Raw genomic sequence first — 130,743 nt, forward strand, 5'->3', positions numbered from 1 at the left:
TTAATTGAATATAAAGAGTTGCCCTGTATATGATTAATAGAGAGACATCACATCAACATTTAAACATCTGTTACTTTGATTTCCATACAAATGATATACTCTATTTTTACATTTAATCTTTACCAATCCTGTTACATTGTGTTAAAAATGTGAAAAACTATGATTTAAAGAAACATTTAGTAGTCACATCATAAGTCACCTCTATTTGGGAACTATTTAAACTGAGGTGGCTTGGTTCTTTATGACTGGTTGGATCCAAGGAGAGCAGGGAAACGTAATTAAATAGCAGTTGCCAGTGTTAAGTGAAATGAATTGTCTCTACATCACACTTCTGAATATATTTATACATGATTCATTTCACGCAAATCACAATAAATTCCATTGTCTTAAGGAGGAAGTCATTGAAAAAATTTCATTCTTGAAAGGCCACCTGACTTCAGCAGGATCACATAGCATTTGGGAAGAAATATACAGCCCAATAAGCCGGCACAGGAGGCCAAAATTGAAAGAATTTCTATGACTACCATGTTTTTCCCTTTGGAATTGAGGTAAGTGGGTATACAAGAAATCCACACACTGCAGAAAACCAGCATGCTGAACGTGATTGTTTTTGCCTCATTGAAGCTATCAGGTAGCCTTCTTGCCAGAAAGGCAATAAGCAAGCTCAGACTGGCCAGAAAGCCCAAGTACCCCAGAACACAATAGAAGGCAATGGTGGAGCCCTCGTTACACAAGAGGATGACTTGCCCAAACTCTGACTGCATGTCGACATCCGGGAAAGGGGGATAGGTTCCCAGCCAGACTGTGCAGATGAACACTTGAATGATGGAACCACAGAAGACTATATAGCATTTGAGAGTAGGGTCACCATCCACATTTTTAAGTTTCTTCCTTGCTTAATAGCTCTGAAGGCCACAATGAATTTCTTTGCCAAGATAGCAGAAATGGCAATGGAAAATACAACCCCAAATATCATTTGTCACAAGACACAAGTGACTGTCCTAGGTCGGCAAATGAATAGTAATGAGCAAAGGAAAGAGAGTGTTAGGGAAACCAGGAGGAGATAACTGAGATTTCAGTTATTTGCTCTGACAATGGGTGTGTCCCGATAACAGATAAATAATCCTAAAATAATGGCTGAAAAGATGGATAAACTAAAGGCCACAGAGACCAAAACTGTTCCTAGAGTATCTTCATAAGACAAAAATGCCATAATTTTAGGAAGACACTGATCTTTCTGCTTATTTGCATACTGATCTTTAGGGCACTTGATGCATTGATCCATACCTGAAAGAGAGGAAAATTGGTGTATTACATTCCAATGGGTATTTCCCAGATGTACCTATGGATCTTGGGCAGTATGTTTGTTGAATTCTGGAGATGTCCCTGATTATAGTCACCAAGCCATACTATTGAAAAGCAATAGATGAAGAAAATTGTTTTCAAGATCAAAAAATACATATATACTTTTACTGTAAAGTAATCAGAACATGAGTATACTTGAACAATATGAATCAGAAATGGAGAAATGATGTTGAGGGGAAATCATACAATATAAAAACTTTATTTCATCACATATGAAATAAATTAAAATTTTATTTTAAGACTTCCTTATTTTTCTTATTTTACCTTTGTTTCTTAAATTAATTACTTATTACTTGAGAATTTCATATATGCATATCATGCCATTAATGTCACTATGATACAATGATTCTAGAAGTTTATCTCATTTGACAAGTCTGTACTTTGTCTCAGCTCTCTCTAGGATGTATGATCATAGCAATTTATACAGTTTCTCTGAAATTTGATTTTTTGTGAATAATTTTGTTTATTATTAGTATTTATTGTTACCATGAAATAAAGTCATGCTTTATAATTCATCTCATAGTTTAGGGTATGCAGGGAGCACTAACTGTTTACAGTATACAAAGAGTGCTAATTTCACTCATTGATACTGCTACAGCTGTAATAGATCCATTAGTGGAAAGCAGGGGTACAAAGGAAACACATTAAACTCAATGCAGACACAGAAAAGACAAATCAGAGACAGTTGCAGGAGCACACTCTTGTGGTTTCAATCACCCAGGAGGCTGACCCTAGAGGATTGCTGGAGCCCATGAGTTTGAGATCAATCCAGGCATCATAGCCAATAAAACAAGCAGATACACAAAGGACAGTTACAAAAATGACTAGGTTGGAATCAAGAGTTTTGCTTGTTTGTTGCTTTGTTTTTCAAGACAGGGTTTCTCTGTGCTGCCCTGGCTGTCTTGGAACTCACTCTGTGAATTAGGGAGGCCTAGAACTGAGAGGTGCACATACTGAGAGATGGAATTAAACCCTTTGTCACCACAGTTCATCAAAAGCTTTTTTGAAACTCTAGGGTGTTATCTGCATAAGAATAAGTGTGTCTTCAGGTATTGTGTTTGAAACCTCTATCCTATGGTGCATCAGTTCTACATTCAGAACCATTTCTAGAAATTCAACATTCAGAACCAGTTCCAGAAATTTCCACATGAGAACAATTTCTAGACATTTCCATATTCAGAACATTTTGCAAAAATTTTCACATTTATAATTATTTTAGAAATACCTGTTTCATTTGCAATCTCTCTATCTGGACATGGGAGACAATTAAAACAAAAGTATTATATCCGTTCAAAAAATGCTTTCCTAAGTCCAAGTGAACAACTTTTATTGCATAAAGGAAAAGGAGTCTGAATAGGAGACAAGAGAGGAGGAAACACAGTCAATTCATGATATTCAGTGTTAGCATCCAAATGGTAAATTTCAGCAGGTTCTGTGTACTATAACCAAAACTACCATGCCTTTAGAGAGTGTGAAACCAAAGGATCGGTCTATTTCTTTTTTTCTTTCTTTCTTTCTTTCTTTCTTTCTTTCTTTCTTTCTTTCTTTCTTCCTCTTTTATTCAATCTCTCTTTTGAACTTCTGCTCTATTTTATGTCATTGACCTCTCATCATTATTTTTATATAATATATTTCATTATGCTTAATATAATTTTTAATTTTCAATATATTTGGATCATGCCCTTCAACTCCCCCGATTCTGTCTAGAAACTCAGGGACTAGACAGACAAACATATTGAGAGAAGCAGATAGTACTACATCAAGTCTTTATTTTTGCTTTCACTTTTTATAGCTTTTTAGTTACAAAAATCTTTTATGTAAGAAAATAATTACCTCATACTTAAAATATTAAACAGAAGTGATTTATACAAGAAAGGAGATTAAAGCAGTGTTTCATTGTATGAACTCATTATAAGTTCAAAGCAACAGTTTCATATGGCCTTGCTTTTACATACTGAACTCCTGTGACCTATTTCTTGGAGCAACCTTGGAATAGATGTGTTTTCATTGATTATTAACTTGCTCCAGTCCTGTATTTTTCCCTAACACAATTAGTCCATGACATATTAAGGTATACAAAGCTCTATTTGCTACTTATATTATATAAAGCACTTTAGAATTCTTATATCAATTTAGGAGCTCTATAAAACATCAGCAATTAGGAAGTCATGGATTTATCTAAACAGCATTACTACATGAAAGTACATTTTCATATTGATTCCTCTGTAAATTTGCACAATAGGGTAAACACCCAGGAAATCTTCAAACAATGTCTTAGTGGGAAGGAAGAGAAGCCACCTCTGTATCTTTGCTTATCAGAATGCACCTATTACAGCCACAGAAAACTGTGAGCTATCTCCAGAAAACTTGCTTGCTTGCCATGGCCTTTCCCAGATGGATTCTGTCAGCAACTTAAGGGAACAGTGCTTGAGGGCTGCAGGCAATGATTTTTACTGGGATATTTGAAGAGACAGGTTGCAGATTGAATAAGCTAGACACAGGTAAGCCAGAATGATCCAGAATATCAAAAGTAACAAAAAGATTAGAAAATATTGCAAAAGTTAATATGAATATAAGAAGAGCAAACTCAATAAGAACCTGAAAGAAATCAGATTGAACCACTCTGCTTGGAGAAGAGTTTGAGACAAAATGACTTAGTTGAACCAGCCAGCTAGAACCCAGAAAGAGGTAGAGAGAGTGATCTTATTCAGCATTAAGTCTCAAAGGTTGGAAATATTTAAGTCTAGAATAGATTAAAAGGACACTAGAAGCTTTCAGAAACAGGCATAGGATAGCATATGGAGGCAGTAAGTCTCAGAGATGACAATTAACCTCATTAAAATTATAGTTATATTTACGAATACTTATTTGCAAAGACTGTTTTTCTTCATGCATTTTTATTTTATTAATTTAATGAAGGGAGTTATTTTCACTAAAGCCTTGACTAGAAAATTGCCCAATTTTTTTTTTTTTTCTTACTAGGTAAGCCATAGGTGTATATGATCATTACAATGATTAAACTGTCTGAAGAGTTAATCCACAATGAATCAATAATCCTTATAGTGGTTCTTCAAGCAGAAAGTTCTGGTATTTGGCATTGGAAAAACAAAGTAAGTGTATTCTTGGCATGGTGGCACTCAGCAGTCTCCTTAACCATGTTCTCTGATATTTCCACTCTGAAACCAGCACATGGTGCCAACTTCAAAGATACTCACCTGTGTGTAGTATACACCCCAAACTATGAGTTCATCATTTTGGGGAAAAATGCTGAACACTGTGAGATTCAAAGACAAACTCACCAACTTTCACTTTAGCTTTGGTATCGTTCTGCAGAGACTGGTAATTAAAGATGTCAAGCTTGGTTGCAGAAACCTCCTTGGTCATTACATTCTTCTCACTGGTATTTCTCCTAATCTGGCCATTTTGTAAGAATGAATGGAGCTAAAAGAGAAAATAACTGTCAGAACTTGTACTTTAAGTCATTGAGATGCAAATAACCAGGATTACATTAACTGCCCTCTCTTCTCTCTTTCACTAACTGTATGTTCCTGTGGATTTTATTTTTGTTCCGTTTATCAACCATTGGTTACAGGGCTAATACATGACAGCAGTTGGCCTATATGTTGATATTAGCACAGTCATGTGCTATTTACCAACACTACCTTTGCTTCATAGAAGCTTTAGAATTTCATGAGATCCCATTTGACTGTATTTGATCTTAGAGCCTGAGCCAGTGGTGTTCTGTCAGGAAATTTTTTCCAGTGCCCATGAGTTCAAGACTGTTTCCCATACTATGACCACTATTCAGGTTTGAAAACTAAACCTTTCTCGGTCACTCCCTGATGAAATGAGGATTCTGGCCACCTGATTCTAATTCCATGAAAAATAAGAACAATTTGAATGAGCTGTTTTAAACATTTTGCATAATAACTTTAAGAAAAAATATACTTTCTCTTTTTTTTAAACAGCCACCCACACCCTCCTACCTGCCAAACCCTAGCCCTAGCATTCCCCTACACTGGGGCAAAGTGTGGAGCAGAGACTGAAGGAAAGGTCATCCAGAGACTAGCCTACTCAGGGATCCATCCCATATATAGTTACCAAACGCATAAAATATTGTGGATGCCAAGAAGTGCAGGCTGACACAAGCCTGATGTAGCTGTGCCATAAGAGGCTCTGTTAGAGCCTGAGAAATACGGAGTCTGATGCTCTCAACCAACCATTGGAATGAAAATTGAGTCCCTAATGGAATTAGAAAAAGGGCTGAAGGAGCTGAAGGGGATTTCAATCCCATAGAAAGAACAACAATATCAACCAAACACTCTACACAGAGCCAACCAGGAGTACACATGGAGCAATCCATGGTTCCAGCTGTATATGTAGCTGTAGCAGAGAATGGGGACTTGTCTGGCATCAATTGGAGGAAAGGTCCTTGGTCTTGTGAAGGCTTGATACCCCACTATAGGGGAATGCCAGAGCAGGGAGGAAGAAATAGTTGGGTGGGTGGGGGAGCATGACATAGGAAAAGGGGAAAAAGGGAATGGGAGATGAGGTTCCCAGAGAGAAAACTAGAAAATGTGATAACATTTGAAATGTAAATAAATAAAATATCCAAGAAAAAATGTGTAATTTAGAAAGAATTTGAATATAGGTATTACAGTTTATTATATAAAAATTATCCCTGCAGGAGACAGGGAAGCCCCATCACACACCAAGACTATGCATGTTCTGATCATCACCCTTAGTTACAGATCTGAACCAGATAGTAAGACACTATTGTTGAAGACACCACACAGCATGGCTAGAGGACACAGTAACTAGGGTGGAACTAAGCTGAAAACGTTCTCCATGTTGTCTGTTCTGGTTGTCTGTCTGTCTGGCACATTGCACACTGGCAGAAATTGAACTGCAAGCTGCTGTGAAAGAAAAGTCAGCAGAGGCATTTCCCAACCATGGACCTCTCATTCTATAAGACCAACTGTCCAGACACAATGTACATACTGCAGAAATGCTGGCACAACCATTCTGGGGATAAACAACTGCTTAGTGACTGTATTTGAGGACATCTATACAAGAGGGACTCATGCCTGTTACTGCAGACCTTTTCAAGGTCCATGTCTGGGGAGATCAGATGTCCTATGGGTGAGCTCATTTCTTTTCTTTTTACTAATAAGACATATTACTGAAATGCAGCTTGCATATTTACACACATGGAATAGTGCTATTGTCAGATTATATCAGAGAATCTTCTCTGTGTCAAGAATATCAGTGTTTGAAGGGAAAATGAGTATTGAGTGCTCATATTTAAATGTGACTCTTATGAAAGCACAGGAAACATTGGGAAAGAAGGAAAGAGAGAATTCAAGGGCAAGACACTGAGGAGGAGGTCCATGAAATGCTGTCTTTTATGTATGACGTGGTCACAGAACTCACAAACTTATGGCAGCTAGGTTTGTTTGCTTGTATAACACCAAAACAAGACTGAGCTCATAAAATATTTATTCAGAGATTAGGGAGGTGGCTCATGAGGACCAGCCTCTCACTTGAGCACTGTTAGCAACCAAAGGCTTCTGGAGGAGAGGAAGGCATTGTCAGCAGAAATATCACCACTTTTGTGTTTCTTCTGCTTCATTGGTTAGCTGCATACTCATGTTCACATGTAAGGCCCTGTGGGTCATAAATAGAATGGGACATGAAAAAAAAATACCAAAAATAAGAGTGAATGTAAGATAGTGACGTGGTAGAAGATTGAAATATCTGTGAGGATGGAGAGAGACAAAGAAGGGAGGAAAGTAAGTGTGAATAGAAAGTTATATGTACTTGCATGCTTGTAAGTAGCTATTTTAATAAACCATGTAAGATGCAAATAAAAACAATTACATTTAACTTTATAATTTAAACTAAAGAAAGCAAACAACAAATGTTTGAATAAATAAATGCAAAATATCCCTTCATTAGAGAGGAAGATAATTTATTTTAAAGTTGAATCAGCAACATTATTCTCTTAAAGTGAAAGCAAATGAATATGATCTGAGATAAAAATACGAAGGTGTAAAGTTTTGTTCATGGTCCAGCTTTGTAGCAATGTTAAAAGAGACATTCAGAGAAAAGGGAATTGTATAAGCTAGAAAATTAAACTGACGTAGAGACAAGAATGACAGTGACACAGAATACAATAGTAAAATTGAGCAGTGTATTTTTTTTTATTTCTCTAGTAGGTTATAATCTACCCAGAACCACAAAGTGAACACAATACTACATGGCTATGTCTGTATACAAATGAAACTTTGACAGCACTGTTACAACACATAGGAGAGAGGAAGCAGGAGGGATGCTGAATGTGCCAGCATTGCTGACAGCAGTATTTGTAAGTATGTCTTGAATGTAGAAGAAAACCACCAGAATTTATTAAGTATATCTGATATTCTATAAAAAAGGTAAAATAGAAAATGTTCAGTTAAATCTAATGAAGTTAAAGAGAAGATGACAAAAATGTATCAAAACCTTCAATTAGATAATTCTCACATATTCATTATTATAAAGATCAATAATCAATTTAATGTGAGTTCACTAAATGCAGGAATTTAAAACAGAAAAAAAATTGGAGTAAACATAATGCTCAACCAAACAAAGAGACTTGACTGTGTGCTAGTTAACGTGAAATCCACAGAGGGTGTTAGTGTCTCATAGTAGTGCAGGAAATGAGAGCTTATTCTGCTGGAGTTCATGGTCCTAAATTCATGCATATACATGTAGATCTAAGTGGACTCACTCGGATTAACAAAACAGAGCACATATAGCTGAGAGAATAGGTTGGATGGAAAAAGGAAGAGAGTGGGAGAAGGAACAAGTGGTGGATTCAATCTAAACACATTTTGTGCAAATATGAGATTCTCAAACACTAAAAAGAAGGATGATAGAGACAACGGTACATGGACAAGGTATGTAGCAGCAAACTGTGGCAACATTAATCAAAATGATGATGGACTTACTATATTAAAGGGAGCTGTGTAGCCTTCAGAACAACCAACTTTCCAGGAGTTAAAAGAGACAGGAAAACAACAATTAAGATAAATAGTAAAAAAAGCAATGAAAATGCCAATCCATTTTAACAATGTTGACAAAATTCCCATTTGTCTAAGAGAACCACAATCCTTCCAAAGTATTGGAAAAAAAGATCATCCAGAGACTGCCTTACCTGGGGATCCATCTCATATGCAGCCATTAAACCCATGCATATTGCTGGAGCCAAGTATGCTTACTGGCAATTACCTGATATGTATTCCTCCTCAGAGGCTCTGCCAGAAGCATACTAATACAAATAAAGATGATTGAAGCTAACCATCAGACTGAGCACCAGGACCCTAATGGAGGAGCTAGAGAAAGGTCTGAAGGAACTGAGAGGATCACAACTCCATGGGAATAACAAAATTATTAAGTAACCAAACCCACTACAGCTCTGAGGAACTAAAATACTAACCAATGGGTTTGCATGGAGAGACGCATGGCTCCAGGAGCATATGCAGCAGAGGATAGCATTCTCTGGCATCAATGGGAAAAAGTTTTGGTCCAGCAAAAGCTCATTTTCCCAGTGTAGGGGAATGCCAATGCATTGAGGGGAAAGAGGGTGGTTGGGAAATGGAGCCATTTTATGGATAAAATGGGAGTGGAGGATGTATGGGATAGGGGAAAGGAGATAACATCTGAAATGTAATATAGAGAATATTCAATAACAAAAACAATGTCCAAGAAAAGGGCAAAGAAGATAATTAATTAATAGATGTTCATGGGGAAATAGATAAATCCACTTTAATTGCTAATGACTTCAACAATTCTTTATTGAATAGCTTATGGAACACACATTTAATGGAATAATTGTTAATGAATAAAATTTCTGAGGTCATAAATAAGGAGACTCCCCACTGTGAATATGGCAATATAAAAGTTGACCTTTAGAGTCAATACAACCCTGGTCAAAATGCTAGTAGGTTCTTCTGTGGATGTTAGCCAACTTAGTGCAAACTATGTGTAGAAGGGCAAAGACTCTGTAGACAGCAAGTATTTCATGATTTAAAAAAGGAACAAATGCAAATATCTCATAGTCTGACACTTACCAAAAGAAAAAGGATGTCAGTACCTATTTTGTCTTTATGGAGTCAAGAGATGTTATATATTCTGCAAAATCTAATCTCTCCAAGAATGAACATGAGTGAGATGGAATTAATACAAACAGTTCCCAGGAATCAGCATATCAAGATAAGGTGACAAGGAAAGTATCTATAATATTATCCAGGAAGAAGAATTAAACATAGTTAATTAGTTTATCTCTCACTTCAAAGACCTAACAGAAATATACTCTGTTGGCTATCTTGAAATATACAGTATGTTATTGGTGACTTCACTCAATATGTTGTGTAGACTATTTCTAAAAGGTACTCATACTTTGTGCATCATCAACATAAAGCTTATTTGGAAGAAATGCTAAAATAAGTTTTTAAGCAAAAATTAGTGCATGTAAATTCATTAAAAACATATCTAAGTAGAAAGTCATAGGCAAATATATATGTGTGAGTGTGTGTGAGTGTGTGTGTGTGTATAATTCTACCTATAATTCCATAGTTTAAAAACAATAATAAAATTAATACTGCTAACATATTAATAGATGCATAATACATGAAGATATTGATGTTAACATAAAAATAGGGATTACTAGAAGTTTATAACTATGCATGTAATTGAAATTAAGTAAACACAGAACTAAAGGTTATATTTGTATGGAGGCCATGAAAATGAAGTATTAAGAGAGAACAAATGGAGAGAAAAAGAAGCTAGCAAACCATACCACTATAGGAAATTACAGATGAAGATAAAAGGTAACCATGAAACATATAGATAAATGAATAAATAAATAACAAAATGGAAACAGTAAGTCTTTACCAAAAAATAATTAAGTGTAAAATGACTATAGCTGCATGTTACTTATCAGTAAGGATCAACTCTGAGCTATGCATTAGAAAATTTTGTGACTGAGTATACATTTAGATTATGAATGCCCAAAAGAGTGTGAACACACCATCCTTACAAACTAAAAGCATATTAGACTACCATAGTAGATGTGATTCCCTCTTGATTGATACATTCTTTTGTAGCACCAATTATATTCATACATGGAATATATTCTTCAACTGCCCCACAAAACAAAAGGCTAAAACTATTTTTAAAGAGTTAATATAACTATACTCTGCCCAAAGAGATTGGATTTAGCCATAGGATATAAAAGTGAAAGAATTAAAATGATAATTCATGTAACTGATAACCAAAATAAGAAGGGATAGAGTTGACAAGAGATCTCAGTGCTAATACCTGATAAGCCTGCACAAGGCCCTGGATTCAGTGCATACCAATGAGAGAAAATGTTGGATAGATTGACAGATAGATAGACAGATAGATAGATGATAGATAGATAGATAGATAAGTAGATAGATAGATAGATAGATAGATAGATAGATAGATAGATAGATAGATAGATAGACAGGGAGATAGATAGACAGGGAGATAGATAGATAGATAGATAGATAGATAGATAGATAGATAGATAGATAGATAGACAGACAGGGAGATAGATAGATAGATAAGATAGTTAAAAGACAATTGAATGTAACGTTGGGCAGAAAAGAATTTAAGTCAAACACTATTATGAAAAGCAAGGAATATCAAATCGTAACAGTGGAGAAAATTCATCAAGAAGATGTAAAAACCACAAATATATAAACTCAGCAAGTCCTAGTGCTAACAGATGATAATAACAAAATGGAGACTACATCAGTAATGCCTAAAGAAGATCAATGGATACAAATTATAAAACAAAAGTTCAAGACATAATTATTTACAGATGATATGAAAGTATATAAAAGCTACCCCAAAAATTCTACCAGAGAATTTCTTTGGCTGATGAACACTTTCAGTGACATGGCTGGATAAAAAATTAATTTAAAAAATCAGTAGCCTTCCAATATACAAATGATAAACAGACTGAAAAAGAAATCAAGAAAATGTAGCCACAAAAAATATAACATATTTTGGAGTCGCCAAATCAAGCAAACAAAAGAAGTGTATGATAAAATTTTAAAACTTTGAAAAGAAGAAGATATCAAAAGGTGGAATGATCTTCTATGACTCTTGGATCAGTAGAATTAACATAATAAACAGTAAACAAACTTTCAGGGCTACCACCATCCAGGATTTTAAAGTGTCCCACAGTGATATAGTAATAAAAGCAAAATAGTACTCTCATAAAAAGAGACATGTTGAAGATAGAGTCAAATTAAAGACACAACCATAAATTCACATACCTACAGACACCTCCTTTTTTTTAAGAAGCCAGAAATACATCAGGGGGAAAAATTAAGCCTCTTCAAAAATTGTCCTGTCTAACTGGATGTTTTCATGTTGAAGAATGCTAATAAATTCACATTTATCACCCTATACAAAACGCAAGGCCAATTAATTATCACAACATTAAAACACACTGAACTTGATGGAAGAAAAAGTAGGGAATCACCTTGAATACATTTATAGCTGCCTGTATGTGAGTGCTAATTACATTCTTAATGATAGTGTTTTCATGAGAACATGTACTGCACATAGGTTCTGGGAACCAGTTGTACCTGATTGGTACACATTCTTTATGGAGTAGAAATATCATGAAGAGGTTAAGGAGAAACACAGTCAGACTAGTATTGTATACACTTGAAAGCCATTATCTTTATGAAACCCAATACCATGTATAATAAATATATGCCAATAAAAACAAAACATTTCTAATTATTTTAATAATTAGAAACAAATCTAAACAGGTAGGTAAAATATCCCTATCATGAAACCTGTAAAAAAGGAAAAAGACTTAAGAGATAAAGAAGGGTAACAAGAGGCACAGTAAATATCTTCAACAAAATTGTAGAAGAAAACTTTCCTACCATTAAGAATGAGATGACCACAAGCATAAAAGAAGCCTTCAGAACTCCAAATAGGTTGGACCAGAAAAGAAATTCCTCCCGACACACAACAGTCAAAACACCAAGTGCCCAAAGCAAAGAAAGAATACTAAAAGCAGTAAGGGAACAAGGTCAGGTAACATATAAAAGCAAACCAATCAGAATCACACCCGACTTCTCAACAGAAACTATGAAAGCTAGAAGATCCTGGACAGACAACATGCAGACCTTAAGAGAGCACATGTGCTAGCCCAAGCTGCTATACCAGCAAAACTATCAATCACCATAGATGGAGAGATGAAGATATTTCAAGACAAATCAAAATTTACACAATATGTGAACACAAACCCAGCACTACAATGAATTATAGGTGGAAAACCCAATACAATGAGGGGAACTATATTCTAGTGAAAACAAGAAATCTCCTAAGCAAGAAAACCAAAAGAAGAAAAAGACACAGACACAACTCGACCTACAAAAGCAATAATAGCAGGAAACAAAGATCCAGTGAAAATAACAGACATTATGAATCAGATGGATTTTTTAATTCACATCTATATAATATTTTATCCTAAAACAAAATAATGTCCGCTCTTCTCAGCACCTCATGGCACTTTCTCACAAAACAGATACAAGACCATCAAAATATTCCAAGCATACTACCAGATCACCATGGACTGAGATTAGTTTTCAATAATCAACAAACAAAGAAACAAACAAAAAGCTGACATACACATGAAAACTGAACAAATCTCTGCTCAACAATAACTTGGTCAAGGAAGAAATAATGAAAAAAATCAAAGGTTTTTTTTTCAGAATTTAACAAAAATGAAGGCATAACATACCCAAAATTGCAAAATATTTTCAAAGCAATGCTAACAGGAAACTTATAACTGAGTGCCTCCAAAGAGATATTGGAGAGAGCATACACCAACAGCTTGACAGCATACTGGAAAGATCTAGAAAAAAAAAAGGAAGAAGCAGATACATGCAATAGAAGTAGATGGCAGGAAATCATTAAACTAAGAGCTCAAATAAACTAAATAAAAACAAACAAACAAACAAAAACATAGAAAGAATCAACAAACCAAGAGTTGGTTCTTTAAAAAAATTAACAAGGTTGACAAACCCTTAGCAATACTAACTACATGAAGCAGAGAGATTATCTAAATAAAATCAGAAATGAAAGCAAAGACATTACAATAGAAACTGAGGAAATTAAAGAAATCATCATATCCTAATGCAAACACCTATATTAAACAAAACTGGAAAATCTAGAGGAAATGGATAATTTTGTAGAAAGATACCAGGTGCCAAAGTTAAATCAGTATCAGATAAATCATCTAAACCTTCCCATAACTCCTAAAGAAATAAAATCAGTCATCAAAAGCCTCCAAACAAATAAAGACCAGAACCTGATGGGTTTAGTGCAGCATTCTAACAAACTTCATAGAAGACCTAATACCAATGCTTTCATAACAATTCCACAAAATAGAAACAGAAGTAACACTACTGAACTCACTCTTCGAAGCCACAATTATGCTCATTTCTAAACCACTCAAAGACCCTACAAAGAAAGAGAACTTTAGACCAATTTCCCTCATAAACATTGATGTAAAAATACTTAATAAAATTCTTTCAAACAGAATTCAAGAACACATCAAAATGTTCACTCACCATGATCAAGTAGGCTTAATTTCAGGGATGCAAAGATGGTTCAATATAAGAAAATATGTTAATGTTATCTACTATATAAAGAAACTCAAAGAAAAAAACAAAAAAAAATTATCTCTCTAGATGCTGAGAAAGCATTTGACAAAATTCAACTCCTTCATGTTAAAAGGCTTAGAAGTTTAAAAATTCAAGACCCATACTTGAACAAAGTAAAAGCAATATACAGAAAAACCAGTAGCCAACATCAAACTAAATTGTGTGAAACTTGAATCAATGTCACTAAATAAAGGGTCTAGACAAGGCTGCCCACTCACTTCCTACCTACTCATTTTAGAACTGGAAGTATTAGCCAAAGTAGTCAGAAAGCAAAAAGAGGTGAAAGGGGTAAAATTTATAAAGGAAGAAGTCAAAATGTCCCTATTTATAGGTGATCTTATAGTATGTTTAAGTGACCACAAAAATTCCACCAGAGAACCCCTACAGTTGACAAACAAATTCAGCAAAGTGGCTGGATACAAAATACTTCAAACAAATCAACTGCCTTCTTCTACTCAAAGGATAAACAGGCTGGAAAGATATTAGAGAATCAATAACCCTCACAATAGTCACAAAGAATATAAAATACCTTGGTGTCACCCTAACAAAGCAAGTGAAGGATCTGAATGATAAGAACTTCAAGTCTCTGAGGAAGAAAATTGAGGAAGACCTCAGAAGCTGAAAAGATCTCCCATGCTGATAAATATAGTAAATATATTGACAAAAGCAATCTAAAATTCAGTAAAATCCCCATCAATTTTTACCTCAATTCTTCTTATAGTTGTAAAAATGATTTTGGAAATTTATTTGTAATAATAAAAAACCCAGGATAGCAAAAACTATCGTAAGCAATAAAAATAACTTCAGGGGGAGTGACCATTCCTGACTTGAAATTATTACAGATCAATAGTGATGAAAACTGCATGCTATTTGTGCAGAGACAAGCAGGTAGATCAATGGAATAGATTTAAAGATCCAGAAATCAACCCAAAACCCAATGGTCACTTGATCCTTGACACAATAGCCAAAATATGTTCAATGGAAAAAGAACAGCCTCTTTAACAAATTGTGCTAGTTCAACTTGCAGTCAGCATGCAAAAGAATGCAGATTGATTCTTTCTTATATCCTTGTACAAAGCTCAAGTCCAAGTAGATCAACAACCTCCACATAAAACCAGGTACACTGAATCTGATAGAATAGAAAGTGGAGAAGAGCTTAGAACACATAGGCACAGGGGCAAATTTCCTGAACAGAACACCAATGGCTTTTGCTATAAGAGCAAGAATCAACAAATAGGACCTTGTGAAATTGCAAAGCTTCTGTAAGGCTAATGACAGGGTCAAAAGAACAAAATGGCAATCAACAGATTGGGAAAGGATCTTTAGCAATTCCACACTGATATAGGGCTAGTATCCAGTATATACAAAGAACTCAAGAAGTTAGACTTTAGAGAATAAGCTAATACTATTAAAAAATATGGTATGGATCTAAGCAATGAATTCTAAACTAAGGATTATAGAATTCCGGAGAAGCACCTAAAGTAATGATTAAATTCCTAGCCATCATGGAAGTGCAAATCAAAAGAAATCTAAGATTCCACCTCACTGCAGTCAGAATGGCTAAGATCAAATCTCAAGTGACAGCAGATGCTGACTAGGATGTAGAAAAAGAGAAACAGTTCTCCACACTTGTTGGAATTATAAACTGGTACAAATACTCTTCTAATTAGTCTAGCTGTGTCTCAGAAACTTAGACCAGCTATACCACTTTGTGCATATACATCAAAGAAGCTCCAACATCTCACAATAACATATGTTTCACCATGTTCATAGCAGTCCTATTTATAATAGCCAGAAGCTATAAAGAACCAAGATGTACTTGAACAGAGTAATAGATAAGTAAATTGTGGTACATATAAACAATGGAGTACTACTCAGATATTAGAAACAATGAGCTCATGAAATTCCTAAGCAAATGGATGGAACTTGAGGCTATCATTTTGAGTAAAGTAACCCAGTCACAAAAGAACACACATGGTATGTCCTCATTTATGAGCAGATACTAGTCCCAAATATTCAGAATACCCAAGAAATCATCAACAGAAATTATGAAGCTCAAAGAGAAGGAAGACCAGAAGTTGGATGCCTCAGTCCTTTTTAGAATGAAGAACAAAACATTCATTTGAAGAAATAAAGAAACAAATAGAGGAGCAAGTATTGGAAAAAATATCATTCAGACACTTCTCCACCTGGGATTCTACCTCATAGGCTGCCCATAAACCCAAGCAGCATTGCTGGTGCCAAGTAGTGCTTTCTGGCAAGAACCAGATTGAGATGCATCCTCTGGGACATTGTCAGAGCCATATATACACAGCTGAATATGCTTGCATCTAACTTTATTGGACTGAACACAGGAATCCCAATAAGTGTGATGAAGAAAGAACTGAAGGAGTTGAATGGGTCTGAAACCCCATGAGATGAACAAAATTATCAACTAACAAAACCTACCACAGCTCCCAGAGACTAAAACACCAACCTTTAAGCACACATTGAGATAACTATTGATCCAGTCACATATGTAGATGAAGATACCAGTGTCTGGCATCAATGAGTGAAGAGGTTTTTGGTCCAGGGAGGGCATGTTATTCTTATTTAGGGGAATGCCAAGCCAATGGGGTGGAGAAGATGATTAGGAGGGAGTGCACCTTTTTGAAGGCAAATGGAAGGGATAAGGGATAAGAGCAGGGCAAGGGAAAGGGATACCATCTCAATTGTAAATACAGAGTATCTAGTAAAAATGAGGAAAAAATAAAGAGAAAAATGTGAAAAAATGTTTTACTAGTATCACAGATTGCCCCTCTACTCTTATTGTCACCTTTTATATTTTACTGATGAAACTTGTTTGGACACCACTTTTATTAAGCTCTATTTTTGTCATATTACTACTATTTCTCTTGGTTGCCATGACTTTTATGGTATAGAATTGTAAATGTGTTAATTTTATACATGATATATAACTATAAGTTTAATATATATTATATATAATTACAATTACATCATTTATCCCCTTTCCTTTTCTCTATCCAACCCTCTTCAAAAACTCTCAAATTCATTTCCTCTTTTTCTTGTTAATATGTGAATGCATAATTATAGTAAAAAACTTGGTGAGTTTGTTTAGTGTTCTTTTATATATATGATTTCAAAGGTGAGCATTGGAACTGGATATCAAATTTTTAAGTTCCTTGCTCTGTAACTTGAGTACTTCTTATCTTCCCATTATTTTTATTTTTATTTCTTTGTGGAAGGGCACTCCTTGAGATTTTCCCTTCCACATTCAAATGTGTATTGGTATTGTTTATTCAGGCATCCATATTTTTGAAAAATGTAGTTAAGCTTCCTTGCTATTGCTAGGAGACATAAACTCGCAGTGGAACTTTTATTTCTCTGTTTTATTCCATATTTCTGCTCCCTTTTCTGTGGTTGTTGGTGTTGTTGTTAATGTTAAGTCTTAGATGCAGTAATTGGGTAAATGGAGCACATAAAATGTTGCTATTGTAATTTGACTAGCTGTATAATTTTGATGAGATTTTTTTATTACAGAGTTATATTTATTCATATACACACTAACACACCCAAACAAACACACAGACACACTGACACACATATAATTATTCAGCTAAAAAGATGGTTGTTTATTAAGTGGAACTGTGAGTTTCCCCTCTAAGATCTACAACTTCATTATCCATGTGTTGTTGGGTAGGTTGATTGGAGCAGGAATGACTTCTATTGAATTAACCAGAATACCAATAAAATATGTTGTTTAGACCAAGATCTGAGCGCGACCATGAAACCCCAATTGTTGCTGTAGTTATTGTAGTATTTCATAGATAAATCCTTATAACACTATTGCTTATTTGCCTTATAAGCCTACATAAACCTTCCAGGACTACGAAATATCACAATCATGAAAGAAGCATTCTTGTCAAATCCAGTTTGGTTCCTCCAAATCCTATGTCTGATGTGCATGGTGTCTTCAGCAATAGTTAAATGCCTTTTGCCTCTATAATACCACCAAGGCTAACAGCAACAACCTACATTGTTTTGACAGTCTCTTGTATCTCATCAAATGCAAAATAAAACCAAGTGTTTTGGGGAAAAAAACCAAAAAAATTTATAGCAACTGGGAATAAGTCTAAGGAAAGATGTGGTAGGCTTTCAGCCATTGAAAAAAAACCCCATAAGACAGAAGGAACTTGGATACACAGATTGGCTGAGTTAATACTAGAAAATATTCTAAAATGATATATTATTAAGTGAAATTTTCATCATCCATCCTATGACACTCCTCATAAAACTAGCAAAGTCAATTCCAACATTCATATGGAAACATAAAGACCCCTACTGAATGAAGTCATCATAAATAGGGAGGGTAGAGATAAATGTCAATTCATATACCAGATCTTAAATTATACTATGGAGCCATGATAACACAGCAGCCTGGAGTAGGCATAGCACAAACCTTTACACAAACCAAACAGAAGACCAATAAATAAGCTCACTAATCTATAGTCTAAAACATTTACTGGAGAAAAGACAGTTGCTTTCACAAATTGCTAGTGAAACTGAATATCTTACTACATGTAGAAAATATCAAGTAGAGTTGTATGACTCTCTACCCTATGCAAAAAAATCCAGTCTAATTAGCTCAGAGACATTTTGATAAAACTTAAAACTTTGAAATAGAAAAGAAGAAGCACTTCAAAATATCATCACAGACAGGGTCTTCTGAAAGGACTCTTGTAGACCAGCAGACCATGGGATGAAAAGGCTGCAAAGGGAAGGGCCCTATGTCAGGAAAACAGAATGAGGTGATGTCACATGAGAGGCCACGGGTCACTGAGAGGCAATATATGGTCAGTGATAAAAAGAGACAAGAAAATTATAAACAAATTTTTATGAAAAATTGTATTCATAATTAAATGTCATAATAATCATATATCTGAAAACAAAAAATTTAAAGAAAAGAAATCACTCACAAGAACTCATAAAAGAAAAATATAATCAGTGTACACCTTTAATCTCAGACCTAGAGAAGCAAAGGCAAGACGATTTCTGTAAGGCAATTCTGTGCTACATAAGATTCAAGACCAGCCAATTCTGCATGGTAAGAATAAGTTACAAATATAAACAAATGAAGAAAAATAAAAACCAGAAGTGAATCAACAGCAGCCTAATGCATTTGATGAACATTTTAAATTACCTCACTGATATTATCACTAAAACAGTTAATGGATCACTGTTATTTTCAAACTAATGTTTCTAAATAGCTCTTTTTAAGTTGATTAATTAATTAAGGTGCATTTGACTTATAAATGCTACTACTGTAGCATTGTTTATAAAAAGTTATAATGGATCAACAAAAATATATTTAAACAATGACAGATCTTACAACAATTGTTCTGACAAAGGAAATTTGAAACTGCCCAAAACCCAGCCACAGTAAGTCTGACCAATGATTCTTATATAGAAGTAAATGTTATGTGGCAATCTGAGCTGATAACACTGAAATAATAAGGAATATGTACTAAAGGTTACAATAAAAGATGTGTAGAATTATTATTGTTCCCATGCTTTGCGATGCTCTTAAAGTGGATATGATAAAAAGACAGTATAAACAATGGTACAAGGCAAAGAGAAATTTTTTGTAGTGGATAGAATACACGTTGTCATTACATTAAATCTTTTCAAATTTAAAGGTTTTTCAATTAAATTTATTATGCAATCTTTATTTCATCTTATGAATAAATTATCCTTTTGTTAAAATGATAAGTAAATAGTAAATAACTAAACAGTCCTGTACCTCACTTGTAAACAATAACTGGATTAATTAGCATTTATTACTATGTTAGTATGTTTAAACTAAAGAACCAGGATTCCTTGCATACCTGTGGGACATTATAGAGACTTAGAACTCTGGAGATCTGAGTTGAAATTCCTGTTGAAATGCCTCCTATCACTGCAACCAGTTTATCAGTCTTCTCTGGCCTGCAGCTGTAGTTAGGAAGTGGGGGGCTCACTCCTGAGAGCAAAGTCATAGAACTCTCTGTGGCCCTCATCTCAGTAAAGTCAACATTGAAGAGATAGAATCCCAGAAACATATTGAATAAAATATTTGGGTTCTTGTTCATTTTTTTCTATAGCAAAAACCATGGCCAATATGTTCCTATAATGTTTGGTGAAATCCCTAGGAGGAAAAATTGGAAAGACTATTTTTGTGTTCTTTTTAATACTAATTTTTAATTAAAATATAATTATATAACATACCTTCCTCTCTTCTCTCTGTAGATACTCCCATTCCTCCTCTCAAATTCTGGGTATTTATTTATAACTATCTCTGTCATATAAAGTATTTATGCAATAATCCAATAAACAAAATATTGTATATTAAAAATGTAGAGGAATTTACCTTTTAAAAGAAGATTCATTTTAAAAATTATTACCAAATTCACAACTATGTTCTTTCTTGAGATATAATTTCACTAATTCAGCCCAGTATGTACTTAAACATTGTCTAAAAAATTAAACAATGTAAACATTGTTCATTTTGTAGACCATGTTTAGTTCAGGTTCACCGAGAGTCTCCTGCCTCTGAGTCTCAAGTTCTTAGAATAAATGTTTGCATCATCACATACTATCAAATGTAGAACTGTAACTTTTTATTGTGGAACTTGTGTCTGAGAAAGTAAAATTGAGGAGTAAATCATGGGAAATAGCAAACATTAAAACTTAGTATTTTATATGGTTTCCAAAATAGGATAAATCCTGAGAAAATACACAGTGCTTGATCAACCATGGCAATTGAAATTAAAAGTGTCAAATCAATTAAAGGAGGAAAAATATAATGTTCTCAGTACAATATACTTAATGAAAACAAAAAAAAATCACTTCAACTAAAAAGTGTTTTGAAAGTGTTCTTACTTATTTAAGAGAATGCAGCATGAATAGGGAAGGGACACAGACATAGTCATTGCTGAGGAGATATTGGCATTGGGTGGATACTGGGAAAGGGAGGGAGAGTTACGGTAGATGTTTGACCAAGTATCCTGACTATACTCTAAATTATGTCTTATACTCCTGTGGTACGGAAATGCCTAAATGAACTCAGTTGATAAAATATGACTGAGTGAGAGAGAAAGAGATAGAAAGGCTGAGTGTGAGAGACAAAAAGACAGAGAGAATCCACAATGTTGAAGACAGCAGACACTAGAGGAGAAGCAGTACACTTGGGTTTGATCACCATATATTTCATACATATCACCATATGTATGAAATCCTAAAATAATATTTAAAGTGAGAAGCAAAATACTTACACAAAAACATGTTCTGGTATATGGATTGGATCTGTAAAACCAAATTTACCTCTAGAGTCTCCATCAGTCACTCTAAGGGAACAAAAGTCCTCCAATGACAAAATCCCCATCTTGATAGTAGCAAAGAGAAGTAGGTATACTTAAGGAGAAACAAGAAATTTCTTCCTGCAATACAACGAGAACAATCAGAGGAGAAAAAGCAATAAGCAATTTCATACTAACATTGATAAATACTTGATAAAACCCAGATATCTGTTCAGTTGAAAATCTTGGGTTAATGGATCTCAATAGCACATCAACAAACAGATAAAACATGTGTCTGTCTGGTCTGTGTGGCACAAATTTATAAAGCATTATTTTGTCCTTTTATAGGCCCAACAGGATCCAAACACTACCCCAGTTCCTGGGAATTAATCTGCTTTGCACCTACTTGGCCCTAGATGCTGTCCCCTTCACAGTCACCTTGAGTCTCCAAGGGCTCAGGAACCTCTCACTTGGCACCTGGGAATCCTGATCCTCAGCAGGAAAACACACAATTAAGAACAAGTGTAAAGTCCTCTAAAACACCCGTGGGGTGTGTCCGCTCAGTGAGCTGAGACTCCTCAAAGTCCCAAGGTAAAGGGAGAATAAACAGTAGAAAGATATTAAGTCATGAGTGGGCATCTGAAGGAGGCATTAAACTGCTTAGTGTTTGCTAGAGGGAAGAGCTGGACTCTTAATCATTAAACATCAGTGTCATTTTAGAATGTTTTTGTAAGATCAAGCCAGAAACTTACATTAAAATAAAAGTATTTCTGATTACTTTATTGGGTCAATTATCAACTTGTATTTTTTTAATTTTATTGTATAAACTTATGAGTACAATACTTTGAAATACATATATATGTAAAAATTAAATATAAATGCCTAATTCAAACAGTTTTTTAAACAACTGGCATAATTCCAAATTTATTTATCTCAAAGAAAGTAAATAAAGAGTTACTATTAGCTTTTAGAAATATCTATTGTGCATGAGTCCAATGTGTTTACCTTTTTATGTCTTTTTTCCTTTCCTCTCCTCCCTTCATTCATTTATCCTTTCTTTCATTATTTTGATTTGGGTCTGTAGAAGACTGAATTTAGAACATGGTGCATAGTAGGCAAGTACTCTATTATAGATCACATCCTTAGTCTTTTTAAATCTTTAAAGTTAAGAAGTAGGTAGCCTAGGTTGTCATTGAATTTTTGACTTTCCTGTTTCAATCTTCTGATCAGTATATTTGCCAGTTGGCATCACAAATACTAGTTAATACCATACTTTGATGTGAAAAACAAATACATGTTTATAATAAAAAATTCAGACGTATAAATAAATTTGTCATTTGTGTTTAAAAACCATATTACATTCATTCACAAGTAAAATATATTTCATCCAATTTCTTAAGAGGCTAAGAACCTGCAAGTAAGAATATGTAAGCACGTTTTCTTCCTTAGAACGTGATAGAAATCACAGCTTATCCTCAGCTTATTTCTATGAGTTTGTGGACTATAGCAAAATTATTCTTTACTTTAAGGCTAATATCCACAAGTATGTAATTACATACTATGTTTATCTCTTTTTTAAAATTGTGTGTGTGTGCACTTTTCTTTTTTTTTGGATAATTTTTTCATATTTAAATATTATCCCCCTTTCTGGTTTCTTCTCCAGAGAGCCCCTATACATTCTCCCCTCACACTGCTTCTGTGAGAAAGTTCCCTCACCTACCCTACCATGCCCATACACCTCCCTGTCCTGGCATTGCTCTACACTGGGGCATCTAGTCTTCACAGAACCAAGGGCCTCCCCTGACAATGATGCCTGAAAGGCTATCCTTTGCTATAGATGCAGGTGTTGCCATGGGAGTCCAATATTCTGAGGAATCATCAGACTTATTTCCACATTGTTTGCACCAGCTTGCACCACAAAACGCGGTGGAGGAGTGTTCCTCTTTCTCAACATCTTCCCCAGTATCTGCTGTCATCTGAGTTTTTGATCTTAGCCATTCTGTTTAACATAAGGAGGTATTTCAGGGTTCTTTTGATATGCATTTCCCTGATGACTAAGGATGTTTAATATTTCCTTAGGTGTTTCTGGGTCATTTGATATTCCTCAACTGAGAATTCTTTATTTTGTTGTGCCCCCATTTTTTGATGTTGAACATAATAATTTATTTTTACATCAATGCCAATGTTGCCTATTAAAGTGTGAAAGCTCTCTGTAAATACATTTAGATGTAAGGGACCCATGGCTAAATGAAAGTTCTTTATCTGGAATGTGTTGTTTGAGGAATTTTTATCAAGCAAATATTTCTTTGCACTAATTTATGACCAGGAAAGAGAAACGGTATTTGAGTGTAAAACAGTCAATACATGAACAGGCAAGAGAGTCATTTCTTGAGCATTTGTTCACACAGCTCCAGAATGTCGACAAACAGTGTAATTTGTACACTGTCAGGACAGATCATGATCCATAACTCTGTTTCAGGGATGTGAGACTTATGCTCTGAGATTGCATCATTATGTGGGTAATGAGCAACACCAATTGTTAGGATGCTTTGAGAATTTCTTTCTTTCCTTTTTTCTTTTTTTCTTTTTTAGCATCACTAAGTCATTTTATTTATTTATTTATTATTGTTGTTTGTTAATTGGACTGACTTAATCATTCAATATTACAAATATATATCAAAACATTATATTGTGTCCCATAAACATACATAATTGCTATTTTCTTTTTTTAATTGAAGAACTTTATTTAAAAAAATAAAGATAAAAGTACAAATTTTAAGTGTTTCTTCATAAAAATATATGAATACATTTTTGTCATTGCTTAGCTTTTTTTTCTAAGGTTTGATAGTGTGCATTAAGATCTTACTTGTTACAATGAGCATAAAATACATGTAAAACAGGGTGTAACCTGGAATTAGTCAATGTTTTCTTGGTGTGTAAGAAGTAAACACACTGTTTTTTTTCTTTATTTTTTTCATCTTCACACAGTCTGTGAGTTGTTTCTGGGGTGTTCAGAGCATTCTGGGGTTAGTATCCAATCATCACTGACTGCATATTTTGTCTGTTCTTTTGTGACTGGGCTATCTCACTCAGGATGATATTATCTAGATGCATCCATTTTCTTAAGAATTTCATAAGGTCATTTTTTCTGGTAGCTGAGTAGTACTCAGTTGTGTAAATTTATCACAATTTTTGTATTCATTCATATACTGAAAGACATCTGGGTCCTTTCCAGCTTCTGGCCATTATAAATAGAGCTGCTATGAATATTGTGGTGCACGTATGTCTTGGTTGTATATTGGAGCATCTCTGGGGTAATTGCCCAGAAGTGGTATAACTGGGTCTTCAGGTAGTACAAAGTCCAATTTTCTGAGGAACTGCCAGATTGGTTTCCAGAGTTGTTGTAACAGTTTACAACCCCATCAAAAGTGAGAAGTGTTCCTCTTTCTCCACATCCTAGCCAGCATCTGCTGTCATCTGAAATTTTGATCTGGGCCCAACTGACTGGTATGAGGTGGAATCAGAGGGTTGTTTTGATGTGCACTTCCCTGAAGTCTAATAATGTTGATCAAGTCCATAGATTCTTCTCAGCCATTCAATATTCCTCAATTGAGAACTTTTTGTTTAGCTCTGTACCTCAATTTTTAATAGAGTTGTTTGATTCTCTGGTGTCTAGCTTCTTGAGTTCTTTGTATATCTTAGATATTAGGGCTCTATCTGATGTGGGGTTGTTAAAGATCTGCTTCCACTCTATTAGCTGCTGTTTTGTTTTCTTGACAGAGTCCTTAGCATTAAAGAAATTTTGCAATCTCATTAAGTCCCATTTGTAAATTTTTGACCTTACCGCATGAGCCATTGTTGTTCTGTTCAGGAAATTTTCTCCTGTGCCAATGTGTTCTAAGGTTTTCCCTATATTCTCATCTAATAGTTTTGTGTACCTGGTTTAATATGGAAATCTTTGATCCACTTGCACTTGAGCTTTGTACAAGGAGAAAAGAAAGGTTCTATTCTCATTTTTTTGCATGCTGTGTGCCAGTTGGACTGACACCATTTGTTGAATAGGCTGTCCTTTTTGCATTGAATGTTTACAGCTCCTTTGTCAAAAATCAGGTGACCTTATATATGAGGGCTTATTTCTGAATCTTCTATTCTATTCCATTGATTCAGGTGCCTGTTTTTGTACCACTACCATGCAGTTTTTAGCACAATTGCCTTGTAATATAGCTTGAGGTTGACGATTATGATTACAGCTGATGTTTCTTCTTTTGTGAGAATGAATTTGCTATTCTAGGTCATTCGTTATTCCAGAAGAAATTATACATTGCTCTTTCCAACTCAATGAAGAATTAGGTTAGTGTTTTGATGGGGCTTGCATTGAATCTGTAGATTGCTTTTGGTAAGATTGCCATTTTTACAATGTTGATCCTTCCAATCCATGGGCATGGGAGATCTTTCCACTTTCTGAGATCTTCTTCGATTTCCTTCTTTAGAGGTTTGAAGTTCTTGTTATACAGGTCCTTCACTTGCTTAGTTAGAGTCACACCATGGTATTTCATAGTTTTGTGACTATTGTGAAGGGTATATTTTCCCTTATTTCTTTCTCTACATGTTTGTCCTTTGAGTAGAGGAAGGCTACTGATTTGTTTGAGTCAATTTTATATCCAGCCACTTTGCTGAACTTGTTTTTCTGCTTTAGGAGTTCTCTGGTGGTATTTGTGGGGTGTCTTAAGGACCCTATCTTGTCATTTGTAAATATTAATGTTTTTACTACTTCCTTTCCAATTTGTATCCCTTTTATTTCCATTTGATGTCTAATTGCTCTGGCCAGGACTTCCAGTACTATGTTGAAAAGGTAGGGGAGAGTGGGCAGGTTTGTCGAGTCCCTGAGTTTTCTGGGACTCCTCAAGTTTCCCACCTTTAAGTTTGATGTTGGCTGGTGGTTTCTTATTCATTGCTTTTATTATATTTAGGTATGGAAATTGGATTTCTGTTCTTTCCAAGACTTTTTACATGAATGGGTGTTAAATTTTGTCAAATCCTTTCTCAGCATCTAGTGTGATAACCATGTGTTTTTTTTTTTTTTTTTTTTTTTTGAGTTTGTTTATATGGTGGATTACATTGATGGGTTTTCATATATTAAATTATCCCTGCATCCCAGTTATGAAGCCTACTTGATCATGGCGAATGATCGTTTTGATGTGTTCTTGGATTCGGTTTGCAAGGATTTTGTTGAGTATTTTTGCATCAATTTTCATAAGTGAGTTTGGTCTGAAGTTCTCTTTTCTTGTAGGTTTTTTGTGTGGTTAGGAATAAGGGTTATTGTAGCCTCAAAAATGAGTTAGGTAGTGTTCCACCTGATTCTATTTTGTTAAATAGTTTGGAGACTATTGGTATTATGTCAGCAAGGAGTGTTTGAAAAAATTCTGCACTGAACCCATGTGGACCTGAGCTTTTTTTGGGCGGGAGGATTTGATGAATGCTTCTATTTCTTTAGGTGTTATGGGATTATTTACATGGTTTACCTGGTCCTGGTTTAACTTTAGGATCTTCTATCTTTCTAGAAATTCATCCATTTCCTCCAAATTTTGCAGCTTTGTTGAGTATAGTTTCTTGTAGTAGTACTGATGATTTCTTGAATTTCTTCAGTTTCAGTTGTTATTTCTACACTTTCCTTTCTGATTTTGTTAATTTGAATACTCTCTCTTAGCCCTCTATTTATTTTGGGTAAGGGTTTATTAATCTTGTTAATATTCTCTAAGAACAAGCACTTGGTTTTGTTGATTTTTGGAATGGTTCTTTTTGTTTTTAATTGGTCAATTTGTGCCCTAATTTTGATTATTTCTTGCCATCTATTCTTGTTGGGTGTATCTGCTTCCTTTTGTTCTAGGGCTTTTAACTGTGCTGTCAAGTTGCTGATGTATGCTCTCTCCAGTTTCTTTTTGGAAGCACTTAGGGCTATGAGTTTTCCTCTCAATACTGCTTTCATTGCATCCCATAGGTTTGGGTATGTTGTGTTTTCGTTTTCGTCGAATTCTAGAAAGTCCTTAATTTCTTTCTTTATTTCTTCTTTGACCCTGCCATCATTTAACAGAGCATTGTCTAGTTTCCATGTGTATGTGGGCTTTTTGTTGTCTTTTTGTTGTTAAAGACCAGCCGTAGACCATGGTGATCTGAGCGGATGCATGGGAGTATTACAATTTTATTATATCAATTGAGGCTCGTTCTGTGTCCAATTATGTGGTCAATTTTTGAGAAGGTGCTAGGAAGTGATGAGAAGAAGGTGTATTTTTTTGCTTTAGGATGATATGTTCTGTAGATATTTATTAATTCCAGTTGGTTCAATGTCTCTGCTAGTTTTACAGTGTCCTTGCTCAGTTTCTGTTTCCATGATCTGTCCATTGGAGAGAGTGGAGTATTAAAGTCTCCCACTATTATTGTGTGGGGTGAAATTTATTTTTTGAGCTTTAGTAGGGTTTCTTTTATGAATGTGGGTGCTTTTTTATTTGGAGCATATATGTTAAGGATTGAGAGATCCTCCTGAGAGATTTCCCTGGTAATGAGTAAAAAGTGTCCTTCCTTATCTTTTTTGATAACTTTTGGTTGGAAATTTACTTTATTTGATATTAGAATAGCCACTCCAGCTTGCTTCTTGGGGCTGTTTGCTTGAAAGTTTTTTCCCACCCTTTTACTCTGAGATAGTGTCTGTCTTTTCTCTGAGATATTTCCTGTATGCAGCAAAATGCTGAATTTTGTTTATTTATCCACTCTGATAACATATGTCTCTTTATTGGGGAGTTGAGTCCATTTATGTTAATAGATATCAAGGAATAGTTGTTTCTGTTTCCTGCTATTATTGCTTTTGTGGGTTGAGTTGTGTCTGCGTCTTTTTCTTCTTTTGGTTTTCTTGTTTAGGAGTTTTCTTATTTTTATTAGGATGTATTTCCCCTCATTGTATTGGGTTTTCCACCTATAATTCATTGTAGTGCTGGGTTTGTGGTCAGATATTGTGTAAATTTACATTTGTCTTGAAATATCTTCATCCCTTCCTCTATGGTGATTGATAGTTTTGCTGGGTATAGCAGCTTGGCCTGCACTTGTGCTCTTTTAGGGTGTGCATGATGTCTGTCCAGGCTCTTCTAGCTTTCATAGTCTCTGTTGAGAAATCGGGTGTGATTCTGATTGGCCTGCCTTTATATGTTAACTGACCTTTTTCCCTTACTGCTTTTATTATTCTTTCTTTGCTTTGGGCACTTGGTATTTTGACTATTATGTGTTGGGAGGTATTTCTTTTCTGGTCCAACCTATTTGGAGTTCTGAAGGCTTCTTTTATGCTCATGGTCATCTCATTCTTGAGGGTAGGGAAGTTTTCTTCTATGATTTTTTTGAAGGTATTTACTGTGCCTCTTAGTTGATACTCTTCTCACTTTTCTATTTCTATTATCCTTAGGTTCAGTGTTCTCATTGTGTCCTGGATATCCTGGACATTTTGGGTTAGGAGTTTTTTGTTTTTTGCATCTTCTCAGGCTGTTTTGTCTAGGTTTACAATGTTGTCTTCTGCCCCAGAGAATCTCTCTTCCAACTCTTGTAGTCTATTGGAAATGCTTGCTTCTGTGACTCCTGATTATTTTTTTAGTTGTTCTACCTCTAGGGTTATCTTTTAGTGTTGTCTTTATTGTGTCAATTTCCATTTTAAATTCCATCTTCCATTCCTTCATCTTTTTGGTTTATTTTTCTCCAGTTCTTTGAGTTCTTTGAGTTTTTTTCTTGTTTCCTCTTTAAAAGCTTCTGATTCTTTTTGCTTTTCCTCCCATTCTTTTTTAAGTATCTCTATTGGAGTCTTGAGGTATGATTTCAGGTCTGCATCTTCTTTTTCTGGAGTGTTTGGCATTCCAATGTTTGCTGTTATGGGAGAGCTGGGTTCTGGTGTTGCCAGGTCATCTTGGTTTCCTTGGGATATACTGTTTTGCTTTCTTTTCGCCATCTTGTTGTCAGTGATATGGACTTGCCTTTCCCTTGTATCTTGTCTGTGTCCCTGGATCTCCACTGGTCAAGGTGGCAGATGGGCAGATCCCTGCTCTGTGTCCCAAAGTCACTGGGTGGAATCAGAGGTTCCAATGCTGTTTCCTTGGTCCCTGGATCAGGCAGAGCAGGGGTTGCTTTCCGTGCACACTTCGCAGAGATCTCTCTGCTTCCTGGCTTCCCAGGTCTCCTACTCACCAATCTTTAAAACTTTAGGAACTGCTTGTCCAGGTGGCAGATTCATGGATTGGTTTTTTAACAATAGGATAAATATCTGTTTGAAGCAATCATTGGTTGTCCCTTTCCTCTGTCCCTCTTCCATCTTTGTACTTGCACATGTGTGTTCTTAATACATGCTTTGATGTTCATTTACTTTTATCGTGTACAAATATTCAACTTTTGTTTTTATATTAGATGCTACTCAAAGCTAAGGGAAAAATTTAAATAACTTGTTAGACAGTAAATTCTTTTTTGTTACATTTGGTGTCCTCCACACTGGAGAGAGGATACAGGGCCTGATCAAGCCAGGCAAACCTCTGCCATCATTCATGCCAGCCCCTTTCAAGGCTCATGTCAAAGCTTTGTCAGGTGGAAAGACAGGCAGTAGTCCTTAGACTACAGCTGTTTGGGTTGTTAACTGTTCTGCCCTGGGTGATCTCTAAGGACTTGAGCCTCTACCATGGAATATAGCGAGTAAAGTGTATCGGGAAAAAGTGAGGTGACATGAACGTGAATTTGCCTTCTGTATAATATGAGGAGAAGACAGACAGACCCTGGGCATCCTCTATACATAAGGCCTGCCACTTGGCCTGATTTCCAGGAATGCTGAACAGACAGAGCTGCTGGTCAGCACCCACTTCAGGGCCTGGGAACCTAGGACAAAAATCCAGCAGATTCAGATACAGCAGGATTCAGCCCATGTCTAGATGTGTCATGTATGAGAAGGTCACATGGCTGCCAATCACCACCTGCACCAAAAGGGAGCTCTGTGGTTGATAGACACTTCATTAGAGAAATCTGATTTTCCATTTGCCTACAGGTATCAATTGCAAATGCCTTCTCAAGTAGGGAGTAGGAGTGAGTTTCTACTTCTCTCAGTGCTGCGTTCCCATCTGGCTTGAATCTGTCTTGATTTTGTACAGGTTGCCACTCTCAGTGAATTTACATGTTTGTGTCCTGTTCTATCTGGCAAACACTCCTTATATTTGGAATCATCAATTGCTCTTGTCTCTCACAGTCTTTTTCCTTCTGCTCTGCATAAGTCTCTGAGCTTCAAGGGACATGTTTTGAGGAAGGCAATCCATTTAGGAAAAGGTGCTCTCAAAAGACCAACACTTAATATATGGATCTGATGCCTAGAAACCTGTAGAAACTGTTGTAGTGGATTCCTACAGAGGTAGGCAGAGTCCTTGAAAAGAAACTTTATAGCAGAACGTAAAACATGCAAACTGTAAACATGGGTGTGGTCACAGGTGTGGACCTGGGCATGGACACAAGCCTGATCACACCTGTTCTTTGGACTTAGAAACCCAGGAAGGTGGCAGACTCATGAGTCCATCACACTCAGTGTGAGTATGGGTCGAAATTTCCAAAATGTCATATTCCATAAGAGGGCTGGACAAACTTGAGGAAGGACTCAAGCCTGCTTGTGATTAATCATAAACCCACTGCAATCTACTTGTATACACTCTCTGGAACACTGCACAAGCATCATTCCTGTTTTCCAGATAGATAATAGAGCCCCAAACTACACATTCCCATCAGAACCACTTGTTCCATAAGACATCACAATGTGGTACAGAATTTGAAGCCATCTCACTGTGAAAAGTAAGCTGACTAGTGTTATAATGTCTGTTTAGCTCTCTTGTTATTCTTGGCTTTTGTTTCTCATCTTCACTCATATACCTTTTTTCACTTTGATTTTTATAATAACATATGATAGAGTAATTTTAAAATGCCAAAGTTGGACAAGACAAACCAACACACACACACACACAAACACACACACAAACACACACACACACACACACACACACACACACACACACACACACACACACACAAACAACAGTGCCCAAGAGAGGGAATAAGAATCAGAGAACTAGATTGAATACTGATGAAATACATAAAACCACTGAACTAGATCCATGAAATATACCCAGAGGATGTTGTATTAAACCATGCAAACCCTGTGCATGCTGCTTCAGGCTCTGTGAGTTCATGTGAGCCTTGATCAGTTGATTTTGAAAACTGTATTTCTTGGTGTTTTTAATTTCCTCTGGTTCTCACATTCTTTCTGCCTCCTCTTTTAAAGTGTTTCCTGAGCTCTGAGGGGAGGATTTGATGAGATATCTCATTTAAAACTGAGTCCTCCAAGGTCTCTCTTTCTGCATAATGTATGAGGGTCTTTGTATTTGTTTCTATCTTCTTAGTTGGAAGCATCTCTGAGGGTGGCTGAACAAGGCGCTGTATAATTAAGGGTCATTTACTAGTAAGAATTGTTTGTTTAGACCAGTATTATTTGTTTTCCCCCTATCACCCTGGACCATCTAGTCTCAGGTTCTTGGTCACACAAGCAGTGTCAGGTATGAATTACATCTTAGAGAGTGGACCTTAAATCAAATCTATACTTGTTGGTAACTCCCACAAATTTTGTTCTACTATTACACTGACATATATTACATGTAAGACACAACTGTAGATCAAAATGATTGTACCACTGTTTTTCCCATTTGAGATTGTGTGGAGTACCTCAGTCCTTTATGTAAGTACTTGCTTAATTACTCCTTGTTTAATGAAACCTATTCTTGAAGCAATAGCCTGAGTTGTTTGAATATTTGAGTGACCCCAGCCCCTGTAACTATGAAAATTTCTGTAACAAATATTCCAAAAATATTCCTTAACTCCTTTGTCAAATCAAAACTATATGGAATTGCTTCTACAGTCTTACACAAAACAATTGCCCACCTTGTGGTTTTGCCCTATAAAAAGAGAATAGAACACTAGTTCAAGGGTGGTCTCATGACCACTTCTTTAGCAGGAGAGATCTCTGATGTGTGCACAAATAAAACTTGGTTTTTTTTTTTTTTTTTATGAATTCTGGCCTGAGAAACTAGAGGAGTAATGGGAGGATAAGGTGAGATTTGTTAAACAAGGTACATATATGAGGATGTTTAAAAAAAAAAAGATGCAGTCTACCATGTCTCTAATTCAGTTTAAAGAAGCAATGTTAATACAAAGCATATGTATACTATATATGACCCCCAACTGAAATTCATAAAGCTTTATAGGCATTAGAAACTGATTTCAGGAACAACAGGCCATATTTTTCCAAATGCTTTTATTAGAAATGAATATAGATATGGGCCAAGTGACTTGAATGCTAAAGATATTCATAGGTCAGACCAATTTCCCTCCCTTCTGTCTATTCTAGGAGAGGCCACCCAAAACTTTCAGGACACAGGTGACAGGTAGAGACTGGGAGTGTACAATTCTGGTCCAAGTCCAGAACCTGCACAGTTTCATTGGGACTGGCAGACTAGCCACAGGTTGCTGGACATGCCTAAGAGTTGCAAGAGGACTCTCAATCCTGAGCACAGGGGTGAGTCAATGTTCCCTTCCCATCCTGGAAGAGACTGCATAGAACTCTAAGAATGTAGGTGGTAGTGCTTCCTGGAAACCAACGCTTCCAGCCCAACCTCAGCGCCAACTCAGGTGCATCAGGTATGGGTACTGCCATCAGAACTCACAGCCTGCACAGAGAGCAGAGCACCCCGTAACAATATCCCTCTAAAAACCACAGGCCCACAGGCCCAGAGGAGAGAAAATCTCCAGTGAGAGACAACAAGACCACCTAGTATCATGCATAATAAGATGGCAAGAGGCAAGTAAAGGACTCTAACAAATGGAAATCAAGACATCCAGGCAACATCAGAACCCAGTTCTCCAACAATCACAAATAGTGGATATCTCAACTCACCAGGAAAACAAGATTTAGACTTAAAATAGTACTTCATGATAATGATGGAGATCCTTGAGAAGTGCATAAATAATACACATTAAAAAGTACATAAAAGCCAAAAAAACACACTCAAACAAATTGAAGCCCTTATATAGGAAACACATACACACACAGACACACAGACACACACACACACACACACACACACACACACTCACACACTAACAGAAAAGCAGAAAAATACTTAAAGTGCTAAAGAATAGCACAAACAAATAGGGGAAGGAACAGAAAACAGAAATAGAAACAATAATAAAATAAAATAAAAAACAGGAAAGACATCTGGAGTCATAGATGTTAGCATCACCAACAGAATACAAGAGATGGAGGAGAGAATTTCAAGAGCAGAAGATACCATAGAAATCACTGACACAACATTCAGAGAAAACGCAAAATTCAAAAAGCTTTGAACCCTAATTATCCAGTAATTCCAGGACACAATGAGAAGACAAACCAGGGATAATAATTGAAGAAGAGAGCAAAGACGCCCAACTGAAATGACCAGTCAATATCTTCAACAAAATTATAGAAGAAAACTTCCCTAACCTAAAGAAAAAGATGACTATGAACATTCAGGAAGCCTACAGAACCCCATATAGATTGGAACAGAAAAGAAATTCTACCTGACATATAATAGTTAAAACAACAATTGTTCAAAACAAAGAAAGGATACTAAAAGCAGTAAGGGAAAAGGATAGGTAACATATAAAGGCAGAATGATGAGAATTACACTAGACTTTTCAACAGAGACTATGAAAGCTAGAAGATCCTGGGCTGACATGATACAGACCTTAAGAGAACACAAATTCCAGCCCAAGTTAATATCAAGCAAAACTCTCAATTACTATAGATGAAGAGACTGTGATATTCCAGGTCAAAGGCAAACTTACACAATATATGTTCACATATATAGCACTACAAAGGAAAATAGATGAAAAACTCCACCAAGATGGAAACTTCACCATAGGAAAATTAGGAAACGAAACTTGAAAAACCAGTAAAGAAGAGAAAAACACAAACACAATTCTACCACTAACAAGAAAAATAGCAAGAAAAAACAATCACCATTTTTAATATCTCTTAGCATCAATGGATTTAGTTCCCCAATAAAAGCATATAGACTATCAGACTGGATATTTTAACAGAATTCAGCATTATGTTGTATACAGGAAACTCATATTAGCAACAAATACAGGTACTACCTTAAAGTAAAAGGTTGGAGAAAAACTTTTCAAACAAATGGCCCCAAAAAATAAGCAGAAGTAGCCATCCTAATTTAGAAATAAATAGGTTTTCAACCAAAAGTCATCAAAAAAGACAAGGAAGGACACTTTTTATTCATCAAAGGAAAAAATCTATCGAGATGAAATCTCAATCTTGTACACCTATGCTCCAAATACAAGGGCACCCACATTCATAAAAGAAACTCTACTAAAGCTCAAAGCATATATTGTACCACACACAATAACAGTAGTAGACTTCAGTACCATACTCTCATCAATGGAGACACAATGGATGCAGAAACTGAACAAAGACACAGTGAAACTAACAGAAGTTATAAACCAAATGAATGTAACAAACATCTATTTATAGAATATTTCATCCTAAAACAAAAGAATATACTTTCTTCTCAGCACCTCATGGCATCTTCTCAAAAATCAACCATATATTCAGTCATAAAACAGGCCTAAACAGATACAAGAAGATCAAAATACTCCCACACATCCTATCAGATCACCATGGACTAAGGCTGCTCTTCAATAACAATAAAAACAACAAAACCCCACATATACATGAAAGCTAAAAATGCTCTACCCAGGGATAGCTTGATCACAGAAAAAATAAGAAAAAACAATCAAAGATTTTTTAGAATTTAACAAAAAAGGAATTCCCAACAAATTCAAAATTATGGGATACAATGAAAGCAATGCTAGGAGGAAAACTCATAGCTCTGACTCCCTCCAAAAAGAAACTGAAGAGAGCATAAACTAACAGGTTGACAGCACATCTGAAAGCTCTAAAACAAAAAGAATCAGAAATACCCATGAGGAGTAGAAGGCAGGAAATAATTTACTCACAGCTTAAATCAACCAAATAGAAACAAACAAACAAACAAACAAAAACTATACAAAGAATCAACAAAACTAAGAACTGGTTCTTTGAGAAAGCCAACAAGATAGATGAACCCTTAGCCAGACTAACTAGAGCGGTCAGAGATAGTTTCCAAATTAACAAAATCAGAAATGGAAAGGGAAGCATAACAACAGAAATAGAGTAAATTCAAGAAATCATGAGATTGTACTACAAAATCTATACTCAACAAAACTGGAAAATCAGGAGGAAATGGGCAGTTTTCTAGACAGTTACATCAGGATGTGATAAATCATCTAAACAGACCCATAACCACTAAAAAAATAGAAGAATTCATCAAAAGCCTCACAACCAAAAAATAAAAAAAAATAAAAAATAAAAATAAAATAGGCCCAGACCTTCATAGAAAACCTAAAACAGTTACTCTCTAAACTATTCCACAAAATAGAAACAGAGGGAATACTACCCAGCTCATTCTTAGAATGCACAATTATGATCATTCTTAAACCACAGAAGGAACCTAAAAAAAGAGAACTTTTGACCAATTACCTTCATGAACATTGATGCAAAAATTCTCAATAAAATTCTTGGAAACCAAATCCAAGAATATATCAAAACATTCATTCACATGATCAAGTAGGCTTCATCACAGGAATGCAAGAATGGGTCAATATACAGAAATCCATCAATGTCATCCATTATATAAATAAATTCAAAGAAAAAATTGACATGATCATGTCTCTAGATACTGAAAAGCATTTGAATAATTGCAACACCTCTTCATGTTATAAGTCTTGGAAAGGTCAAGAATTCGAGGCTCATAGTAAAATATAGTAATTGCAATATACAGCAAACCAGTCAGTAGCCAACATCAAATGAAAGGGTGAAAAACCTGGAGAAATCCCACTAAAATCAGTGACTAAACAAGGCTGCCAACTATCTCCCTATCTATTCAATTGGAAGAACTATCCAGAGTAATCAGAGAACGAAAAGAGGTCAAAGGGAAACAAATTGGAAAGGAAGTAGTCAAAATATCATTATTTGCTGATGATATAATAGTATAATTAAGTGACCCCAAAAACTCAACCAGAGGAATCCTACAGCAAATAAACAACTTCAACAAAGTGGCTGGATATAAAATTATCTTGAACAAATCAGTAGCCTTCCGTACTCTACTCAAAGGAAATAAAGGCTGAGAAAGATATTAGAGAATCAATAACCTTCTCTATAGTGACAAGAAATATAAAATAACTTGGTATGGCTCTAACAAAGCAAGTGAAGAATCTGTATGACTAAATTTAACTCTCTGAAGAAGAAAATTGAGAAGACCTCAGAAGAAGGAAAGATATCCCATGCTTATGGATTTGAATGAACATCATGGAAAAAAAAAATGGCCATCTTGCCTAAAGCAATCTACAAATTCAATGCATTCCCCATCAAAATTCCAGCTCAATTCTTCACAGAGTTAGAAAGAGCAATTTGCAAATTCATTTGCAATAATAAAAAACTCAGGGTAGCAAAAATATTTTCAACAATAATAAATCTTTGGAGAAATCCTCCCTGAACTTAAGCTGTATTACAGATCAATAGCAATAAAAAAAGCATAGTATTGTTACAAAAACAGGCAAGTAGATCAATGGAATAGAATCAAAGACCCAGAAATAAACCCACACACCTATGGTCACTTGATCTTTGAGAAAGGAGCTAAAAACATTCAATGAAGAAAAGACAGTGTCTTCAACAATTGGTGTTAGCCTGGCAGTCAGCATGTGGAACAATGAAAATCGATCCTTTCTTATCTTTTTGTACAAAGCTAATATCCAAGTGGAACAAAGACCTCCACATAAAACCAGGTACACTGAAACTAATAGAAAAGAAAGTGGGAAAGAGCTTAGAACACATAAGCACATGGGAAAAAATGCTTAACAGTACACTAATAACTTGTGTTCTAAGATAAAGAATGGACAATTGGGACCTCATGAATTTACAAAGCTTCTGTAAGGCAAAGAACACTGTCAAAAGGACAAAACAGCAACCAAGAAATTGGGAAAAGATCTTTACCAATCCTACATCTGACAGAGGTCTAGTATCCAATATATATATAAAGAACAGAAGAAGTTTAACTCTAGAGAATCAAATAAGCCTATTAAAAACAGGGTACAGAGCTAAACAAAGAATTCTCAACTGAGGAATATCGATTGGCTGAGAAGCACATAAAGTAATGCTCAACATCTCTAGTCATCAAAGAAATGCAAATCAAAACAATTCTAAGATTCTACTTCACACCAATGAGAATGACTAAGATCAAAAACTCAAGGGATAGAAGCTGCTGTTATGTAGAGAGAAATGAACTCTCTTCCACTGTTGTTGGTATAGTAAACTGGTACAACCCCTCTGGAAATCAATTTGGCAGTTTCTCCAAAATTTAGACATAGTACTACCAGAAGACCCAACAATACCACTCCTGTGCATATACCCAAAAGAATCTCCAACATCTAATAACGATACATGCTCAACCATGTTTGTAACAGTCTTATTCATAATAGCCAGAACCTGGAAAGAACTCAGATGTTCTTCAACAGATAAATGGATACAGAAATTATGATACATTAACACAATGGAGCATAGGTCAGTTATCCAAAACAACGATTTCCTGAAATTCCTAGGCAAATGGATGAAACTAGACAATATCATCCTGAGGTAGGTAAACCAGTCACAAAAGAACACACATGGCATGTAGTCACTGATAATTGGATACTAGACCCAGTAAGCTCTGAATACCCAAGAAACAATAACAGATATTATGAAGCTAAAAAGAAGGAAGGCCGAAATGTGGAAGCCTCAATCCTTCTTAGAAGGCAAAGAAAAAACCTCATGGGAATTGCAAGAGCAAAGATTGAAGAGGGAATTATTCAGGGGTTGCCTCACCTGGTGTTCCACCCTGTGTGCGGTCACAGGGCCCAAGCCTTATCTTAGATGCTGGGAGGTGATTGCTGACATGAAACAGATAGGTGTGGCTTCTCAGGGGCTCTACAAAAGTCATACAGCTGATCATGCTTGCAGCTATCCATCAGACTAACCTGTGACCCCTGTGAGGGTACTGTGGGGTGGGGAAATGAAGGAGCTGAAGAAGGGTGTGAACTTATGGGAAAAACAGCATTGTTGATCAACCAAATAATCCATAGTTCCCATGGACTAGAACACCAACCATTGAGCATGCATTGAGAAAACCATGGCCCGGGGTGCTTATGCAGTAGAGGAAAGCATTTTCTCAAATCAATGGGAAGAGCAGCCTTTGGTCCAGTGAAGCCTTATTTTCCCAGTGTAGGGGAATTACAAGGTCCTAAGATAGGAGAAGGTGTTTGGGAGGGGTAGCACCTTCATGAAAGCAATGTGAGGGGGAGGGGTATGAGATTGTGGGAAAGGGATAACATTTGAAATGTAAATGCAGGGAATATCCAATAAAAACAAAATTATTCATAGAGACAATCATATTCTCCCTCTCAAATAAAAAAATAAATTAAAATTTAGGAGAGCTTAAGCATTGAATAGGATTTATTGTTACATTATATTATGTAGTAGATAGAGAGCAAGAAAAACAATTTATTCAAGTATGAAGCCAGAGAATAGCCAAGAAACAGGAAACATTAATCTAAATATTGAGGAAGCCAAGAAAATTTCAATGGAACAAAAAACTAAAATATTTTTATTATTATTGAAACATTGTATTTCCAAAAACTTATAAACTACAATTAGATAATTGACCATGACAGTGGAAGTTAAAACAAAGTGTAACATCATTTCTTAATTTCAATGTGATAAAAGATAAGTGTAATAAAAACCAAATAATTTTTACAGATTTCATCTTTAAGATACTATGGTTGAGACCCCAATTATACAAATACAATTCATAAAATAGTTCTGTGGACATTAACAAATTACATTTCTCACTACAATAATGTTTATAAATTGAAATCTAGATTATATGTATGAGTATATACCAGTAGATTAATAAATAAATATAAGAAACTTCACTTGCAATATGAAAATGATAAAAGCCCAAATTTCTATCATAAAGAATATGTGATGTTCATTCAAATAATTTTAAGTTAGAGAGTTAATATTCAGCAGTGGAAAAGACTGATTATAGCTACATAATAGACCCCTACATGTACAAAGTCCTAAAGAAGGCTTAAGAAAAGCAGTAAATTAGAGAATACATAAAGTATGCCATATTTACATAAGACTGAAAACTGACCATTTACAGTGCATAACTTAAGAATGGAAATAGATTGTTAAGACAGAGCAATGAAATCAACAAAAAGCTTACAATGAGGCTTCCCACTGAAGAACTGTAATGAAGGGAACATTCTTGAAGAAGAAACACAGGTGGCTTCAACCATTCTAATATTTCTTAAGGAAAGTGGTCCAAAATGACTATTTATATAATGAAAAGCTTCTGAAAAATTTATGAGCAGTTATGGCATTATTCTTCCATTTACTTATAAGTCACGCTGCCCTGAAGCATTCTATGTCTCTCTCAGGGCTTTGCTTGTCTTGCAACATGATAGTACATGGCTCGAAGAGAGAAACTGTCTCAGAAAGACACAGGCTTCTTTCAAGCCATGGTGTCAACCTGCCTGGCATCATTTCAGACTTGAGTGTCTTCCTCCTTAAAGTAGGTAGGACCCCATGAGGACATAGTTTCAAACACTTTGAACACAAGTCTTTCTATGCCCAACAAGTAATACATTTAGAAAGAACATAATTTTACCCATATCAAAGCAGATTCCAATGAACACTTCTATGTTCTTTTTATGGTCAAATAGAAGCTATTTAATCTAATATGGTATAAGTTAACACAAGTGAAAGATAAGCAATAATTGAGACAAAAGTAGTCTCATAATACCTTAAGTGTTCATTGATCTCTCAGTGGTACCTTATCCAATATTAAAGGGTGCAAACACACCCTTGACTTAAAACTATGGCAGACATAAGTAAGTTTTATTCTAAAACATAAACAGAACCACTTTGGTCATGTAGCCATTTCTGTTCAGGTTTTTGACCATGGTTGAACAGTGATTCCTCCCAATGTTGCAAGCTCCAACTTGAGTTTTCCCTTGGCAAGATCAGGCAATCATGTTTAAAGCAAGCTAATGGCTAGAGAAAATAAACTACATGAAATGCCACATGGTTAGGATACATAATTCTTCAATTCTCCATGTCCTGCTGAATCCCTGACCTTATACCTCTTTCCCATGCCTAAGTCTAACATCAGATACATTTCCCTCTTGAGGATAAAATCCAATGTATGTAAATAATTTCACCTCTCATTGTGGGAAGAAAATTTGAAATTCCTAACTCTAACAGAGAAAAGCACTTCCCAAGGAGGCTGTTTCCTTTCTCATGAGACCATATATACACTGATGTCTTGGATATCCTGAGGGTAAACTTATCTATGTGTCTCCTGGGACCCTGCCTAAGTTCTTATCCATGCTGTTCTACCTGATCATATAAAGAGCACAAAACATTCCTGAGTCTCCAAAACATACATCACATATTTTTTTTAGGCTCTAAAGAAGGGAGAAGCAAAAACCATGAAATTTCTGTTGCAGAACAGAAACATGATTACTTTTAAAATGATTTTAACTGAATATAAAGACTTGCCTGGCATATGACTAACAGAGGGGAAGCACATTAATATTGAAATATCTATTACTTTTGTTTCTACACAGGTAATTTGCTCTCATTCTTACCCTTAATCTTTTCCAATCCTGTTACACTGTGTTTAAATAAATGGAAAAAAATGATTTTAAAGAAACATCTAGTAGAAACATCACAAGTCAACTCTAGTTGGGAACTATCTAAACCAGCTCTCTGTGACTATTTGGCTCCAAGCATAGCTTGAAAACTTGATTAAATGGTAGCTACCCTTGTTAAGTAAAATGCATTGACTTTATACCAACCACTCTTTTGAAGATGTTTGTACATGATTCATTATACAGCAATTGCAATATATTCTATTGTGTTAAGGAGGAAGTTATTTAAAATATTTCATTCTCGAAGGACCACCTGACTTCAGTAGGATGACATAACATTTGGGAAGAAATATACATCCCAGTAAGCCAGCGCTGGAAGCCAGAATTGAAAGAATTTCCACAGCTACCATGGATTTACCTTTGTAGCTCAGGTAAGTAGGTACAAAAGAAATCCACACACTGCAGAAAACCAGCATGCTGAATGTGATTGTTTTTGCCTCATTGAAGCTGTCAGGTAGACTTCTTGCCAGAAAGGCTATAAGCAAGCTCAGACTGGCCAGAAAGCCCAAGTACCCCAGAACACAATAGAAGGCAATGGTGGAGCCCTCGTTACACAAGAGGATGATTTGCCCAAACTCTGCCTGCATGTCGACATCCGGAAAAGGGGGATAGGTTCCCAGCCAGACTGCGCATATACACACTTGAATGATGGAACCACAGAAGACTATAGCATTTGAGAGTCGAGTCACCATCCACATTTTTAAGGTGCTTCCTGGTTTATCAGTTCTGAAGGCTACCACCACAATGAACGTCTTTGCCAAGACAGCAGAAACAGCCACAGAAAATACAACTCCAAAAATCATTTGTCTCAAGATACAAGTGATTGTCCTAGGTTGGCCAATGAATAGTAACGAGCAAAGGAAGCAGAGCATTAAAGAAACCAGGAGGAGATAACTGAGATTTCTGTTATTTGCTCTGACAATGGGTGTGTTCCGATAGTGGATAAATAATACTAAAATCATGGCTGAAAAGACAGATAAACTAATGGCCAGGGAGACCAAAACTGCCCCTAAAGAATCTTCATAGGACAAAAATGACATAATTTTAGGGAAACATTGATCCTTCTGGTTATTTGGATACTGATTCTCAGGACACTTGATGCACTGATCCATATCTGAAAGGGAAGCAGATGATTTATTACTTTCCACTGGGCATTCCCCAGATATACCTTTGGTATGTATACCAAGGGCAGAATGATTGTTGAATTCTGTAGGAAATGTCCCTGGTTATATTCACTAAGCCATAATATTGAAAAAAATAGATGATAAGTTAATTTTTCTTTCATTACTTGTATAGACAAAATAATCAGAACCTGGGTACACTTGAACAGTATGAGAGTCAGAAATGTAGAAATGATGCTGAGGGGAAATTAAGTAATATAAAAACTTTATCTCATTACATATGAAATAAATAAAGCATTTATTTAAAAACTATCATTTTTTTCTTTTTGTTCTTTTTGTTTCTTAAAATAATTCTTTATTATTAAAGAATTTTGTATATATTTATCATGTGTTTTATCAAATCCAGTATCATTTATCATTTTCTTCTCTCTGCAAATCCTTCTCTCTCTCTCTCTCTCTCTCTCTCTCTCTCTCTCTCTCTCTCTCTCTCTCTCTCTCTCTCTCTCTCTCTCTCTCTCTAAACATTTCTTTTTCTATCTTTACTTGCTCTATTTTTATTATTTTTGTTTTTGTTTTTAGTCCTCAAGTTCACTTAATGCTTTCGGTATGATGTCAGTACTGGGCCAACTACCATGACATGTCTAGCTAATCAGAACCACTTATTTGAAGAGTAAAAAAAAAAGAAAGAAAGAAAGAAAGAAAGAAAGAAAGAAAGAAAGAAAGATACAAAAAAGAAAAGAAGAAAGGAAGGAAGGAAGGAAAAAAAAAGAAAGAAAGAAAGAAAGAAAGAAAGAAAAAAAGAAAGAAAGAAAGAAAGAAAGAAAGAAAGAAAGAAAGAAAGAAAGAAAGAAAGAAAGAAAGAAAAGAATCTTTCTCTTCACAGCCATTACTTACCAATTACTTCTACTGAAGGGTGAGAGTTTGTGATCCTGTCCTCATCCATGCTGAAATTTTTTTGGTTTGATGTGGCTTGATCTGTTAAATGCCTCTGTGAGTTTAGGTGCTCTAGAACCCAATCATGTCTGACAACTTCTGCCTCACTGCAGAAGTTTCCTTTCTTTGTCTCTTACAACCTCTCTGCCTTCTCTCCATAATAATTCTTGATACTTTTATCCCTGTGAGCTTGTTTTTTTGTTATGGAAGGTTCTAGGAGACATCTAAGAGAAGCTAAAAACAACTAGGAAATCTGAGATCGTTTCACCATGGACTGGACTGTTAAGATGCATTTGTACTTTTAGGCAAGACTGAAAGTACTATGTATGAGGAAAGATTACTGCTATTAATATGTTCTTCCTGTTATTATACACAGACACCCACACCTCCCAAACACACAGCAAAAGAGATTGACACACACACACACACACACACACACACACACACACACACACACACATACAAACACACACAGACACACACACACACACAAACACACACACACACACACACACACACACAGCACACACCTAAGTGTTAGCCCTTTTTTGTAGCATATTTATGCAGATTAGTGGAGATGTACTGTCTTGTATTTATTCTATATAGACGAATAAATGATTTCTTAATTCTTAATAATGATTCTGTAATAAAATTAGGCTAGGAATTATTAAACCCCATGTAATAGAACTGCTATTAAGTCCTCTCTGATTTTAAAACTACAGTGAGAACTCTGCCTGTCTTCTAATTTCAAACCCAGTTCATTGATTCTGAAATAGAAAGCAGACATCTACAATTGAGAACACATTCCATGAGGTTGAAAAATAATTAACCCATGAAAAGGAAACTATTGACTTAGTATAGGTTCAAGGACAGAAGATAAAATATCCACTGGGTTTACTTATACAAATCTTCAATAATAACTTAATCAAAAACATTTTGAATTCAAAATTTTCTTCTTTTTTATCAGATATTTTCTTTACTTACATTTCAAATTTTACCCCCTTTCCTGGTTTCTTCTCTCGAAATCCCCTATCCCATTCTCCCTCCACCTACCTCTATGAGTGTGCTCTCCTACCCATATACCTGCTTCCTCAGAGCTCCCTGCCCTGCCATTCCCCTACACTGGAGCATCAAGCCTTCACAGGACCAAGGGCCTCTCCTCCACTGATGACTGCTATGTCCATCCCCTGCTATAAATGCTGCTGGAGCCATTGTGCTAATGATAGATAATAAATGTTGAGTCTTAATGAATACATATGTAAACAATTTCTGTTGTAAACTTCTTATTCGATTTATAATCTAAATTTACATTGGAAATTATAGTGCATTTTTGTTAAAAACATGGTTGGAAAAACTGAGATCTACTTCCCTAGAAATGGAACAGAAAAGTAGAACGGAAACCTTATAGGCCATTATTACATCAAAGCAGGGGAGAGAGCAAGATGGGAGGAAGGACAGCAGAGTAGGAAGACAAAGAAATGAAAGGGGACTTAAAATTAGGAACATTTGGGGAGAGATTATTTGGATAAGAGAATTTTTGAGAACTTAGAAATAAGTATTTGTATTAGTTAGGGTTTATTGCTGGAACAGACACCATGACCATGGCAAGTCTTATAAATAATAGCATTTGATTGAGGTTGGCTTATACGTTTAGAGGTGTAGTTCATTATCCTCAAGACAAGAGCACAGCAGCATTCATGCAGGCATGGTGCATGAGGAGCTGCGAGTTCTACATCTATGTCCAAAGGAAGCCAGAAACAGACTGAGCATCCTCAGGCAACTAGGAGGAGTGTCTCCAAGCCCACCCCCAGAGTGACACACTTCCTCCAACAAGGCCATACCTTCTAATAATGCCACTCCCTGGGCCAAGAATATGCAAACTATCAGAGTCTTAAAATGTCTTTTTATAGTGTTCCTTTTTTCCCCTAAGACTTTCATTAGCAGACCAGAAGTCCTAGCCTCTAGATTCCTGCAGAGATAAGAACAAAGCCTACTTTACTTAATCCCCAGTCATTTTATTAAGAGGTGCTAAATGCCAGAGGTTGCAGTTTTGGCCTCAAGAGGAACTGAGAGAGGCAGGCCAGCAACCACTGCAAAATAATTTGGATTTAAGACAGGTAAAAGTTTTATTATTAAAAACAGCCTTAAATATCTCAGGAGCACAGGTCTTGACCCCTCTCCAGACACTATTTTCCCTCCCACCTCCAAGAGAAAACCAGTCTACCAGAGCAGACCTCTGACAGAAAAGCCTTGAAAGAAAAGTTTTCTAAAGTTTATTCACATATATGTTTGGGATCTGTGGTAATTCCTTTTGTTTCTTTGATTTCAGTTGTTTTAGAAATGATGCTGATGGTAATACATTTTAGGTGAATAGTTTCTTTTTTAGAATAAAAAAATCTTATTTTCTTGAGTTTCTTAATATCCTTGATTGAACTCTGATTATAAGTTTATTCAAAGAAAAATAGTTCTGCACTTAATTGTCAATAAATATTTATTATATATAATTTGTTACCTGAGTTTCCTGTTCTTTTACAGAAAGATTTAATAATTTTCTTCACATAGTGTCTCTTTTGAAAAGAAGGTAATTCTTTGCATAGTAAAGACAAATGCTTTGGAATGGGAAGTCCTATTCACTAAGCTTAGATTTCATTCACTCTGAGAGACACTTGCATGGGACACATCTTTCACTAGAAAAATAATTGTAGCAAGGTACCATACTGCATATCTGTAATTCTAACACTCATGTGGGATACCATTCAGTCTGTTATACATGCCACATTCCTGCCAGATCAGACAGATTATACAGTGATGACTTGTCTCAAAAGAAAAGGAAAGGAAATAAATAACAATGGAGCTGAAGAAGGAAGATTTTCATCCAGGTGGACTTAATTGGCCATAGGTAGATAAGAATATTTTTAAGGAATTCTACAGGTCTTTTTATCTCATAGAGAAGGACAGTATGCATCTTTTTCCATTGGAAGTAAGCTTACAGTGTAGCATTTGTGAATTGAGATTTTAATATATAAATCTGCTTGCTAAGCTACTGGGCTTTGTAGTCATGTTTGTTCAGGGCCATGGAAAAATGGAGCATGCATGGGTGGTCATATACACCTAAGACAGAAGCAACAGGGCAAGTGGAATAAACCTCCTGGGAAGGGAACTTTGTGGAGAGTGAGGCTTGCAGACCTCAGTATGCTCAGCTCCTAACAGAGTGAGACCAGACCATGCCAGCCTACAAAATGTTAAGTCATCCATTTTAATATTTACTGCAACAGGTGGTGAACCAACATGTTAGTCAAGAGCCCACTAAAAAATGAAGGTTTCAGCCTAAGAGTTGAGAAAAGTTTTATTTTCTAAGTAAGAGGGGGCCAGCGCCATGTTGAGTCACATGATGTCTCCAGCCAGGGGTGGGAGTTGGGACTTAAAAGAAACAGAGAGACAGCCTATGCTGGGAGAAAGAAAAAAAGAAAGGAAGAAAGAAAGAAAGAAAGAAAGAAAGAAAGAAAGAAAGAAAGAAAGAAGGGAAGAAAGGAAGGAAGGAAGTAAAAAGAAATAAAAAAGAAAGAAAGAAAGAAAGAGAGAGAGAAAGTAAGAAATAAAGAAAATAGCATATTCAATTGAGAGATCAAAAATACCAGTGAAGTTCTAATCATTCTGTATGGTCACTTTATCTCCCATAGTGATTCAAACGAGGTTTTCCAGTAATATACACAGGTCATGTTCAGGGATAGTGATTTTGTCTTGATTATGATCCTAAGTCAGTGTGCTTGGCTGTCATTTCTGAACACTCTGCCCTTTGATTTTGTAGAATATATCATCTGACATAAGTAGCTAGACATTGGTTGTTGAAGAAAAATGATACACAGGAAGTAAAACTGGTTGAACTCTTTCCTACTGGAGAATAGATCCAATGTGTTAAGAAGAATATAGTGAACAATTAGCAGTCACTGAAGACTGTAGAACCCGTACCCAACTCTATTTTTAAAGGTATGTGGTGAGCCTGCTTGAATTTAGTATGATATCTGAACTATTTATTATGATGAAAAATGCATGATCTGTGGATAGAGCTGAATTTATTGCACAGGTCTAGTACATATAATTCTTAGGTTCTATTCCCTGCACAAAAATGTGCGAAGTTCATGATGATGATATTAATACATTTCTCAGAATTATTTAGTACAAGGGGATTACATCACTCAAATTCCTTGATGCAGTAAGTGAAAACTTGTGATCTTGCAAACTGCTCTTCCAAAAGTAATATTTTGAGACATAGTACATAACACTATTGCTCCAGATTATGGAAAGTGTAAGTATTGAAGTTCAAGGACAATGTGCTTCAATACTTAGTAGATGCTAGACCATGAAAACATGAAGTCTTCTGCTGATGGCTCAGAAAATACAGCCATGTGGTGAAGAGGGAAAGAGTACCACCACATGTTAGGTAAAACCAAGGGCACTTTAGAGAGATGATACTCCCGGAGAGTATGAGGTGGTTATATTTTCTTGTCTTTGTGTCTGTGAATGTATTACTTCTCTAAGAAAATGGTGGTATTTGAAGTTCATGAGAGTACAGAGCAAGGTCTGTTCTTAGAAGTCACAGGTGTGACTGCAGTGTCACATGTGCATCAGTAGGTGGCAGAGACGAGAGGCAAAGGCTACCTTCAGTGTTCTGACCTATAATTAGGGGCCTAAAAACTTAAAAAAAGAGAGCTTGAGAGACCACAAGTCCAGTGCTACAGAGGCCTCTTTGGCTGCCAAGACCAGGAGCAAGCCAGAGACTAGAAGAACTCTTTCTGTGACTGAAGGCTACAGTACTGAAAAGAAGGAAGATGAAGATTACCATAGTATCTGGAAAAATGGCTGGCCCAGGGCAATGAAACAACCATGAGTCCAGCACTGTGCAGGGCTGGGGAGTGATAGAAAACCATGCCAGAGCCTGACCCTGTAAAGTATGAGGAGGAAATTGCTTCTGAGACCAATTCAGATACTTAGAGACCCAGGCCACTCAAAGAAAAGCAATTAGGTGGTAGAGAAATGGAAAATGAAAAATTATCTGTGGACATAATAAATTTTGGCAGAACTGGAGACTGAGGAGTAGGTAGAAACAGCCATCAGGAACAAGGTGTTGCCACCAGGAACTATGATTGGTCCCTGACCTGTGATGCCACTGGAGGCCACATCTGGTCATGCAGCAGCAGAGGTCTGTTACCAAGGTCAGAGGGATGTCATGGTCGGGACTGCCACCTAGGGACATGATGATGTCTGCAGACTATGCAGAAATGGTCCCACATATTACCTGGAAATTGTAGGAGAGTTGGTTAAGGGGACATAATATCATGAGGGCTGACTCCACCTCTGGGCAGATGCAGTACTCAGGAGTGTGGCGTCATCATATCTCTGGAGTTAAAGGTGAGTCATCCACCCCACTATAGAAGACATAGCCCTAGCTCTTGTCTGTATGCTTCAACACTTAGGAGAAAGTAGCGTTTACTACCCATGGTCAGCGCAATAGAGTTGACCCTGATAGAGTGGTATGGGACACAGTGGAGCCAGCTTTAAGGGCACTAGCATGGCAGAGCTGGCCTCAATTGACTTCAGTGCAGTGACATGGGTGAGGGAGAGATGCCATCCTCATTGACCCTTCTCACCGATAACAGGGAGGAGAGCTGCCCCCACGGACTTCAGAGAAGAAGAGCTGCCCATACCCCTTATGAGCTGCAGTACTCAGAAGAGCAGGCCCTGAACACTACCTACTATTGTTCATAACAATACTGTGACTAGCATGGTAGAGCTGGTTCTAGATGAGGGGGTTGCAGGTAAGCCAGCCTCCAGAACATGAGTATGGGAGAGTCAGTCCTCCCTCTTATCTGCTGGCCAGTGATGGTGACCAAAAAGAAGCTCCCTCTTTCCCTCCCATGTCCCTTGCCACCCCAGGCAGGCAGAAGAGCTGGCCTTGGGATCATGAGAATGGAAAAACTGATCATGTCTCTCATCAAGTGTAGCACTTGGGAGAATATGCCAGGAACATCACCCGGGCAGCAAGTAGAGTTTGCCCTCCTAGTAGGAGTTGCTGGTGAGCTGACATCAAGTGCATGAGAACAAAAAAGCTGGTGGGCTGATCATCTCAGATGCTTTTTAAGCCCAGATTCAGAGCTTTGAGTTTGCCCTCTCCCACCTCTACCCTACTATGAACTGCTAGAGTGGATGAAAAAGCTGGTCCTAAAACCCCAAAGCTACAGGATCTCAAAAGACTGAATGACAACAGCATATCCAAGAGGAGCCCCAGTGAGGTTCCAGCATTGATAGAGTTGCAGAGGCCAGAGGTTCAGAGGATACCAATAAGGCACTGCGAACAAGAAGACTGGACATAAATGTATAGGATGGTACTCACTGTGACATATAACAGCTTCCACAGCAAGAAGAAATAATTTTGTTTGAGGCAGAGGGAGTTGCAAGTTTAGACCCAAGACACAGAGGAGGGGAATATAAGTAGGATTGGGTGTATGATGTAAAATTCAGAAAGAACCAATCCAATACAAAGTTTTTTTAAAAAAAAAAAAAAGAATATAGAACAAGAACTTGGTAGTGCTTGTCTGTAAGCCCAGCATTCAGGAAGCCATTAGTCTGGCCTACCACTACTTTGCTACTAAAAAAAAATCAAAGGACCTCATTTTACATGGTCTCTGTTAAGTAAAGCTTTCATGCAGGAAAATAGAATTGGCCTGACAAATACCTCCACTGCAGTAGATGTTAAATGTGAAGGAAGAATAAAGAAAGAAAAAAAAACTGGTAGGAAGCATTGCAGATGTGCTCTTGGGAGACTTTTCAATTAGAAATGTTTTCAGGAAGAAGTGATAGCTGGACAGTCAGAGGACAATAGGCAAAGCATTCTTGTACATTACTCTCAGCCTTGAACATCACTCAGAGTTATGCACATCACTCACAGACCTACACCTCACTCATTCTTTGGGATTTCTAAGTACTTGATTGTATAGTAGCCTCGTGTTAGCTTACAGAACCAGGGAATACATCATAAGAGCTTTCACAAAAATCAAAATAATTATAGAGAAAAAGTATTAAATCATACAGCAAATAACTATTTAGTCATAAGCAAATATTAATGGAGTTTCTACTATTCCCCTAAGAAGTAATCCCAGAATCCCAGGGTCCCAGGGTCCCAGGGTCCCATAATCCCAGGGTCCCAGGAAAGGAGTCCTGTATTTCCCATCAATTTCATTCCGATACTGTATTTTCAGCAGTTCGTCTCATTTGAGAAGTCTGCACTTTGTCTCAGCTGTCTCTAGGCAGTATGATCATAGCAATTCTTACATATTCTCTGAAATTTAATTTTCTCATGAATAAAACATTTGTTATTACTAGTATTCATTGTAATAACAAAATAAGGTCATATTTAATAGTGCATCTCATAGTGTAGTGTATAGAAGGAGCACTAACTGTTCAAAGTATACAGAGATTGCTAACTTTTATCATTGATACTGTACAGCTCTAATAGAACCATTAGTAAAAAGCAGGGGTACAAAGAAAACACATTAAACTCAATACAGACACGCAGAATACAAAGCAGGGACAAATGCAGGAGCACACTCCTGTAGTCTCAGTCACCCCAGAGTCTGGGACTCGACAGATGCTGAATCCCAGGAGTGTGAGATCAATACAGGCAGCATAGCCAATAAAATAAATAGATACACAAATGACTGTAACAAAGACAACTAGGTTGAAATCAAGATTTTTTTGTTTTTGTTTTTGTTTTGTTTTGTTTTGTTTTGTTTTTCAGGGCAGGGTTTCTCTGTGCAGCCCTGGCTGTCCTGGAACTCACTCTAGATCAGGCAGGCCATGAGCTCAGAGATGTACATATTGAGAGTTGGAATTAAAACCTTTGTCACTCCTATAATCAAGAACCTATTTTAAAGTATTGGGAGTTATCTACATAAAAATAACTGTGTCTTTAGGTGTTGTGTTACTCACCTCTCTCCCATGGTGCATCATTTCCACATTGAGAACAATTTCTAGAAATGTCCACATTCAGAACTATTTCTAAAAATTTCTTCATTCAGAACCATTTTCAGAAATTTTCAAATTAGAATAATTTCTAGAAATTTACACATTCCAAACCTTTTCCAAAAATTTCCACATTCTGAATCATTTTAGAAATACCTGTTTCATTTGCAATTTCTCCATCTGGACATATGAAACATTCAAAGCAACAGAATGGTTTCCCTTCCATAGATGTTTTCCTAAATCCAAGTGGACAACTTTGACTGCAAAAAGATAAAGGAGTCTGTATAGGAGACATGAAAGAAGGAAAGGCAGTCCATGACATTCAATATTATCCTCCAGATGGTAGATTTCAGCAGGACATCTGTGTACTGTGACAACCAAGGACTACCATGTTTTTAGAAAGTGAAAAGGCAAAGTGTCTGTATCTCTCCTTCTCTCTCTCTTCCTTAATCTCTCTTTTGAACTCCTGCTTTATTTCATATCATTAGCCTATTATTTTTATTTTTGTATAATATGTTTCATTACAATTAATAAAAGTGATAAGTTTTAATACATTTGGATTATGTCCTTCAACTCCCCTGATTCTGTCAAGATCCTCTCCTTCTATCAACCCATCCTGATTTTTGTTATTTCTCAAAAAACATCTCAAACTGTCCAAAACAACAAATCACTGAAAATCTATAAAATAAAAATACAAAAGCACAAAAAGAAAAACAAAGCAAAATGAAACTAACTAAGCTATAAACAAAGAAGAGTACACACACACACAGTGGATTGCCTTCAAGTGGTGCCCATGTACTCCTGAACATGAGACCTGCATTGATGTGGTAGATACTGTCTGACATTAGAAAAAACGTATTGAGTCTCTTGACTATAACTATTAGTGAGTATCACCTCTTTATTATACCACAGAGATGTTCATGATGAAAGGTTCTAATAAGTATATGAACTTACACATAGTTTTAAATTTCGAATACAGAAATACCAGTCACAGCATATTTAATCACAATGTGAGCCTGGAAATTGTGTTATGTACTGCAAAAAAAAAAAAAAAAAAAAAAAAAAAAAAAAACACTGTTTCTATTTTATTCATGGCTCAACCTTAGATCTTTAATCCCAAGTGAAGAAAAGAAAGTTAGTTTGTAGAAAAGCCCAATCATGTTTGAGTTAATTTCTAATTGAAGGTCAGACAAAGTGCAAAATCAGAGTACTAGACAGAATGAGCCAGTTAAAGGACACACCATACCCTAATAAGAATAGAAAAGAATGAAAGGCAATTTGCTAGGGTCCTAGCTACTATAGTCAGGTGGGACACAGTGACAGGTAAAGGACAGAGGTTGAAGACCGCTGGCCATTTACACTCTCTCACTATCCTGGGATACAGAAACTGATTGCCTATGGAAATTTAAGTTTCTCTTGCAATTCTGGGAGTAAAAGCTGATGACTTTTGTAAGTTAACTTGGTTTTGCTCTTCCTATGTCAAAATATGATGACTTCCTGCAATTGACTCTTACTGATAGTAGGGGGGAATTAAGGAAACATTTAGTCACTTGGGGTAAAGAGTCTTTTGACTCAGTGGCCTTTTGCTGCCAGACAAGAAATTCAACATTGCTTAAGTCTTTGTGACCAAGAAAGAAAGAAAAATTAGAGAGAGAGAGAGAGAGAGAGAGAGAGAGAGAGAGAGAGAGAGAGGGGGAGGGAGGGAGGGAGGAAGGGAGAGGGAGAGACAGAGAGAAGAAGAAGAAGAAGAAGAAGAAGAAGAAGAAGAAGAAGAAGAAGAAGAAGAAGAAGAAGGAGAAGGAGAAGGAGAAGGAGAAGGAGAAGGAGAAGGAGAAGGAGAAGGAGAAGGAGAAGGAGAAGGAGAAGGAGAAGGAGAAGGAGAAGGAGAAGGAGAAGGAGAAGGAGAAGGAGAAGGAGAAGGAGGAGGAGAAGGAGAAGGAGGAGAAGGAGAAGAAGAAAAAGAAGAAGGAGAAGGAGAAGGAGAAAGAGGAGGAGGAGGAGGAGGAGGAGAATGAAGAGGAGAAGGAGGAAGAGGAAGGAAGCAAGCAAGCAAGGAAGGAAAAAAAGAGACTCAGAGACAGAAAAACATACATCAAGAGAAGCAAATAAGGCTACACCAAGACTTCGTTTTTCTTTTTAGTCTTTTATATAGTCTTTTAGATACAAAAATTATTATATGTAAGAAAATATTACCTCATACATATAACATTAAACAAAGGGGAATGACATCAGAAAGGAGATTGTATGTTCAAAGCAGTGTTTCATTGTAAGCTCATTATAAGTTCCAAACAACTGGTTTATACTCTCTTGCTTTTTCATAGTGAGAACCTGTGGTCTATTTCTTGGATCAATCATTGAGCAGATGTGTTTTCATTGATCATTAATTTGCTCCAATCCTTTTTTCTTTTCCCTAACGTAATTGCTTCATGACACATGTAGTTATACAGAGCTCTATTTGCAACTTTTATTTTATAGGACACTTTTGAATATTTGTATCAATTTAGAAGCTCTATAAAATAATGATCAGAAAATAGGAAATCAAGCCTCAACCTCTACAAACCATCAAGAAAACTGCCAATTTATTTCTTACTAGGAAAGCCATGGGTTTATATGATCCTTACAGAAGATTAAACCATTTTAAGAATTATACCAAAGCTAGTCAATAACTTTTAGAGTGATTCTGCAGGCAGAAAGTTCTGGTATTTGGCATTGGAACAACCAAAGTAAGGACACTCTATGCCTGATGACACTGCACAGTCCCTTAACCTTGCTTTCTAAGGAATTCCACTCTGAAACCAGCTCATGGGTGCCATCTTAAAAGATACTCACCAAATTGTAGTATTCACCCCACGCTATGAGTTTGTCGTTTAGGGAAAAATGCTGAACATCATGAGATTCAAAGACAAACTCGCCAACTTTCACTTGAGCTTTGGTACCATTCTGCAGAGACTGGTAATTAAAGATGTCAAGCTTGGTTGCAGAAACCTCCTTGGTCACTACATCCTCCTCATTGGTGCTTCTCCTAAGTTGGCCATTTTGTAAGAATAGATGGAGCTAAAAGATAAAATAACTGTCAGAACTTGTACTATAAGTTAAAAAGATGAAAATAACTATGGTTACTTTAACTGCTCTCTCTTCTCTCTCTCACTAACTGTATGTTCCTGTGGCTTTGACTATTGTTCTCTTTATCAGCCATTAGCCATAGGGCTAATACATGACAGCAGTTGGCCTATATGTAGATATTAACACAGTCATCTGCTATTTCCCAACACTACCTTTGCTTTATAGAAGCTTTTGAACTTTATGAGATCCCATTTGACTATAGTTGATCTTAGAGACTGAGCCATTGGTGTTCTATTCATGAAATTTTCCCCAGTGCTTATGTATTCAAGGCTTTTTCCCATATTACCACCACTATTCAGCTTTGAAAACTGAACTTTTCTCATTCACTCCCTGATGAAATGACGACTCTGTCTACCAAATTCTAATTTTTATGACATTTAAATAAAGTGTTCTAAATGTTATGCATAATAATATTTTAAGAAAAAAAATTAAATTCTGTTTCAGTTAAATTGAATATTTTCTTTACTTACATTTCAATTGTTATCTTTTTTCCAGGTTTCCCTCTGGAAATTTTTTATCCTACCTCCCCCTACCTTTTGAAGAGTGTTCTTCCACCCCTTCAGCAACTCCCTCTTACCTCCCTGACCTGGCATTCCCCTACACTAAGGCAAAGTGTGGAAAAGAGACTGAAAAAAAGATCATATAGTGCCTGGCCCACCCAGGGGATCCATCCCAAATACAGTCACCAAATCTACACAATATTGTGGATGCCAATAAGTGCATGCTGAGAGAAGCCTAGTATAGCTGTTTCCTGAGAGGCACTGTCAGAGCCTAAGAAATATAGAATCAGATGCTCTCAACCAACCATTGGTCAGATAACAGGTTCCCCAATGGAGTTAGAGAGAGGACTAAAGGAGCTGAAGATATATTCAACCTCATAGGAACAACAACAATATCAAACAATCCCAGAGCTCCCAGAAACTAAACCATCAACTGAATAATACAAATGGAGTGATCCATAGGTTAAGTACAAATGTAACTTTGGATGGCCTTATCAGGTATCACAGAGAGGGAGATGCCCTTGGTATTTTCCTTTCACAATTATAAATTACTTACAAAAATCCCAATAAAATAAAATTTTCAGCTTTTAAAATACAAGAGTTGTAATTAAAGAGGGGAAAGCATAACACATGTGATATAAAAATGTAGAGAATCATGTGATGGAGAGCTGCAAAGATGATGTGTGTCAGAGAGAAGAAGTGTCACTTAATGTTACTACATATGGAGCAGAGGATGGCCTTGTTGACTGCCAATGGGAGGAGAGGCCGTTGGTCCTATGAAGGCTTAATGCCCCAGTGTAGAAAATGCCAGGGCAGGGAGGCAGGAGTAAGTATGTGGGTGAGTATGGGAGCACCTTCAAAGAAGTATGAGGAAGAGGGATGGATAGGGGTTTCTAGAACGGAAATTGGGAAAGGAGATAACATTTGAAATGTAGATAAATAAAATATCCAAGGAAAAAAAGTGTAATTTATAAAGAATTTGAACATAGGTATTACAGTTTATTGTATAAAAATTATTTCTGCAGGAGATAGGGAAGCCCCATCACACACCAAGACTATACATGTTCTGATCATTGCCCTTGGTTGCAGATCTGAACCAGATAGTAAGACTCTATTGATAAAGACACCACACAACATGGCTGCAGGACACAATAACTAGGGTGGAACTAAGCTGAAAATTTTCTCCATGTTGTCTGTTCTGGTTGTCTGTCTGTCTGGCACATTGCACACTGGCAGAAACTGAGCTATAAGCTACTGTGAAAGAAAAGTCAGCAGAGGCCTTTCCAAACCATGGACCTCTCATTTTACAAGACCATCTGTCCAGACACAATATACATATTGCAGAAATGCTGGCACAACCGTTATGGGGATAAACAGCCGCTTACTGATTCTATTTGAGGATATCTTTAAAAGAGTGACTCATGCCTGTTACTACAGACCTATTTAAGATCCATGTCTAGGGAGATTAAAGGTCCTATGGGTGAGTCCATTTTTTCTGTTTTGCTAAGAAGACACATTATTGAATTGCTTTCTGCATATTTACATGCACAGAATAGTGCAATTGTGAGATCACATCAGAGAAACATCTCTTTGTCAAGAATATCTGTGCTTGAGGAAAAAATTAGTATTGAGTGCTCATATTTAAATGGGACAGCCATGCAACTCTTACCAAAGCACAGAAAACTTTGGGAAAGAAGGATAGAGAGAATGCAATGGAAAAACACTGGGAAGGAGGTCGATGAAATGCTGTCATTTAGGTTTGACATAGTCATGGTGTTCACAAGGCAGCTAAGTTTGTTTGTCTGTATAACACCAAAGAAAGATCGGTCACGTACCATGTTTAATCACAGGTTACAGAGGACTCATAAAGTTCAGACCCTCACATGAGCACTGTTAGCAACCAAAGAATTCTGGAAGAATAGAAATCATTGTTCTCAAAATACCACTGCTTTTGATATCCTTCTGCCTCATGAGATAGCTGCATAATTACGCCTTGTGGGTCATAAATTAAGTGGGTCATAAAAAAAGGACAAAGGACATGAATGTAAGATTAAGCAAAGAAGGAAGATTTGAATGTTCAAGAGGATGGAGAGAGATAAAAAAGGTAAGGAGGTCAATGTGAACAGAAGGTAGTATGTACTTGTTTGCTTGTGTGTGGGTGGAAAGATACATTACTTTAATATACCATATAGGATGGACATCAAAGCAACTACACTAAACTTAGTTTTGATTAAATTTAATTCAAATTTAAAATTAAGTTAAACTAAAAGGGCAAACAACAATTCTCTGGAGAAATAAGTGAAAAATATCTCCTCTTTATATAGGAAAATGATTTATTTTAAGATTGAATTAGCAAGATGGTCCTCTTCAAGTGAAAGACAAATGAATATGATCTGAGATATAAATATGCAGGAGTAAAGTTTTGTTCATGGTCCAGCTTTGTAGCAATGTTAAAGGAGACATTCAGAGAAAAGGGAAATCTTATAAGCTCGAAAATTAAACTGACATAGAAACAAGAATGACAATGACACAGAATACAATAATAAAATTGAGCAGTGTATTTCCTTTATTTCTCTAGTAGGCTTAGTCTACTCAGAACCACAAGGTGAACACATTACTACATTGCTATGTCTGTATATAAATGAAACTCTTGACAGCACTGTAACAACAGATAGGAGAGAGGAAGCAGGAGGGGTGCTGAATGTGCCAGCATTGCTGACAGCAGTATTTGTAAGTATATTTTGAACATATTAGAAATCCACCAGAATTTCTAAGTGTAACTGATATAATCAATTTAACATGAGTTCACTAAATGATTGAATTTAAAACAGAAACAAATTGGAGTAAAACACAAGACTCAAACAGATTTTTTAAAAAAAAGCTTCCATGACTTGACTATGTGCTGGTTAACATGAGATTCACAGGGAGAGTCAGTGTCCCTCAGTGATTCAGGAAGTGTGAACTTAATCATACTGGAGTTCATGGTCCTAAATTTATGCACATAAATGCAGAACTAAGTAGACTCACTGGGCTTAGGAAAACAGATCACATGTAGCTGAAAGGAAAGTTGGTGTGGGTAAGGGAGGAGGTGTTGAAGAAGGAGCAAGGGGTAGACTGAAATTAAACACATTGTGTTCAAGTATGAAATTCCCAAATAATAAAAAGGAGTAATCAAAAGGCAACAGTAGATAAACAAGGCATGTACCAGTGTGCTGTGCCAACACTAAGCAAAAGAAAGTTGGAGTTAGTATATGAAAGAGAGATGAAAGTGGCTTTCATAACAAGAAACTTTTGAAAGGGACATGAAAACAATAAGATAAATAGTAAAACAGAAAAGCAATAAACAATGCCAATGAATCTTAACAAAACTGACAAACTTCCAAGTTGTCTAAGAGAACAAAAATCCTTCCAAAATATGTCTGTTAACAATGTATAAGAAACAGCAAATGAAGAAATATAATCAATAGATGTTTATAGAAATACAGACAAATCCACTTTATTTGCTAATAACTTTTACTCATATTTGAGGAATAATTTACAGAAGAAATATTCGCAAGTGTTTTTTAATGAATGGAATATCTGTGGTCATAAGTAGACCCAACACTGTGAATATGACAATTTAATCAAGGTTGATATGTAGAGTCAATACAACCCTGATTTTGAAGTGTACCACAGTGCTCTAGTAATAAAAGTAACAAAGTGTTCTCATAAAAAGAGGCATGTTGCGCAATAGAGTCAAATTAAAAACTGAGACATGAATTCACACATATATAGACACTGTATTTTTTAAAGAAGCCAGAATAGCACAGTGGAAACAGTTAAGCCTCTTCAAAAATGATCCTATCAATATAAATGTTTAAGAATGCTAATAGATTCATATTTATCACCCTGTATAAAACTCGAGGCCAACTGATGAACACAACATTAAAATAAACACACTAAATTTTATGAAAGAAAGGGTAGGAAATCGCCTTGAACACATTTAAAACTGCCTGTATTATGAATGTTGGTGGAATTCCCCATGATAGTGTTTACATGAAAACATTCACTGCAGATAGCTTCTGGGAACTTGCCACTATTTTGATTGGTAAAAAAAGATGATAAAAGCCAGTGCCTGGGTAGAACAGGGAGAAGTGAGACTTGTAGGATTCCCTCACTAAGGACATGGAGGAAGGGGAAGGAGATAGAGATCCAACATGCCTGGAAACATGGGGGAGAGATGCTATGCTTGAGAAATTGCAGGACAGGAAGAGACAGATGCTATATAGGAGTCTGGAAAGTGTTGCCTAATAGTGCTGCACAATTTTGTTACAGAGTAGCCAAGAGAAATTACATAAGGTAATAAATGTTAACTCAGCATTTTGAAAGAAGGTAAATTAGCCACATGAAGGTTAGTAAATGGCCCAGGCATTGAGCTCTTTAACACATATTAAAATATAAAGGCTTGAGAGCGGAGCCTGGCCCAACCGCCAGCCGGAAAGGCGGCTCGTACAGGCTGAGCAACTGTGACCAGGAACAGATCTTAGGAACTTCTGTTTCCACCCGGAGACGACTTCAGGATGCAGAGCGGAGCCTGGCTCAACTGCCAGCCGGAAAGGCAGCTCCTACAGGCTGAGTAACCGGTGAGTGGAAGACCTAGGCTGCGGGGGAGCAGAGGGATCTCTGCGGAGTGCACACAGAAAGGGCACCCCCTGCCCTGACCTGCCCTGTCCTCCCCGATCCAGTGACCGGGAACAGATCTTAGGAACTACTGTTCCCACCCGGAGACGACTTCAGGACACAGAGCAGAGCCTGGCCCAACAGCTAGCCAGAAAGGCGGCTCGAACAGGCTGAGCAACTGGTGAGTGGGAGACCTAGGCTGCGGGGGAGCAGAGGGATCTCTGCGGAGTGCACACAAAAAGGGCACCCCCTGCCCTGACCTGCCCTGTCCTCCCCGATCCAGTGACCGGGAACAGATCTTAGGAACTTCTGTTCCCACCCGGAGACGACTTCAGGACACAGAGCAGAGCCTGGCCCACCTGCCAGCTGGAAAGGTGGCTCGGAGAGGCTGAGCATCTGTGACCAGGAACAGATCTTAGGAACGTCTGTTCCCACCCAGAGGCGACTTCAGTACGCAGAGCTGAGCCTGGCCCAGCTGCCAGCTGGAACCTGGGCTGCCGGGGAGTACAGAGATCTCTGCGGAGTGCACACGGAAAGTGTACCAGGGACACAGACCAGATACAAGGGAAAGGCAAGAACATATCACTGACAACAAAATGGCAAGAGGAAAGAGAAAGAGTATATCCCAAGGAAACCAAGACAATCTAGCAACACCAGAACCCAGCTCTCCGATAGTGGCAAACATTGGAATTCCAAACACTCCAGAGAAAGAAGACACAGACCTGAAATCATGCCTCAAGACGCTGATAGAGTTACTTAAACAAGAAAGGGAGGAAAAGCCAAAAGATTCAGAAGCTTTTAAAGAAGAAACAAGAAAAACAATCAAAGAACTCAAAGAACGAGATGAAAACAGAACCAAAGAAATAAAGGAATGGAAGAGGAAAATTAAAACAGAAATTGACACAATAAAGAAAGAGCTTAAAGAGATAACCCTAGAGTCAGAACACCAAAAAAAAGAAATCAGGATACACAGAAGCAAGCATTTCCAACAGATTACAAGAGATCGAGGAGAGAATCTCGGGGGCAGAAGACAACATTGCAAACAGAGACAAAACAGCCAGAGAAGATGCAAAAAACAAAAAGCTCCTAACCCAAAATGTCCAGGACATACAAGACACAATAAGAAGACCGAACCTAAGGATAATAGGAATAGAAGAGGGAGAAGAGTATCAACTAAGAGGCACAGTAAATATCTTCAACAAAATCATAGAAGAAAACTTCCCTACCCTCAAGAATGAGATGACCACGAGCATAAAAGAAGCCTTCAGAACTCCAAATAGGTTGGACCAGAAAAGAAATACCTCCAGACACATAATAGTAAAAACATCAAGTGCCCAAAATAAAGAAAGAATACTAAAAGCAGTAAGGGAAAAAGGTCAGGTAACATATAAAGGCAGACCAATCAGACTCACACCTGATTTCTCAACAGAGACTATGAAAGCTAGAAGAGCCTGGACAGACATCATGCACTCCTTAAGAGAGCACAATTGCCAGGCCAAGCTGCTATACCCAGCAAAACTATCAATCACCATCTATGGAGAGACAAAGATATTTCAAGACAAATCAAAATTCACACATTATCTGACCACAAACCCAGCACTACAATGAATTATAGGTGGAAAACCCAACACAAGGAGGGAAAATACAGCCTAGTAAAAACAAGAAAATTCCTAAACAAGAAAACTAAAAGAAGAAAAAAACACAGACACAACTCAACCCAAAAAAGAAAAAATGGCAGGAAACAGAAACAATTATTCCTTGATATCTATTAACATAAATGGTCTCAACTCCCCAATAAAGAGACATAGACTATCAGACTGGATACATGAACAAAATCCAGCCTTTTGCTGCATACAGGAAACTCATCTCAGAGACAAAGACAGACACTATCTCAGAGTAAAAGGGTGGGAAAAAAACTTCCAAGAAAACAGCTCCAAGAAGCAAGCTGGAGTGGCTATTCTAATATTGAATAAAGTAAATTTCAAACCAAAAGTTATAAAAAAAGATAAAGAAGGACACTTTTACTCATTACCAGGGAAATCTGTCAGGAGGAACTCTCAATCATTAACATATATGCTCCAAATCAAAAAATCACCCACATTCATAAAAGAAACTCTACGAAAGCTCAAAAAATACATTTCATTCCACACAATAATAGTGGGAGACTTTAGCACCCCACTCTCACCAATGGACAGATCAGGGAAACAGAAACTGAACAAGGATACTGCAAAACTAGCAGAGACTTTGAACCAACTAGAATTAATAGATATATACAGAACATACTATCCTAAAGTAAAAGAATACACCTTCTTCTCACCACCCCATGGCACCTTCTCGAAAATTGACCACATAATTGGACACAGAACGAGCCTTCATCGATATAAGAAGATTGAATTACTCCCATGCATCCTCTCAGATCACCATGGTTTATGGCTGGTCTTTAACAAAAACAAAGACAACAAAATGCCCACATACACATGGAAACTAAACACCACTCTGTTAAAGAATAACAGGGTCAAAGAAGAAATAAAGAAAGAAATTAAGGATTTTCTAGAATTCAACGAAAACAAAAACACAGCATACCCAAACCTATGGGATGCAATGAAAGCAGTATTGAGAGGAAAACTCATTGCCCTAAGTGCTTCCAAGAAGAAACTGGAGAGAGCTCACATCAGCAACCTGACAGCACAGCTAAAAGCCCTAGAACAAAAGGAAGCAGATATACCCAAAAAGAGTAGACGGCAAGAAATAATCAAAATTAGGGCAGAAATAGACCAAATAGAAACAAAAAAAAAAAAAAAAACATTGAAAAAATCAACAAAACAAAGAGTTGGTTCTTTGAGAAAATCAACAAGATTGATAAACCCCTAGCCAGACTAACTAAAGGGCAAAGAGAGATTATACAAATTAACAAAATCAGAAAGGAAAGTGGTGACATAACAACTGAAACTAAGGAAATTCAAGAAATCATCAGATCCTACTACAAAAACTTATACTCCACAAAATTGGAAAATCTGGAGGAAATGGACAAATTCCTAGACAGACACAAGGTCCCAAAGTTTAACCAGGACCAAGTAAACCATCTAAATAACCCTATAACACCTAAAGAAATAGAAGAAGTCATCAAAAGCCCCCCAACCAAAAAAAGCCCAGGTCCAGACGGGTTCAGTGCAGAATTTTATCAGACATTTATTGGGGATATAACACCAATATTCGCCAAACTATTCCAAAAGATAGAATCAGATGGAATATTACCCAACTCATTTTTGAGGCTACAATAACCCTAGTACCTATGCCACACAAAGACCCTACAAGGAAAGAGAACTTCAGACAAATCACACTTATGAACATTGATGCAAAAATACTCAACAAAATTCTTGCAAACCGAATCCAAGAACACATCAAAACCATCATTCATCATGACCAAGTAGGCTTCATCCCTGGGATGCAGGGATGGTTTAACATAAGGAAATCCATCAATGTAATCCACCATATAAACAAACTTAAAGACCAAAATCACATGGTCATCTCACTAGACGCTGAGAAAGCATTCAACAATATCCAACACCCCTTCATGTTAAAAGTCCTGGAAAGAACAGGAATCCAAGGCCCATATTTAAACATAATAAAAGCAATATACAGCAAATCAACAGCCAACATCAAACTTAATGGCGAGAAACTTGAAGCAATCCCACTAAAATCAGGGACTCGACAAGGCTGCCCACTCTCTCCCTACCTATTCAACATATTACTGGAAGTCCTGGCTGGAGCAATTAGACAGCAAAAGTAGATCAAGGGGATACAAATCGGAAAGGAAGAGATAAAAACATCACTCTTTTCCGATGAAATGATAGTGTACTTGAGTGACCCCAAAAATTCCACCAGAGAACTCCTACAGCTGATAAACAAGTTCAGCAAAGTGGCCGGATACAAAATTAACTCAAACAAATCAGTAGCCTCTCTATACTCAAAGGACAAACATGTGGATAAAGAAATTAAAGAAAAGGTACCCTTCACAATCGTTACAAAAACTATGAAATACCTTGGTGTGACTCTAACTAAGGAAGTGAAGGACCTGTATGACAAGAACTTCAAACCTCTAAAGAAAGAAATTGAAGAGGATCTCAGAAAATGGAAAGATCTCCCATGCTCATAGATTGGAAAAATCAACATCTTAAAAATGGCCATCTTACCAAAAGCAATCTACAGATTCAATGCAATCCCCATCAAAATTCCAATCCAGTTCTTCATGGAATTGGAAAGATCAATGTGCAATTTCATATGGAATAACAAAGACCTAGAATAGCGAAATCCATCCTCAACAACAAAATAACATCTGCGGGAATCACTATGCCTGACCTCAAGCTATATTACAAGGCAATTGTGCTGAAAACTGCATGGTACTGGTACAGAAATAGGCAAGTGGATCAATGGAATAGAATAGAAGATCCAGAAATGAGCCCTCATGTATATGGTCTCCTGATTTTTGACAAAGGAGCAGTAAACATTCAATGGAAAAAGGACAGCCTATTCAACAAATGGTGCTGGTCCAACTGGCACTCAACATGCAAAAGAATGAAAATAGACCCGTTCTTATCTCCTTGTACAAAGCTCAAGTGTAAGTGGATTAAAGATCTCCACATTAAACCAGATACACTGGAACTATTAGATGAGAAAGTAGGGAAAACCTTAGAACACATAGGCACAGGAGAAAATTTCCTGAACAAAACACCAATGGCTCAAGCTCTAAGGTCAAAGATTAACAAATGGGACTTAATGAGATTGCAAAGTTTCTGTAAGGCTAAGGACATCGTCAAGAAAACAAAACGGCAACCAACATAATGGGAAAAGATCTTTACCAACACCACATCAGATAGAGGCCTAATATCCAAGGTGTACAAGGAACTCAAAAAGCTAGACACCAGAGAATCAAATAACCCTATTAAAAAATGGGGTACAGAGCTAAACAAATCATTTTCAGTTGAGGAACACCGAATGGCCGAAAAACATCTGAGGAAGTGCTCGACATCCTTAGCCATCAGGGAAATGCAAATCTAAACAACCCGAAGATTCCACCTCACACCAATCAGATTGGCCAAGATCCAAAACTCAGATGACAGCAGATGCTGGCGAGGCTGCGGAGAAAGAGGAACTCTTCTCCACTGTTGGTGGGGTTGCAAGCTAATACAACCACTCTGGAAATCTGTCTGGTGATACCTCAGAAAATTGGATATAGTACTACCTGAAGACCCAGCTATTCCACTTCTGGGCATATACCCCAGAGACACTTTAATACACAACAAATATATATGCACCACAATGTTCATAGCGGCTCTATTTATAATAGCCAGAAGCTGGAAGGAACCCAGATGTCCTTCAGAAGACGAATGGATACAAAAATTGTGGTACATATACACAATGGAATACTACTCAGCCACCAGAAACAGTGACTTAACCAAATTCTTAAGAAAATGGCTGCATCTAGAGAAGATCATCCTGAGTGAGATAACCCAGTCACAAAAGAACAGACATAATATGCAGTCACTGATAGTGGGATGCTAACCCCAGAGGCTTGCACTCCCCCAGAAACAACTCACAGACTGTATGAAGTCCAAGAAATAAAGAAAACAAAAAATATACATATATTCACAAAACAAGAAGACTTTGACTATTTCCATGTTGCGTTTTGTTTTGCATGTACTTTATGCTTATTGCAACTAGTACGTTTTCAATGCATACTGTCAAGCCCTTGAAAAAAATCAAGTACTGAGTAAAAAACATATTCACATGGTTTTATGTAAAATTTATTTTAATGTCTGAAAAAACAGTACTGACAAAAATGTATAATTTTAAGCAAAAAATGTTTAAAATCTTTACATTTATCTTTGTTTTGCAAAATAAAGTCGTTTAAAAAAAAAGAAAGTGATAAAGATTACAGCAGTGCCTATGATATCATCAATAAAGGAGTATGTGTGGAGCCAGAATAACAAATAAATTTATTTAACCTTTAAAAAAAATATAAAGGCTTAGTGCATGTCTTTTTTTAGAACCCAGAACTTTGAAGAAGGAAATATGCAATGTGCTGCCAAAGTTTATTTAATTATTTAATTCTATACATACTATAACAAGAAACAACATACTAAACAGAACTTTGATAGGGCAATGAATAAAAGAGACCTTATGAAACCAAAATGAATGGGATCTCATCCACCAAAAAACTTCTGGAAGGCAAAGAACAAGTTTAAAAGGACAAAATGCAGTAAAAAAAAAAAACACTTTTTACTAACTCTAAATCTGACAGAGATCTAATATACAAGATAACTAAAGAAATGAAACCACTAGTAATCAACAAACCACCAATCTAATTTTAAAAATTACACAGAAAAACAAAGAATTCCCAATAGATGAATCTCAAAGGGCTGAGAAAGTTTAAAAATATTCAATATATTTAGCAATTAGGAAAATAAAAATCAAAATTACTTTGAGCATCGGGTACACTGAAACAAATAGAATAGAAAATGAGGAGGATCTTAAAACACATAGGCACAGGGGCATTCAGACACCAACAGATAACACAAGACACCAAGAACTTACAAAGGATGAAATGTAAACTCTTCTACAAATGCTGTTGTGAAACAGAATTAGAAACTGCAGTGGATTTTTGCCTGTTTTATACACCAAATAAAGTAAAAGCAGATCAAAAATTTAGAATAAAAAACTCCTAGAGTAAAACAGAGAGGGAAGTCCTTTAATGCCAATGGTCTTGATGATGATGTTTTCAAGTACAACATCAAAAGCAGTTGATGAAAGCTAAGTTAAACTTTCCTACAAAGAAAGTTTCTGCATAGCAAAAAAAGAACCCAACCCTGTAAGAAGACAATCCTTAGAATGAAAGAAGATAATTGCAAACAAGACACTTAATGAGGGATTATTAGCCCAAGTTTATAGGTAATTAATGAAATTATTTAGCCAGAAAGTTAAAATCAGATGAAGTATTTGTTAGACTTTTTTCTTCAAGAAAATGATACACATTGTAGTAAAGTGTGTGGAAAGAGATTTAACATCACTGATCTCAAAGTTACACAAATGCAGTTCACCATGAACTATAACATGTTCTAACTGTTAGCAAGCCTGATGTCAAAATTCAAAACACATGAAAAATTTATGTGATCGAAAGGGATAATTAGTTCTTAGTCTAGTAATCAATCACCTTCTGCTCTTGGGTGGGGGTAGAAAATGTTCAACATTCATTATTTCCATGTTTGAAAGTACCAAAGAATAAGCAAATTTAAAACAAATTCAAAAAATAGTCTTGACAGTGATATAGAGGGAGAGACTCTAATAAGTTGTGGAAAGGCAATGGCTGTAGATAAGATAATATTCAGAAGGTAAACAAGTTGAAAGATGTGTGTCATGATAGTGCTACCCCATTCAGTCTAGCTTCATTTTAAAAACCTTTTTTTGTTTCAATTTGGTTGTGATTTGATTTTTATTTAAGACAAGATCTGTCTATACAGTCCAGGCTGGATTCAAACTCCTGATCCTTCTGTTTCAGCCTCCCACATCCTGGAGAAGAGTTATAGATCATAATGTCTAGCCTTACAGAAGCAAGAAGTTCTTTCTAGGATATGATTTTCAAAAGAACAACAACAAAAAGTTATTGGCACCAAATGTGCCTGAAATACCTTATACTATGCTAATATTTATACTTGCACAAGTCTATTGACTTGTGTATTACAATTTCTTCACAAATCATTAAAAGTAATAAAAAAAGTTATGTGACAATTAACATGAATGTGAATGCTAAGCTTAACATAGAAAAGCCATTGTGACATATATTTTGTGACATTTATGTGACAACTAAGGCTTATGTTAATGGGCTTAAGATAAAAAAAACATTTTTAACATGATTCATATATTGTTTTCTAGTATATGTGCTGTCGAAGCAAGCACCATATATTGTTTTCTAATAGCAATGTTAGTTAAACTTTAAACACTACAGTCTGGTTTTCTTTATTTTATCTCTAACATTATTACTTTATGATACTGAAATAAACATGAATATTTTTAGGAAGCAGACAGTACCCTATTGAAATATGCCAAGAGTAGAAATATTTTTCTATCACTAGAAAAGATCATAAATCAAAATGAACAACATACAAGCCAGGTCCTAATGGCCTAGGAAAATGCAAGACCAGATACTGCTACCTTCCATGGGGGAGGAGCCTGAGGTACACCTTTATGCAGTGAGTCTCCTTCCACTCTGAGTGACAGCTCCTCATGGAGTGCCTGGGCAATGTGATACACAGCTGCATGGACTTTGCAGCTATAGGGTGATGTATTCATGTCCCAAAGATGCAGAGGTCGTGAGCTCAGGGTGCCATTTTGCTCACATTGACCTAGTTCCCTGATCCCGTGCTGATTCAAATATAAACATTCAAATAAGATAGACCACACATCCTGAATAAAAATATCATGAGGGTATTTTCTAGGTTGAACACTTCTGAGAAAATCCTTGAATCCCAGAATTTCATCCACGTGAACAGACAGAGATAATCCTCCACCAAAGTATGCATAAGCTTTATTTTGTTGAAAGGGTAATGTGGTGATGTCCCAATCAGAAGTTGTGACCCAGATATTACCAAGAGGAGTATTACAATAGATTTTATAGACAAACCTCAGAAGAGAATATGTGTCACCAAATGCAATGATAACACTTGTCATTGTCAATCTTTCAGATAAAAGTTGCCTGTGTTTTGTGTCCTTAACAGGAAATTCTAAAACCTTTTCTGTAAATGCAACACAAAGTCCATGGTTGGCCATCTCTTCTGTGATCTCCCTAAGGAAGACTTCTCCCCTCACATCATCTGGAACCACCAGGCCAACCCAGACCCAAGAGAAGAATAGCAGCAGTTGTATAATTCCCTGGTACAGGGCTGTGGAGTGCACAGGAAACTGGTAAGGAGACTGGAGCTGGACTCTGCTCCCAAGACTCTGGTCAAAAGGCGCATAGCTGATCTAAATAGAAAAGAAGTTACTACTTAACATGAGTCAATTATGTTTTTCTCAAATGATTTGGTTTTTCTTCTCTGTTTATGCAGTCTAGGAGAAATTAAACAGTTAAATAACTTTGCTAAAGAATTACCATCTTGTTACCTGTGATCCACCACTTTCTTCTCAGTGCTCAAAGGAAATGTGTCTTTCTTTTTTTTTTAAATGTCTTTATTTTACAAAACAAAGATAAATGTACAGATTTTAAACATTTTTTGCTTAAATTTATACATTTTTGTCAGTACTTTTTTTTCAGATATTAAAATAATTTTTACATAAAACTCTGTGAATATATTTTTTAGTCAGTACTTGATTTTTTCAAGGGCTTGACAGTATGCATTGAAAACCTACTAGTTACAATGAGCGTAAAGTACATGCAAAACAAAACACAACATGGAAATAGTCAAAGTCTTCTTGTTTTGTAAATATATATATATATATATATATATATATATATATATATATATATATATATATATATATATTTGTTTTCTTTATTTTTTGGACTTCATACAGTCTGTGAGTTGTTTCTGGGGGGAGTGCAAGCCTCTGGGGTTAGCATCCCAATATCAGTGACTGCATATTATGTCTGTTCTTTTGTGACTGGGTTATCTCACTCAGGATGATCTTCTCTAGATGCAGCCATTTTCTTAAGAATTTGGTTAAGTCATTGTTTCTAGTGGCTGAGTAGTATTCCATTGTGTAAATGTACCACAATTTTTGTATCCATTCATCTTCTGAAGGACATCTGGGTTCTTTCCAGCTTCTGGCTATTATAAATAGAGCTGCTATGAACATTGTCTTTCTATTGAACTTTTACAAAACATATCAAACAGGGCTACCAAGTGTCTATCTTCTTCTCTCAGTTCAGGTACACAAGCCAAACCTGAGCAGTTGTTAATCTGTCACTTCCCATACCAAACCTTTCATCTTTCTTATAATGGAAGTAGAGAAATGTTAATAACAATGGCCCTTTTACTTGAAGTCACCAATCCATAATTAATCAATGAACAGGAATCTGAAGGATTTTATAATCCATAAGTGAATTATATTATTTCCCTAGAGGTTTCTATGTCTTTGTTTTTCTGAAATGTTGAAACTAGAGAACCACCCTAAGAGTAGCTTGGTTAGGATAAACAACTATCCACTTAAATGCATGTTGTAAAGTCTCTTTTTTGATAGGATGCTCTGGTCACTCCATCACATTGCTGCCCTTCTTACCTGACAAATTTAATTGAGATGACTACACTGTCATTCCTATGCACTTCAGGGGATCTCTTCTGGGGTAGGGTGGATTGGATAATTAATTGCATAATCTGCTATATCAAATGACCAATTATCAATTTCACTTTAAATTCAACTTAATCTAATATTAGCATGAAACAATCCCTTTTTTAATATGTGCTCTTTAATGAGTTCCAAGATTCTTTATTCAAGGAATGTATTGCCAAATTTTAGCCAACATGATCAGTCTGCCTTGCTGAATCTTCTATCTCTTTCTACGCTGGTAATATGAGAATATCATTGTATCTCATGGCTCAGATTATGACTTGATCCTTCCATTAACAAAAGTTTCCTAAACAAGCCCCTAAAATCAGATGCGCTGTGTGTCATGCCCTGGCTCCTCTTACTCACTTTTCAACAGAGTTCTGTTTGGATATTTAGTAAATATTGTACTTATTAGATCCAAACTCATGATAATTTGATACAGACCCTCAATTCATGTTAATTGTTGGTGAGAGAGGGTTGGGTAGAAAGAAGGAGGAGGAATAGGAAAGAAGAGATCAAAAGAAAACACTAGCAAAAGTAAGCAATTTAAATGGATGCTGCAATGTAATATTTATATTAGTATACTCTGATGATGGGTTCATGAGTCCCATGAAACAAAATTAGTTAGGAAAACAGGACTTATGTTATATTAATTAACATAACTTTCTTAATCATACATATTTCTAAAAATCTGAAAGAAATACTTTTAAACCATAAATGAAAAAAAAAGTGACAAATCACAACAAAATATAAGGCAAGAGTCTGTGGTGTAGAGACCTATTCTCCTATGAATTGATAAGCCCATGGTTCTTTCAGGTCTCCAATCCAGGTGTTGCTCTCAGGAAGACAGCTGTTCCTTTATGGAGATATGCTCACCAATGTAGAAGAGACTTAGTTTTCATTCCCTATGGCTCAGAGGCCTGTGGCAGTCTGTCTTCTCAGGAAAGAAGTGATTGTCTAACATAGACTTATTTGTTGGGAGTTGAAACTTTGGAGTAACAGCACCTCCCAGAACCTACAGGCACCTGAACAGGCCTCTCTCTATAAGGCTGATTCAGGATGCAGGAGTAGAAATGGAAGGTCACAATGGCAAGAAACTGACAAATTAAGAAGGAGTAGCCTTTGCTTAGTCTTCTTATGGAGGATTTGGTTCAATATTTACTGACTAAGAGATGACCTCAGCTGCAGACATAACTGTGGAGTCTGATAGTTAAAAGCCTGAAGGAACTAAAAACAAAGTATAGTGCTATACATGCAAGAAGATGCCATGATGCATGAATTTCTATATAGGCTAAAGTGTGTGTGTGTGTGTGTGTGTGTGTGTGTGTGTGTGTGTGTGTGTGTGTGTGTGTGTGTAATGAGGTTGAAAAGGTGACTTAATGGTCTGGATTAGAATCTTAGCACCCTCATAAAACATTTCTGTGTAGAGAAAAATCAATCCCAAGAGCGTGGTAACTATTTACCTTAAAATCTCAAGGTTGGTCTGCAATGAAAGACACTGTTTAAAGGCAGCAGTATAGAAAGTAATAGAGGTTCTTTCTTGATTCTAGCTATTAAAAATAAACCGGCTATGTACATTGTGAACATTGTTAAATGTTTGGGCTTCTTTAGGGTATATGCCCAGAAGTTGTATAGCTGGGTCTTCAGGTAAAATTAGGTTTAATTTTCTGAGAAAACAGCAGACTGATTTTCAGAGTGGTTGTACCATCTTACAACCCCATAAACAGTGGAGGAGTGTTCCTCTTTCTCCACATCTTTGCCAGCATCTGCTGTCACCCAAGTTTTTTATCTGATCAATTCTGTCTGGTATGAGGTAGAATCTTAGGGTTGTTTGATTTGTACTTCCCTAATAACTAGGGATGCCAACAGCTTAAAAGAACCCAGATGTCCTTCAACAGAGGAATAGATACAGAAATTGTGGTACATTTACACAATGGAGTACTACTCAACCATAAAAACCATGACTTTATAAAATTCTTAGGCAAATGCATGTAACTTTAAGGTATCATTCTGAGTGCAGTAACCAAGTCAGAAAAGAACATTCATGGTATGTACTCAAAAGGCTAAGAATACCCATAAAAAATTCACAGAAACTATGAAGCTCAAAGAGAGAGAAGGGCAGAAGTTGGATGCCTCATTACTTCTTGAAAGGAGAACAAAAACACTCATGGGAAGAAATAAAGGGACAAATAGAGAAACATGGATTGGAAAAAAGATCACCCAGAGACTGCCTCACCTGGGGATCCATCCCATATGCAGTCACTAAACCCACACACTATTACTGATGCCAAGTAGTGCTTACTAGCAGGAATCTGATATGGATACCTCCTAAGGGGCTCTGCCAAAGCCATACTGATACAGAGGAGGATGCTTGCAGCTAGCCTCTGGATTGAACTCAGCGTCCTCAATGAAGAAGGTCGAGAAAGGACTATAGGAGGTAAAAGGGTCTACAACCCCGTGGGTAGACCAAAATTATCAGCTAGCCAAATCCACCACAACTTCCAGAGACTAAAACATTAACCAGTGAGTTTGCATGGAGAGACTCATGGCTCCAAGGGCAAATGTAGCAGAGGATAGCATTCTCTTGCATCAGTGGAGGGAGAGGTTTTTGTTCTAGTGAAGGCTCATTTTCGCATTGTACCAGAATGCCAAGGTGTTTAGGGGGAAGAGTGTGCACCTTCATGGCAGTAATGGGAGGGGGCACGGTATGGGATATCAGGAAAGGGATATCATCTGAAATGTATATATAGAGAATATCCAATAAAAATAGTGATAGAGAAAGAATGTCTGACCTCCAGGTTTACTATATAGTTTTCTGTAAAGTCCTGACACAAACAACAGTTGCCACATAGCCCCTACATACACAGGGGTACTCACTTATGCACATAGATGCACACATGTACACACATGCATCATGCACACACATGTAGAAATATTGAGAGAGATGAGAGAGAGAGAGAAAGAGAGAGAGACAGAGACAGAGAGAGACAGAGAGAGAACAAACAACAGTGACACCTCTATAAGGTCATAATTCATCAGTACTAGAAATAAAATAGTATAAGAAAATTGAGATGGAATTGGATGTCAGAGTCTGTCTATTGTGTAGAGTAATGAATAATCACACATAATCACAAACAGAGCTCACATAAGCTGGTAGATGCAGTAAGAGAATCAATTCTCAGTATAAGTAGAACTTAGCAAACAGGCATTTGGTTGAGAACATTTTAAATGTGAAGAAAAATATGGAAAAACTTAACCAAATAAATTTGCTGAAAGTTAGAATTCAAATAAATCACATGGAAAACCTCCACTGAACAACCTTTTAAAACTTTCTTCAACTCAAGGATGCACTATGGAAATGTGAAAGTGAATCATGAAAAAAAAAAAAATATGTGGGACTTACAATACAGAGGACCCAACATACAGAACTGGTTGAGAACAGTCACACAGCACTCAAGCTAGCAAAGAGAAGAAATGGAAAGAAAGAATTATTTATTTTATGTAGAGCTGAAATTGTTTTCATATATCAGTAATTCATTCATATACTAGAGAGAGTTTAGATATTCTACACAGAAAAGCACAAACAAGAATGCCAACATGATAAAGAAATGAGAAACCTATAGAACATGGTCAGAGGACAGCACTGCCAGCTCCACAGTTCTCTATTATGATATGTGCAAGTGCATTAGATAAGATATAACAAAATTGTCTCAGGATTTATGAGTACATAGAAGTTGTTGTATTGGGCCACATGCATCACTACCAGTAGCCTAAGACAGGCGGACAGCTGGCAAGAATATGAAGAGAAAAGCTTGAATTTCAAAAAAAAAAATAATAACCATGAATCACTAAATCAATATACCAGTTAGTGAACTAAAAAGACAGTTCTCAGCAATATCCAAGTTATACAAAGAACTCAAGAAGTTAGACACCAGAGAATCAAACAGCCCTATTAAAAAATAGGATACAGAGCTGTGTATATCTTTGTGTGTGGGGGGGGGGTTGTGTGTGTGTGTGTGTGTGAGAGAGAGAGAGAGAGAGAGAGAGAGAGAGAGAGGGAGGATGAGAGACAGAGACAAAGAAACAGAGGGACAAAGAGAGAGACAGAGAGAGAGAGAGAGAGAGAGAGAGAGAGAGAGAGAGAGAGAGAGAGAGAACATAAAGGGATCCACGTGAATGAAAACAGTAATCTTAAAGCAGGGGACAGTAATCAAAAACAGACATAAAAGATGAAAGGGTTTCATTCAGAGAGCAGAGCAGCAAGACAGGAGGGTGTAGGAGGCATCAGGAATAAGATAGTAAATAGAAGTTGCATGAGAATGACCACAACTCATGCATCATATGCTAACAAAAAAATAATTCTAAGGACTGTGTCAGATGATTCCTAACCACTCATTCTCCCTCCCTCTCTCTCCCTCTCTTTCTCTTTCTCTGGCCATCCTCTCTTTCTCCACATAAACATGCATTTACATAAAATAAGTACACTGTTCAATAAGAGGATATACAAGTAAAGCCAAAAGACTTATTCAGCCTGACAGACTCCCAAATAAAATACAAACACAAAAGAATGTGAATCCCCAAAGCAATGCAATACACCCAAAATTGTAACTACTGAGATACTTTATACATGGAAACTAACATGAATTAAATGTCAGATAAAAAATAATACGGTTTACTAGAAAATAGATGAAGAAAGGGCTAGGTAGTATTCACTTTGCCGTTCGTTTTTAGTTTGAAATTCTAGCAAAATCAATGCAGCAAGAAAACAACTACAAATAGGACAAGAAGATAAATTATCCCTGTTCACATATGATATTATGTCTGAATGTTTTATCATGGGCTCTTATGGAACATTAAGTCAGCCCTCATATATACTTTCATCAAAGTAACAGTACACAAAATAAACATCCAAACTAGTAGCTTCCTATAAACCAATAATGAATTTGTAGAGGAAATTAAAATGGAATTAATGACATGTGAAATTAAAAAAAAAAAAATAAAGCAGAGACCTCCCAGAATTTTGAGGGCTCAGGTGGCAATGCTGCCTGTGAACAGACACTTCCAGGCCAAGTCCTGACCTTGCCTAGTTTCATCAGAATTGTCAGCCTGCCCACAGGTTAGTGGACCCCTAAGACTTTCAAGAGGGCTCTCACTCCAGAGAACAGGAGTTAGTCCACATTTCCTTCCCACTGTCTATCTCAAGAATGGGCACCCAGAACTCTCAGGGAGTAGGTGGCATTGCCACCTGAAAACAAACACTTTCGGGCCAAGTTCAGAGCCAACCCAGGTACATCAGGAATAGGCTTTGCCACCTGAACCCACAGCCTACCCAGAGAGCTGAACACCTAGAAACAATCTCCCTCTGGAGACCATGGGCCCAGAGACTCACAGGAGCAAAAATTTGCAGTAAGAGATAAGATTACCTAGCATCATTGATAACAAGATGGCAAGAGGCAAGTACAAGAATCTAAGAAATGGAAAACAAGACAATACGGCAACATAAGAACCCATTTTTCCCACCATGGCAAAGAGTGGGTACCCCAAATCACCAGAAAAACAAGATTTAAACTTAAATCATACTTGATAGTAATGATCAAGATCATTGAGAAGCACATAAATAATATGCCTAAAGAAGTACAGGAAAACCAGGAGAACACATGCAAAGAAGTTGAAGCCCTTAAAGAGAAAACACACACAATAAAAAGCACAAAAATCACATAAAGAGCTAAAGGAAAACACAAACAAAGAGGTAAATGAACTGAAAACAGAAAGAGAAACAATGAATAGATAACAAAAGGAAACAATTCTGAAGTTGGAAAACGTAGGAAAGACATCAGGAGACATAGACACAAGCATGACCAACAGGCTACAAAAGATGGAGGAGAGAATCTCAGGAGCAGAAGATACAAAGAAATCATTGACACAGCAGTAAGAGAAAATGAATAAATCAAGAAGATTCTAACCCAAAACATCCAAGAAATCCAGCACACAATGAGAAGACAAATTCTAAGTAATAAATAAAGAAGAGAGAGAGGAATCCCAACTAAAAGGCCTAGGAAATATCTTCAACAAGATTATAGAAGAAAACTTCCCTAACCTAAAGAAACCATGAACATACAAGAAGCCCACAGAACCCCAAAGAGATTATACCAGAAAATAAATTCTTCCTGACACAGAAGAATCAAAGCAACAAATGTTCAAAATTTTTAAAAAAAGTACTAAAAAAAAAAGGGAAAAAAGACAGGTAACATATAAAGGCAGACAGAATGTAATTATATCAGACTTCTCAACACAGACTATGAAAGTTAGAAGATACTTGACTGACATGATACAGACACTAAGAATACAAAAATGCAAGCCTAGGTTACTATATCCAGAAAAATTCTCAAATACAGAAGATGGATAAACCAAGATATTCCAGGCAAAGGCACATTTACACAACACCTGTCCACAAATCCAGGAATACAAAGAATAATAGATGGAAAACTCACCGCAAATAAGGAAAATTTAAACTAGAAAAATAAAAAATTAATCTTCTTGCAAATAAATCAAAGAATAAAAGCACACAAACATAATTCTACCTTTGACAATAAAATAGCAGGAAAAAACAATCATTATTTCTTAATAGCTCTTAACAGCAAGGGACTCAATTCCCCAATAAAAATACAGAGATTGAATCCAGGATTTTGCTACATACAGGAAACTCAGCAACAAAGACAGAGTAAAAGTTTGAGACAAACATTTCAAGCAAATGGTCTAAAGACACAACCTCAAGTAGTCATTCTCATAAAATAGATTTCAACCAAAACTTTTTTAAAAAGGCAAGGAAAGATATTTTTTATTCATCAAAGGAAAATATCTACCAAGATGAACTTTCAATCCTGAACATCTATGCTCGAAATATAAGGGTTCCCCCATTCATAAATGAAATTCCACTAAAGCTCAGAGGATATACTTTACAACACACAATAATAGTGGGAGACTTCAATACCCAACAGTCATTAAAGAGCAAATCAAGGAAGCAAAAACTGAACAGAGATCCAGTGAAACTAACAGACATTATGAATCAGATGGATGTTTTAATACACACCTACATAATATTTTATCCTAAAACAAAATAATATCTGCTTTTCTCAGCACCTCATGACCCTATCTCCAAAATTGACCATTTTATTAGTCACAAAACAGGCCTTAACAGATACAAAAACATCAAAATATTCCAAGCATACTACCAGATCACCATGGACTGAGACAGTCTTCAATAATCAACAAACAAAAAAACAAACAAAAAGGCCACATACACATGAACACTGAGCAAATCTCTGTTCAACAATAACTTGGTCAAGGAAGAAATAATGAAAGAAATCAAAGTTTTTTTTTTTTTTCAGAATTTAACAAAATTGAAGGCATAACATACCCTAAATTACAATATATTTCCAAAGCAGTGCTAACAGGAAACTTATAACTGAGTGCCTCCAAAGAGATTTTGGAGAGAGTATATAACAACAGCTTGACAGCATACTGGAAAGATCTAGAAAAAAAAAGGAAGTAGCAGATACACCCAATAGAAGTAGATGGCAGGAAATCATTTAACTAAGAGCTCAAATAAACTAAATAAAAACAAACAAACAAACAAAAACATAGAAAGAATCAACAATCCAAGAGCTGGTTCTTTAAAAAAAAAATTAACAAGGTTGACAAACCCTTAGCAATACTAACTACATGAAGCAGAGAGAGTGTCTAAATAAAATCAGAAATGAAAGCAGAGACATTACAATAGAAACTGAGGAAATTAAAGAAATCATCAGATCCTACTGCAAAAGCCTATATTCAACAAAACTGTAAAATCTGGAGGAAATGGATAATTTTGTAGAAAGATACCAGGTGCCAAAGTAAAATCAGGATCAGATAAATCATCTAAACATCCCCATAACTCCCAAAGAAAAAGAAGCGGTCATCAAAAGACTCCAAACAAATAAAGCCCAGGACCTGATGGGTTTAGTGCAGAATTCTAACAAACTTCATAGAAGACCTAATAACAATACTTTCATAACTATTCCACAAAATAGAAACAGAAGTAACACTACTGAACTCATTCTTCGAAGCCACAATTACACTTATTTCTAAACCACACAAGGACCCTACAAAGAAAGAGAAATTTAGACCAATTTCCCTCATAAACATTGATGCAAAAATACTTAATAAAATTCTTTCAAACAGAATTCAAGAACACATCAAAATGTTCACTCACCATGATCAAGTAGGCTTAATTCCAGGGATGCAAGGATGGTTCAATATAAGAAAACATGTCAATGTTATCTACTATTTAAAGAAAATTAAAGATAAAAATAAAAAAAAAAAATGACCTCTCTAGATGTTGAGAAAGCATGTGACAAAATTCAACTCCTTCATGTTAAAAGGCTTAGAAGGTTAAAAATTCAAGACCCATACTTGAACATAGTAAAAGCAATATACAGAAAAAAACAGTAGCTAACATCAAACTAAATTGTGAGAAACTTGAATCAATTTCACTAAATAAAGGGTCTAGACAAGGCTGCCCACTCACTTCCTACCTACTCATTTTAGAACTGGAAGTATTAGCCAAAGCATTCGAGAGCAAAAAGAGGTGAAAGGGGTAAAATTTGTAAAGAAAGAAGTTAAAATATCCCTATTTATAGGTGATCTTACAGTATGTTTAAGTAACCCCAAAAATTCCACCAGAGTACTCCTACAGTTGAGAAACAAATTCACCAAAGTTGCTGGATACAAAATACTTCAAACAAATCAATTGCCTTCCTCTACTCAAAGGATAAACAGGCTGAGAAAGATATTAGAGAATCAATAACAGTCACAATAGTCACAAAGAATATAAAATACCTTGGTGTGACACTAACAAAGCAAGTGAAGGATCTGTATGATAAGAACTACAAGTCCCTGAAGAAGAAAATTGAGGAAGACCTCAGAAGATGGACAGATCTTCCATGCTGATGGATTGGAAGGATAAATATAGTAAGAGTGGCCATCTTGACAAAAGCAATGTAAAATTCAGTAAAATCCCCATCAATTTTTAACTCAATTCTTCTTAGAGTTGTAAAAAATGATTTGGAAATTTATTTGGAATAAAAAAAAAAAAACCCAGGATAGCAAAAAATATCCTCAACAATAAAAAAGCCTTCAGGGGGAGTCACCATTTCTGACTTCAAGATATATTACAGATCAATAGTCATGAAAACTGCATGGTATTTGTGCAGAGACAGGTGGGTAGATCAATGGAATAGATTCAAAGATCCAGAAATGAACCCAAAAAACCTATGATCACTTGATCCTTGACAAAGGAGCTAAAAATGTTCAATAGAAAAAAAACAGCCTCTTTAACAAATGATGCTACTTCAACTGGCAGTCAGCATGCAAAAGAATGCAGATTGATTCTTTCTTATATCCTTGTACAAAGCTCAAGTCGAAGTGGATCAACGACCTCCACATAAAACCAGGTACACTGACACATATAGAACAGAAAGTGGGGAAGAGCTTAGAACACATAGGCACAGGGGAAAATTTCCTGAACAGAACACCAATGGCTTTTGCTATAAGAGCAAGAATCAACAAATAGGATCTTGTGAAATTGCAAAGCTTCTGTAAGGCTAAGGACTCAGTCAAAAGAACAAAATGGCAATCAATAGATTGGGAAAAGATCTTTACCAATCCCACACTTGATATAGGGCTAGTATCCAGTATATACAAAGAACTCAAGAAGTTAGACTTTAGAGAATAAGCTAATACTACTTAAAAATATGGTACGGTTCTAAACAATGAATTCTCAACTGAGGAGTATAGAATTGCTGAGAAGCACCTAAAGCAATGATCAATTTTCTAGCCACATGGAAGTGCAAATCAAAAGAAATCTAAGATTCCACCTCACAGCAGTCAGAATGGCTAAGATCAAAACCTCAGGTGACAGCAGATGCTGACTAGGATGTAGAGAAAGAGAAACACTCCTCCACTCTTGGTGGAATTATAAACTGGTACAAATACTCTGCAAATTAGTCTAGCTGTTTCTCAGAATCTTGGACCAGCTATACCACTTCTGTGCATGTACCCAAAAGGAGCTCCAACATCTCACGAATACATATGTTCCACCATGTTCATAGCAGTCCTATTTTTAATACCCAGATGTCCTTCAACAGAAGAATGGATAAATAAATTGTGGTACATATAAACAATGGAGTACTACTCAGGTATTAGAAATAATGAGCTCATGAAATTCCTAAGCAAATGGATGGAACTTGATGCTATCATTCTGAGTAAAGTAACCCAGTCACAAAAGAACACTCATGGTATGTCCTCATTTATAAGCAGATACTAGTCCCAAATACTCAGAATACCCAAGGAACCGTAAACAGAAATTATAAAGCTCAAAGAGAAGGAAGACCAGAAGGTGGATGCCTCAGTTCTTTTTGAGAATGAAGAACACAACCTTCATGTGAAGAAATAAAGAAACGAATAGAGGAGCAAGTATTGGAAAAAATATCATTCAGACACTTCTCCACCTGGGATTCTACCTCATACGCTGCCCATAAACCCAAGCAGCATTGCTGGTGCCAAGTAGTGCTTTCTGTCAAGAACCAGATAGAGATGCATTCTCAGGTGTGTGTATATATATATATATATATATATATATATATATATATATATATATATATATATATATATATATATATATGTACAGCTTAATATGCTTGCATCTAACTTTATTGGATTGAACATAAGGACCCCAATGAGGGTGATAAAGAAAGAACTGAAGGAGTAGAATGGGTCTGAAACCCCATGAGAAGAACAAAATGATCAACTAACAAAACCTACCACAGCTCAAAGAGACTAAAACACCAACCTTTGGGCACACATTGAGAGAACCACTGATCCAGTCGCATATGTAGATGAAGATACCAGTATCTGGCATCAATGAGTGAAGAGATTTTTGGTCCAGGGAGGGCATGTTATCTCAATTTAGGGGAATGCCAAGACAATGGGGTGGAGAAGATGATTAGGAGGGACTGCAGCTTTGTGAAGGCAAATGGAAGGGAGAAGGGATGGGAGAAGGGCAAGGGAAAGGGATAACATCTCAAATGTAAATACAGAGTATCAAGTAAAAAATGAGAAAAAAATAAGAGAAAAAATGTGAAAAAAATGTGTTACTAGTATCACAGATTGCCCCTCTACTCCTATTGTCACCTTTTATATTTTACTGATGAAATTTGTATGGAACACCACTTTTATTAAGTTCTACTTTTGTCATATTACTACTATTTCTCTTGGTTGCCATGACTTTTATGATATAGAATTTAAATATTTTAATTTTATACATGATATGTAACAATAAGTTTAATATATATTATATATAATTGTAATTACATTATTTATCCTCTTTCTTTTTCTCTATCCAACCCTCTTCAAAAACTTTCAAATTCATTTCCTTTTTTTCTTGTTAATATGTAAATGCATAAATATAGGAAGAAACTTGGTGAGTTTGTTTAGTGTTCTTTTATATATATGATTTCAAAGGTGAGCATTGGAACTGGATATCAAATTTTTAAGTTCCTTGCTCTGGAACATGAGTACTTCTTATCTTCTCATTATATATTTATTTTTATTTCTTTGTGAAAGGGCACTCCTTGAGATTTTCCCTTCCATATTCAAATGTGTATTGATATTGTATTTTCAGGCATCCATATTTTTTGAAAAATGTAGTTAAGTTTCCTTGCTATTGCTAGGAGACATAAACTCACAGTAGAATTTCATTTTCTCTGTCTTAGTCCATATTTCTGCTGCCCTTTCTGTGGTTGTTGTTGTTGTTAATGTTGCATCTTAGATGCAGTAATTGTGTAAATGGAGCACATAAAACATTTCTATTGTAATTAAACTAGCTGTATAATTTTGATGAGATTTTTTTATTACAGAAAGAGATATATTTATTCATGCACACACTAAAACACCCAAACAAACACACAGACACACTGACACACATATAATTATTTAGCTAAAAAATGGTAGTTTATTAACTGGAAGTGTGAGGTTCCCCTCTAAGATCTACAACTTCACTATCCATGTGTTGTTGGCTAGGTTGATAGTACCAGGCATGACTTCTAATTGAGTTAACCAGAATTCCAATAAAATATGTTGTTTAGACCAAGATCTAAGTGCAGCCATGTAAACCCAATTTTTGCTGTAGTTATTGTAGTATTTCATAGATAAATCCTTATAACACTATTGCTTATTTGCCTTATAAGCCTACATAAACCTTCCAGGACTATAAAATATCACAATCATGAAAGAAGAATTCTTGTAAAATCCAGTTTGGTTCCTCCAAGTCCTATGTCTGAGGTGCATGGTGTCTACAGCAAAACTTAAATGCCCTTTGTCTCTAGAATAACACCAAGGCTAATAGCAACAACCTACAGTGTTTTGACAGTCTCTTGTATCTCGTCAAAAGCAAAATAAAACAAATAGATTTTGGAAAAAAATATTATAGCAACTAAGAATAAGTCTAAGGAAAAAGGTGGAAGGCTTTAAGTCATTGAAAAAAAACCCATAAGACAGAAGGAACTCGGAAACACAGATTGGCTGAGTTAACACTGTAAAATATTCCAAAATGATATATTATTAAGTGAAATTCTCATCATCCTTCCTATGGCACTCTTCATAAGACTAGCAAAGTCAATTCCAGCATTCATGTGGAAACATAAAGACCCCTATTGAATGAATTAATCATAAATAGGGAGGAAAGAGATAAATGTAAATTCATATACCAGATCTTAAATTATACTATGGAGCCATGATAACACAGCAGCCTGGAGTAGGCATAGCACAATCCTTTACACAAACCAAACAGAAGACCAATAAATAAGCTCACTTATCTATAGTCTAAAACATGTACTGGACAAAAGACATTTGCTTTCACCAATTGCTAGGGAAACTGAATATCTAGCTACATGTAGAAAATATCAGGTGGAGTTGGCTGCCTCTCTACGCTATGCAAAAATAACCAGTCTAATCAACTCAGAGACAATAGGATAAAATTTAAACTTTGGGGACCAGTAGTTTCAAAAGTTTTAAAGACTGGTGAGTAGAAGATCTGGACAGCCAGGGAGCAGAGAGATCTCTGCTGAGTACGCACAGGTAAAGCATGCCCCCGCCCTGCCCGATCCAGGGACCAGGAACACAACATTGGAACTTTTGTTTCCACCCGATGACTCTGGGGCCCAGAAGAGGGCTCGGCCCATCTGCCACCTGGACTAGTGGAGATACAGGGACACAGACCAGATACAAGGGAAAGGCAAGAACATATCACTGACAACAAAATGGCAAGAGGAAAGAGAAAGAGTATATCCCAAAGAATCCAAGACAACCTGGCAACACCAGAACCAAGCTCTCCCATAACAACAAATATTGGAATGCCAAACACTAGAGAAAAAGAAGATGCAGACCTGAAATCATACCTCAAGACGCTGATAGAGATACTTAAACAAGAACGGGAGGAAAGCAAAAAGAATCAGAAGCTTTTCAAGAGGAAACAAGAAAACCACTCAAAAAACTCAAAGAATGAGAGAAAAACAGAACCAAAGAGATGAAGGAATGGAAAAGGGAATTTAAAACAGAAATGGACACAATAAAAAAATCACTAAAAGAGATAACCCTAGAGGTAGAACACCAAAAAAAGAAATCAGGAGTCACAGAAGCAAGTATGTCCAAAAGATTACAAGAGATGGAAGAGAGAATCTTGGGGGCAGAAGACAACATTGTAAACATAGACAAAACAGCCAGAGAAGATGCAAAAAACAAAAAGCTCCAAACCCAAAATGTCCAGGAAATACAGAACACAATGAGAAGACAAAACCTAAGAATAATAGGAATAGAAGAGGGAGAAGAGTATCAACTAAGAGGCACAGTAAATATCTTCAATAAAATCGTTGAAGAAAACTTCCCTACCCTCAAGAATGAGATGACCACGAGCATAAAAGAAGCCTTCAGAACTCCAAATAGACTGGACCAGAAAAGAAATACCTCCCGACACATAATAGTAAAAACACCAAGTGCCCAAAGCAAAGAAAGAATACTAAAAGCAGTAAGAAAAAAAGGTCAGGTAACATATAAAGGCAGACCAATCAGAATCTTACCCGATTTCTCAACAGAGACTATGAAAGCTAGAAGAGCCTGGACAGACATCATGCAGACCCTTAAAGAGCACAAGTGCCATCCCAAGCTGCTATACCCAGCAAAACTATCAATCACCATAGATGGAGAGATGAAGATATTTCAAGACAAATGAAAAATTTACACATATCTGACCACAAACCCAGTACTACACCGAATTATAGGTGGAAAACCCAATAAAATGAGGTAAAATACAGCCTAGTAAAAACAAGAAAACTCGTAAACAAGAAAACCAAAAGAAGAAAAACAGACACAATGCAACCCACAAAAGCAATAATAGCAGGAAACAGAAACAACTATTCCTTGATATCTATCAACATAAATGGACTCAACTCCCCAATAAAGAGACATGGGTTATCAGACTGGATATATAAAAAAAAAATCCAGCATTTTGCAGCATACAGGAAACTCATCTAGAGACAAAGACAGACACTATCTCAGAGTAAAAGAGTGGGAAAAAAGCTTCCAAGCAAACAGCTACAAAAAGCAACATGATGTGGCTATTCTAATATCAAATAAAGTAAATTTCCAACCAAAATTTATCAAAAAAGATAAGAAAAAACACTTTTTACTCATTACCGGGGAAATCTGCCAGGAGGAACTCTCAATCCTTAACATATATGCTCCAAATAAAAAAGCACCCATATTCATAAAAGAAACGCTAATAAACTCAAAAAATACATTTCACCCCACACAATAATAGTGGGAGACTTTAATATCCCACTCTCACAAATGGACAGATCATGGAAACAGAAATGAACATGGACACTGCAAAGCTAGCAGAGACTTTGAACCAACCAGAATTATTAGATATATACAGAACATATCATCCTGAAGTAAAAGAATACACCTTCTTCTCATCACCCCATGGCACCTTCTCGAAAATTGACCACATAATTGGACACAGAATGAGCCTCAGTCGATATAAGAAGATTGAAATACTCTCATGCATCCTCAAAGATCACCATGGTATACAGCTGATCTTTAACAACAACAAAGAAAACAAAAAGCCCACATACACATGGAAACTAATCAATGCTCTGTTAAAAGATATCCGGGTCAAAGAAGAAATAAAGAAAGAAATTAAGGATTTTCTAGAATTCAACAAAAATGAAAATAAAACATACCCAAACCTATGGGATACAATGAAAGAAGTACTGAGAGGAAAACTCATAGCCCTAAGTGCTTCCAAAAAGAAACTGGAGAGAACTTATATCAGCAACCTGACAGCACAGTTAAAATCCCTAGAACAAAAGGAATCAGATATACCCAAGAAGAGTAGACGGCAAGAATTAATCAAAATTATGGCAAAAATACACCAAATAGAAACAAAAAGAACCATTGAAAAAATCAACAAAACCAAGAGTTGGTTCTTTGAGAAAATCAACAAGATTGATAAACCCCTAGCCAGACTAACTAGAGGGCAAAGAAAGATTATACAAATTAACAAAGTCAGAAAGGAAAGTGGAGACATAACAACTGAAACTGAGGAAATTCAAGAAATCATAAGATCCTATTACAAAAATTTATAGTCCACAAAATTGGAAAATCTTGAGGAAATGGATGAATTCTTAGACAGATACAAGATTCTAAACTTAAACCAGGATCAAGTAAACCATCTAAATTATCCTATAACACCTAAAGAAATAGAAGAAGTCATCAAAGGCCTCCCAACCAAACAAAAGCCCAGGTCCAGAAGGGTTCAGTGCCGAATTTTATCAGATATTTATTGGGGATATAACACCAATACTCTCCAAACTATTCCAAAAGTTAGAATCAGATGTAATACTACCTAACTCATTTATGAGGCTACAATAACCCTTGTACCTAAACCTCACAAAAACCCTACAAAGAAAGAAAACTTCATACCAATCTCACTTATAAACATTGATGCAAAAATACTCAACAAAACTTGCAAACCAAATCCAAGAACACATCAAAACAATCAATTATCATGAATAAGTAGGCTTCATCCCTGGGATGCAGGGATGGTTTAATATAAGTAAATCCATCAATGTAATCCACCATATAAACAAACTCAAAGAACAAAATCACATGGTCATCTCACTAAATGCTGAGAAAGCATTCGACAAAATTCAACACCACTTCATGTTTAAAGTCCTGGAAAAAACAGGAATCCAAGGCCCATACTTAAACATAATAAAAGCAATATACAGCAAACCAACAGCCCACATCAAAATTAACGTTGGGAAACTTGAAGCAATCTTACTAAAATCAGGGACTTGACAAGGCTGCCCGCTCTCCCCCTACCTATTCAACACAGTACTGGAAGTCCTGGCTGGAGCAATTAGACAGCAAAAGGAGATCAAGGGGATACAAATTGTAAAGTTAGAGATAAAAACAACACTCTTTGTTAATAACATGATAGTGTACTTAAGTGACCCCAAAAATTCCACCCAAGAATTTCTACAGCTTATAAACAAGTTCAGCAAAATGGCTGGATACAAAATTAACTTAAACAAATCAGTAGGCTTCTTATACTCAAAGGACAAACATGTAGAGAAAGAAATTAGGGAAAAGGTACCCTTCACAATCGTCACAAAAACTATGAAATACCTTGGTGTGACTCTAACTAAGCAAGTGAAGGACCTGTATGTAAAGAACTTCAAACCTCTAAAGAAAGAAATTGAGAATGATCTCAGAAAATGGAAAGATCTCTCATTCTTATGGATTGGAAGGATCAACATTTTAAAAATGGCCATCCTACCAAAAGCATTATACAGATCCAATGCAATCCTCATCAAAATTTCTACCCAGTTCTTCATTGAGTTGGAAAGATCAATGTGCAATATCATATGGAACAACAAAAGACCTAGAATAGCGAAATCCATCCTCAACAACAAGAAAACATATGTTGGAATGACTATCCCTGAACTCAAGCTATATTACAAGGCAATTGTTCTAAAAACTGCATGGTACTGGTTCAGAAATAGGCCTGTGAATCAATGGAATAGAATAGTAGATTCAGAAATGAGCCCTCACATATATGGTCACCTGATTTTTGACAAAGGAGATGTAAACATTCAATGGAAAAAGGACACCCTATTCAACATATGGTGTTGGTCCAACTGGTGCTCAGCATGCAAAAGAATGAAAATACACCCTTTCTCATCTCCTTGTACAAAGCTCAAGTGTAAGTGGATCAAAGATGTCCACATTAAACCAAATACACTGAAACTATTAGATGAGAAAGTAGGGAAAACCTTAAAACACATAGGCACAGGTGAAAATTTTCTGAACAAAACACCAATGGCTGAAGCTCTAAGGTCCAAGATTAACAAATGGGACTTAATGAGATTGTAAAATTTCTGTAAGGCTATGGACATCGTCAAGAAAACAAAACGGCAGCTAACAGAATGGTTAAGATTTTCACCAACTCCACATCAGATAAAGGCCTAATATCAAAGGTATACAAAGAACTCAAAAAGCTTGACACCAGAGAATCAAACAACCCTATTAAATAATGGGGTACAGAGCTAAACAAAACGTTCTCAGTTGAGGAATATCGAATGTCTGTGAAACATCTGAGGAAGTGCTTGACATCCTTAGCCATCAGGGAAAGGCAAATCAAAACAACCCTGAGATTCCACCTCACACCAGTCAGATTGGCCAAGATTCCAAACCCAGATGACAACAGATGCTGGTGTGATTGTGGAGAAAGAGGAACACTTCTCCACTGTTGGTGTGGTTGTAAACTAATACAACCACTCTGGAAATCTGTCTTGTGATACTTCAGAAAATTGGACATAGTACTACTGAAGACCCAGGTATTCCACTTCTGGGCATATACCCCATATACACTTTAATACACAACAAAGATATATGCACCACAATGTTCATAGCAGCTCTTTATATAATAGCCAGACGCTGGAAAAAACCCAGATGTCTTTCATTAGATGAACGGATAAAAAAATTGTGGAACATTTATACAATGGACAACTACTCAGGCACCAGCAACAATGACTTAACCAAATTCTTAAGAAAATGGCAGCATCTAGAGAATATCATCCTGAGTGAGATAACCCAGTCACAAAAGAACAGACATAATATGCAGTCACTGAGAGTGGGATGTTTACCCCATAGGACCGCACTGCCCCAGAAAAAACTCACAGACTGTATGAAGTCCAAGAAAAAAACAAAACAAAACAAAAAATGTCATGCTCAATCCTTACCCACCAAGAACACATTGACAAATTCTGGGTTACACCCTGTATTACATGTACTGTTTGCTCATTGTAAAAATAAACATTTTTTTTACACACCAAGAAAATGTTGACTAATTCCAGGTTACATCTTGTTTTACATGTACTTTATGTTCATTGTAACTAGTAAGATCTTTATCACACTATCAAACTTTAAAAAAAAACCACATACTGACAAAAATGTATTGTATACTTTTATGCAAAAAAATGCTTAAAATCTGTACATTTATCTTTGTTTTTTAAAATAAAGTTGTTAAAAAACTTAAAACTTTGAAATAGAAAAGGAGAAACACTTCAAAATATCATCACTGACAGGGTCTTCTGAATGGACTCTGGTAGCTCAGCAGACCATGTGATGACTGATTAAATGGTTACATGGAGTAAAAAGGCTGCAAAGGGAAGGAACCTATGTCAGGAAAACAGAATGAGGTGCTGTTATATGAGAGGGGACGGGTCATTGAGAGGCAATAGAAGGTCAGTGATAAAAAAAAACAAGAAAATTATATATACATTTTTATGAAAAATTGTTTTCATAAATAAATGTCATAATAAGCATATGTCTGAAAAAATTTAAAGAAATCAGTCATAAGAACTCATAAAAGAAAAATATGATTAGTGTACACCTTTAATCTCAGACCTAGAGAAGCAAAGGCAAGAAGATTTCTGTAAGGCAATTCTGTGCTACATAAGATTCAAGACCAGCCTATTCTGCATGGTGAGAATAAGTTACAAATATAAACATATAAAGAAAAATAAAAACCAGAAGAGATTCAACAGAGCAGCCTAATGCATTTGATGAACATTTTAAATTACCTCACTTTTTCACAAAAGCAGTTAATGAATCACTGTTATTTCCAAACTAATGTTTCTAAATAGCTCTTTTTAAGATGATTAATAATTAAGTTGCATTTGACTTGTAAATGTTACTACTGTGGCATTGTTTATAAAAAGTTATAATGGATAAACAAAAATATATTTAAACAATGACAGATCTTACAACTTTTGTTCTGATGAAGGAAAATTGACACAGCCCAAAACCCAGCCACAGTAAGTCTGACCAATGATTCTTACATAGAAGTAAATGTTATGTGGCAATCTGAGCTGAAAACACTGAAATAATAAGGACTATGTCCTAAAGGTTACGACTAAAAATGTGTAGAATTATTATCGTCCCCATGCTTTGCGATACCATTTAAGTGGATATGAAAAAAAGACAGTACTAACAATGGTACAAGGCAAAGGGAAATTTTTTGTAGTGGATAGAATACAGGTTGTCATTACATTAAATTTTTTCAAATTTAAAGGTTTTTCAATTAAATTTATTATGCAATCTTTATTTCATCTTATGAATAAATTATACTTTTGTTAAAATAAGTAAATAGTAAATTATTAAACAGTCCTGTACCTCACTTTTAAACAATAACTGGATTAATTAGCATTTATTACTATGTTAGTATGTTTAAACTAAAGAACCAGGATTCCTTGCATACCTGTGGGACATTGTAGAGACTTAAAACTCTGGAGATCTGAGTTGAAATTCCTGTTGAAATGCCTCCTATCACTGCAACCAGCTTATCAGTCTTCTCAGGCCTGCAGCTGTAGTTAGGAACTGCAGGGCTCTCTCCGGAAAGCAAAGTCATAGACCTCTCGGTGGCCTTCATGTCATTAAAGTCAACATTGAAGAGATAGAATCCCAGAGACATATTGAATAGAATATTTGGGTTCTTGTTGATTTTTTCTATAGCAAAAACCATGGCCAATATGTTCTGATAATGTTTGGTGAAATCCCTAGGAGGAAAAATTGGAAAGACAATTTTTGTGTTCTCTTTTAATACTAATTTTTAATTAAAATATAATTATATCACATACCTTCCTCTCTTCTCTCTGTAGATACTCCCATTCCTCCTCTAAAATTCTGGGTATTTATTTATAACTATCTCTGTCATATAAAGTATTTATGCAATAATCCAATAAACAAAATATTGTATATTAAAAATGTAGAGGAATTTATCTTTTAAAAGAAGATTCATTTTAAAAATTATTACCAAATTCACAACTGTGTTTTTTTCTTGAGATAGAATTTCACTAATTCAGCTCAGGATGTATTTAAACATTGTCTAAAAAAATTAGACAATTTAAACATTGTTCATTTTGTAGACCATGTTTAGTTCAGGGTCACCGAGAGTCTCATGCCTCTGAGTCTTAAGTTCTTAGGCTAAAAGTTTGTACCATTACATACTATGAAATGTAGGACTGAAATTTTTACTGTGGAACTTGTATCCGAGAAAGTAAAATTGAGGAGTAAATCATGGGAAATAGCAAACATTAAAACTTAGTATTTCATATGGTTTCCAAAATAGAATAAACCCTGAGAAAATGCACAGTGCTTGATCAACCATGGCAATTGAAATTAAAAGTGTCAAATCAATTAAAGAAGGAACAATATAATGTTCTCAGTACAATATACTTAATGAAAACAAAGAAAACTCACTTCAACTGAAAAGTGTTTTCAAAGCTTTCTTACCTACTTAAGAGAATTCAGCATGAATAAGGAAGAGACACAGAGACATAGTTATTGCTGAGGAGCTATTGGCATTGGGTGCATACTGGGAAAGGGAGGGAGAGTTTCGGTTGATGTTTGACCAAGTATCTTGACTATACTCTAAATTATGTCTTATACTTCTGTGGAACAGAAATACCTAAGTGAACTCAGTTGATAAAATATGACTGAGTGAGAGAGAAAGAGAAAGGCTGAGTGTGAGAGACACAAAGACAGAGAGAATCCACAAAGTTGAAGACAGCAGACACTAGAGGAGAAGCAGTACACTTTGGTTTGATCACCATATATTTCATACATATCAACATATATATGAAATCCTAAAATAATATTTTAAGGGAGAAGTAAAAGACTTACACGAAAACAAGTTCTGGTATATAGATTGTATCTGTAAAACCAAATTTACTTCTAGTGTCTCCATCAGTCACTCTAAGGGAAAAAAGTCCTCCAATGACAAAATCCCCATCTTGATAGTAGCCAAGAGAAGCAGGTATACTTAAGGAGAAACAAGAAATTTCTTCCTGAAATACAATGAGAAAAATTAGAGGAGAGAAAGCAATTAGCAATTTCATACTAACATTGATAAATACTTGATAAAAACCAGAAATCTGTTCAGTTGAGAATCTTGGGTTAATGGATCTCAATAGCACATCAACAAACAGATAAAACATGTGTCTGTCTGGTCTGTGTGGCACAAATTTATAAAGCATCGTTTTTCGCTGATATAGGTCCACCAGGATCCAAAACTACCCCAGTTCCTGGGAATTAATCTGCTTTGCACCTAATTAGCCCTAGATGCTGTCCCCTTCACAGTCACCTTGAGTCTCCAAGGGTTCAGGAACCTCTCACTTGGCACCTGGGAATCCGGATTCTCAGCAGGAAAACACACAATTAAGAAAAAGTATGAAATCCTCGGAAACACTCGAGAGGTGTGTCCACTCAATGAGCTGAGACTCCTTAAAGTCCCAAGGTAAAGGGAGAATAAACAGTAGAAAGATATTAAGTCATGAATGGGCATCTGAAGGAGTCATTAAACTGCTTAGTGTTTGCTGCATGGAAGAGCTGGACTCTTAATCATTAAACATCAGTGTCATTTTAGAATGTTTTTGTAAGATCAAGCCAGAGCCTTATATTAAAATAAAATTATTTCTGATTACTTTAGTGGGTCAATTATCAACTTGTATTTTTTTAAATTTTATTGTATATGCTTATGAGTACAATACTATGAAATACATATATATGTAAAAATTAAATATATATGTCTAATTCAAACAGTTTTTTAAACCACTGGCATAATTCCAAATTTATTTGTCTCAAAGAAAGTAAATGAAGAGTTACTATTAGCTTTTAGAAATATCTAGTGTGCATGAGTCCAATGTGTTTTCCTTTTATGTATTTCTTCCTTTCTCTCTCCTCCATTTATTCATTTATCCTTTCTTTGATTATTTTGATTTGGGTCTGCAGAAGACAGAATTTAGAACATGGTGCATACTACGCAAGTAGTCTATTATAGAACACATCCTTAGCCTTTTTAATCCTTAAAGGTAAGAAGTAAGTAGCCTAGGTTGTCATTGAATTATTTTTAAACAACTTTATTTTACAAAGCAAAGATAAATGTACAGATTTTAAACATTTTTTTGCTTAAAATTATACATTTTTGTCAATACTTTTTTTCAGATTTTCACATAATTTTTACATAAAACTATATGAATATATTTTTTAGTCAGTACTTGATTTTTTTTCAAGGTTTGATTGTATGCCTTGAAAACTTAATAGTTACAATGAGCTAAAGTACATGTAAAACAAAATCTAACATGGAAATAGTTAAAGTTTTCTTGTTTTGTAAATATTTTTTTTGTTTTGTTTTGTTTTCTTTATTTCTTGGACTTCATAAAGTCTGTGAGTTTTTTCTGGGGGAGGGCAAGCCTCTGGGGTTAGCAATCCAATATCAATGACTGCATATTATCTGTTCTTTTGTGACTGGGGTTATCTCACTCAGGATGATATTCTCTAGATGCAGCCATTTTCTTAAGAATTTGGTTAAGTCATTGTTTCTGGTGGCTGAGTAGTATTTCATAATATATATATACCACAATTTTTGTATCCATTCATCTTCTGAATGACATCTGGGTTCTTTCCAGCTTCTGGCTATTATAAATAGAGCCGCTATGAACATTGTGGTGCATAAAACTTTGTTGTGTATTAAAGTGTCTCTGGTGTATATGCCCAGAAGTGGAATAGCTGGGTCTTTAGGTAGTACTACATCCAATGTTCTGAGGTATCGCCAGACAGATTTCCAGAGTGGTTGTATTAGCTTCCAACTCCACCAACAGTGGAGAAGTGTTCCTCTTTCTCTGCAGCCTCGCCAGCATCTGCAGTCATCTGAGTTTTGGATCTTGGCCAATCTGACTGGTGTGAGGTGGAATCTCAGGGTTGTTTTGATTTGCATTTCCCTGATGGCTAAGGATATCGAGCACTTCCTCAGATGTTTCTCGGCCATTCGGTGTTCCTCAACTGAAAATGTTTTGTTTAGCTCTGTACCCCATTTTTAATAGGGTTATTTGATTCTCTGGTGTCTAGCTTTTTGAGTTCCTTGTACACCTTGGATATTAGGCCTCTATCTGATGTGGTGTTGGTAAAGATCTTTTCTCATTCTGTTGGTTGCCATTTTGTTTTCTTGACGATGTCCTTAGCCTTACAGAAACTTTGCAATCTCATTAAGTCCCATTTGTTAATCTTTGACCTTAGAGCTTGAGCCATTGGTGTTTTGTTCAGGAAATTTTCTCTTGTGCCTATGTGTTCTAAGGTTTTTCCTACTTTCTCATCTAATAGTTTTAGTGTACCTGGTTTAATGTGGAGATCTTTGATCCACTTACACTTGAGCTCTGTACAAGGAGATAAGAACGGGTCTATTTTCATTCTTTTGCATGCTGAGTGCCAGTTAAAACAGCACCATTTGTAGAATAGGCTGTCCTTTTTCCATTGAATGTTTACTGCTCCTATGTCAAAAATCAGGTGACCATATACATGAGGGCTCATTTCTGGATCTTCTATTTTATTCCATTGATCCACATGCCTATTTCTGTACCAGTACCATGCAATTTTCAGCACAATTGCCTTGTAATATAGCCTGAAATCAGGGATAGTGATTCCTGCAGATGTTTTCTTGTTGTTGAGGATGGATTTCGCTATTCTAGGTCTTTTGTTATTCCAGATGAAATTGCACATTGATCTTTCCAATTCCATGAAGAACTGGGTTGGTATTTTAATGGGGATTGCATTGAATCTGTAGATTGCTTTTGGTAGGATGGCCATTTTTAAGATGTTGATTTTTCCAATCCATGAGCATGGGAGATCTTTCCATTTTATGAGATCCTCCTCAATTTCTTTCTTTAGAGGTTTGAAGTTCTTGTCATACAGGTCCTTCACTTGCTTAGTTAGAGTCCCACCAAGGTATTTCATAGATTTTGTAATGATTGTGAAGGGTACCTGTTCCCTAATTTCTTTCTCCACATGTTTGTCCTTTGAGTGTTGGAAGGCTACTGATTTGTTCGATATAATTTTGTATCCAGCCACATTGCTGAACTTGTTTATCAGCTGTAGGAGTTCTCTGGTAAAATTTTTGGGGTCACTCAAGTACACAATCATGTCATCAGCAAAAGTGATGTTTTTATCTCTTTTTTTCCCATTTGTATCCCCTTGATCTCCTTTTGCTGTCTAATTGCTCCAGCCAGGACTTCCAGTACTATGTTGAATAGGTAGGGGGAGAGTGGGCAGCCTTGTCGAGTCCCTGATTTTAGTGGGATTGCTTCAAGTTTCTCGCCATTAAGTTTGATGTTGGCTGTTGGTTTGCTGTATATTGCTTTTATTATGTTTAAGTATGGGCCTTGGATTCCTGTTCTTTTCAGGACATTTAACATGAAGGGGTGTTGGATTTTGTCGAATGCTTTCTCAGCGTCTAGTGAGATGACCATGTGATTTTGGTCTTTGAGTTTGTTTATATGGTGGATTACGTTGATGGATTTCCTTATGTTAAACCATCACTGCATCCCAGGAATGAAGCCTACTTGATCATGATGAATGATCGATTTGATGTGTTCTTGGATTCGGTTTGCAAGGATTTTGTTGAGTATTTTTGCATCAATGTTTATAAGTGAGATTGGTCTGAAGTTCTCTTTCCTTGTAGGGTCTTTGTGTGGTTTAGGTATGAGGGTTATTGTAGCCTCAAAAAATGAGTTGGTAATATTCCATCTGATTCTATTTTTTGGAATAGTTTGGCAAGTATTGGTGTTATATCCCCAATAAATGTCTGATAAAATTCTGCACTGAACCCGTCTAGACCTGGGCTTTTTTTGGTTGGGAGGCTTTTGATGACTTCTTCTTTTTCTTTATGTGTTATAGGGTTATTTAGATGGTTTACTTGGTCCTAGTTTAACTTTGGGACCTTGTATCTGTCTAGGAATTCATCCATTTCCTCCAGATTTTTCAATTTTGTGGTGTATAAGTTTTTGTAGATGGATCTGATGATTTCTTGAATTTCCTCAGTTTCAGTTGTTATGTCACCACTTTCCTTTCTGATTTTGTTAATTTGAATATTCTCTCTTTGCCCTAGGGGTTTATAAATCTTGTTGATTTTCTCAAAGAACCAACAGTTTGTTTTGTTGATTTTTTCAATGGTTCTTTTTGTTTCTATTTGGTCTATTTCTGCCCAAATTTTGATTATTTCTTGCAGTTTACTTCTTTTGGGTGTATCTACTTCCGTTTGTTCTAGGGCTTTTAGCTGTGGTGTCAGGTTGCTGATGTGAGCTCTCTACGGTTTCTTTTTGGAAGCACTAAGGCCTACGAGTTTTCCTCTCAATACTGCTTTCATTGCATCCCATAGGTTTGGGTATGTTGTGTTTTCGTTTTCGTTGAATTCTAGAAAATCCTTAATTTCTTTTTTTATTTCTTCTTTGACCCTGCTATCCTTTAACAGAGCGTTGTTTAGTTTCCATGTGTATGTGGGCTTTTTGTTGTCTTTGTTGTTGTTAAAGACCAGCCGTAGACCATGGTGATCTAAGAGGATGCATGGGAGTATTTCAATCTTCTTATATCGATGGAGGCTCGTTCTGTGTCCAATTATGTGGTCAATTTTCAAAAAGGTGCCATGGGGTGGTGAGAAGAAGGTGTATTCTTTTACTTTGGGATAGAATGTTCTGTATATTAATTCCAATTGGTTCTTAGTTTCTGCTACTTTTGCAGTGTCCTTGTTCAGTTTCTGTTTCCCTGATCTGTCCATTGGTAAGAATGGGGTATTAAAGTCTCCCACTATCATTGTGTGGGGTGAAATGTATTTTTTGAGCTTTAGTAGGGTTTCTTTTATGAATTTGGGTGATTTTTTATTTGGAGCATATATGTTAAGGATTGAGAGTTCCTCCTGACAGATTTTCTCTGTAATGAGTAAAAAGTGTCGTTCCTTTTTTTTTTTTTTTTTTTTTTTTGATAACTTTTAGTTGGAAATTTACTTTATTCGATATTAGAATAGCCACTCCAGCTTGCTTCTTGGAGCTGTTTGCTTGAAATTTTTTTTCCCACCCTTTTACTCGGAGATAGTGTCTGTCTCTGTCTCTGAGATGAGTTTCCTGTATGCAGCAACAGGCTGGATTTTGTTTATGTATCCAGTCTGATAGCCTATGTCTCTTTATTGGGGAATTGAGTCCATTTTTGATAATAGATATCAAAAAAAGTTGTTTCTGTTACCTGCCATTATCGCTTTTTTGGGTTGAGTGGTATCTGTGTTTTTTGTCTTCTTTTAGTTTTCTTGTTTAGGAGTTTTCTTGTTTTTACTAGGCTGTATTTTCCCTCATTGTATTGGGTTTTCTACCTATAATTCGTTGTAGTGCTGGGTTTGTGGTCAGATATTGTGTTAATTTTGATTTGTCTTGAAATATCTTCGTCTCTCCATCGATGGTGATTGATAGTTTTGCTGGGTATAGCAGCTTGGGCTGGTACTTGTGCTCTCTTAAGGAGTGCATGATGTCTGTGCAGGCTCTTCTAGCTTTCATAGTCTCTGTTGAGAAATTGGGTGTGAGTCTGATTGGTCTGCCTTTATATGTTACCTGACCTTTTTCCCTTACTGCTTTTAGTTTTCTTTCTTTACTTTGGGCACTTGATGTTTTTATTATTATGTGTCGGGAGGAATTTCTTTTCTGGTCCAAACTATTTGGAGTTCTGAAGGCTTCTTTTATGCTCGTGGTCATCTCATTCTTGAGGGTAGGGAAGTTTTCTTCAAGATTTTGTTGAAGATATTTACTGTGCCTCTTAGTTGATACTCTTCTCCCTCTTCTATTTCTATTATCCTTAGCTTCGGTCTTCTCATTGTGTCTTGGATTTCCTGGACATTTTGGATTAGGAGCTTTTTGTTTTTTGCATCTTCTCTGGCTGTTTTGTCTATGTTTGCAATGTTGTCTTCTGCCCCCGAGATTCTCTCTTCGATTCTTGTAATCTATTGGAAATGCTTGCTTCTGTTACTCCTGATTTTTTTTTTTCTTTTTTTTTTTTTTTTTTTTTTTTTGGTTTTCTGACTCTAGGGTTATCTATTTTAGCCTTGTCTTTATTGTGTCAATTTCTGTTTTAATTTCCCTCTTCCATTCCTTTATTTCTTTGGTTCTGTTTTCCTCTAGTTCTTTGAGTTCTTTGAGTGTTTTTCTTGTTTCCTCTATAAATGCTTCTGAATCTTTTTGCTTTTCCTCTCTTTCTTGTTTAAGTATCTCTATCAGCATCTTGAGGTATGATTTCAGGTCTGTGTTCTCTTTTTCTGGAGTGTTTGGAATTCCGATGTTTGCTGTTATGGGAGAGTTGGGTTCTGGTGTTGCTAGATTGTCTTGGTTTCCTTTGGATATACTCTTTCTCTTTCCTCTTGCCAATTTCTTGTCAGTGATATGTTCTTGCCTTTTCCTTGTATCTGGTCTGTGTCCCTGGTACTCTTTCCTTGTGCACTCCGCAGAGATCTTTCTACTCCCCGGCAGCCCAGGTCCGGGTGGCAGATGGGCCAGGCTCTGCTCTGCTTCCTGATGTTGCCTCCGGGTGGAAACAGAATTTCTAATTTTCTGTTCCCAATTGCTGGACCGGACAAGGCAGGGCAGGGCAAGTTAGGGTGTGCACTTTCCGTGTGCGCTCAGCAGATATCTCTCTGCTCCCTGGCAGTACAGGTCTTCCACCCACCAGTTGCTTAGCCTCTACGAGCAGCCTTTCCGGGTGGCAGATGGGCCAGGCTCCCCTCTGCGTCCTGAAGTCGCCTCAGGGTGGAAACAGAAGTTCTAATTTTCTGTTCTCAATCACTGGATCGTGCAAGGCAGGGCAGGGCAAGTTAGGGTGTGCACTTTCTGTGTGCACTCCGCAGAGATCTCTCTGCTCCCTGGCAGCCCAGGTCTCCCACCCACCAGTTGCTCAGCCTCTAGGAGCCACCGTTCCGGGTGGAAGATCTGTCATTGAATTTTTGACTTTCCTGCTTCAATCTTCTGATCAATATGTTTGCCAGTTGGCATCACAAATACTAGTTATTACCATACTTCGATGTGAAAAACAAATACATGTTTATAATAAAAAATTCAGATGTATAAATAAATTTGTCATTTGTGTTTAAAAACCATATTAAATTCATTCACAAGAAAAATATATTTCATTCAATTCCTTCAGAGGCTAAGAACCTGCAAGTAACAATATGTAAACAGGATTTTTTCCTTAGAACATGAAAGAAATCACAGCTTATCCTCAGCTTATTTCTATGACTTTGTGGATTATAGTATAGTTATTCTTTACTTTATGGCTAATATCCACAAGTATGTAATTACATACTATATTTATCTCTTTTTAAAATTGTGTGTGTGTACTGTTCTTCTTTTTGAATAATTTTTTTATATTTAAATATTATTTCCCTTTCTGATTTCTTCTCCAGAGACCCCCTATACATTCTCCCCTCATTCTGCTTCTGTGAGAAAGCTCCCTCACCTACCCTACCACGCCCATACACCTTCCTGTCCTGGCATTGCTCTACACTGGGGCTTCTAGTCTTCACAGAACTAAGGGCCTCCCCTGACAATGATGCCTGACAAGGCTATCCTTTGCTATAGATTCAACTGTTGCCATGGGAGTTCAATATTCTGAGGAATCATCAGACTGATTTCCACAGTGGTTGTACCAGCTTGCACCACAACAAGAGGTGGAGGAGTGTTGCTCTTTCTCAACATCTTCCCCAGTATCTGCTGTCACATGAGTTTTTGTTCTTAGCCATTCTGATTAGTATAAGAAGTTATTTCAGGGTTGTTTTGATATGCATTTCCCTGATGACTAAGGACGTTTAATATTTCCTTAGGTGCTTCTGGATCATTTGATTTTCCTCAATTGAGAATTCTTTGTTTAGTTGTGTTTATTTAGTTTAATAATTTATTTTTACATCAATGCAAATGTTGCATATTAAAGTGTAAAAACTCTCTGTAATTACATTTAGAGGTAAGGGACCCATGGCTAAATGAAAGTTCTTTATCTGGAATGTGCTGTTTGAGAAATTTTTATCAAGCAAATATTTCTTTGCACTAATTTATGACCAGGAAAGAGAAATGGTATTGGAGTGTAAAACAGTCAATACATGGACAGGCAAGAGAGTCATTTCTTGAGCATTTGTTCACACAGCTCCAGAATGACGACAAACAGTGTAATTTGTACACTGTCAGGACAGATCATGATCCATAACTCTGTTTCAGGGACGTGAGACTTATGCTCTGAGATTGCATCATTATGTGGCTAATTAGCAGCACCAAGTGTTAGGATGCTTTGAGAATTTCTTTTTTTTTTTTCTTTTTTTTTTTTTTTTTTTTTTGGCATCACTAAGTCATTTTATTTATTTATTTATTTATTTATTTATTTATTTATTTATTTATTATTGTTTGTTAATTGGACTGATTTAATCATTCCACATCACAAATATATATCAAAACATTATATTGTGTCCCATTAACATATATAATTGCAATTTTCTTTTTTTTAATTGAAGAGATTTATTTAAAAAAATAATAAAAGAAAAATTTATCATGTCATCTGTAAATAGTAATGTTTTTACTACTTCCTTTCCAATTTGTATCCCATTTATTTCCTTTTGATGTCTAATTGCTCTGGCCAGGACTTCCAGTACTATGTTGAAAAGGTAGGGGGAGAGTGGGGAGCCTTGTCGAATCCCTGAGTTTTCTGGGACTCCTCAAGTTTCCCGCCATTAAGTTTGATGTTGGCTGGTGGTTTGCTGTTTATTGTTTTTATTATATTTAAGTATGGGCCTTGGATTCCTGTTCTTTCCAAGACTTTTAACATGAAGGGGTGTTAAATTTTGTCAAATCCTTTCTCAGCATGTACTGTGATAACCACATGTTTTTTTTGAGTTTGTTTATTTGGTGTATTAAATTAATGTGTTTTCATATATTAAACCATCCATGCATCCCAGGGATTAAGCCAATTTGATCAAGGTGAATGATCGTTTTGATGTGTTCTTGGATTCGGTTTGCAAGGAGTTTGTTGAGTACTTTTGCATCAATTTTCACAAGTGAGATTGGTCTGAAGTTCTCTTTCCTTGTAGGGTCTTTGTGTGGTTTAGGAACAAGGGTTATTGTAGCTTCATAAAATGAGTTAGGAAGAGTTCCATCTGATTCTATTTTGTGGAATAGTTTTGAGAGTATTGGTATTAGGTCATCAATAAGTTTTTGAAAAAATTCTGCACTGAACACATCTGGACCTGGGCTTTTTTTGGGTGGGATGCTTTTGATGACTGCTTCTATTTCTTTAGGTGTTATGGGATTATTTAGATGGTTTACTTGGTCCTGGTTTAACTTTAGTATCTTGTATCTGTCTATAAATTCATTCATTTCCTCCAAATTTTGCAGCTTTGTTGAGTATAGGCTTTTGTAGTAGGATCTGATGATTTCTTGGATTTCTTCCCTTTCAGTTGTTATTTCTGCACTTTCATTACTGATTTTTCTGATTTTGTTAATTTGTATACTCTCTTTTTGCCCTCTATTCTGTTTAAGGGTTTATCAATCTTGTTAATTTTCTCAAAGAACAAGCTCTTGGTTTTGTTGATTTTTTGGTGGTTCTTTTTGTTTCTATTTGGTCTATTTCTGCCCTATATTTGGTTATTGCTTGCTGTCTATTCCTCTTGGGTGTATATACTTCCTTTTGTTCTATGGATTTCAACTGTGCTGTTAAGTTGCTGATGTCTGCTCTCTCCAGTTTCTTTTTGGAAGCATTCAGCACTATGAGTTTTCCTCTCAGTACTGCTTTCATTGTATCCCATAGGATTGGGTACGTTGTGTTTTCATTCTCATTGAATTCTAGAAAATCCTTAGTTTCTTTCTTTATTTCTTTTTTGACCCTGCTATTGTTTAATAGAGCATTGTTTTGTTTTCATGTGTATATGGGCTTTTGGTTGTCTTTGTTGTTGTTAAAGATCAGCCTTAGACCATCTTGATCTGAAAGGATGCATGGAAGTATTTCAAACTTCTTATACCTATTTAGGCTCATTATGTGACTAATTATGCAGTCAGTTTTCAAGAAGGTGCCATGAGGTGCTGAGAAGAAGGTGTATTCTTTTGTTTTAGGATGATATGTTCTGTAGATGTCTTTTAATTCAAGTTGTTTATAACCTCTGCTAGTTTTACAGTATACTTGTTCAGTTTTTGTTTCCATGATCTGTACTTTATTGAAAGTTGGGTATTGAGGTCTCCCAATATTATTGAGTGGGGTGCAATGTGTTTTTTGAGTTTTATTAGGGTTTCTTTTATGAATTTGGTTCTTTTGTATTTGGAGCATATATATTAAGGATTGAGAGTTTCTCCTGACAGATTTCTTCTGTAATGAGTAAAAAGTTTTCTTTCTTATCTTTTTTGATAACTTTTGGTTGAAAATCTACTTTATTCAATATTAGAATATCCACTCTAGCTTGCCTCTTGCAGCCCTTTGCTTGGAAGTTTTTTTCCCAACCTTTTACTCTCAGATAGTGTCTGTCTTTGTCTCTGAGATGAGTTTCATGTATGCAGCAAAATACTGGATTTTCTCTATGTATCCAGTCAGATAGCATATATCTTTTTATTGGGAATTGAGTCCATTTATGTTAACAGATATCAAGGAATAGTGGATGTGCTTTTCTGCTATTTTTGCTTTTGGAGGTTGAATTGTGCAGGTATGTCTTTCTTCTTTTGATTTTCTTGCTTATGAGTATTCTTGTTTTTATTAGTATGTAGTTACCCTCGTTGTTTTGGGTTTTCCACTTATAATTCGTTGTAGTGCTGGTTTTGTGGTCAGATATTGTGTAAATTTTGTTTTGCTTGCAAAATCTTAGTCTCTCCATGTATGGTTATTGAGAGTTTTGCTGGGTAGAGCAACTTTGGCTGGCACCTGTGCTCTCTTAGGGTCTGCATGATGTCTGTCCAGGATCTTCTACCTTTCATAGTCTCTGTTGAGAAGTCGGGTGTGACTCTGAATTGTCTGCCTTTATGTTTTACATGGCCTTTTTCCCTTACTGCTTTTAATATTTTTTCTTTGCTTTGGGCACTTGGCATTTTGACTATTATGTGTCAGGAGGAATTTGTTTTTTGGTCCAACATATTTTGAATTCTGTAGGCTTATTTTATGCTCATGGTCATCTCATTTTAAAGGGTAGGGAAGTTTTCTTCCAGGATTTTGTTGAAGATATATACTGTACCTCTGAATTGATATTCTTTTCCCTCTTCTATTCCTAATATCCTTAGGATTGGTCTTCTCATTGTGTCCTGGATCTCCTGATCATTTTTGGGTTATAAGCTTTTTGGTTTTGAATCTTCTCTGATGGTTTTGTCAAGGTTTTCAAAGTTGTCTTCAGCCCCAGAGATTCTCTCTTCCATCTTTTTTATTCTGTTGGAAATGCTTGTATCTTTGAGTCCTGATTTCTTTCTTTTTTCTTTTTTCTTTTTTATTATTTTTTAACTTTCTTTTAAAAAACAAAGATAAAAAAATTTAAACATTTTGGCATAAATGTATACAAATACAATTGTGTCAGTGCCTGGGCTTTTTTTTTTCTTTTCTTTTTTTTTTTTTTTTTAAGGTTTGATACTCTGCATTAAGGTCTTAGAGGATACAATGAGGAAAAAGTACATGTAAAACAGGGTATAACCTGGAATTAGTCAACGTGTTCTTGGTGTGTAAGGATTTAGCATGGCTTTTTTTGTTTTGTTTTGTTTTGTTTTTTCTTTTCTTTTCTTTTCTTTTTTTCTTGAACTTCACACAGTCTGTGAATTGTTTCTGGGGCAGTCCGAGCCTCTGGAGTTAGCATCTCACTATCTGTGATTGCATATTATGTCTGTTCTTTTGTGACTGGGTTATTTCACTCAGGATGATATTCTCTAGATGCAGCCATTTTCTTAATAATTTGGTTAAGTCATTGTTTCTGATGGTAGAGTAGTATTCCATTGTGTAAATGTACCACAATTTTTGTATCCATTCATCTACTGAAGGACATCTGGGTTCTTTCCAGCTTCTGGCTATTATAAATAGAGCTGCTATGAACATTGTAGTGCATATATCTTTGTTGTGTATTAAAGTGTCTCTGGGGTATATGCCCAGAAGTGGAATAGCTGGATCTTCAGGTACTACTATGTCCAATTTTCTGAGAAATCGCCAGACAGATTTCCAGAGTGGTTGTATTAGTTTACAACCCCACAAACAGTGGAGAAGTGTTCCTCTTTCTCCACAATCTCACCAGCATCTGTTGTCATCTGAGTTTTGGATCTTGGCCAATCTGACTGGTGTGAGGTGGAATCTCAGGGTTGTTTTGATTTGCATTTCCCTGATGGCTATGGATGTCGAGCACTTCCTTTGATGTTTCTCAGACATTCGATATTCTTCAATTGAGAATGTTTTGTTTAGCTCTGTACCTCATTTTTTAATAGGGCTGTTTGATTCTCTGGTGTCTAGCTTATTGAGTTCTTTGTATACCTTGGATATTAGGCCTCTATCTGATGTGGAGTTGGTAAAGTTCTTTTCCCATTCTGTTGGCTGCCGTTTTGTTTTCTTGACGATGTCCTTAGCCTTACATAAACTTTGCAATCTCATTAAGTCCCATTTGTTAATCTTTGACCTTAGAGCTTGAGCCATTGGTGTTTTGTTCAGGAAATTTTCTCCTGTGCCTATGTGTTCTAAGGTTTTCCCTACTTTCTCATCTAATAGTTTCAGTGTATCTGGTTTAATGTGGAAATCTTTGATCCACTTACACTTGAGCTTTGTACAAGAAGATAAGAAAGGGTCTATTTTCATTCTTTTGCATGCTGAGTGCCAGTTGGACCAGCACCATTTGCTGAATAGGCTGTCTTTTTTCCATTGAATGTTTACATCTCCTATGTCATAAATCAGGTGACCATATACATGAGAATTCATTTCTGGATCTTTTGTTTCATTCCAATGATCCATGTGCCTATTTCTGTACCAGTTCCATGCTGTTTTCAGCACAATTGCATTGTAATATAGCTTGAGGTCAGGGATAGTGATTCCCGCAGATGTTTTCTTGTTGTTGAGGATGGATTTCACTAATCTAGGTCTTTTTTTATTCCAGATGAAATTGCACATTGATCTTTCCAATTCAATGAAGAACTGGGTTGGAATTTTGATGAAGATTGCATTGAATCTGTAGATTGCTTTTGGTAGGATGGCCATTTTTAAATGTTGATCCTTCTAATCCATGAGCATGGGAAGTCTTTCCATTTTCTGAGATCTTTCTAGATTTCCTTCTTTAGAGGTTTGAAGTTCTTGTCATACAGGTTCTTTACATGCCTAGTTAGAGTCACACCAAGGTATTTCATAGTTTTTTTGACTTTTGTGAAAAGTATCTTTTACCTAATTTCTTTCTATACATGTTTGTCCTTTGAATATTGGAAGACTAATGATTTGTTTGAGTTAATTTTGTATCCAGCCACTTTTCTAAACTTATTTATCAGCTGTAGGAGCTCTCTGGTGGAAGTTGTGGGGTCACTTAAGTACACTATCATGTCATCTGCAAAGAGTGTTGTTTTAACTTCTTCCTTTAGGATTTATTTCCCCTTGATCTCCTTTTGCTGTCTAATTGCTCCGGCCAGGACTTCCAGTACTGTGTTGTGGCGGTAGGGTGAGAGTGGGCAGCCTTGTCGAGTCCCTAATTTTAGTGGGATTGCTTCAAGTTTCCTACCATTAAGTTTGATGTTGACTGTTAATTTGCTGTATATTGCTTTTATTATGTTTAGGTATGGAACTTGGGTTTTTGTTCTTTCCAGGACTTTTAACACGAAGGGCTGTTGGATTTTGTCAAATGCTTTCTCAGCATCTAGTAAGATGGCCATGTGATTTTGTTCTTTGAGTTTGTTTATATGGTCAATTACATTGTTAGATTTTCTTATATTAAACCATCCCTGCATCCCAGGGATGAAGCCTACTTGGTTATGATGAATGATCATTTTGATGTGTTCTTGGATTCGGTTGGCAAGGATTTTGTTGAGTATTTTTGCATCAATGTTCATAAGTGAGATTGTTCTGAAGTTCTCTTTCCTTGTAGGGTCTTTGTGTGGTTTAGGAATGAGAGTTATTGTAGCTCACTAAATGAGTTAGGAAGTGTTCTGTCTGATTCTATCTTGTGGAATAATTTGTAAAGTATTTTTGTTATGTCCGTAATAAATGTCTGATAAAATTCTGCACTGAACCCATCTGGACCTGGGCTTTTTTTGGTTGGGAGGCTTTTGATGATTTTTCTATTTCTTTAGGTGTTATGGAATTATTTAGATTGTTTACCTGGTCCTCGTTTAACTTTCAGATCTTGTGTCTGTCTAGGAATTCATCCATTTTCTCCAGATTTTCCAGGCTTTTGCATTAGGATCTGTTGATTTCTTGAATTTTCTCAGTTTCAGTTATTATGTCTCTACTTTCCTTTCTGATTTTGTTAGTTGTATACTCTCTCTTTGCCCTCTAGATAGTCTGGCTAGGGGTTTATCAATCTTGTTGATCTTCTCAAGAAGCCAGTTCTTCGTTTTGTTGATTCTTTCAGTGGTTCTTTCTGTTTCTATTTGGTCTATTTATTCTCTGATTTTGATTTTCCTTGCTGTCTATTCCTCTTGGGTGTATCTGATTCCTTTTGTTCTAGAACTTTTAGCTGTGCTGTCAAGTTGCTGACACATGCTCTCTCCAGTTTCTTTTTGAAGTGCTCAGGGCTATGAGTTTTCCTCTCAGTACTGCTTTCATTGCATTCCATAGGTTTGGGTATGTTGTGTTGTGTTATCATTTTCATTGAACTCTAGAAAATCCCTAATTTCTTCCTTTATTTATCCTTGACCCTGCTATTGTTTAACAGAGTGTTGTATAGTTTCCATGTGTATGTGGGCTTTTTGTTGTCTTTGTTGTTGTTAAAGACCAGCCATATACTATGGTGATCTGAGAGGATACATGGGAGTATTTCAATCTTCTTTATATCGATTGAGGCTTGTTCTGTGTCCAATTATGTGGTCAATTTTCGAGAAGGTGCCATGGGGTGCTGAGAAGAAGATGGATTCTTTTACTTTAGGATGATATGTTCTGTAGATATCTATTAATTCCTATTGGTTCTTAGTTTCTGATAGTTTTACAGTGTCCTTTTTCAGTTTCTGTTTCCATGATCTGTCCATTGGTGAGAGTGGGGTATTAAAGTATCCCACTCTTATTGTGTGGGGTGAAATGTATTTTTTGAGCTTTAGTAGGGTTTCTTTTATGAATGTGGGTGCTTTTTAATTTGGAGCATATATGTTAAGGATTGAGAGTTCCTCTTGACAGATTTCCCCTGTAATGAGTAAATGTGTCCTTCTTTATCTTTTTTGAAAACCTTTGTTAGGAAATTTACTTTATTTGATATTAGAATAGCCACTCCACCTTGCTTCTTGGGGCTGTTTGCTTGGAAGTTTTTTCCCCAACCTTTTACTCTGAGATAATTTCTGTCTTTGTCTCTGAGATGAGTTTCTCTATGCAGCAAAATGCTGGATTTTGTTTATGTATCCAGTCTGATAGGCTATGTCTCTTCATTGGGGACTTGAGACCATTTATATTAATAAATATCAAAGAATAGTGTTTTCTGTTTCCTGCTATTATTGCTTTTGTAGGTTGAGTTGTGGTTGTGTCTCTTTCTTCTTTTGGTTTTCTTGCTTAGGAGTTTTCTTGTTTTTACTAGAATGTAGTTCCCCTCATTGTATTGTGTTTTCCACCTATAATTCATTGTAGTGCTGGGTTTGTAGTCATATACTTTGTAAATTTAGATTTGTCTTGAAATATCTTTATCTCTCCATCTATGGTAATTGAGAGTTTTGCTGGGTATAGCAGCTTTTTCTGGCACCTGTGCTCTCTTAGTATCTGCATGATGTCTGTCCAGGCTCTTCTAGCTTTCATAGTCTCTTTTGTGAAATCGGATGTGATTCTGATTGGTCTGCCTTTATATGTTACCTGAACTTTTTCTTTTACTGCTTTTAGTATTCTTTCTTTGCTTTGGGCGCTTGGTGTTTTGACTATTATGTGTTGGAAAAATTTCTTTTCTGGTCCAACCTATTTTGAGTTCTGAAGGCTATTTTTATGCTCGTGGTCATCTCATTCTTAAGGGTAGGAAACTTTTATTCTATGGTTTTGTTGAAGATATTTACTGTGCCTCTTAGTTAATATTCTTCTCTCTCCTCTATTCCTATTATCCTTAGGTTTGGTCTTCTCGTTGTGTCCTTGATCTCCTGGACATTTTGGCTTAGGAGCTTTTTGTTTTTTGCATCTTCTCTGGCTGTTTTGTCTATGTTTACAATGTTGTCTTCCTCCCCCGAGATTCTCTTTTCCATCTCTTGTATTCTATTGGAAATGCTTGCTTCTGTGACTCCTGATTTCTTTATTAGGTGTTCTAACTCTAAGGTTATCTCCTTTAGTGTTTTCTTTATTGTGTTAATTTTCATTTTAAATTTCTTCTTCCATTCATTCATCTCTTTGGTTCTGTTTTCCTCTAGTTCTTTGGATTCTTTGAATGATTTTCTTGTTTCCTCTTTAAAAGCTTCTGATTTTTTTTTTTTTTTTTTTTTTTTTTTTTTTTTTTTTTTTTTTTTTTTTTTGCTTTTTCTCCCGTTCTTGTTTAAGGATCTCTATCATCATCTTGAGGTATGATTTTAGGTTTATGTCTTTTTTTTTTTTCTGAAGTGTTTGGAATTCCAATGTTTGCTGTGATGGGAAAGCTGGGTACTGGTGTTACCAGGTTGTCTTGGTTTACTTAGGATATGATCTTTCACTTTCCTCTGGCCATATTGTTGTCAGTGATATGTTCTTGCCTTTTTCTTGTACATGGTCTGTGTCCCTGGATCTCCACTAGTCCAGGTGGCGGATGGTCTGAGCCCTGTTCTGTTCCCCAAAGCCCCTGGGTGGGAACAGAGGTCCCAGTGCTAGTTTCCTGGTCCCTGGATCAGGCAGGGCCAGGCCACACTCAGCAGAGATCTCTCTGCTCCCTGCTTGCTCAGATCTCCTTCTCACCAGGCTGTAAAATTTGAGAACTTCCGGTCCAGGTGGCAGATGGGCTGAGCCCTGTTCTGCGCCCCAATGCCACCTGGTGGAACAAAAGTCCCAATGCTGTGTTCCTTGTCAATGGATCAGGCAGTGCAGGGGCGCAGTTGCCATTCGCCACCAGGTTGGAACAGAGGTCCCAATGCTGGGTTCCTGGTCCCTGGATCAGGCAGAGATCTCTCTGCCTCCTGGCTGCTCAGGTCTCCTACTTACCAGGCCTTAACCTTTGCGAACTGCTGGTCCAGGTGGCAGATGGGCGGAGCCTTGTTCTCTTTATTTCTTTTTTAGGTGTTCTACCTCTAGGGTTGTCTCTTTTAGTGTTTTCTTTATTGTGTCTTCTTTGGTTTTACATTCCTTCTCCCATTGCTTCATATTTTTGTTTCATTTTCCTCTAGTTCTTTGAGTTCTTTGCGTGTTTTTTTGGTTTCCTTTTTAAAAGCTTCTAATTCTTTATTCTTTTCTTCCTGTTCTTATTTAAGGATCTCTATCATCATCTTGAGGTATGATTTCTGGTCTGAGTCTTCTTTTTCTGGAGCGTTTGGCATTCTGCTGTTTGCTGTGATGAGAGAGCTGGGTTCCGATGTTTCCAGGTTTTCTTGGTTTCTCTGTGATTCTTTTGCTTTCCTCTTGCCATCTTGTTGTCTTTGATTATATGCAATCTTATTGTCAGTGATTGGTTCTTGCCTCTCCCTTGTACCTGGCCTCTGTTTTTGGATCTCTTGCTCCCTGGCTACTCAGAATGCCTTCTTACGAGGCCTTGGTCCCTGGATCTCTGCTGTTCCTGGTGGCGAATGACCTGAGTGCTTGTTCTGAACTCAAAGTCCTCCAGCTGGGAATAGCCCAATGCCAGGTTACTGGTTCCCTGAACCAAGCTGGAGGGGGGTACACTTTCTGCGAGCTCAGCAGAGATCTCTCTGCACCCTGGCTAGTCAGAAAGGCTTCTCACCAGACCTTTGTCCCTGGATCTCTGCTGTTCCTGGTGGTGGATGGTCTGAGCACAGGTTCTGCACTGAAAGTCCTCCAGCTGCAAATAGCTCAATGCCAGGTTACTGGTTCCCTGAACCAGCGGGGCTGGGGGTGCACTTTCTGCGTGCTAGGCAGAGATCTCTCTGCACCCCAGCTAGTCGGAACGCCTTCTCACCAGGTCTGTTTCTCTGTCCCCATTTGTACTAGAGTTATTTGATTCTCCTGGGTCTAATACTTGAGTCCTTTGCAAATATTGATATTAGCCCTCTATTGGATGTAAGATTGGTAAGATCTTTTTCCAATCTCTTAGTTGGCATTTCATCCTAATATCAGTGTCCTTTGACCCTGTGTCATAGCTCTCTGTACAGAGATTCTGCCGGGGGAGAATTAATCTGAGGAGCAGACTGGGACAGGATCTTTCAGTTTCTGTTAGCGCTCTGAGCTAACCCTGTGCCACGGCTCTCTATACCCAAATCTTGCCTGGAGAGAGCTGGTTTTCCAGGAGTGCTGACTCACAGGTTAATGGGGGGGGGGGGTCAAGCCACTGTCATAGACAACAATATCAGCTTACACAGGAGATAACCAGGCAGTGAGAGGCAAGAACAAGAACCTAAGCAACAGAAACCAAGCCCGCATTGAGTCAACTGAACCAAATTCTCCCACCACAGCAAGTCATGAAATAACTCAACACACCAGAAAAGCAATATTCTGACTAAATCCCAACACATGATGTTAGAAGACATTAAGATGGACATAAATAACTCCCTTAAATAAGTACAGGAGAACACAGGTAAACCACTAGAAGCTCTTAAATAAGAAACACAAAATCCCTTAAAGAATTACAGAAAAACACATCAAACAGGTGAAGGAATTGAGCAAAATCATCTAGAATCTAAAATTGGAAATAGAAACAATAAAGAAATCACAAATGGAAACAACCCTGGAGGTAGAAAACCTAGGAAAAAGATGATGGGGCCTAGATCCATGAATCACCAACTAAATACATGAGACAAAGTTAGAACTCAAGTGCAGAAGATACCACTGACTCAACATTCAAAGAAAAGAGAAAATGCAAAAAGGTCCTGACACAAAACATTTAGGAAACCAGGAATCAACGTCTGTCTTCCTGGGGCTCTGTGTTTATCTCAGGATAACATTTTCTAGTTTCATCCATTTGCTGACAAAGTTCAAGTCATTTTTTTTAGTCAAGTAACATTCCATTAAATAAATGCACCATGTATTGTTCATCTATTCTTATGCTGAAGAACATTTAGAATGTTTCCAGTTTTTGGCTAGCATGAATAAAGCTACTATGAACATATGTGAGCAAATATCCTAATGGTATAATAGAGGATTCTTTGACTATAAGTGTAGGAATTATATATCTGGGTCCTGAAGTAAACCTATTAAATTTCACTTTTCTTAGAACTGTTGAGCCTACTTTTCTGACTTCTTAATTTTGTCAATATTCCAAAATGTCCTCAGGAAAAAAAGTATATTCTTGGTGTTTGGGTAAAACCTTCTGTGAATATGTGTGAGGTCAATCTTAATCATAACGTCACTTAGTTCCATTATTTCTTTATTTAGTTTTAGTCTAGATAAACTTTCCATTTGTGAGAGTCAGGAGTTGAAGTCTCTCACTAATAATGTGTGTGCGTGTCTGTGTGTCTGTGTGTACTTTCATTTTGGGCATGGATGTTCAGAATAGTAACTTTAGATTATTTTTTATAAATTTGGAGTATTGTTTAACATCTCTTTTGATTAATTTTGGTTGAAAGCAGTTAGTTAGATATTTGAAAAGCACACCAGCTTGCTTCTTGTTTTTGATTGCTTAGAAGATCTTTCATCCGTAGTTCCTGTTCACTTATTTAGATGATTTCCATACTTCCTTACCTTTTTGTTTCTTTATATGTTTTATTTTCATTTTCTGGACTTGAATAGCTAGATTAATTTCCTTCACTTTTTTGTTTATATTTTTCTGTATTTATTTAAATCATTTAACCATTTATTCTTTAAGGGTAATAGGCAGAATCATATGTGAGAAAGACAGAGGAACATAATAACTGGAACATGCAATTAGAATTCTGGTGTATTTTGAAGATATGCTAGAATCCTCGGGCAATCAGAAATCCCAGAAATCAGTCAGGGTTACCCTAGATAAGACTCCTAGGAATGGTCAATATGAAGCCTGAACTTAACATCACCTGTAACCAGACAAACTTCAATGGATAAACCAGGAAACCAATGCAGCCAAAACCATTAAACAGACAATTTTTCCAACCTACAGATTTGTTGGGGTTAAATTTGATACACAAGTTTTGGGAGAAGCAACCAATGACTGGTCCAGGTTGAAACCTATTGTATGAAATGTAGCCCATTTCTGACACTTCCTGGAGCATAAGAATCAGAGACCCTATAGACAAAGGTCCACAATAGAATAAAATTAAAATGACCAAACGAACCCCAAGTACAATAATGGGCAAAAAGATAATAAAATATTTTCAATGATATTGTGCTATTCTCATAGACTGGTGCCTATCCAAGAGGTCATGAGAGAGGCTTCACTACAGACCTAATAGAGCTGATACTGAGAACCGCTCCCAAACATTAGAATGAGATTCGAGAATCCTACAGAAAAGGTGAAGGAAGGATTACAAGAGTCAATGAGGTAAAAGATACTACAAGAAAAAAATCACAGAATCAACTGGCATAGGTTTCACAGAGACTGAGACAAAATTAGGAAGTCTTTATGGGATTGACCTAAGCCCTCTACATTTATGTTACAGTTGTATGGCTTGGTCTTGTTGTGGGACCCTTAACATTGTGAGCCTGAGCTTTCACTGATGCTGTTGCCAGCCTCTTGCAATCTTTCTTCTTATTTAATTGCCTTGTGTAGCCTTAAAAGTATAGGAGATGCCTAGCATTATTGCACTTGACATGCCATGCCAGCTAATATCCATGGGAGTCCTGCCATTGTCTGAAGAATACTGGAGGAGTGGATGGAGATTGGGGAGAGTGAGCTGGGAGAAGAGGATGAAAAATCTGTAGTAGAGTTATAGAACAATGATCAATTAGTTAAATATAACACCAAATTAACAGAAAATTCTTATTGCCTCTGGTGCTTTATAGTCAAAATCTTAGCATATTTATTTTGAAACAATTGTCAATAAGATTGTTTTCCTGATTATTTGATATCATCAAGAAACTGGTGTGTGTGTGTGTGTGTGTGTGTGTGTGTGTGTGTGTGTGTGTGTGTATGACTTTAAGTCCTTATACTTTATTTAATGGGATTATCAGGTCTATGATTTTTTTCTTGTGGGTTCTCAGGGTCAATTTGATAAAGATTAAAATCATCTGCAATTAAATATAGTCTGATTTTCTTTCCTAATAATTATCTTTTTCTTTATTCTTTAACTGTAAAACTCTCTTTGCAGAACATTGCAAATATTGCCACTGGAAGATGAAAGATGACCCACTAATCTCTTATTCATATGTAAAAATCCAAATGGAAAAAAAGTACAAGATAAGATAAGAATGATGTAGCCAGATGTGCTAGACCTTTTAGTCAATCATTCCAAGAAAGCACTATAATTATGCTATGAGAAATTAATAAGGGTACCAATACAATGCTGAAATAAGTAAGGAACACAGTTAAAAAAACATGAAATCAGATGCAATAAAGGTAACTATATGGAAAAGAATAGGAAAATGCACTGTATGAAAACATGTAAGTTACAATGAACACAGTTCTAAGAGGAAGTTTTATATTAATGCCTATGTTTATGCCTATATTTGAAAAATTATGAGAAAATGAGAAATGAAGTAGGGTAAGGCAATCAGGCTTTAGGTCCCCATTTCATAGAAAAGGTGCAGACACAGGGAGGAGACCTGAGCTCATGCTGAGCTAAAACTCAGGTGAAGGTTGTCCACAACTCAAAGAGAGTTCAGATCTAACACAGGATAGATCAGAGTGTTGAGGAAACCTGCACAGCATGAAAGAGATGCTATGTTACCAAGTAAGGAAAGGGTGCTGGCCTATGGTAAAGGAAACATGAGTCAAGGTTGGGAGAATTCCACAACAAATTTAAAAAGTTGCAGACCTCAGGAAGAGGTAGAACTGCCACAGAGTACAGCATCTAGGCATAGTAAGTTAAAAAAATGTGGTGGAAGCCATGGACTCAGAAGATGAAAAGATAATGGAGAAGTAATGTCTTCATAGGTATGGAAAGTACCACAATTCAGGCAACTTCGAATTCAGGCAGGAATCTCAGGCTGACTCAAGAACTTGATACAGGGCTGGGGAGTTCTATAACTCACAGCACTAATTGTGAACCTAGGGAGTAGTGAGAAGTTGTTCCAGGTATAGAACCAAAGATTTGTAGAGTTTCTCACATCAGAGTAGGGGCTCTGGACCAATGAGGTTGACAAGAGCTAAAGCAGGAAAAGGAACCCAGGCACAGTGAGGTCTACAGTCTAATGCCAGAAAAAAAGAACCAGGAAGGAGGAAAGACTTGATACAGAACAGTAGCTGAATTCAGAGCGAAACTAGGAGTAGACCTTAGATCCCTTAATACCATTCCCAGTGAGAAAGAGGAGAGCTCAGGCTTAGATAACTCTCAAAATCTTCTGAACATTGTAAATGTCTGACTGAAAATAGAAAGCTGGTTTGAGGAATCAACTATAAAATTATCCTAAAGTAATCACTCCCAATGAGAACAACTTTGAATGACCCACAGGTAAATACTTGAAAGAATGATTATGACTATGGTATCACCCTCTCAGAAGCAAAGTGGAGGGAGAGGGAATGAAGAACTCTTGGAGGAGAATTCAGGTAACTGAGTAACATATTTGGAATGTAAGTAAGTAAAACAGTTAAGAAAATAATGCTAGAGTTAAAAATTATGCTAATCAGCTTGAAGAAAACACCAATTTACCCCAAACAATTAAAAACAAAGAGCTTAAAACACTATGGAAATCAATTTAAAATTTGAAAATAGAGTTAAATAAAGAAATACAATTGCTGGGAAAAAAGTCAAGTTGGCATGAGGCTGTGCCCCAACCCTCAGGATAGTCAACAGGAACCTGGAATTATCTAGGAGAGAATGGGGGAACAAGAGGCATAAATAAGGCCAACAAATCAAGTTTTCTGATCAAGCTGACAAATTTTTAGTTTTCAGATGTTAGTTTTATCCATGTAGAAGAAGGAAATAAGGCATGGGAAAGTAAGGTATGGAACTAAGGGAACTTTCCAGTTAGAGGATTTCTCACAATACCCTTTGTGAAGAATTACTTGATGAGGGGGACAACTTAGGTGCAGGAGAAAATGTTCTGCCAAGAAGGATGTATTTTCTGCATGACCATTCTTTTTGAATAGCTATCTAACCAAAATGAGATCACTTATTTTCTGGGAAAAAGCTTTTTCTGTGGGAAACAGAAACCTAGGCTGAGATCTATGTAAAATGGTGTTACTCAGACTAAGAAAGTTTCTTAATTCTGTCAGCTCCTGGCAAGGATGGAAATGAAAAATTCTGTAAGTCTAGTAGAAAAACTCATTGAAAGTGAGAATTCTGTTGAAGAGAGAATATCAGGACTCGAAGACAAGGTAGAGTTTCAGTCACTTAAAAATGGTCAACAATAAATTAAAATATATATTTATGTAGAAAGGAAAGTGCTTTATAACACCAGGAAAACACCTAAACTTCATATTTTAGACACAAAAGATAATAATGCAATAACAGAACCATAGAAATTATTTGCAATAAAGTCATAGATGAAAAGTCCCCACATCTTTAGGTTGAGATGTTCAATTAAGTACAAGATGTTGGCAGAAAACAGACAGGACTAAAAAAGCAACGTCACATGATATACTACAGTCAAACTACTGGAAATACAAAATAAAGGGCATTGAAATCCATGATAGGCACTCAGTCACAAAGGCTTAACCATCAGAAAAACTATGCAGCATGTATTAAGTAGAAACCCTTAAAGTATACACATGTGGAAAAAATGCATTCCAAATTCTGAAGGAACACAAATGCCATCTTTAGAATTATGCATAAATCTAAAAGTAAATCTATTTCCTATATTTGAAGAAGTTAAAAGATCCCATAATATAAATACACAGGAATTTATGACACCTAAGTATTCCATTCAAGGATTCTAGAATTAATGGTTAAGTCTAAAAAGAATGGTTATCACACAAAACTAGTTTCCAAGAATAAATGAACATAATCAGGAAAGTTAATAGAAGGAGGTTCAGTAAACAATATGAAATCAACAAATGACAGGAATATAAACACATCCTCCAACTATATCTCTGAATATTAATAGTCCAAATTGTCTAATTTAAAATAAAACACAAACTATCAGATTGGTTTAGAAAACAGAATTTATCTCATTTATGGAACCAAAAGAAAAAAATCATTAAAACAAAGCAAAGCAAAGCAAAGCAAAGCAAAACAAAACAAACAAACAAACAAAAGAAGAACCAAAAACTTATTTCACTAGCAAAGGTAGATACCACCTTTGAGTTAAAGACTAGAAAATGATATTCTAAGAAAATGAAATTAAGAATCAAGCAAGCATGGTTAATCTAATATCTTAAAAGATAGCATTCAAATAAAAACTATACTGAACATAGTCTCTGAAGAGAACTATTCAGAACATAAGGGTCTCTTCATATGCGTCTGTGATGAGGTGATATCAGGTTTCAAACATCTCCACCAAGCACAAGTATAGCAAATTTCATAAAATAACAACCATACAAGTACAGATTAATCCTTACACAATGAGAGTAGGTAACTTCAATACCCTACTCTCAACAATAGTTACCTAGGAAAAACAAAATTTCTGTGTGTTTATATCTGGTTTCCATTATTCTCTGAATTTTTTCTCTCAGTATTGTGTAAACATTTCTCCCCAGTCATTTTCATGTTTGTTAATAAAGCTAGGTGAACTTCCAGTGATAGATTAGGGAAGAAAATAGGACTGGAAATCCTCCTAACTTAGAAAAGGAGGAAGACTATCAGAGAGGTAAGAAGGGAGGGGGGAGGGAGGAAAGGAAGGAAGGAGGAGGGGACGGAGAGAGAGAGAAAGAGAAGGTGAGCCACTGTGGTGGAACTAATTAACCACAGGTAGAGAATCCAGGAAACAGTTGAGAAAACACCTGGAGCCCATAGGCCATATCCATATAAAATGCAAATATCACTGCGTTTTTTACTGTTATTTAGCCACAGTAGCTTAGAGGATTAAAATAGAGTAATACTATGCAGTTGTGAACTAAAAAATTGTTAAATGTCAGGAGCCATAATAGGACTTGCTAATAATTATCAAGTGATCTTCTTGAGATAGTCTGCTTCTGATTAATCTGTGACAGATTTATTGTCACTGGAAAGGCCGAGGAGAATTAATTGCTAAAAGATTCCTGCTATTAATATGCTTTTCCTGATATTAATATAAATATATAACACTTCCAGTTCCCATCTGAGTCACAGAGTTAAACTTTTGCCACAGATCTCTATACCCAAATCCTACCCACAGAGAGATGGTCTCCAAGAATGCTATCACATCTAAGTTCACAGGTGAGACTACAACTATTGTTCCAATACCTGACCCAAAAGGGACTCTCCAGGACTCAACAGGGTACAGGAAATGCAGCGAAGCCTAAAACAGGATCCTTCCATCAGCAACCTGGAGCTAACCCTGTGGCACATTCTATTTACCCAAATTCTGCCCAGAAAGAAATGGTCTCCCAGGATCCCAGGAGGTCTAACACACCTAAAAACACGGCTCTCCATATCCAAATCCTGCCTGAAAAGATCTGCTCTCCAAGGAGTGCTAAAACACCTAATATTCTTAGGCTCACAGATTCACAGAAGGGACAACCTCCAGTCAGAGACAGGAAGACCTCCTAAAACCAGAGATAATCAGATGGCTATAGACAAGTGCAAGAACCTAAGCAACAGGAAGCATGGCTACTTGGCATCATCACAACCCAGTTCTCCCACTATAGCAAGCCTAGCATAATGCCAACACATCAGAAAAGCAAGGTTTTGATTTAGTATCAGATCTCAGGATGATGATAGAGGACTTTAAGAAGGACATAAATATCTCCCTCAAAACAAAAATATACAGAGAAACACAGGGAAACAGGTAGAAGCTCCTCCAGAGGAAACATTTAAATCCCTTAAAAAACACAGGAAAACACAAGCAAAAATGTGAAGGAACTGAACAAAACTACTCAGGCTCTAAAAACTGAAACAGAAAAAATAAAGATATCACAAAGGAGTACAACCCTGGAGGAAAAAAAAAACCTAGGAAAGAGATCAGGAGTCATAGTTGCAAGTATCACCAAGAGAAGAAATAAAAGAAAGAATCTGAGGTCCAAAGGATACCATAAAAACATTGACAATTGAAAATATAAAATACAAAATGATCCTAATTAGAAACAGCTGTGAAATCCAGGACACAGTGAGAAGATCAAACCTAAGGATAATAGGTATAGAAAAGAGCAACGATTCTCAACTTAAATGGCTCAGTGAATATCTTCAACAAAATTATAGAAGAAAACTTCCCTAACCAAAGAAAGAAATGCCCATAAACAAACAGAAAGCCTACAGAACCCCAAATACATTGGACCAGAAAAGATAATCTTCCAGTCACAATATAATGAAACCAACAAATGCACAGTACAAAGAAAGAATACTAAAAGCAGTAAGGCAAAATGGTCAAGTAACATACAAAGGCAGACCTAACAGAATTACACTAGACTACTCAACAGAGACTCTAAAAGCTAGAAGAAACTGGGTAGATGCAATACACATCCTAAGTGAACAGAAATGCCAACTCAGGCTACTATATTCAGCAAAACTCTCCATTAACATAGATGAAGAAATCAAGACATTCCATGACAAAACCAAAGTAACACAATATCTTTCCACAAATATAGCCCTACAAAGGATAATAGATGGAAAACTCCAACACAAGGAGAAAAATGACACACTGGAGAAGGCAAGAAAGTAATCTTCTTTGAAGAAAACTCAAATAAGATAGCCATCCAATCATAATTCCACCTCTAACAACAAAAATAAGAGGAAGCAACAACATTCTCTGGTTTTAACATCTCTTAACTTCAATGGAATAAAAAGACATAGAGTAACAGACTAGATATGCAAACAAAACCCACCACTTTGCTACATACAGGAAATGCATCTCAGAGACAGACATTACCTCAGAGAAAAAGGCTGAAAAAAAATTTCCAAGCAAATGGTCTCAAGAAACAAGCAGAAAATTCATTGTAATAAATAATAAATTTGATTTTCACCAGAAGTTATCAAAATGGATATTGAAGGACACTTTATGCAAATCAAAGAAAAAATGTACCAAAAGCAAACTCTCAATTCTGCACACCTATCCTCCAAATGCAAGAATTCTCACATTCATTAAAAAATGTATGAAGCTCAAAGCATACATGAAACCTCACACAATAATAGTGGGAGACTTTGATATTCCACTTCTATGAATGGATAGACAAATCATGGAAACAGAAACTAAACAGAGACACAGAGAAACTAACAGAAGTTATAAATCAAATGGATTTAACAAATATTTATAGAACAATTTCATCCTAGAAAAAGAATATACCTTCTTCTCTCTAACTCATGGTTCCTCCTACAAAACTGACTATGTAATCGGTCACAAAACAGGCTTCAACAGATACAAGATGATTGAAATAATTCCATGAATCCTATCAGATCACTATAGACTAAAGCTGGTTTTCAATAACAACAAAAACAACAGAAAGTTCACATACATATGAAAGCTGAACACCTTCCTACTCAATGGTAACTTTGTCAGGAAAAAAAATAAGAAAAAACTAAAGATTCTGGAATTCAATAACAGTTAAGGCACCACATAACAAAACTTAAGAGACACAATGAACACAGAGCTAAGAGGAAAACTCATAATTCTTAGTGCCTCCAAAAAGAATCTGAACAGAGCATACTTAACAGTTGTATGGGGTCGGTGAGGGGTTAACCAGGAAATGAGATATCATTTGAGATGTAAACAAATGTAATCTTTAATTTAAAAATATCTAAAAAAAATAAAAAGAATTCTGCATATAGATGGATGAATATTTAGAATATCATATATATAGCCTAGTCCCAAAATAATATGCATGGTATGTATTCAAATATGAGTGGTTATAAGCCATAAAATAAGGAATAAATATGCCTAGTCTCATTTCATTATGTTCTGTTGTATTATATTGGGGAAGATGGGAAGTGAGAGTAGATACTGGGAGGAGTAGAGGGAGGTGAAGCTGTGGTCAGGATATATTGTATGAGAGTAGAATAACTTAGGTTTAAAACAAATGGAACCTTGAATGCTAACCTAAATTACTGTACCCACCAATACTGTCTGCCAGAGTTGAAGGAAAAAGACATAACATCTCACTGTGTAAGAAGTGAAAGGATTTTCTATCAACCAAGTGAAAATACTGGACTTAAGAGGGGAATTGGCATAGCTAAGACACAATAGAAAGAAAACAAATGCAGGTAGGAAGCTGGAATTAGAAAACATTGTATTGAGAAGGGACACCAAGACAAGAGAGGCCAAAGCAACAATGTCCTCACATACTTGTGTATCTTAGTTCAACCTCTATACTTGTAAATTTATCACCTGCAATAACTACAATATACAGGAAAGTAAAACAGAAACATGTGGAACCATATAGTGCTGAAGAAGGAGTTTAGAGAGTTTAGAGTTTGTCTTATTTGAGGTCCTGTTTAATGCAGGTCCTCTGTACACGAGCACAGGATCATACCTGGTTTGGGTGTAATTACATGAAGGCAGTGGGCCACACACTTGTGGGTCTCCATCATTTCTTATAGTGGGTTCACATGCAGGAAGATAACAAAGACTACAAACACACCATTTCTGTTAGTTGGTCCTGAGTGAGATAACCCAGTCACAAAAGAACAGACATAATATGCAGTCACTGATAGTGGGATGCTAACCCCAGAGGCTTGCACTCCCCCAGAAACAACTCACAGACTGTATGAAGTCCAAGAAATAAAGAAAACAAAAAAATATACATATATTTACAAAACAAGAAGACTGACTATTTCCATGTTGCGTTTTGTTTTGCATGTACTTTACGCTTATTGCAACTAGCACGTTTTCAATGCATACTGTCAAGCCCTTGAAAAAAATCAAGTACTGAGTAAAAAACATATTCACATGGTTTTATGTAAAATTTATTTTAATGTCTGAAAAAACAGTACTGACAAAAATGTATAATTTTAAGCAAAAAATGTTTAACATCTTTACATGTATCTTTGTTTTGCAAAATAAAGTCGTTAAAAAAAATAAGTGCTAAGTACTTTTATATAAATTACAAATATTAATTTTGATATTAATGCTAACTAGTATATAAGTATATAGTATACGTAAATTATATTAAATTTATTCATTGACTTTCAAACCCAATATCAACCTTTCCTTTCCTCTCAGTTTCCCCTCATGCAAGTGCTCTGCTCATTCTTCCTTTTATTCCCCTTTTGGGAAACAGAAGCCACCCTTTTCATGTCAATCCCACCACCCAGAAGTCCCCTGACATTGCTTTGGGACTATGTGCTTAGTTCTCACTGAGGCCAGAAAAATCTATACACTAAGGTCCCAGGATCCATAGGTAAGCAGAAATGCTGCAGACTCAAGGACAACCCGGGCTTCAGTTGTTTAAGTCCTTGCTCATCTACTACACATGAGCAAGGAGCCAGGAACAACAAATGGTCCCTTTGGTTGGTGATCTAGGCTAGTTGGCACTGTTGGACCTTCTCTGAGACACCATCTTCTTTGGGTTCCTCAGTTATTCCACTTATATATGATTCTTAAATATCTACTTTATATTTTGCTGTTTCTGAATCTCTTCCAATTGGCTGCAAGGTGGAGCCTCTCAGACAACAATTATGCTAGGTTTCTGTATGTACTCATAATGAGCTCTAATTAATAGTGTCAGGGATTGGTTTTGTAACAATAGGATGAATCTCAGTTTGAAGCAATCATTGGTTGGCCCTTTCCTCTGTCCCTCTTCCATCTTTGCACTTGCACATGTGTGTTCTTAACACATGCTTTGATGTTTATTTACTTTTATCGTGTACAAATATTCAACTTTTGTTTTTATATTAGAGGCTACTCAAAGCTAAGGGAAAAATATAAATAACTTGTTAAACAGTAAATTCTTTTTTGTTCCATTTGGTGTTCTCCGCACTGGAGAGAGGATACAGGGCCTGATCAAGGCAGGCAAACCTCTGCCATCATTCATGCCAGCCCCTTTCAAGGCTCATGTCAAAGCTTTGTCAGGTGGAAAGACAGACAGTAGTCCTTAGACTACAGCTGTTTGGGTTTTTAACTGTTCTGGCCCTGGGTGATCTCTAAGGACTGGAGCCTCTACTGTGGAATATAGTGAGTAAAGTGTATCGGGAAAAAAGTGAGGTGACATGAACGTGAATTTGCCTTCTGTATAATATCAGGAGAAGACAGACAGACCCTGGGCATCCTCTATACATAAGGCTTGACCCTTGGCATGATTTACAGGAAAGCTGAACAGACAGAGCTGCTGGTCAGCACCCACTTCAGGGCCTGGGACCCTAGGACAAAAACCCAACAGACTCAGCTACAGCAAGATTCAGCCCATGTCTAGATGTGTCATGTATGAGAAGGTCACATGGCTGCCAATCACCACCTGCACCAAAAGGGAGCTCTGTTGTTGATAGACACTTCATGAGAGAAAACTGATTTTCCATTTGCCTACAGGTATCAATTGCAAAAGCATTCTCAAGTAGGGAGTAGGAGTGAGTTTCTACTTCCTTCTCTCAGTGCTAGGGTATCTTCTGGCTTGAACCTGTCATGATTTTGTACAGGTTGCCACTCTCAGTGAATTCACATGTTTGTGTCCTGTTCTATCTGGAAAACACTCCTTATATTTGGAATCATCTCTTGCTCTTGCCTCTCATAGTCTTTTTGCTTCTGCTCTGCATAAGTCTCTGAGCTTCAAGGGACATGTTTTGAGGAAGGCAATCCATATAGGACAAGGTGCTCTCAAAAGACCAACACTTAATATATGGATCTGGTGCCTACAAACCTGTAGAAAATGTTGTAGTGGATTCCTACAGAGGTAGGCAGAGTCCTTGAAAAGAAACTTTCCAGCAGAAGGTAAATCATGCAAACTGTAAACATGGGTGTGGTCACAGGTGTGGACCTGGGCATGGACACAAGCCTGATCACACCTGTTCATTGGACTTAGAAACCCAGGAAGGTGGCAGACTCATGAGTCCATCACACTCAGTGTGAGTATGGGTCGAAATTTCCAAAATGTCATATTCCATAAGAGGGCTGGACAAACTTGTGGAAGGACTCAAGCCTGCTAGTGATTAATCATAAACCCACTGCAATCCATTTGTATACACTCTCTGGAACACGCACAAGCATCACTCCTGTTTTCCAGATAGAAACTAGAGCCACAAACTACACATTCCCATCAGAACCACTTGTTCTATAAGACATCACAATGTGGTACAGAATTTGAAGCCATCCCACTGTGAAAATTAAGCTGACTAGTGTTATAATATAAGTAACTGTTTAGCTCTCTTGTTATTCTTGGCTTTTGTTTCTCATTTTTTCATCTTCACTCATACACCTTTTTCACTTTAATTTTTATAATAACATATAATAGAGTAATTTTAAAACACCAAAGTTGGACAAAACAAACCAACACACACAAACACACATACACACACACACAGAAACACACACACACACACACACACACAAGAGCCTGAGAGAGGGCATAAGAATCAGAGACCTAGTTTGATTACTGATGAAATACATTAAAAACTGAACTAGAATCCATGAAATATACCCAGAGGATGTTGTATTAAACCATGCAAACCTTGTGCATGCTGCATCAGGCTCTGTGAGTTCATGTGAGCCTTGATCAGTTGATTTTGAAAACTGTATTTCTTGATGTTTTTAATTTCCTCTGGTTCTCACATTCTTTCTGCCTCCTCTTTTGAAGTGTTTCCTGAGCTCTGAGGGAAGGATTTGATGGAGATATCTCATTTAAAGCTGAGTCCTCCAAGGTCTCTCTGCATAATGTATGAGGCTCTTTGTAGTTGTTTCCATCTTCTTAGTTGGAAGCATCTCTGAGGATGGCTGAACAAGGCGCTGTATAATTGGGGGTTATTTACTAATAAGAATTGTTTGTTTAGATCAGTATTATTTGTTTTCCCCCTTATTACCCTGGACCATCTAGTCTCAGGTTCTTGATCACACAAGCAGTGTCAGGTATGAATTCCATCTTAGAGAGTAGACCTTAAACCAAATCTATACTTGTTGGTAACTCCTACAAATTTTGTTCTACTATTACAATGACATATATTACATGTAAGACACAACTGTAGATCAAAGGGATTGTAACACTTTTGTTTCCCTTTTGAGAATGTGTGGAGTACCTCAGTCCTTTATGTAAGTACTTGCTTAATTACTCCTTGTTTAATGAAACCTATTCTCTTATTAATAGCCTAAGTTGTTTGGATATTTGAGTGACCTCTGACCCTGTAACTATGAAAACTTCTGTAACAAATATTCCAAAAATATTTCTTAACTCCTTTGTCAAATCAAAACTACATGGAATTGCTTCTGCAGTCTTACTCAAAAGGATCACCCACCTTGTGGTTTTGCCCTATAAAAAGAGAATAGAATACTAGTTCAAGGGTGGTTTCATGACCCTTTCCTTAGGAGGAGACAGCTCTGATGAGTACTCAAATAAACTTGTTTTTTTATGAATTCTGGCCTGAGAAACTAGAGGAGTAATGGGATGAAAAGGTAAGATTTATTAAACACGGAGTAGGTACATAAATGAGGATGTTTTTTAAAAAAATGATGCAGTCTACCATGTCTCTAATTCAGTTTTAAGGAGCAATGTTAATACAAAGCATATGTACACTATATTTGACCCCCAACTAAAATTCATAAAGCTTTATAGACATTAGAAACTGATTTCTGGAATAACAGGCCATATTTTTCCAAATGCTTTTATTAGAAATGAATATAGAATTGGGCCAAGTGAAATGAATGCTAAAGATATTCATAGGTGAGACCAATTTCCCTCCCTTCTGTCTATTCTAGGAGAGGCCACCCAAAACTCTCAGGACGCAGGTAGAGACTGGGAGTGTACAATTCTGGTCCATGGCCAGAACCTGCATAGTTTCATTGGGACTGGCGGCCTAGCCACAGGTTGCTGGACATACCTAAGAGCTGCAAGTAGGCTCTCAATCCTGACCACAGAGGTGAGTCAATGTTCCCTCCCCATCCTGGAAGAGACTGCATAGAACTCTCAGAATGTAGGTGGTAGTGCTTCCTGGAAACCAACACTTCCAGCCCAACCTCAGCGCCAACTCAGGTGCATCAGGTATGGGTACTGCCATCAGAACTCACAGCCTGCACAGAGAGCAGAGCACCCCGTAACAATATCCCTCTAAAAACCACAGGCCCACAGGCCCAGAGGAGAGAAAATCTCCAGTGAGAGACAACAAGATCACCTAGTATCATCAATAATAAGATGACAAGAGGCAAGTACAAGACTCTAAGAAATGGATATCAAGAAAACCTGTCAACATCAGAACCCAGTTCTTTCACAATCATAAATAGTGGATATCTCAACTCACCAGGAAAACAAGATTTAGACTTAAAATAATACTTCATGATAATGATGTAGATCCTTGAGAAGTGCATAAATAATACACTTTAAAAAGTACATAAAAGCCAGGAGAACACACTCAAACAAGTTGAAGCCCTTATATAGGAAACACACACACACACACACACACACACACACATACACACACACATACACACACTCACACACACACACAAACACAAACAATAAAAAAAACACAAAAGTAGAAAAATAACTTAAAGTGCTAAAGAATAGCACAAAAATAGGGGAAGGAACTGAAAACAGAAATAGAAACAGTAATAAAATACAATAAAAACCAGTAAAGACATCTGGAATCATAGATGCTAGCATCACCAACAGAATACAAGAGATGGAAAAGAGAATTTCAAGAGCAGAAGATACCATAGAAATCACTGACTCAACATTCAGAGAAAATGCAAAATTTAAAAAGCTTTGAATCCAAACCATCCAGTAAATCCAGGACACAATGAGAAGTCCAAACCAGGGATAATAATTGAAGAAGAGAGCAAAGACTCCCAACTGAAATTACCAGTCAATATCTTCAACAAAATTATAGAAGAAAACTTCTCTAACCTAAAGAAAGAGATGACTATGAACATTCAGGAAGCCTACAGAACCCCATATAGATTGGAACAGAAAAGAAATTCTTCCTGACATATAATAGTTAAAACAACAATTGTTCAAAACAAAGAAAGGATACTAAAAGCAGTAAGGGAAAAGGATAGGTAACATATAAAGGCAGAATGATAAGAATTACACAAGACTTTTCAACAAAGACAATGAAAGCTAGAAGATCCTAGGCTGACATGATAGAGACCCTAAGAGAACACAAATTCCAGCCCAAGTTACTATATCGAGCAAAACTCTCAATTACCATAGATGGAGAACCCGAGGTATTCCAGGACAAAAGCAAATTTACAAAATATATGTTCACATATACAGCACTACAATGGATAATTGATGAAAAACAGCACCACAAAGTGGGAAACTTCACCATAAAAAATTAAAAACAAAACTTGCAAAAACCAGTAAAGATGAAAAAAATACAAACACAATTCTACCACTAACAAGAAAAATAGCATGAAACAACAATCACTATTCTTTAATATCTCTTAACATCAATGTATTCAGTTCCCCAATAAAAGCACATAGACTATCAGAACGGATAGTTTAACAGAATCCAGCATTTTGTTGTATACAGGAAACTCATCTTAGCAACAAATACCTTAAAGTAAAAGGTTGGAGAAAAACTTTTCAAACAAACGGTCCCAAGAAATAAGCAGAAGTAGCCATCCTAATGTAGAATGAAATAGATTTTCAACCAAAAGTCATCAAAAAAGACAAGGAAAGACACTTTTTATTCATCAAAGGAAAAATCTATCGAGATGAAATCTCAATCTTGTACACCTATGCTCCAAACAAGGGTACCCACATTCATGAAAGAAACTCTACTAAAGCTCAAAGCATATATTGTACCACACACAATAACAGTAGTAGACTTCATCCCAGGAATGCAAGAATGGGTCAATATACAGAAATCCATCAATGTCATCCATTATGTAAATAAATTAAAAGAATAAATTGACATGATCATGACTCTAGGTACTGAAAAGCATTTAACAAATTTCAACACCTCTTCATGTTATAAGTCTTGGAAAGGTCAAGAATTCGAGGCTCATAGTTAAATATAATAATTGCAATATACAACAAACCAGTCAGTAGCCAACATCAAATGAAAGGGTGAGAAACCTGGAGAAATCGCACTAAAATCAGGGATTAAACAAGGCTGCCAACTATCTCCGTATCTATTAAATTGGAAGAACTATCCAGAGTAATCAGAGAATGAAAAGAGGTCAAAGCGAAACAAATTGGAAAGGAAGTAGTCAAAATATTATTATTTTCAGATGATATAGTAGTATGCTTAAGTGACCCCAAAAACTCAAGCAGAGGAATCCTACAGCAAATAAATAACTTCAACAAAATGGCTGGATATAAAATCATCTTGAACAAATCAGTAGCCTTACTCTACTCAAAGGATATAAAGGCTGAGAAAAAAATTAGAGAATCAATATCCTTCTCTATCGTCACAAGAAATATAAAATAACTTGGTATGGCTCTAAAAAAAGAAAGTGAAGAATCTCTATGACTAAATTTAACTCTCTGAAGAAGAAAATTGAAAAGACCTCAGAAGTTGGAAAGATATCCCATGCTCATGGATAGGAATGAACATGGAAAAAAATGACCATCTTGCCTAAGGCAATCTGCAAATTCAATGCAATCCCCATCAAAACTCCAACTCAATTCTTCATAAAGTTAGGAAGAGCAATTTGCAAATTCATTTGCAATAATAAAAAACTCAGGGTAGCAAAAATATTTTCAACAATAATAAATCTTTGGAGAAATCCTCCCTGAACTTAAGCTGTATTACAGATCAATAGCAATAAAAAAAGCATAGTATTGGTACAAAAACAGGCAAGTAGATCAATGGAATAGAATCAAAGACCCAGAAATAAACCCACACACCTATGGTCACTTGATCTTTGAGAAAGGAACTAAAAACATTCAATGAAGTAAAGACAGTGTCTTCAACAATTGGTGTTAATTAAACTGGCAGTCAGCATGCAGAACAATGAAAATCCATCCTTTCTTATCTCTTTGTACAAAGCTAATGTCCAAGTGAAACAAAGACCTCCATATAAAACCAGGTACACTGAAACTAATAGAACAGAAAGTGGGAAAGAGCTTAGAACACATAAGCACATGGGAAAAAATTGCTTAACAGTACACCAATAACTTGTGTTCTAAGATAAAGAATGGACAATTGGGACCTCATGAATTTACAAATCTTCTGTAAGGCAAAGAACACTGTCAAAAGGACAAAACAGCAACCAAGAAATTGGGAAAAGATCTTTACCAATCCTACATCTGATAGATGTCTAATATCCAATATATATGTAGAACTGAAGAAGTTTAACTCTAGAGAATCAAATAAGCCTATTAAAAATGGGGTACAGAGCTAAACAAAGAATTCTCTACTGAGGAATATGGATTGGCTGAGAAGCACATAAAGAAATACTCAACATCTCTAGTCATCAGGGAAATGCAAATCAAAACAACTCTAACATTCTACTTCATACCAATCAGAATGACTAAGATCAAAAACTAAAGGGATAGCAGCTGCTGTTATGTAGAGGAAAATGAACACTCTTCCACTTTTGGTGGGATTGTAAACTGGTACAACCACTCTGGAAATCAATTTGGAAGTTCCTCAGAAATTTAGACATAGTACTACCTAAGAACCCAACCATACCACTCCTGGGCATATACCCAAAAGAATCTCCAACATCTAATAATGATACATGCTCAACCATGTTTGTAACAGTCTTATTTATAATAGCCAGAATCTGGAAAGAACCCAGATGTTCTTCAACAGATAAATAAATACAGAAATTATGATACATTAACACACTGGAGAATAAGTCATTCATCAAAAACAATGAGTTCCTGAAATTCCTAGGCAAATGAATGAAACTAGACAATATCATCCTGAGGTAGGTAAACCAGTCACAAAAAAACACACATGGCATGCAGTCACTGATATTTGGATACTAGACCCAGTAAGCTCTGAATACCCAAGAAACAATAACAGATCCTATGAAGTTCAAAAAGAAGAAAGGCCAAAATGTGGAAGCCTCAATTCTTCTTAGAAAGCAAAGAAAAAAACCTCATGGGAATTTCAAGAGCAGAGATTGAAGAGGGAATTGTTCAGGGGTTGCCTCACCTGGGGCTCCACCCTGTGTGCAGCCATGGGGCCCAAGTCTTATATCAGATGCTGGGAGGTGACTGCTGACAGGAACCAGATAGGTGTGCCTCCTCAAGGGCTCTACAAGAGTCATACAGCTGATCATACTTGCAGTTAACCATCAGACTAACCTGTGACCCCTGTGAGAGTGCTGTTTTGTGGGGGAATGAAGGAGCTGAAGGAGGGCGTAGACTCATGGGAAAAACAGCATTGTTGATCAACCAAATCATCCATAGTTCCCATGGACTAGAACACCAACCATTGAACATGCATTGAGAAAACCATAGCCCCAGGTGCTTATGCAGCAGAGAAAAGCATTTTCTCAAATCAATGGGAAGAGCAGCCTTTGGTCCAGTGAAGCCTTATTTTTCCAGTGTAGGGGAATTCCAAGGTCCTAAGTTGGGAGAAGGTGTTTGGGAGAGGGAGCACCTTCATGAAGGCAATGTGAGGGGGAGGGGGTATGAGATTGTGGGAAAGCGATAACATTTGAAATGTAAATGCAGGGAATATCCAATAAAAACAAAGTTATTCTTAGGGACAATCTTATTCTCCCTCTCAAATAAAAAAAATAAGATAAAATTTAAGAGAGCTTTAGCGTTGAATAGGATTTATTGTTACATTATATTATGTTGCAGATAGAGAGCAAGCAAAACAATTTATTCAAGTATGAAGCTAGAGAACAGCCAAGAAACAGGAAACATAAATCTAAATATTGAGGAAGCCAAGAAAATTTCGATGGAACAATAAACTAAGATGTTTTCTATCATTATTGAAACATAGTATTTCCAAAAACTTATAAACTACAATTAGATAATTCGCCATGACAGTGAAAGTTAAAACAAAGTGTAACATCATTTCTTAATTTCAATGTGATAAAAGTTAAGTGTGATAAAAACTAAATAATTTTTACAGATTTAATCTTTATGATACTATGGTTGAGACCCCAATTATACAAATACAATTCATAAAATAGTTCTGTGGACACAAACAAATTACATTTCTCACTACAATAATGTTTATAAATTTAAATCTAGATTATATTTATGAGTATATACCAGTAGATTAATAAATAAATATAAGAAACTTCACTTGCAATAGGAAAATGATAAAAGCCCAAATTTCTATCATAAAGAGTATGTGATGTTTATTCAAATAATTTTAAGTTAGAGAGTTAATACTCAGCAGTGGAGAAGTCTGAATATAGCTACATAATAGACCACTGCATGTGTAAACTCCTAAAGCAGGCTTAAGAAAGGCAGTAAATTAGAGAATACATAAAGTATGCCATATTTACATAAGACTGAAAACTGACAATTTACAGTGTATAACTTAAGAATGGAAATAGATTGTTAAGACAGGGCAATGAAATCAACAAAAAGCTTACAATGAGGCTTCCCACTGGAGAACTGTAATGAAGGGAACATTCTTGAAGAAGGGACACAGATGACTCCAACCATTCTAATTATTCTTAAGAACAGTGGTAGAAAATGACTATTTATATAATAAAAAGCTTCTAAAAATTTTTATGAGCAGTTATGGCATTATTCTTCTATTTATTTATAAGTCACGCTGCCCTG

The 130,743-nt window shown here is 36.3% G+C and overlaps 1 protein-coding gene and 1 pseudogene across 2 annotated transcripts; both read right to left on the reverse strand.

Moving 5' to 3' along the window:
- Positions 1 to 398: 398 nt before the first annotated feature.
- On the reverse strand, positions 399 to 21,655 carry LOC308418847 (vomeronasal type-2 receptor 26-like; annotated as a pseudogene). Its single transcript has 5 exons — positions 21,440 to 21,655; positions 20,015 to 20,313; positions 4,581 to 4,806; positions 2,591 to 2,633; positions 399 to 1,287 (listed from the first exon to the last, which is right to left on the reverse strand). The product of its transcript is annotated as a vomeronasal type-2 receptor 26-like (transcript).
- Positions 21,656 to 41,631: 19,976 nt separating this feature from the next.
- On the reverse strand, positions 41,632 to 91,645 carry LOC308418726 (vomeronasal type-2 receptor 26-like; the record flags this gene model as incomplete). Its single annotated transcript, XM_080914205.1, has 6 exons — positions 41,632 to 42,524; positions 51,640 to 51,763; positions 54,313 to 54,537; positions 67,974 to 68,783; positions 90,007 to 90,304; positions 91,431 to 91,645. The coding sequence occupies 6 exons, from the start codon at positions 91,643 to 91,645 to the stop codon at positions 41,632 to 41,634; spliced, it is 2,565 nt and encodes an 854-aa protein (XP_080770331.1).
- Between the last annotated feature and the right edge of the window lie 39,098 nt (positions 91,646 to 130,743).

Source organism: Micromys minutus, assembly GCF_963924665.1.
Source record: "Micromys minutus genome assembly, chromosome: 3".
Classification (NCBI taxonomy): Eukaryota; Metazoa; Chordata; class Mammalia; order Rodentia; family Muridae; genus Micromys; species Micromys minutus.